The 113200-nt window shown below is 29.3% G+C and overlaps 4 protein-coding genes, 1 long non-coding RNA gene and 1 pseudogene across 9 annotated transcripts; 2 read left to right on the top strand and 4 right to left on the bottom strand.

Annotated features, from left to right (window-relative positions):
• Positions 1–18617: 18617 nt before the first annotated feature.
• Positions 18618–32964, bottom strand: LOC107162973 (uncharacterized). Of its 2 annotated transcripts, none has more exons than XM_089229657.1 (5): positions 32751–32964; positions 32552–32681; positions 24330–24506; positions 22233–22347; positions 18618–19368 (listed from the first exon to the last, which is right to left on the bottom strand). In XM_089229657.1, exons 2-5 carry the CDS (start codon positions 32622–32624, stop codon positions 19215–19217), a joined length of 519 nt encoding a protein of 172 aa, XP_089085783.1. In that variant the 5' UTR covers positions 32625–32681; positions 32751–32964; the 3' UTR covers positions 18618–19214. The 2 variants fall into 2 exon arrangements, with proteins under 2 accessions (XP_089085783.1, XP_089085784.1); XM_089229658.1 differs by having other exon boundaries at positions 32820–32964.
• Positions 32965–44379: 11415 nt separating this feature from the next.
• LOC149054970 (uncharacterized) lies at positions 44380–70474 on the bottom strand. The gene is made up of 4 exons (XR_016192154.1): positions 70084–70474; positions 69033–69180; positions 55472–55572; positions 44380–44581 (listed from the first exon to the last, which is right to left on the bottom strand). It is a non-coding gene; the product is annotated as an uncharacterized LOC149054970 (long non-coding RNA).
• LOC149054971 (uncharacterized) lies at positions 48992–49785 on the top strand (annotated as a pseudogene).
• Positions 66933–68057, top strand: REPTOR-BP (REPTOR-binding partner). Its single transcript, XM_015510186.2, has 4 exons — positions 66933–67190; positions 67310–67427; positions 67501–67622; positions 67749–68057. The coding sequence occupies exons 1-4, from the start codon at positions 67134–67136 to the stop codon at positions 67863–67865; spliced, it is 414 nt and encodes a 137-aa protein (XP_015365672.1). The 5' UTR covers positions 66933–67133; the 3' UTR covers positions 67866–68057.
• Positions 70475–72536: 2062 nt separating the features above from the next.
• Positions 72537–81714, bottom strand: LOC107162978 (V-type proton ATPase subunit H-like). Of its 2 annotated transcripts, none has more exons than XM_089229376.1 (11): positions 81696–81714; positions 81265–81352; positions 78152–78233; positions 77862–78045; positions 77514–77732; positions 74674–74882; positions 74518–74602; positions 74278–74456; positions 73973–74200; positions 73793–73906; positions 72537–72839 (listed from the first exon to the last, which is right to left on the bottom strand). In XM_089229376.1, exons 2-11 carry the CDS (start codon positions 81320–81322, stop codon positions 72761–72763), a joined length of 1437 nt encoding a protein of 478 aa, XP_089085502.1. In that variant the 5' UTR covers positions 81323–81352; positions 81696–81714; the 3' UTR covers positions 72537–72760. The 2 variants fall into 2 exon arrangements, with proteins under 2 accessions (XP_089085502.1, XP_089085503.1); XM_089229377.1 differs by lacking the exon at positions 81696–81714 and adding an exon at positions 81416–81565.
• Positions 81715–83491: 1777 nt separating this feature from the next.
• mRRF2 (mitochondrial ribosome recycling factor 2) lies at positions 83492–108331 on the bottom strand. Of its 3 annotated transcripts, none has more exons than XM_089229373.1 (15): positions 108313–108331; positions 88608–88738; positions 88339–88452; positions 88109–88261; positions 87874–88044; positions 87294–87562; positions 87005–87226; positions 86413–86544; positions 86158–86328; positions 85267–85369; positions 85050–85196; positions 84690–84877; positions 83996–84091; positions 83781–83927; positions 83492–83712 (listed from the first exon to the last, which is right to left on the bottom strand). In XM_089229373.1, exons 2-15 carry the CDS (start codon positions 88735–88737, stop codon positions 83542–83544), a joined length of 2214 nt encoding a protein of 737 aa, XP_089085499.1. In that variant the 5' UTR covers position 88738; positions 108313–108331; the 3' UTR covers positions 83492–83541. The 3 variants fall into 3 exon arrangements, with proteins under 3 accessions (XP_089085499.1, XP_089085498.1, XP_089085501.1); XM_089229372.1 differs by lacking the exon at positions 108313–108331 and adding an exon at positions 88893–89098; XM_089229375.1 differs by lacking the exon at positions 108313–108331 and having other exon boundaries at positions 88601–88740.
• Positions 108332–113200: the final 4869 nt, after the last annotated feature.

The raw sequence follows: 113200 nt of genomic DNA, 5'->3' as shown, positions 1-113200 counted from the left end.
ATGATAAAAAATGTTTTCGAAATATTCAATATAGCCAATTTGTAAATCCAATTTAAAAAAAAATTTATATGGTAAAAACACTTATTTAAGTCAAATGGCTGATTTTTTACAATTTTTTTAAATATCAATATTTTCGTTAAGTAAATTACGATCTAGTTTATGTTAGAAACCTTGTAATTTCAAATAATAATAAAGTTTTTTTTTAATATTTTATAAGAACATTTTTAAATTAGTGCATGTTAAAATCTAATTATTTTTTTTATTGTATTTATTTTAATAATATGTGATGTATAAACTATAAATTACTATAATTTACCTAACGAAAATATTGATATTTAAAAAAGTTGTAAAAAAATCAGCCTTTTGACTTAAATAAGTGTTTTTACCATATACATTTTTCTGAAAATCAAATTTATAAATTGGCTATATTGAATATTTCGAAAAAAAATTTATCAATTTTTAAGTCTTTTATTTTCAGTATTAAAAAAAAAAAAATGTATTCTAAAAATGTAGCGCAAGTTTCTATGGATTATATTTAAAAGAATTTTTTAAAAATATTTATTAGAACAAAAGTTATTTCATTTGTCAGAATGTCAGATCTCTGTGGGACATCCTGTATACACGGTTTGTAAACAGTACCTACTCAACGGCATTATCACAATCATATATTATTATGTGCATGTGGTTATATATTATGTATATTATATTTATATACCTATACTAAATATGTAGCAACGACCTCTCGTAATCTCCGAACCGCCCTCCAACGCGTTTGATTATTCATCGTGTCCTATATTATGTAGTGTTAACAAATATGCATATTATAATTAGGCTGTAGGTACATTGTAAGTAATACGTCATTTTTTTTATCACCTATTATTATTATTATTAATTAAAGTCGCCTCGACAATTAAGGTTATTGACTTGCATTATTATTTGCGATATTAATATCAGGTACAGTATATAATATGATAACATAATAATACGATGTATGGAAATATTACGACATGATTTGTTTGATTGAGTACGAAAACCCAAAAAGGTAGAAGAATAAAAAAGAACACCACAGCATATGAAATAAAGAAAAATCGAATTAAACAAGGTTATGCATTTTGGTTATTGTTACGAAAGTCATCATTTTAGGGGCTTCGTATTACATTCTTATAAATTCCGGTTAAAAATATAACAATAGTAGTATACATGACTCGGTGTGAGGTGATCGTAAGCTCAACTGTGGAATACCTCCGAGTGTACGTACCGGCCGGTGTTTCTAGAAGCCGGATGGGTGACCACCTAGCTTTTTAGCAACAAATCTTTGCCACACGTCATACAAGAAACGTGTTCCGACCAACTGTACCTTCCCTCACAGCCGAAAAAACTACTAAAAATAACCACTCAATGGCGCATGTTTCCACGCGAAAATTAATAAAAACAAAAATTTAAAAAAATAACAGTAATATACCTACACTAAAAGCGTTTGTCGACATCAGCGGAACTCGATTAGGAATATACTTTGTGCTGCGTCTGTGTAGTATATTATGCGTACAAAGATGGAGATAATACTACCTATATATAATAAATTATACAGTCATGACACGGTTTTTCTGACTCGTCAGCGGATTTAATAATAACGAATAGGTACGCCACAGAAATAATAATAATAATATGTGACGTCGAAATCACTAAAGGTATCAAACCGCCGCTGCCGTCGAAACAGTTTCCGGGACTTGACGAGCTCATCTGCGGATCATCATCAGCCGAACCTTATGTCAAGAGGACGCTACGCCCGCAAGTGTTGTCTCCGTCTTACATCGCACATTTTACGCAAATCACGTTTAGTTTGAAATTGAGAATGAAAATTGACCTCTTATATAAAAATTAAAAGTGATATTATTATTTGGGACTTCTCACAGGCTTTTTATTTTTTTTTTTTTTTTTATTAGCTTTTAGTCCCTACATTGATTAAATATATAATTATAATATAATAAAATTGTATATTTAATCAATGGTACCTATAAACTATTACAGATCGACAATTATATTGTAATATACATCGTAGTTAAATGAACAATACAATATTGGATCATTATATTGAGTGTACAGAATAGGAGAAAAAACCCAAAGAATATAATAATAGTAATAACGTTAATATACAGATAAGGATGTGTGGATTACATAATTAGGTCGAATGTAATCGTTGGTAATTGGTTGTAATAACTTGTGGGGAATGCGTTGTGAATTTGTTTATTAAAAGACGGTGAGAAGGGATAATTCAGAATAGCTAGAGGGGTTAATAAGATTTTTATTTCTGTCAGGAATGGAGATAAAGGAATATCTATTATACTTATATAAGGAATATATATTTTAATTAATTATATTTTATATTTCACTTTAAAATTAAAAGATAATAAAAAGCCTACGAGCGCCACAGGTCGTCTACAGGTACCCAAGAAAACCAGCAGCGATAGTGACAAATCCGATTTTTGTCCGAAGTTGACTCAAATTTTAATTGGAGCTTTTCGTGAGCTTTGCGAAGCAACGACTACAAAAGCGTTTTTCAAAGTCGATTCGTATGGTAAAGCATATTTTATGCTCAATTGATAGAAATTGTTCGCCGTGTCCGTCAATCGTTTTTTAAGACGACGACGCGCGTGTGGCATAGTAAGGATGTTTATAGGTAGATAGGATTAAGACAAATTAAATATGTTTCATTACAGTTTTTTTGATTCGCAGCTCCCGCTCAAATATTTCTTCACGTCGCCTATATCGTAGTCTCCACTTCTTATTGGCTGACGTTATCATTGCCGCGTAAATACAAAATGTTATCAATTTATCGTTTCATATTGAAGACCTATGAAACTCTATTTTATCATCGTAATCCGTAAAATATTTTGTTACCTGTTGATTTATTCTGTGTACCTTACCCGTCTACTTTCATGTCACCGAATAAAATTTGATACGTAGTAGAATGCTTTTCAAGAATTTTTATTTGGCTGAATAATTCAAATTCAACACTTCTCTATGGCAAAAACCGTGAAAAAAATTAAAAAATAGAAAATTAAATTCTTAATTTATTGATTATAATTAGATATAGTTGTATAGTAGTTAATTATAAGTATTTAATTTTATTATATGTATAGTGTTGTAAGAAACTATTAACTCCTTCGTGTATCTTTCTCTTAATAATATATATTTTTCTTTTCTTTTTTCTTTTCTTATTTTCTTTCTTTTGAAACCCAATATCTTTTTCTTGTTCATGTACAAAAAGGCTCAGCCCGTTTATTCTAAAATAAAATAAAAAATTATGTTTATAATATAAATATAGCACGGTATATAATAGTATAAATTGATTGTTGTTATTTAATATTATAGGCAGCGCCGTATTTAGGGGGGAGCTACAGGGCACTGTTGCCCCGGGCGTCTGAGTAGGGGAAGGCGGCTAATTTTTTCATAATTGAAATTTGTATTTTGAATACTGATTAATGAGGCGTATTTTTTTTGTTGCCCCTTGGTGTCAAATTCCTAAATACGGCCCTGATTATAGGTATTGAACTACCTGTATTCTTTATAAATTAATTCATAATTATTATCGTGAACACAAAAATTCGAAATCTGATGATAAATTGAAATTGGCTAATAGTGACAACATGATGGGAAACAAAATTAACCAATCAGAAGTGGAGAACTATGACATTAGCCGAAGTTGAAGGACATTAGCATACTGCGCAAAACTAATGGTACAACTGTGTCACTGTGATGATACCTATCTTATTTGTCATGAGTAGGGCTAGGATTTTAAAATATATTAAAACCAACTAAAAAGCACAAAATTGTTTTAAAAAGCAAAAACGAAGCACATCTATTCTAAAATAAAGCATGACTAAAAATTAACATGGATCAATTGTAAAACTGGATAAAACAAAATTTAAAAATCAATTTAAATTTAAAAAAAAAGAATTCACTGCCATATATTTGGCAAGATTTTCAGTAGTGAAAGCGACTATTGTCTGACAGAATGTTATTTTATATATTTACAAAAAAAAAATGCAATATACCTTACCTATTTAGTCCGTACTGCGTATATATTCTTGATTTTCTGATTAATTAAATTACATTTTTTTTATTACTATAATAGCATAATAAACATAATACACAAATTTCACAGTTAGAATAAATGAAAAATTAAAAAAAATCAAAATAAGCAAAAAAAACTAATACGTCACTATTACAACAATTATATAGTATACTGTGCTCGAATGTGAATAATAAATCACAATAAGAACTGACTGTATGTCATCATTATAAAAGTACCTACAATTCTATAAAGATGTTAAGTGTTTGCTTTTTATGTAACTTTATATTGACTCGACACTCTTAATTTGATATTTAAGTTTTTAAATATAAAACTAAAATGTCTTTTAATCAAAACTGTAACTTTTTGACCTACACATGACATCAATAATCGATAAAATCTGATAATTGTTTTTTTTATTAAAAATACCATTACTTATATTTTATTAATGTTTATCAAAAGTGTAGTGTACTTTATTTTATTTTTTATGAAAACATAATTATAAGTCTTTTAAAATAAAGTATATTAAATGTTTACATATCTATTAAGAATACTTTTCTCAATATTTTATTCCTAAAAAAAATGTTTTTTAGATTCTCAATAACATATTGAGGTTAGGTTAGATTACCTTTATTGTCTTACATGTAACTGATAATATAATGCTTGGAATATAATTATAAATTCCACAAGCAGCCAAATTGGCCTTCTGTTCACAATTAAATATGCTGACATTATATGCGAAATTTCGAAATTAACGCAACAAATGGGACATGATAAAAGTTATAACACAACTTTTATTCTCGACTTCTCTCACAGTTTAAAAATTGTTACAAATATAAGTTACTCTTCGTTTTATAGTTTGATTATATGCGTTCATTACCTACTTAAAGTGCCTACAACACATCAAAAATGCGCTTCTTTTCAAAATATTTTTAATTCGTTGTATTTATGAACATAATTATGTTATGTAAGTAGATGTAAATATAGCATAAATTTTACTAAAACTTTTCCTGTGTTTTTTGTAACAAAATTCCATATTACACCCTCTGTTATAATTAGAACAATATACTGGAGTGATAAGAGGTAAAAAAATAAAGAATATTCAATATACAGAAGGAATAGACCTTCCGTCAGAGGTATACTTCAGTGTGAGCTGCATAAATTGAAGATAGCAATTCTAATAATAATAATAATAATAATGACAATAATGATAATGGTATAATAAACCCATAATAATTATAAATAATAAAGATCACAGGTAAAGTGATAACAATTTTTTAATTTTTAATTTTTAGATAAGCAGGTCACGACACCGTTGTCTTGTTAGTATTTTATGGGGATCTCCTAAAATAGTGACTGATGATAAAGTTGGACGATAAGAGGGTTGGGATGATGAGTTAGCAAGTTAGCTAGTTATTGAGTTGCTGAACACGTTGGTACAGGGTAACTCGAATTATTTTGAACTATAAAAAAAAAATTGAAAACATATCCAACTTTCTTGTGAAAGAGCTGTAGGATCAAAGACGTCAAATGTTTCTAGAGAAATCAAGAGAAAACTATAATGGTCAATACCGGGAAGGTTCTAAAAAAGTGTTCAGACACCATATGTATACTGTGTAAGGTCACTTTAAAATATTACATCATGTATCGAACTACGTAGATATACCTAGTATACAACGGCTACAACAGATCAAAAGTTTATAAAACTACTTATAAATAACTTATTTTTGTAATGCATTGAAACGTTTGTACTTTATAACTTTATAAAAGGGAACGCGGGACACGCGTTTGGAACGAAGTTTCTTTCGTATGCAGGTTTCTCTCCATCTTTTTAACCCATCCCTCTCATCTTTATTTTGATTATTGATGCAATTAAAAAATAAATATTATCGATTATTTGCATAGTATCGTTCCCTGTGTGTTATTAATAATTCTTACACCTGTATTTGGGTTTTTTTTTTTTTAATTTGACGTTTGAACTTTTAAGCAATTCATCTAACTAGTTGAGAACGCTGACTTTTCAATGCCATTTTTATCGTCTCGCATGACACTTTTTTCGCTTTCAATTTAATTTATTATTAATTTAATTTTTAAATTCCTCATTCAATATAAAATAATTTAAATTAATATAATAAGAATAAGAATAATAACAACAACAAATATATTTACGAATTTGAATTTGCTTCATTTTCTTTTTTTGCTTTTGGCTTTTAAGCGCTCCTGATGTTTTTGTTGGCACTTGCAGATGTTTTTGGCATTACTTTTTTCGTTGAACATAATATATACAAGGTGTCCCGCGAGGATTTACCCATTGCAATATCTCACGAAATAATGGAGATATCAAAATTATGGTTTTATAATAAGATTCACAGGGGTGAGAACTACAATTATTTCATTTTTTAATTTATTTTAATGTATTTTTAATAAATTCTTTCCAAAAATAATAAAGATAGTAATTTCATAGAGTTTTTTTTCTGAAAATATTGACGTTTCAAAATTTTATTTTCATTAATTTCCAAATTTTTAGTATTTTTTCTAGTTTTGAAGAAATAAAATATGATTATAAATGTATAACTATTAGGAACACGGAAAGTATTCGGCCGGTTGTATGGGAATGCGCGCGGCGCGGCGGGTCACATGTTTGATAACATATTACAGTACATTACAATTCACAATTTTTCTCGAAACTAAAAAAAATATTAAAAATCAGGAAATAAATGAAAATAAAATTTTGAAACTTCAATATTTTCAGAAAAATAAACTCAACAAAATGACTATCTTTAATTTTTTTTTTTAAATAATTAAATAAAAAAATATTTTTTAATTTTTTTACCAAAACATTAAAATAAATTAAAATATGAAATAATTGTAGTTCTTATTCCTGTGAGTCTAATAATTACAAAACCAGAATTTCGATATCAACATTATTTCGGGAGATATCGCAATGGGTAAATCCTCACGGGACACCCTGTATAATATGTTCCGTATATCATGAGTTGAGTGGACAGTATGAAAGTATTTACTCCGTTTAATATGGGGGAGTTTTACTAACAGAGTGTAAATTTGGACTAAGGAAGAATCCAACTAAACCACGCAAGTCTGCCCGGGTGGGTCTTGCTACGGAGTAGTAGAACTGAAGAAGAATCTAAGCCACGAAGTCTGCCCGGGAGCGTCTTGCTACGGACAGGTACAGTAGAATAATGATCGCCTTCGGGCCTTCGTGCTCTTCACTCATATTTATAGGCTGGTCTTGCTCACTGCGTCGCTGTGATTGGCTATTGGGCGTGGCCGCAACGTGAAAATAACGCTGGTTGCTCACGGCATTGGTCACAGCTGCTCTCCAAGCCACGCCCACAGCGTTTTGTGTTGTATTATTATTAAGTAATAAATTATTTACCATTTATAAATTATTATTCCATTTTGTTATTACACATTATGAAATAACATAATTTGAACAAGTATTTTTAGAAAACAAAATTCTAAATTTCTATTTTTTTATTTTTTTAACTATACTAGAATTTTGAACTTTAAATCATATTATTCCATAATATGTAAGAATAAAAATTAAATAATAATCTATGTATTACTCAATAATAATGATTTTGATTACATCACGGTGTTAAAAAGAAAATAATACGAACAATTAAAAAAAAAATCAAATTCAATAAGATCTTTAAGTTATACCTATAGCTCTAATTTAGCCCATTTTAAGTGTACAATACCAATTGATTCATCAAAATGTCTTGAAAAAAAATTGATCAATCCGAAAATGGTATTTAAAATAGTGGTTGCCATTTAAAAAAAATGAAATTTTGTTGTGCGTGCTCAAAATCGTGAAAAAAAACTTTAATACAGGCATTTACAATTGATTAGTCTAGTTTAATATCCCACAAATAGAATTAAAAAATATTTTCAGAGTAATGAATGATAAAGTATACCCTGTTTTTGGGACACACGGTACCTATATTATATTTTCACAAATATTGTTATTAGAATAGGTGATTGAATCCTGCAGGCTCGTTGTTGTACAAAATAAGTTTTTCACATTTCGGGGATAAAGCATCACGATACTTATAATCTACTACCTAGGTCCAGTGAGAAATAGTTATTTAGAAGATGACCTACTTAAGGAGAGTGGTGTGTTATATGTCTTTGGTTAATAGTCAATCGAATTATTCAGATAACTGCCTGCCTCCCCTTTACAGCTTTGTATTGTTTTTCTTGTATTTATTTTCTGGTCATTCCCATTATTAACATAAAGTATAGCAATTCAGAAATTTTTATATATGATTAATATAATTTAATTAAAAAGTTATTCACTTTTATTGTTATATGAGTAGTATATAAATATTAATTTGTCACCTGTATTACTCATTATATTGTCTTTTTAAACCTTAAGGATAACAATTAAATATTATTACGCCCTTACCTGTAATGTATATTTGAAGGAGCTATCAAAATCAATTTCTGAATAATTATAGTACTAGAATAGAATTATCATGCTTAAGTGTTCATTATTGTTATAATATATATATATATATATGTATATTATGGCGACAGATTGTCACAAAGATCGAACATATTTCTGTGTTAAATTGTTTTTGTATAATATGAAACATGTCAATGTCATACAGAATTAGCCATTAAACAGAAACATTTGCATTTTGTTTGACATGCAATTATTGTAAATCAGAGGTAGATATAGTAATGTATCAAAGTTAATAATTATTAATTAACCATATAAATTCAAATTCAAAACTAAAAACATAAAAGTTTTATTGATACAGTAAGTTAATCAAAGTTTATCGGCATTATCAAAGTCTAAACATAACACTAAAATAATCAACATACTTTTTCATTTTGTACTGCACTAACTGCGTCATACTGCACATTACTGCACACTATTTTAGGAGGATTTATTGATTCCGCCGAAATTATCTGCTTAGGAAAAAGGTTTATATTGATTGCGCCGGCTATTAATTCCGCCGGCTACTGTTTATAAAATCTACATATTGATTCCGCCGTCTACTGTTTGTAATATCTACAAATTGATTCCGCCGGACACTGTTCATCCCCCCCCCCCCACCACCACCAAATGTATGTCTATTTTAAAATGTATAAATGTAACTAATTTTGATCAAATTTTATAATATTTTCATAAAATTTGATCACATGTTTAAATTTAATAAAACTATAATAATTATATAATTCAAAATAAAAATGCATAATCTAATTAATATGTGAATATATTATAAAATGTATAATCTAAATTTTATAAAATTATAATAATTATATAGTTCAAAATAAAAATATATAAATGTTACTACTTTTGATCAAATTGGTCACATGTCTAAATTGAATAAACTGATACCTAGTAATAACTGTATGTAGGTATAAAATTAAAATGTATATAAGTAACTACTTTTGATAATATTTGGACACGTATTTTAAATAAGTGAACTTAGAAACTTTCTAATTAGACTATACGTTTTAAAATACATATACATTGTGAAGGGGGGGGGGGTGATGAAAAGTGTCCGGCGGAATCGATGTGTATAGATATTATAAACAGTAGCCGGCGGAATCAATAGCCGGCGGAGTTGATATAAAATCGGCGGAATCGATATACGGCCTATTTTAGGCCGCACAGTGTTCCAGAAAAGGTTTTTAGCAGGACAAAATTGTTTATTTATAAAATTGTTTTACTTTTCGGATACTTAGATCATTTTAAAATTCAGTTTTTACCTTGTGCAATCATTAAGTCCTTAAACCAAATTTTCGAACTCCGACGATATGTAATATTATTTTTTTTATTTAAACATTTTTTTTTTTAGAATTAAAAAAATAAACTGCTTAGTAGTTAGTATATTATTTATTCTAATAATACAATAAATATATTATTATGTTTGAATTAAAGTTATTTTTTTTTTGTCATTAGGTTTTATGGTGAAATATAATTTTTGACGAATTTTAAAAATATAATATTTTTTTTTAAATATAATAGGTACTATGTATTGTGTAGCAACTTGCCGCAACCAAATAGTATAATGTCGTTTAGAGGACAAGTTAAGCTAATAGAAAACACCAAGTTCAAACCTCTACTATCCACTACTATTTTTTTAGTATCCTTAATAATTAAAAAAGAAATGTATCTTACATTTTTAAATATTTCTATACATATTACTTAAAAGTTTCATGCAAAACTTAATAAAAATAAATATATACATAATTTCCACTAGTGTATCCATAATGTTGAAGAAAAATGAACGGACTAACTTCATTCAACGAACGACACTAACGGTATAAAAACTATACGCTCTAACAATTTAGTTGGTAATTGAAAATCTAATTTCAGACTATTAGTACAATCAGTTCACTATTATAACTGTATGCGATAGCGTATCAATTTAAAAACCTACATTATATATTCAGTCACTGACTATCAACAAATTAAATTCATTTTTATGTTCAATTAACGATTATGAAAATTCTAATTTTGTCCACCTAAATCAAATTTCTGGAACACTGTGGGCTGTAGTGATTATATAATATAATATATTATAATCTACAGATTTTCAATACTATTGGGAAATGTAACATTATGTAGTTCTTATCGAAACACATTCCACAAAATATCATATTTATTTATTTACAACAGATTAACGTACAGAACATCGCTTGTTAATATTATTTTATAACAATAACCTATGGTTTACCAATCGTCTAAAATCGGGTACGATTTTCATTATTTATTTATATTTATTTATATAATTGTATACGCCCACAATTGGGCTCAGAACAGTTTTTTTTTCATTTTTTTTTCTGATATATATATAACAAAAATAACAAAACATAATACAATAGTAATATAACTTAATATTAATCTATTTAACTTTACAATATAATAGTATTTAAAATGTTTATTATTATAATTATATAATATATTTTCGTATAGTTAACGGCAGGAGATCGCCATGAACAATAGTTACTCACATTATCACAACTGCAACAAGTTAGGAAGATCGCTTATCATACGGTACCGTATAGAGCAGATGAAGTTTCCAACTTTATTCAACTCGAGACACGCCCAAAGTCATTTTCTAAACATCCGAAGACATCCTATACCTATATATAGGTAGCCTATTTCGGTTTTGCAGTTTAGCAGTGCAAAGTGCCGCATAATTATATATAAACGAAAATAGTACGACAAAGGCTTTATAGTATATATATACATATTTTATTTTATAAAACTAATTATTAAGTAACCGTCTCTCGAGCGAAAATAGGTCTAACTCATGTCCATCTCATCAAAATAGAACTATCACCAATATGCGATTCTTGAAACGAAACATTAACAATTGAGCACATTGTCATCATCTGCCCCCAGTGGCGTGCGCAGGAATTTGGTATGGGGGGGGGGATGTCATAAATAAAAATGTATTATGTTTATGTTGATGAACTAGAGATCCAAAATCCACTCGTTAGAAGACTAAAAAAAAAGCCCATGGGGGGGATATATCCCCCCATCATCCCCTCCTGCGCACGCCACTGTCTGCCCCAAATACACCGAAGCACACAAGATAATTAAAAATCCTGTTTCACTACATCAAGTCTTCAAAGATGAGAAGGATAACGCAGCTGCAATCAGTACAATTTTCCTTAATATAAACTCAAACTATTCATTGTAAAATATAATAATAATAATGTTACTAAATTCATACCATAATGTAATGTATATATACAGGGTGTAACAGAAAGACCTGACAAAAATAAATAAATTAAGCTAATTAAACGTATATGACAAACATTTTTAATATAATATGATAAGTAAATAATTTAAGAAATATACTCATGTCAGAAAATTCTCAAAATTCATATTTTTTAAAAAGTTATTACGTTCCAAATTAATTTAACTCAAAAAAATATTGAATGTTAAAAAAATTCTAAGAAATGAACTACATACTTTACTTAGATAAACCTCATAAATCTTTTTAGCATCAAAATTGTAAATATTATTGTTCTTATAATCAGATCCACAAATAGGCAACTTTGAATTTATCCCAAACATTTTTTATTAAATTTAAATTTTTTTAATTTCAGTACTGAAAAAAAATGTATTATTCATGTGCTATGGTCACGTAATGAACAAAAAAATTAATAAAATAAAAGATATTAATTTAAAAAAAAGTTATTCCAAAGTCAGTTCTATCTGTTTCACCTATTGTAAATTCTTTTTCTTGTTTAACTTTTAATCAAATATCTTATATTAAATCCTCGCTTTGTTGTTGAAACCTTAATAAACTTAAAAAAAAAAAAAAAAAAAAACAAAACAATCAAATTATTACATCGAGCATTAACTATATAATATTCTTATTTTTTTCTTTCGAATAATTTCACGGAATCTTAAAGTTAACGGCACCCTAGAGTACCGCCGTGACACCCTGGTTGGGAAACCTCTGCCGTAAAGTAAATGTTGCAACGCATATTATATTATGCATTAAAAATAAAACTAACGAGTAACAACAGCACAGAAATGACTGTTTCATGTGTATAAAACACAAATTATATGGTTATAGTTTGAAAAGAATAATAAACATTTCAAAAAAGTTCCAATGCAACAAAAACACAAAACGGAAATGACGTTTTTGGAGGCTTATCGGATGTAATTTATTAAATAGCCAAATTTATGTTTCGTTAGTTTGGTCGATAAAATATTATTATGCGTCGTTCTACAACAAACAGATTATCAAAATCGTCGAACTTATTCGTGTGGGCGTATTATTCGCATATTTCAGAGGTCGAAAATATTTTCTAAAGAACTATTTAATTTTGATTATTCGATTGAACGGGCAAAATCCGAAATCATTTACTTTTACAAAAAAAAAAACTTGATTTGTTTCCGACTCTAACGTCTGACCGTTGCAGCCTTTGTTTTAAAATTGTTTACACAAAAACAATGAAAACGTGTTTTTGACCTTTTGTCGAGTAACTGATTTTATGGACAATTACACAAAATGCGGCCCAATAGATCGGAAATCGGTTTGATTGTATTATAATGGCGAGGAAACAAGACAGGAACTGCTACGAAATCTACGGGAATTGTCTTTCGATACGAAATTGGACTTATATCGACGGCGACCAACACCACCGAAATTGTCAATATAATATAATTACCAAGCTAAAATTTGCTCGTCGATGTGGCTGTCCTTATCTCCTCCGTAAAACTTAACCTCAATCCCTTTAATGGAAAATTAATTGTACTCTCTCTGTAAATTAATATAATATATTACATACTCGATAAATTTCGCATTCGGTTCACTATACTGAACGATTGACCCACTTCTCTCACCACTATAATGGTCAAATGACGGATCCAGAGAATAATATTATAGGTATACCTTATATTGTACTGCCGGAAACATGTTTATTTTCTCAAGTGAATATCATAATATCTCAAGTAAAAATGCATTATCTAGTATAAAATAAATATAATAATACGTATTGGAGATGGAATTTGGAGTGAATATTATTCTGCGGTGAGATATGGTGGGGGATTGTCAAGTAATCACTGGATTAAAACGTGCATCCTAATAATGCGCTAGAATATCGTCGTACAATAATTATTAAATTCATCGATCGCTCATGTTTCGTAGGTCGTTTAGTTGGCGAGAGTGTGAAATGGTTTCTATTTATTTTATGATCCTGGTTTTAATGTCCACACACGATAATATCATCGATCATCAGAAAACGAATTCCCTTGATATATATAAGTTTCGACATGATTCGAGTCAAGTAAAATATTATTAAGATCGCGCGATATAATTAATAATTTTTCGCTGTTCAGCGTTGTGTGTAATGTGTATTAACTTACAAACGCAAACAATTTGTGTTCAAAGACGGGCTAAACTTTATTTTTGTTTTTTACCGTTTTTTCGTAAGACCGAGGAAATGTTAAGTCGTCCAAAAAATCTGTTTTTTCGTGCCGTTTAGTGTTGGCCCAAGTTAACAGTGCTGCAGTTCGCACCTTTTAGCTTGTCTCTAGAATTTTTTCTCATTTATATATTTATTTCGTGGCTGCATGATGGATTGAGTTATTTTGAACGTTCGCCATATTATTATTTCGTTGAACACTAAAAGAGCCGTTTTTTAAACGCATCCAGAAATATTTTAATGCACTTCATTAATATAATCCGATTAAACGAGTAACTGCCAAGACAGAATTCATAGTCGATTTATCAATAATTATACACAGTACCTATAGTTTGCGAACATTCTCAATTAGATATAAAATGATTAAACGTATTGATCATAACATAAAAATGTTATCTGACATTCATAACAAATTATTATACATTTTTAATTTATTTCCTTCAAGTTAAAGAATTCGAGTACGACAATCCTATCTATATAGGTAGATGTATTAAGGATGGATATATTTTTATTAATTGCGTTACACAATAAGTCTTCAGTGTTTAAAGCTTCAACAATAATCAGTTAAATTATGATCGTTATTTTTTTTTCAAGATGACTCTCTTGGACTTTTTGAAAATTATATTAAATTATATTTTTTATTTTCAACTCGTTATTTTCATTTCAATATTGACGAATGATGATAAGGTTTTAGTAAATCGAGTTTTTAAATATGTACTTACAATAACCTCACTGCGCATTTTATGATATATTAATTATAATCCTCCATTTATTTTTTACGTAAACACACAGTAATTAATTTTTATTTAACAAATTTTAAAATATTGTAAAAGTAATTAAATTTTCTCAGCACTTGAATTATTTGATATCAATGATAATAATTTGAAAACTGAAAGAATACTTTAACTCTTTAATAATATAATACTTATAATAAAATATTAAATAATTAACTGTTTGTGATTTCAAACGATACCTATTAAGGTCATAGGTATTTCCAAATAATTATATCCTTTATAAAAAAAAAAAAAAACCAATAAAGTATTATGATGAAAAAAGAACAAAATTTTAATTATTAAAATCGATTTAACAGTATAGAAGACCACACACGTAATTGAATAAAGTGTCCACCGACCAATTGAATATAAATCACAAACATTATTATTATTTACTGTGATTCAATCAAAAAACAAATTAATATTGTATGCCTATTTTATGATTCAGTGATGTGTAGGAATCATAATAGATTGTTATTGAAAATCGATTATATTATTTATTAAGTTTATACGCAGTCGACCTTCGCGATAACTTGGAGTTCAAGGGTAAAAGGAAAAACTTGGAATTAAATTAAAAATGTCGAAAAACAATCAAGTGTTAGGGTGTTTAAAGCATACAATAAATTATCGGAAATTTCTAGACACCAAAGTTCGGAGAGCCCGAATGTACCTATAGCTGGACGTCTCACCGTGTTCTGATGATCCTGCAGTGACAATACGAACTTCAGTTTTTCAAATAGAAACCTCCCTTCTTTATTTTTTATTAATAAGCAAATTTTTTTAGAGTTTTGGTGTATCTAAAACAAAATTCTAACTAATTATTTTTGAGTTATATAACTTTGAGTTTCAAGGATAGTATGCCTATGATGGTAATGGGTTAAGTGGACTTGAGCGATTTGAAAAAGTTAGCAATTACTATTGATTTATCGACTTAAACAATTCGTAAAAATAATCAAAATATAACAAATACTACATCTAACATAACATAATATATTAATATATAAAATCATTTTTAAGGATTATTGTCCATAGTATAAACATTTTAAAAACTATTCATTGGAATTTTGATTTAGATACATCAACATTTTCAAAACAAAATTCACTAAATAATTTTCAGTACAAAAGAAGGGTTCTCATTTAAAAAACAGAAGTAGGTATCATCAATAGATACTCTTTAAGTTGAACAAAAAACATCAGAATTTAAATAAATTATAAATATGCTATTAAAAATGGAGGTTAGCGTCATGCTTAAAAAATCACCCTGCATATTATATGTATAGACGTATAGTGATTCAAAAAACCACGCATTAGTTATCAAAAACACATATTCCTTCAGGAAGGCCGGCAAACACGACAGCAATTTTTTCACGATCGATAACATAACTTTTATAGAGATATAATATTGTTTTCCGAAATTGTGTTTCATTTTGTTCGCGGGAAGGTGGTCGGCGAGACCTTATTCTCGATATCGAACACTATAAATTATACTCACCTATACAGACTTCGGAAACCCTCGACATCATCGTACACCGTATGACGGTATTAATGGTATAAGAAAAATGATATTAAGAATCGCCATGATTTGCCTGCTGCTGAGTTGTATTTACGTTATTTATTATTATGGTATATAAAGCTCGCGAACGCGGCTCTCTTCTGGCGTCAATAAAATGATTGTTCTGTTTAAAATATCTGCAGTTGTGCTATTGCGGCTAGTGATGTGTAAGTCACGTAAATTTACCTCGCAAAATTAATGCAAGTCTCGTAAATATACCACGCAAAATCAATTTACTAGTAAGCTAAATTTACAAAAAAAATTTACGATTCACATTTTTTTTACCGTTCAAACAGTTTTGAGTGACCGCATTATTTATATTTTTTATCAATATATTATTATTATTATTATTATTATTATTATTATTATTAGATAGGATTTTATATGTGATTATAGGATTATAGCTGATGAACTTACACAATTAATTTAATCAAGAATAAAATATTAATTTAACAAAATCTGCTATAATATGTTTTCTATTTTATTTTATTTTATTTTATTTTTTTTGAAAAAGTTCAAAATTATTTTTATTTTATATAATACCGTAATCAATGATTATTAATAGTTATTTTTAATTAAATTATTAAATACCTGCTTTATTTGATATTATTAATCTTGCATTCTTTAAGCATGATATTATGAAAAAATTCAATATAGGATACTATATTAAATATAGTAATAATTATAATAATAATAAAACGTACATGAAATCACGTCGATGTCCGTAAAAAAAAAGTTATATGAATAATAATGATAATAAATCAATATAATATATACCAACGGTGGAAGTACATACCTACACAGTTATTTTCCAATCAATGATATACGCGAGCGTTTCGTTTCAACCTCCTGCAATTATTATATTGCAGTCTATATTTATAAATATAAATATATTTCAATCTTTTTTCTTTTACAAAACTTTGTGTGCTAATAAACTGTTACTCACGTACACCATCAAAAACTTTAACCATGATGGTTTTGACCTGAATTTTATTCAACCCGCTTCGGTGGTGGTGGTGGTGTTACCTAACCTAACCTTTGGCTGTTATGTCGAGAAAAATCCATTCAGAAATTCGGCTCCGCCTCATCGTCTTCGACGCACGCAATACCGTCACACGGAACGAGCTACATTATATATATTACACGAAAAGAGGTATATATATTATATATATATATATATATATATGCACACAGTAGTTTCACACACACTTAACTACAATACGTAAATACATTTTGCAGGACAAGTTCGATTCGCGGTTTATGTTTTTTGTACGTCGCAGTTAATTTTCTGAAAATAGTAACAAATATTTATAATTTGAAATTATGCACGGTGATGTCTGTTTATATACAAAGTAGTTTTTTGGCCATTATATGGAAAAATATAAATTTAAAATAAAATTGACATTTATTAATATTAAAATATTATTTTTATTTTATAAATAACTTAATTAAAATATTAAAATAAAATAAAAAATAAACCTTAACCTACATGTTAAACATAATTTGAAGTCGTTACAAAACATAATTTTCGAAAAAATGAATAATGCGTATTATCTTTTATTTCGTCTTATTTGCTTGACGATTTAAATTTTTGAGCAATATGAATATAATATGTTCGATTTCGTATCCCAAATAAAAATGTTTTCCCTGGGAATTCCAATTTAAAAAAAATAAATATCAAATGATTAAATTTATTTTTAAGTTTATAACATGAGCCCACAGCCTACTGCTATAATATAAATCAACACTTTAAAAAACTGTTTTAAAACATAAAAATTCTAAACATTTATCAACAGCTATAAGTTAAAAGTTTATAAAATTATAACTAATTAACTACTCATTGAAAAATCAATTTATATGCATTGAAATTCTTAACAAATATTTTGTTTGAGTCGCTGAGGAATATAAAATTAAATAAATTTTACAGTCAATGTATGCTGGCATCTATAAAAGTAAAATTTAAAAAAGAATAATGATAAAAATGTCAATAATAAGTAAATATTAACAAAAAAAAAAAATTTAAATGGCTTCAAACTATGTACCTACCTAAGAAAAAATAATTCCAAAATTGTTTATACTTTTCAATAATGAAATGAATGTTTACTTTTAAAAGAATTACTTTGTATAGACGTTAATATTCGTTAATACTTACCCTCTTTATATCTACATATTAATATGATGGATGAAAACAAATTAATATGGAAAAATGCTGTTACCTGTCACTATAAATTTGTATTTCATTAAGTTCGACACGTAATTTATCATCTATACATTATACATAAACACAATATACATGTATAATGTATATCATCATATATATTTGAACAGAAAGTTTACAATAGTATATAATATATATTATATAAATATTTTTTTAGTATCGTAATATAATATAATCTACATAATAATAGTGTTTTTTTAATGGAAATAGTTTCATCAGTAAGATATGCTCAACTGGGATATGTCATGTTACATAAATTGTTACAATATAATAATAATATTATGATCTACCTATAGCTATAATTAATGAATAATAGTAATAATTAACAATTCACGCGAAAAGCGCGTTACAAGTTGAATACAAACCACTCGACGTCGTCCGTTTTCTTGTGTTTGGTCAGTGAAGGGAGACAGTATAATGACGGGGATATTGTATCGTACCGGGTTTTCGTGAGCGGTTGGGTGGGCAGGGTGGAAATTTGATGTTTATTGCGGCTTTGTGTCATTAATACATCGTATACATATATACAAGGCACCCCGTTTAATTGATCGTCGCGTGTTTGCCGTCGGTCTGGTCGTTAAAAAACGCGCCAGAACGACCTCGAGCAAGTATTTTTTTTTTCAAAAAAATATACACCTACGGTATTATACATTCGCGCACGAGCAGTTGTCACGCGCCCGGTGCCAATTCGTGTGGCATGAAGCGGACGATGAGCGGCATCACGACCAACATCATCAGCAGCGTCATGTCCAGAGACTTGGGTGGAGATGCGGGGTTGCAACCGTCCGCGTCGTCGCAACTCTGCAAACATCCGTCGACGTACCTAGAAAAAAAAATGTATGCATATTATATACGTCAATAATTATATACGTGACACATACACCTGCTAAAAGTCCTAAACATACATACGATTAAATTGAATAAAAAAAAAAAACAAACATAAAATGACCGTGAAAAGATATACGAATACTGCAGACAGCGTGGCGTAATGCACCATAGCGCAGTGATGGATTTAACGTGCTCGTTTCGTAGGCAAACACAGACTAATATTATGTGCAGCGTTACCTACCCGCCTACCATTGTCTTATTCTAGAGCTCGCCTTAATATTACAACAAAAAAGTTTTGTAATACGTAGTTAGCTGATGTTTCACGGCTCACGAAAATACAAGTTTAACACAAAACACCACTTAATAAGACATGGCCAACCATCATTTTAATCAAAGGCTAGACCAGTTTAAATTAACTTAACTTTTTAACTACTTAGTTTAAGTTCAGTATTCAACTGAATACCGCTAACAGATACCACAAATATAATATTATATATATCTAAAACCTTAAACAATATCATAATAATTATATTTCAATTTTAAAATCTGCTGACCAAATATATTACCCAAACAAGTCCCAAACTGTGTGTCATGGGGCAACAGAGGGTCGAGTTAAATTTTTTAATAATACATTTTTTAGACTTGTGTTTAAACGATACGATACACGCAAGCAGTTTAAATCTTCCTTTTTTTCAAATAACTAATAAATTCGTTTGTTTTTTTTTGTTTTTGCTTTTGTGCAATTACTATGGACTAAATGATTAAACAAAAGGTCAATGACTCAAAGTTAAAAAAAAATAATTCATGAAGATTTTATTAAAACCTACTTTAAAAAAAATAAAGGAATATCATTGATATTATTGTGGACCGACAAAATTTAAATAATTTCCAAAATGGATAGTACCATAACAGGTTTGGAAACCTCTGTTATAAATATTTCCCTAACACCAACTTTAATGTAATGGAGAACATTTTGGGGCAATCCTCCGTACCTAGTTTCAATATTATATATTTTTATCGAAACAACAGGACATTCATATTGATATGATATATTATCCGTACTAATCAAATTGATTAATTGGTTTTATCATATTTTATTGTATTCCACGCGGACTATTCATACAAACATAACGGATATTATCGTGCACTATATCAGACCCTGTCGATTTCACGAATTTCACTGTGTGAAAATGCGCACATTTTAAAATTAATCCTAATTAATCCATAGTGTTAAAAACATAGGTACGCAGACGGAATAACTTATATTATTATGATGTGCTATGTGCAAGTGAGATAAAATAGGCATGCCGAAGTAGTCCGAAATGGGCCGACATTCAAATGTATAATATTATAGTAATTTCAGAGGATTTTAGCGTACATGCACCACGCCAACACCTTTTCGTTACTTCATTTAAAATTATATTATTATAAAATATGATAATCTTTGAATTCAAATAAAAGTGTATTCATTTGGAATGAAACAATAAGTACAATTTTTGTATTTCTATACATTTTTGTACTATAGAACTATAGCCAATCGACATTCGAATATACTGATATCGACTGACTGATTTATGGCGTCACGGTACGACGAACTTTGATTTGCGGATGACGTAACAATATAACAAAAAAACGGAAACGAAATACAAAAACATTACCGTAGTGTATAACTCGATAGACTCCCAAAAAAAAAAAAAAATGCCTCGTTCTTGGTCACAAAAACACCGTCTATGAACGCACTGCGCAAATGAATTCCGCACTATACCTCTATTGTATAGGAAACAAGGAAATCGAGTCGCCGAACGAGTACCACGATGTTGGCGACGCACAAAAGAAAAAAATAAGTATAATAAACTAGAAAAAACGTGCGATTCGTGTACGGGGGAAAAAAATGTATTAAATTGAGAGCGGAAGAAAATCGATTTAAAACTTATGTCTCCAATTGGCCTCAGTGAGATTTGCAGGAAAATGGAAAATGAAATATTAATAATTTTATGCATTTGAACGGAAATCGCAACGGTGCAGGTGTTGCAGTATAGATTGCGCGCAAAACTAGCTGGACCGAAAGAACCACAAAACACTCCAAACAAACGCAAACACAACTGTTTAAATATTTAATTAAAATTAATATTAAAACTCTTATAAGATATTTACATAAATCAACTTCATGGTAAATTGGTAATCTTTAACTCTAATAAAAATTTAAAAAAAAAAATCCAAAACACCAATTTTAATATACAATTTTTAGGACGATAGTTATTTTTGATTTGAGTTCGGGAAAATAAAATAAAAATATTATACATTTTAATAATATTATGATTCTCTAGTGTAAAATAATAATTGACCAAAACCGTCCAAAAAAATATTAACATGATATTATTATAAATAATTTTAATAAATAGTTTTGATCAACGAATAATATTTTCCTCCTTATTCTCTGTATTAAGGCCATAAAAAAAAAGTTTTAAAATCAATTTCTTTTTCGATGTTCCCTAGGTTGATTTCATTTTTCTATTTTATTATTAAACCGTTTTGTTTTGTATTATAGCGATTTACAAATAAATTTACAAAGCGCGTGTATTACATTTCAAATAATATTTTGCTCAATCGATTCAAAAAATAAATAAAAACGAACGACCTACCGACCGACGAGGGCAAAGCCTAATTGCGTTTCTCTTATAAATCGATTTGTGCAGTAAAATGTATTAAATAAGTATTTAATTTATATACAGAATGATTTTCCAAGCATAGTTTTTTTTTTCATCAATCAGAATTTAAATAAAAATTTAAGTTGACATGTTCGGTGAATCTCCCCGAAATATATCTTCATTTTATATTAGAAAATATAGAAATCCTTACTTGTCGTCGAAATAGAATCCTCCGCAATGTGACATTCTAATAATTTCTGTATCTGTGGTCAAGGTGCCGCTGTCCAATGCACATCCTCTAACTGTAACGTGCTGCCCGGTAGTTTCTAAAAATAAAAATAATAACATAATTATAATTCACTATTATAATATTTAGGAATGTGTAATATATAGTGCATATACCCAGAAAAAGGCAGACACAATTCAAAATATTATAATATGGTTTATAGAAACGGATATGCAAAGTTCTTAAGTGAATGCCAAAAACGAGAGTGGAAATGGCTGTAGAAAACGATAAGGCACCGAGAAAGTTTGTGATTTGACGTTGACTGAGTACAATCTATATATTATAGTTAGTGCAAGACAAATCCAAATGTGGTAGTTTTGTATTCATGGAATCGGGTAAAAATAAATGTTTGTCAATATTATAAAGCAAAAATCGTAAAAAATCAACATCGACGCGTGGTACAATGCATTTTTATGCTTTCTGGTTGCGGTCAGTTTTGAGATTTCGAAGTAATGCGTAATTAAAAAAAAACGAATTCCGAGTTTTGAAGGCGATTCAGGAGTGACCATTAATAAGTGACACTATACATGACAAGTTTTATAAAAGTTAGTTCTCTATAGACCATATTATAGTTTATTATAATATTACGATGCAATCCTACCCCATTCCCTACAATAAAGAATCAAAAAAAAAAGGCTGGTCAGTCGTGGATGTCGCTCTGCTCTACAGTAGGTTATTATACAAGTGCAAGGTTACTGTAATGGATGGAATTAAATTTAAATCAAATGATATTATATCATTGTATACGAAAAACAATTCTTAGCGGAGACGGTTTATCTGTTTAGGATATAATATTATTATAGATTATTAAAAATTTTCAAATTTTAGATTTAAAAAGAAAATTTTTTATGAATTTCTAGCTTAAAATAATTTGCAAATTTTCATGATTTTTTACGTATGTTGTCAAAATTTAAACTTTGAATACTTAAAAAAAAAATTGTGAATATATTAATATGAATTTATTTTATTTTTCAACTGCTATTGTAAAAATATGATATAATACTTTTATCGATATTAATTTTAAAAAACTAATAATGATCGAAAATTGCATATATATTTATTGGCTATAAATAGTTCAACTTAAGTTGATATTGTTTTTAAATTATTGCATGGTGGATAGAATATACTTATATAAACATTCGGTGAAATTTTCATGTATCTATGGTCATTTTTTTTAAAGTTACATCAAAAACCAAAATCGATTTTGTCGAAAACTGATTGTGCGTAAAATTTCCCGTTTTTCCCTTAATTTTTAGTTTGTTTATCCCGATTATTCAGAAAAATATTGAGAATGTTTTACTTTTGACCCCCAAAGTACCAACTAGTTTCACTTTCTGATCGAACGAGGTACTGCAGAAGTCGAAAATCGAAGCACTTTTACTACCTCAAAACGTGATGACAGACTCAAAACAAAAAAATTTTAAACTTAAAAAAAAACACACAAACATGGTCATGTTAAAATCAATACATTCCTCGCTTCGCCAGAATCTAATATCACATTTCATTGTATATTATCTTTATAAAAATCTTATACAATAAATTTAAAATAAATATAGGTCATCTAAATATTGTATCAAGCTCGTCATCAAATCATATGATATGTAAACCGTCAAGTGACTGTGGCAACCGGTAAAAACGAGGAACAAAAGGCACTCCGGGATTCATTGGTTGAATACTCTTATCTTTTTGAATATTTACCGAGGCAAAAGAATACAAAATAATGCAATTGTCTGTCTAAAATACTAACCGTTAAAATAGTAATTTTTTTTTTTCAAATACTTCTATTTTTGTACATTTTTGGTATACCTATATTTATTTTTATATATTACACGGTGAAACATATTGAAACGGGTACCTATACTTTAGCCTTTTTTCGGAGGGGGTAGCACACAAGTATATGATATACCTAATAAGTATATAATATCTGCAGCAGATATCATATCGTGACGTTATATTACGGAATAAAATGGAGTAACTAACCTAACCTTTAAAGCCAAAGGTAATGATATATAAAACACTCACTGTAGTAACCTGTGAGCTTGATGCACGCGGTAGCCGGAAACAAACCGTTGCGGCCTTTCCGCCCACCCATGCACGGTGACTCCAAAAGTCCCGAGCTGAAATTGTTGTGGAACGGATCGTCGCACGCGCGGTTCTGCCATTCTAGTGAAACGCACTTGAAACAATCGATACCGGCGTCTGAAAACGATAAAATATCGTGCCGATTAAAAATCATATAAATATATAATTGTATAAGCGTAATTATAGCTAGCTGAACCCTTGCACTTCGTAGCTCGTTAATAATCATATCTCTTATGTCTCAAAATCTGTGTTGAATTCGTTTCCTGTAATGATTATGCCAGCTGCAGTATACAGGGTGATTTTTTTATCATGAACCACTCATTATTTCAAAAAGTATCAATGTTTTTGAAAATATTTTTTTACAAAGTTTCATGTTGTTAAAAAAACAACGTTTTTATGAAAAAATTATATTTTTTAATATTTTTTATCCTTATAATTTTTTAAGTTTTTTACTTTTTTGAATGACAACCTAGAGTTTTAATTTCATATTCCAAAGCAGAATATTTTTCTAAGTATTTTGATACGTAAAAATCGAATTTTGGACGAGTAGTTTATGAGTTATAAGTATTTAAAGTTTTGACAAGCGGAGTAGTGGACAAACATTTTGCGGGGTAACCCCGTACCACTCCACTCCGCCAATCTAAACTTTAAATACTTATAACTCATAAACTACTCGTCCAAAATTCGACTTTTACGTATCAAAATACTTAGAAAAATATTCTGCTTTGGAATATGAAATTAAAACTCTAGGTTGCCATTCAAAAAAGTAAAAAACTTAAAAAATTATAAGGATAAAAAATGAAACTTTGTAAAAAAATATTTTAAAAAACATTGATACTTTTTGAAATAATGAGTGGTTCATGATAAAAAAATCGTCCTGTATTATTACACATATACAGATAGATAACCGATAAAATATAAGCTGTATTACCCATCGATGCCGTGTTAAAAAAATAAAAAGAAAAAAAATTGTTGAATAATTACCTACTCAACGTATAACAGATAGATCTGACTTTTGGAATAACTTTTGTTCAAATTGATATTTTTAATTAATTAATTTTTTTTTTACATTAAGTGACCCTAGCGCTATATGTAGGTATAATACATTTTTTATGTTTATTTTTATGAGAGTTCATTAATAATGTTTTGGTTTATTAATCAACTGTCACAATGTAAATGTATATTGTATACGACAGACAGTAACGCACATCGCCATTTGTCATCGCTTTACCGATGATGACACAGCAGTATTACAGCAGACGGATAATTATAGTGGTGGTTGTAAAGATTTTTTGGACTTTACTCTTCCGATGGCTCATCTGCACACCGAGTACTTGCGTGCACGCGAAAAATAAATTATGAAAATCGCTCCAGTAGAACTTCAGATATAACTGTCATAAGAAATCGCCTCTCGTTTTATTAATATTGTATAAAGATTATTATAAAATGTCGGTTATCAGCTGTGCCTTTACATAATAATATTATAATAATTTATTATACTACTCGTGCGTTATCGTCGAATTGGAATTCGAAACGAATGGTAGCATTACGTTAAGAGACTCTGCTCCTGATATATTAATTATCTGTCCAACGGGCTTACAAAACGGTGACTTCTATATGCGTTATATACCGTTGATACCGAAGCTTAAACATCTATTACCAAGAGAAGAATGGAAATATTTTTGAGAGAATTTCGTATAATATATTATATCCTTTTAGCTATAGGTACGCATTGTCCTGCAAGGAACAAGTTACAACATTAGGTTATAATATCATTATTTATTATGAAAAAACGTACAACGCTTTTTCATCAGACAGTATTATATAAAAATATCAGTAATAATCCGAAATAATCTGAAGAATATTCCTATATTTGGTAATAATAATGATTATTAAAAAAGTTGAATATTGAACTAAATGCCAAATTTCGATTTTATGAAGAATACGTTTTGCTATATAATTGCTCATTATACCAATAAAATAAGTGTTAATATATTACTTCCCCCTTCAAAGAACACTACTCACGTCCATAAATCGTTTGTTAGAATGATTTTGATGTGGACAAGAATCACTCTACAGGCGATATTCGTAACCTAGTCCTAGTGAAAAACCTCTTATTTACCATCATGCAAAGAGATAAATCTCGATATTGAAATTTTGCTTATATTTTATTGATGTATCAATAAAAGTATTATTGTTGTCTAGAGAAATACATTGTTTGTGTAAGTCTTTCAAACTTGAATAACTTTTTTTACGAATTTGATATCAAAAATATATAAAAACGATGTTACACATTGAAAGTTTAATACATAGACAGTGAAAATGTGCAGGTGTCTTACCAATATAGGACATTGTAGAACCATAAATGACGTCTCGGTTTTTTTGTCTCGTAAATTTTTTAACTATATTTCGTAATTCGACAAGTATCAGAGTATCGAAGATATATCGACTGCATAATACCCACTTATAAATAACATAAAATTAATATATAATAATAATACAACTAAAATTTTTTTTTCTAATTGCATTCCAATATCCTGTATTGATCTCTTACTAAGTGGTCCTTTAAGAAAAAACTATTTGAGGTAGGTATTAAATTTACGCGACAATGGAATTTAAAAAATACAATAACTAGATATAGGTAAGTACCTTAACAATTTTCATCAACATTTATATTATTTTTGCAGTTTACTGTTTTATATTTAACAATAATCCATATAGTTTTTGGATTAATTCGTCAAAAGCGGAAACAAACACGCGATTCACGTTTTCAGTAGTATAAAAAATAAAAATATTTCCTCGGTGAGCGAAAAGCACGTTTTGTACGTTTAATGTGTATATATATGATGTACCCGCGAACGTCGAAAATAGGATATAATTCAATATCTCTTTTTTCTCTTTTTTTCCCAACGAAATATCGCAAAAAATCCATTTACACAGGAAACCATTATGTATATACCTTTCCACACCCTTTTTATTATGTAGAATATATCATTTCACTAATACGTATTCAATGATGATGCTATACAGATAAATATGATATTATTTTTTTTTTATACGTATAAAATTGTGTACAATGATATCGTGTCATGTATTTATGGGCTTATGGCGCTTAAATATTTTAAAAAAAGGTTAAAGTTCAACTTATATACCTATAGCTGATGATACATGTTAATGTTCTGTACACAATATATTTTATCATACACGCCTACCCACCAACAGGTACTCTATTACAAATATTATAATGTAGATAAATATTAAGATAAATCCTATCATTGGAATTCTACATAATGCTCGGAAGTAAAACTTTTTTAAAACACTACCTATAATTTAACGTTTCTCGGCTGTCAGTTATTTCTTATTGTTATATCTATCAATTTACGTTGCACGATATAAAATAAACTTGTAGACTTTTTATTAGTTTTATTTTTCACGGTTATTATCAATAAAACTCGTCTGCAGCCGAAATTCGAAAATTTTTTCCAGGCATGTTATTATTAACTTTGCACTTATCACTTATGTACAAAGATAAACATCATCGGTATAGGTTTACCACAGTGTAATAATATATAAATAGTAGAAAGCGTAGCATATTGTTTTGAAAAATAACACACACGAGAAATTTATAATGTATACAAAATAATATTAACTTTTTACCGAATCGTCGAAATAGTTTTTGGCAAATATTTACTCAATAGGATATAATATCATCATCATGTCATTACTTAAATTAATTTTCTTTTTTGGCATGTTAAAATTTGTATCTGCAATAAATAACGCGATCATATAATCTTAGAATTTTTTTTTTTTTTTGTAAATACTTCAATTTCTACTCACCAATCGTGTAGGTGGTACTTACATTTCATATAGCTTCAGATGTTCTACCAATATTGTTAACAATATATGTTTCAATATATTGCGATGTATTTTTATAATTAATTTTAAACTTTCTGTATTGATATAGGTACTATCATAGTGCATGTAATATTATGCTATATTATACGAGCAACGAAAATTGACTTACGTTTAGAAATAAATTTTACCAACTTCATATTATATACATCGACATAGTTTATAAACAAATCAGTTATTATAATATTTTAAGTGGATTAACGTTGATCCTGCAGGTCTTGCGTGTATACCCCATGCATACACCGTAACTAATGCAGAATAAATATAAATTTACGATAGTTTTGAATACCACGCGTATAGGTATATAGATACATAATAATCATAATATATTATACAAACATACTGTTGTTATTTTTTAATAAAAGGTTTCATGAGCAGCAGGGCGTTTAATATACACTATTATATAGTTATCGAAGTACGATTTTCATGTTAGGCATTTTTTTTTCTTATACCAAAACGCAGTGCAAATTTATAGACGAATTAATATGTTTCAAGTTAAAAAAAAAAAATTTAATAATATAACTTTTAGGAAACGTATGCTATGCATTTAATGTAACAGACGTGTAAAAAAAATCTTTCGGAGTGGAAAGCGATTTCCCTCACCAAAAATACACCACTGAAATATAATATAGTGTGATATTATGTTTCCTGCTGCATATTTAAACATTACTTCAATAACGAGTGGTACAGACTTTATTTAGAAATCTTAAGAATACTATATATCATACGACCTCACAGAATACGCGCTTGAATATTAATGCAAAATACATCCGAATAATTAATAATCCGCGATACTATTGTACTCTAATATAATAATTGTTGTGATATTTTTATAATATAAAGTACCTAAATTTGAAAGTCCACTTTTCAGCAAAACGGTAGACCTATTATACAATACTTTTACAACATTTTAATAGTTAAATTGAAATCAGTAGCATAACATATGCATACGTTGAGTTAACCAGACGATTCACATCGCATACGGAAAATGTCGACCGATTTCACGCATTTTATTTATCCCTAGGTGATTTAATGTTATTATCCCAAATTATATACCTACATTTATTTTCGTTCCGTCTCTGCGATATCCGAACAACTACGGATCGTTTGTTTTTTAGGTTGAACATTCGGTATACATAGTTTAAAAAGATTTACAACTCATCATGCGTATACGCATCCGGATGATAGTATAAATAAATTACAACCAACTGCAGCCGTTTAAAATGTAAAAAAAAAAGAAGAATATAAACAAGCGCTCGGGAAATGAAAAACTATGAAAATAAAACGGGGTTAGTCAAAAATAAAAATCGAAAAAGGAGAAAAAAAAATATTTTCATGTAATTATAATAACTCGTGAGTATTAATAAATATTTTCGTTACCGATTGGTGGTAGAATTTAATGATTTTTCACCGTGACACCTGTCTCATACGAAGCGATTTGTACGATATTGTGCAGATTGCACGACAAAAACAAAGATCCTCGTTGATATATTATTTTGTTTCTTACCATTTATTATCTTCGGTGTAATATATTTTATTTTAGTCTGTAAAAAGTTTTGACGAGAATAAATACCAGATTTGTTTTTCGTTATATCAAACATTGAAATATTTTAAACAGAGGTCAATGAGTGGATCACTTCCCTACTCATTATATGTAATATAAATGTTAAACGTATGGTCATTTTTATGTATTATTATTGTACCGATATTGGCTACAATAATAATATATAATTGCCAAATTAGCATTAAATCGAACAAGGATATTGAATAATGTAATTAAAATTAAAATATTCTAGAAATTGATTGATGTTACTGGGGAAGATAACTTAATTTGAAAAATAAATTAAATTTCGCCCTTATTTGATCGACCTTCAAATACACCATTGACGAGTTTTATCTGCAACAGCAGTCCGTTTTAATTATACCTTTTCACTTATCGCTTTCGTAGCAGGTGTTGTGCGTTTAAAATACAGCACAATTTATGTCAACGTAAAAAAAGTGTTGTTGAACCACCGCCTCGCCGTCGTCATAACACGAATTCAACGAATATAGGTACAATGAAATTTGATTTTCTATTTTCGGACCTCGTGTCTAACAATATTAAGTGTTAAAAAAAACAAAAAAAGAACATTTAAATAACAAAACGAAAAATCCCTATGTCGTCGGACAAGGGTTAAAGTCTTGGCAACAAATGCGATTACGCACTGGCATGAACGCAAAACTGATGGATTCGAGTGCACTGCTGCATGTTAGTGTTTCGTCCGAAAAAGTTAATATATTATTACGAGTATGTTATTATAGTTTTACGGATCGTACCGACGGAAATAGTAAATCGATTTATTATTAGTATAGTATATTCGATATGTATCGTATATATATGTACATAATTATTTTAGTTATTCGTTAAATTAATTTGAATTTTCGACGAGAAGTAAAACATTCCAGAACGGCAATTTAAGAATTTACCTGTTACGAGGCGAGCATATTAAATAATAAAAAAAAGGGGAAAACAGCAAAGTATATTAATATAACTTTAAATTATGATGACCGGGTATTTTAATTTTTTATTCACCTGGGAATACAAGTAGCATTAAAATTTACAACCATAAAAAAATAATGACACAACTCTAAAACATTCAACCTCTTAGGAAATAACTATCCATTTGCGGCCTTAAAATATAATATTATTTTAATTTAATTTTAATGTAAATGATAATAATTACTGTCGACGTAACAGCCAAACATTACTCCAGCAAGAACAATGCGCTACATCTCAGAAGTGACACTATTTGCTCGTAATTCAAATATGAATCAAAGACGTTTTAGCAATAAGAGGACGTCGCTACCACATGTGTTTTCTCCTACTTGCACACGTACGACAAAGACAATTTTCGTTCCCCCGTTTCAATAGTGTGCGGTAAGTTTAAATATTAGAGTGAGTTGACCTATTGTAAAATACAAAGGTAAGATATGGTAAGGTAAGATTATTATCTTCGCTTTTATTGATATTATTATTTTTAAGGAAGTTATGACCACTTTAAAATGGTACATTGTAAGCCTGCGAGAGTATAATAATCGTATCTTTATATTTAATAATATTATGCCAATTCACTTGTCAAAACTAACAGCACACTTTTAAAGCTGATGAACGAAAACGTTCAGTGACATACATGCTGTGTAAGAAGATTACGATACATGCGTTTATGCGACGTCATCTTAAAGTCTTAAATAATAATCGTATGTAAATATTATATAACACTGTTCCCAATACAAAATTAGACAGTAAAATTCCCACTAAATTTTAATATAGGTAGAAAAATAATTCAAAAACTGCGTTTTTCGTACTTGAAGATGTAAATTATTATACGTTTCTACACACATATATATATAAATAAATAATGTAAGCAGCATCGTGGGTAGTTATAGATATAGGATACCTATATAACTAGTAAAATGACTAGGGTTTGATATGCGCGCAACTGTCTATTATTAATATCACGTGTAATATGCGTTCAACCCGTAATAATATTATAATATAAACACCAACATGATAAATTTCTTAAAGGAAATCAAATTTTACCATCTAATTTAAGCTTCAATTGAAATGCATACCTACTTTATAAAAAAAAATATAGTAATAATGTAAATTGATAACTAATGGCCTAGTAGCCGATGTTTTTATGTTCAATAAAATATATATACATATATATAATATTAATAATATTTAACGAATGATTGGTGCGCGACTACATTAAAATATAGTGATATGACCAAAATAATACCACAACAACAATACTATCAAAATACCATGGTTAAAGACTTTAACTTAGAGTCTTAAGCGGCCCATACACGATCAATATTATTGTTCAATATTTACTTCAATAAATGTTTTAATTGAATATATTGTTCAATTTTGGTCAAAATGTCTAGTGAAGAGAACGCGATAATTGCTATTGCTCTTGGCCTTGTCACTATACGACAGAATACTGTCAATAGTATCGATAAGTGCCACAAATAGCACAATAATATTGACAATCTTTCAATAAATATCAAAATAATTTTGATTGTTTCAATTTATTGAACACGTCTTCAATATGATCCTATTGTCAATAACAAATATTGAGCAATAATATTGATCGTGTATGGGTCGCTTTAGAGACATAATGTACCTATATAGGACTATAATAGGTACCTATAGGTAGGTATATGTGTATATACAATATATAATAGGTACATATATGGTGGCTTACTGGCGTCGGCTATGCAAGACAGGGTGCAGATGAGAGCGGTGACGAATGACGTGATGCTGATGGCCGAGAGCATTTCATAATAATAATAATAATATTATTGTCGTCGTCGTCGTCGTCGTGAGATCGCTGACTATAATATAATAATAAATATTAATTTTATCCTATAATAATATTATTTTATTATTATCTTGTGTAATACATATATATGTGTGTGTGTGTGTTTATATTATATAGTCCGCGTGTGTTGAGAGGAGACGGCGGCGCTTACATACGACCACTCTGTCCGGCGGCGAAAACGGTACTGAAGTCGACGGCGAGCGGTGGCGGCGACGGCGACGACGACCACGACGAAGGATTTCGCGTGCAAAGGCGCGTGCGACTGTGCCGTATCGCCAGCGCGGCGATTTTGGCATACGCACGCCACCCGAAACCACCGCGTCGCGCCACTTATGCCACTGCCACCGCCGCCGCCGCCACCGACTTTCGTGCGTAACCGCCGAGACCTTTGCGTGCGGTTTGCGTATTATGCATTATAATGTGGTGTGTGCGTGTGTGTGTGTGTGTGTGTGTGTGTGTGTGTGTGTGTGTGCGCGCGCACGTGTGTACGTATGTGGCGTGTACGTGTATGTGTAATACGCTCGCGGGACTATCAACAGTTAATAAGTAAAACGCACATGCCATGTGCGCGTCCACCGACACCGCCGCCGCGTCAGTGATCAATAAAAACCTGACGCGGCGGCGGCGGCGGCGGTGGTTTACGTTATCTGTTTTATCGTTTGTCCGGCCATATAATAATATGACGTATATTATGTACCTCCTATGTAAATATATATATATATATATATATATACGTATAAGTACAATAAATAATATAATACATTATATGACGGCGTGTTTGGGGTTGTGTAGGTAGATAAATATATATATATATATATATTGTAGGCGGGTGGCTTCGACAACCTTTGTGTGTCGACGACCGGAGCGTACCTATAATAATAATATATATCCCACCTGGCACCTATATAATATGAACGTCTCCATCATATTATATTATTATTATTATTATTATTACATTAAACTGGTCGCTGCGGGAGTCAGCTTTTCCAAGCTTTTGTGTCCCGTACGACCGCTTTCGGAGAGAAAGAGAGAGAGAGAGAGAGACGGAAAGATATATTAACTATTTCCGTATATTATAATAATTGACCCGACGGAAGTCATCGTTATGACATAATATTTACACACAGAAAAACGACTACTTTCAAAAACGTATTTTGTCGTGTTCTTATATAGTATATAATATAATATAGGTATGTTGTTAAAATGACTAGCTGCAGATCGTGCACGGCGTTACTCGGGACAAATGAATAGTAATCATTAATTACAGTGAATTTCCCGTATCCTAAGCTCCGTTAAATGTTCACTATTACACGTATTTTTTACCAAGGCGATTTTGACTAAATAGAGGTTTAATATTATGTACAATCATAATAACTATTTTACTTTCTGTAACCAATGGCAACCATATAAAAAATAAAAAACAAATATTTGTTTTTTGTGAGCCAACAAATCCCCGAGTGCGCCTCTCTTTAAAACGCTCAATTTAAAAAAATGCTTTTCCTCAGATATAGGATTATCTATGTACCATTATTAGTGCGATAAACTTGACGACCACTTATACACACACACGCATTGCCTTTTGTTGATGTAGTTAACTTCAACAAATTGTCCTTTCCATATAATTTAGGACAACATCTAAAACAAACGAATATATTATATATATAACTATAAAAGGAGTTTCTACTTTCTTTCTTTTCTTTTCAAAACGAGAGATAAACTAACAAATTTTGTCAAATCTGGATCGTCTGATATAAACCTCAGCTTAGTATGGTATCGGTATGGCTTTCGTAAAAAAAAATTAAATGAGTTCGCTTACTTGAATGTGTCCCACTGTCCCCTCGTGTACGATGTTCGAATCGACTGCAGCACAGGTGAATCAGTAAATGTAAAACACTATATAAAAAATAAAATCATTTATAAGGGCGGCTCGGAGGTGTCGTACTTTGGTCGGCGACCTCCATAAATGTCTACCCCTCGTGATCGCGTCAGCCTAATCCCTCTTGGCATTTCCGGGTCCGCCTGATTACCCAAACAATTGCATTTTTGTATAAAAGTTTGTGAGCAACTTGTTAGTAAGTAGTAACTATCGTAAACACGACTTTTGAACCTTCCGTCGCGAAAAGTATGCCAAAAGCGATGCGAAAAATACAAACGAATGAAGAAATAAAAAAAATGTTGGAACAAGATACCATAAATTATAATGCGTAGAATATTATATTATTATTGTCTCCCTTAGCTCAAGTCAACAGGACGCATGTCATTAGCATGCGGCGTGTTGTGATTTTAAATTATTTGTAAACGACGATACAATAATAATATATTTGTATGACATCGTTGTCACGGGAGCAAAGTTTTCAAAAACATTTTGAGATAAGTTAAAAAAATACTCATTATCTAGCTGATATACTTACTACTTAGTAAACATGTTTTGTTTTTAATCGAAGCTGTTTCACGTTATTTTCTGTAGTTTTTCTTCGTGAAAACTATACACCTACTTCGATAAATCAAAAAACGACCTCTTTTCAATGTCGACTCAAATCTATAATATATGTTGTTACATAATAATATTACCCGGAGGACTGCGTAAAATTTGATGATCACCGAGCTCTTTCTACTCTGCCAGTAACTACCATAATTTATTGCTCACTGAACGAGATAATAATATAATGTTGAAACTTTTAAAACTCGCGATTCTCCTTCACTCAGAGTCTGACATTCTTCTCATCTTCTATTTAAATTGCCTACATAGGAATACCAATAGAACATTCGTTCTATATATTTTCGGTTTATTTTTATTTATTATTCAGAATCCATCGGATAATATAAAATAAAAATAAAGCCGTAACCTACGAGTCCACGATTCTTTCGTACCAGTGAACTACGACGAATCCTATTCATCACAACGACGCTCATATTATTCTGATGGAATCGTAAAACGTGCACATATGTATGGTATAGACGGTATAGTTAATCATCCTTTTCGATGTCTCTGTGGAAAACCGCATTCCCGCTCGAAATAAAATACGTTTCGCCTATATACAAAACACGCAAAACAGCCGCGACGACGAGAACCGTATATACAACATATTATATATCATACATGATACATACATATACATACATACATACATTGTACATAAATGTATACACCCATGCATAATGTAACTGCACTATTGTACTTTTTGGTGTTGTCTACAGGGTATTATAAATTATAACGCAAAATATGATGTATACATAGGTAAACAACAGTATTGTCGCAAATTGATATATTATGCTATTTAGAATATTTCGATTGCAGTTGTACTGGATAATTTGAAAAATTATGATTTGATTCAATTGCAGATTCGACCGCGAGCACAATATGGCGAACAATAATATAAAATCATACAGTATACCTACCTACGGTCCGTCGTGTTTTACCGTGTAATCCTTCCGTCGAACAGACACGGAAAAACGGGAAAACGCGCCGTTCCATCCTGTATACAAAGGACCAAAGGATATAAAAATATTCATGTGCAAGTAATATAATGTATATAATATATAATATATAACATATATGATTTTTGCGCGTGCATGGGATGGAACAATAAATCAAGCGAAAATGTTCACCGGATTGATGGATTTTGTATAAACACGCGTGTATAATATTACGTTCGTGTTTGCGAAGGCTTTGATCGACGCCCTGTGTATGTATAACATATATTGTTATACGTCTGCAGATGTCTATATTAAAGAAAAACCGACGCGCTAAGCTAAACAGCCAAAACGCAAATCCTTGTAGGATCTTCAATTGTATATATTCGTATAATGTGTATACGGCTGGGCAATAAAGGATTATTATATTTACGTTTTCGTACGGTATATCCGATCATATGTAGATAGGGATATAGGTATAGTATAATTAATATATACAGGGTGTAACAGAAAGACCTGACCAAAAAAAAAATATGCTAATTCAACGTATGATAAAAATTGTTAATGTTATATGATAAGTAGATAATTTAAGAAATAGGTATATATATTATTCATATCAGCAAATTCTTAAAAATCATATTTTTTAAAGTCATTACGGTCCAGATTAATTTAACCAAAATAATTAAAATTTTTTATTTTCAATACTAAAAAATAAACATAAAAACAATGTATTATAAATGTAGAGCTAGGGTCACTCTATGAATAAAAAATAAATAAATAAGTAAAAATATTAATTTGAATTTGAACAAAAGTTATTCTAAAAGTTAATTATATCTTATATCTTATATTATACCTATATTGTATAGGTCACAGTCATAGACTTATATAGAGTCATAGCTGTAAAATTATTGTACCTATAATAATATTATATATATAAAAAAAAAATGTAAATTTGAATTATATTTCCGTTGATAAAAATCATATTATAATTAATTATAATAATGTACCTACATGTGTAGTCGTGTAGGCATGTGGCTCTTATTGTTTTCGACTTCGACAACATTTTTGCGCCACTGCCATACGGTTGCGAGCAAACGGCATGAGTGCATAACGTTAAATTATTGAATTTAGACATCTAGTTACTTATACCTAACGCTTACCTAAATAAATTATATTGAAAAAATTTTAAAAAAAATTAAAAGAAATTATATTATAAAGATAGCAAAAATGAACGAGGAAACCCTAAAACTATCCACAAAAGAGCTAATATAAGATTTAAAAAAGATTAAAAAAGAAATTGGTCTTAACATATAAATGAAGATAAAACAAATTAACTTATAGTACATCCAGACAAAATCACACGGAATTCTGAAGCCGCATAACAAAGTGCTTATAGTTGCTTTTGATTTTGTAACAATAATCCGTCAGATAACTTTGTCATCCGTTTCCCATATGAAAACCATTTAAATTATCCATCAAAATGTAAAAGACATGAACCTTTTTGGCTTTGTAAAACTTAAATGAAATTTTTAATTAAGCTGTCACAATTCAAAAAATAATCATGTAACAAGCTGCGTGTGCGCAATGAGGATTTTATGGGCTTTTTTTTATTATTATTCCTCATCACTGGATTTTGCACGTTTTTCTAAACTTAAATATTTTAAGACGTATATAAAAATATAAGCTAAGTTTAAGGTTTAATTGAGTATAAATATATATTATATTGTATATAAATTATTTTATGAAATTTCTCCATCCTCAGTTTGACTTTAATAAAACACATTGATGGATTTAAAACTATAGCTAGTATATGAGGTAGGATATCTTAGTTTGGGATAGTTTGTCTAAAAGATGATAATTTGTCGATCACCCAGGTTGTATTATATTGTATTGTATGTTATCTGACCGTGGAGAGAGTAGGCTTTTTCTCTACTTCTCTGACACATAAATACATAATAATAATCCTCTTTGGAGAAATGCTATATTATTATCATTATTATAAGCCCAATGGCCTATTTTGCCGAGAGTATATGCACAATTAAAAAAAATTATTATTATAATCAATCCAAACGAATCGTAATCCTAATATAACGTAGTATTATACACTGCATATAGACCAGTGTTTCTTAAACTTTTTTGTATCACGGAACTCCAAACAATAATATTTTTTATGCGGAACCCCTATAAAAATGTTCTTCAAAAAAAGAGGTTACCATACTAAACATGACAATAAATGGCAACAATAATAATATAAGTAATATACTAAATACAGCAAAATGTAATAAAATTATTTATTTAGGAGGTATCTTAACATTGAAATGTAAAATAATATTTGAGTCTTATTATAGAAATACAAGATATAGGTAATAATAAAAAATAATAAACTTCGCATCGGGCATACTCGAATAACCCACGGTTACCTCATGTCACAAGATGAAAAACCTATCTGCACAACATGTGGTACCGAACTAACAGTCCAACATATCCTCACAGAATGCCGTCAATACACAGATGCACTCATTCAACTGAACATTCCAACCACTCTATAGACGCTGCCCTCAGTTCAAATTTAGACTCTACACTCCAAATCTTGACTTTTTTCAGAAAATATGAATTGTACAATTTAATTTAAACAATATATTTATGATACTTGAAAAAAAAATGTAATCAACGTTTACGTCTAATGGCCGTTGTCGCCGATGTCTTTAGATCAATAAAAAAAAAAAAATAATAATAAAATAATTTAATAATATTTGATTAAATTATACATTATTAAAATTAGTGAATAAATATTAATGTGATGGATGAGCTTAAATCTGACTGCATATCTTATTAACAATATCTGGAGTAAGATTTGTTAATTATTTTTGCGACTAATCCTGCATGCCTATACCAGTCATATTAGCCGCGACATCAGTACAAATTGATATAATAAACGTGCACGTCTATCACGAATTTTTAAAAAATGTTCAAAGTAACTTTTTTGAATATTTGAAAAAAACATTTAAGTTTTGTGGAACCCCAAGGTTCCGTGGAACAGTTTAAGAAACGCTGACATATAGACGAATGATTTTCAAAAACGTAATTTTCATAACGTTTTAAAAAGTTATTATCACAGACCATATAGTCATATAAATGGTTTTAAATAAATCAAAAACAAATGAATCACGAAGTATGACGTACAAAAGTTATATTGTTATAATTTTGACTCTGCTTTTTTTTTCTGAAACTATATAAACTCATAAGTCCGTCATGTCCGAAGTAATGGGTGTTTACAAACGCTTTGAGAGACGTGTAAGGATGTATATAATATATGTTAATATATATAGCAAAAAAAAAACAAACGCGCTAAGCTATAATAACAGTTGAAACGCGAATCCTTTTAGGATTTTCCAGGATTTACCGATATATGTGTACATGGTGTGGGGGGGATAGGATTTCACGTTTGTATATTTACCCGGATTTCAGACATTTCAGTATACGCGTAGGTAATATTGTTTTTTGTATCTACCAGCGTAAAATATAAGTATCAATTATACCTATATTATATTATTATATTAGCGCCGTTTGAGCATCATTCGTATAAGTAATTATAAATTCATTTTTGGATTTTACGAGTGCCTCGGAGCTAAGTTTTGACCGAAATAATTCGCTCATTGGAGGGGTCTTACTTCACGCTAGTTTTCTCCCCACATTATCCTAATTACCCACGACAAAATGAAAGTTTGAAAGTTTAATTTGAAGGAATTGTAACTCAGTTTTTAGAATAATTTTAAAAGTCTTCAGAACTATATAATATATAAACTATCATTTTATGATAAAATAAACTTAATATATTCACATTTAATTCCCTACATATAATGCTCTACGACTTGCTATTTTGTCCGGTGTAATTTGCACAAGGTGGAGAGAGCCTACACTTAGTTATACTTACTTTACAAACGTACTCGTATGAGCATTTGATGTCAAACTTATTCACGTCAATACACTTTTCCAAATTTCGTTATAGATTTTTCGAATTTTTCGAATTATTGATCCCGTATATTGTTTGAAATAGCGGAACCTGGGAAAAAAATTTAATAATTTAACTAGGAAGTATGGTATCACTTTTATCGGAAATTTTCACGTTTTTTTAACTTAATTATGTATATTGAATTTATTTGACTACATTTTGTGATGTTTTTTTCTGATGGAGTATCCTCCATACGACCATACATAAACACTGTATAACCGTTTACCGAGCGTATCAATTTTCATACTATTGTTCATGCTCAGACTGAGGTTTCTAATAATATATTTAATTAATTTGTGGAGTATAAGTTATCTTAGGTTATTGCGTTTTCTATGACAAAAAAAAAATAATAAGTTAAGAGGACGCTACACCCGCATGTGTTGTCTCCGTCTTACAAGTACGTAACATTGCAAAAACTGTTTCGCGCGGGAAAGAACTGAGAAGGCTACAGTCATAACTAAAAAACGAAATTCTCACCACAGCTAAAAGGGAATTTCGACTGTGCAACGTTGTTTTTATTTTTTTGATATTAGAACTGAAAAAAAAGTTATTCGATTTTGAAAAATGCAAAAATAATGAATTTTGAAACAATAAGAACTTTTTTTCTATTTGTGATATCGAAAAATTGAAAACAACGTTGCACAGTAAATGTTCTCCTTATTATGTGGTGAAAATTTCGTTTCTTAGTTATAGCTGTAGCCTTCTCGGTTCTTTCCCGCGCGAAACTGTTTTTGCAATGTTACGCACTTGTAAGACGGAGACAATACATGCGGGTGTAGCGTCCTCTTAAACAATTAATATATTATACACAACCATGACTTAATAAAATCATACAACACAAGTTTTTTTTATAAAGCTGAAACACAATCGAAAAACAATATATTTTTCTTCGGTTTTGTTCATTTAATACTTTTTTTTTTTAATGAAGTTACAATAATATGTATTACACAATCTTACAACAATTTTCATTATTTTAACTATAGGAACTATTTATATATAGACAATATTGTATATGGTATTTTCCATAGAAATCCTATAACTGATGGCAATTAAAAATAAATACACCATTAAAGTGATAACTTTTTCAAAACATTTATTAGCTTAATAAATTACTATAAAATAATAATTAAAAAAATTTGTCATATATTTAGTATTTAATGCACAGAACTTACAAAATATAATTCATAAATTAAAATACATATAAAAATATATTACAATAAATAATAGTTATAATACTCTATGACTAATTTAATAATGAATATTGTTAGAAATCTATTCATCTTACTTATTTATTATCGATTTTCCACATAGTTTATGCCATCATATGATATATTATTTTTTTGTAAACAACTTTAAAAAAAGCTTTTGACACAAAATTCTAAGTTAACTCATAACTCATCGGTTTCGAAAGTCTATAGATTGAAATTTCACATTTTTAATCACATTAATTGAAACGTTATCAATACAATTTAGTTAGAATACCTATGCATATAGGTACCTACAAAAACTTTCCCTAATATTATTTTATTACTTTATTAATATCATAGTTTATTTTAATTTAGTAATGCTTACTTTTGGTCGATCAATAATAAACCAAACGATTTTAAAATTCGTAAATAATTCATTAGTTAATTAAATTAATTAACGATTCATTATAAGTTGAAAAAGGCCTTAAAAACGAAGGTTAATATATGTTTAAAAAAGGTGGTGTCATGACTTATTGTTAAACTTAATGTTTTATATCTTTTAACTAATAGTAACTAAATAATACATTATACATCTAGTCAAGAGTCACCAATGGGTAGCTGCTTAAGTCACAACTTTCATTTATATACTTTTTCTTTTATCGAATAAACTTATTGTGCAAATTGTATGGATTGATTATATCGAATAAAAAATTTTAAAAAAGAATTATATAATATATACAAACATCTTATATGAATTGTAATTATACAATATGTCAATACACAATAATATAATAATTAAATTATTTAGCGGAGTGTGCACGAATTCCGATCCACCGACGAATGTTGTACGACAGGCTATTTAGAAATACCGATAACATTATAATATACATACTGTGTGTAATGTCATTTCGTTGAATGAGAAATAGAAATAGGTTACATGCTTTAAATTTTGTAGGTAGTAAAAAGTTTTCAAAAACATAAATACTTTTTGATTTAATATTGTGTACCTATTAACTGTTAAAATAATGACCCGTATACCATGTCCGTATAATATGTTAGTTGGCATTTACAGAATTTTCGTAACATATTATTTGTAGAAATTTTCGTTCTGTGGACCCCATGTGCTAGTTAATAAGAAACTACATACGTAAAATAATGAAAAATTAGGAAATATATTTTGTTGGTAATCTACAATTTTACAAATTACTTAATTATTTTTCTTCGTTTTTTAAGGCTCTAAATATAATTAAATAGCATATTTTTAGAATGAAACCACATTTAAAATGTTTAAACACATTTTTTTACGAAAAAATTGACGCAAAAAGTTGATTATTTTCACAAATCATATTTAATTTTTAAACACTACCATGTCACTATAACTCTGTTAGTCTTATTAATGTATATTAAACAAAGTTGTACGTAGTCCAATCTATGGTATTTACGTCAGCATTTGCGATTCATTAGGTTGAAAACTTGAAACGAGTAATAATATATTTTTAGAGCTTATTTATAAGAAACTTATCGTAACTATAAGACCAAAACTTTTCCAGGGACTCTTGCAACAGAACCAGAATAGTTAAAAACATTTCTAATGCGTATAGTTTGATAAAAATAAACTTTTAAATTGAGTTGATGAAAAACTTTGATAGAGAAATAATAATATTTAAATATAAATATTCAAATATAAAGTATATCGAATTTGTGAATAAATTATTACACATTGACTTAAGTTCGGACATTATTTTTCAATAGATACGCTGCGTCTAATTATATAAACGATAATAATAATATAACGAATAAAGGGATTTTCACTATCAAAAATAACATTAAAAACCATCATCAATACCTTAAACAGATAACGTACTTAACGACCACTATACATTAATATTACACATTTGTATAGTTATATTTCATACTATACAATCCAAAACAATAAGCAATCATAAAATACAATTAATAGTCGTTACATCTACGTATAATAGGCGTATTGTGTTCTGTTTCTAAATTGTAAAGATAAACAGTTGATTAATACGGCAACAGATGTTTGTTTACAGATTTCCATGATTAAGTTAGGAAATATTTATGTATTCTGTTATTAGAATAATATATTGCATACTAATTAAAAATATTACATAATATTTTAATTAAAACATTTCATATTTAATTTATAGATTTCATTATATATTTCTGTTATAAGCCAATTATCTACACAAATAAAAGTTGTGGAATAGAAAATAAATTCCAAGTCACTGTCTCAAATTCGTAGACAGTGACTGGTGCAACACTTTGAGAACCCTTGATATTAAGGTCGATTCACTATATACTTGAAGTTTCAATTGACAGTAGTACTCCATGTACATAGTCTATTTATACGTCTGACACTTCTAACTTAATGACTTATCAAATACAAATATCGGTCACATAATGACTTTTCGAATGCTTTAAAATAAAGGGCTTTAATCGAAAATAATATCAATATTGGGTTGAATAAAATTGAAAACATTTTCAATTAAATTTTCAAATATTTTAAATTTAATATGCGTAAAAATATTGTTAGTTCCTTATTATATTTTGAAATTTACATTTATAATTTTGTTTACTCCTTACCGATAGAACAACGGTTGACGAGTATGATGGATTTGAAAATAATTCTAATAAAATATCGTGAATGGTGTAATATCAGCTGCCTTGAGCAAACTCGATAATAATTAATCATTTTTGGGCAGAACTCGCGTGTCGTGGTAAATAAATATTGTAAGACGTTATAATTTATAACACACGTCAGTGGTAAAAAATAATTAATTAAATATAGTTTACCAGCTAACTCAAAATACTCGCATAACAAAATTAATAGATTAAAAACATTAACGTCGCCATCGGCACATTTTTAAAATGTACCTATACAAAATTTAGATCATTTTGTTTGCAACAAAATAAATCGATAATGCTTTGACAGACATGCAAAAATGCATTAATGTCGAATGAAGAGGAAGTACGTTCACAATAAAATAATATTTAATTATAGGAAGTATAGAAACAATTATTTATTCATTTTTTTCGATTATTCATTAATTTTTTCTAACCATATACACCTCATACCTAATACCTTAAACACATATTTGTGTAAAATAAATCATTAAGTTTTTTGAGCATTATAATATAAGTGCATATTTATAATTGAGCGTAAAGTAAAAATTAAAAATGTACCTATGCAATGATTAGACGTGGTATTCACATTAAATGATTCTGAGTTCTGACTAGGTCTTTGTCCTTCCGGACTGGAACTCTCCATTTCCCCTTCTAGAAAATATAAAATATAATATTAATTATAAAATATAAGTTAATTGAGTTATGAGAAAATGGCTAAGGCATTTATAACAATGAAAATTTAAAAAAAAAACAAATTAGCCAACGAGGTAAATAGTCCCCTATAGCTTAAATCTAAATAAAACTCTGTAAATATATATATATATATATATATATATTATATTATTACGATAGTACCTATTCAAAAATTTTATGTAGTTAATAAAAACTGCCGTTAAGAAAATTGCGCTGTTCAAATGGTTTTTTTCCTCGACCGTTAAGTAATCACTCTATTTTATCTTACACCACGAATGAAAATATAGGTAACTTTACCTAACGGTTTAATGTATTCAAGTTCCCACGATTTGCGTTTTATAACTTCGTCGGTTGTGCAGGTACTTTGTTTTATTTTCTATTTGTTTTGCTCACCTATTTGCAGATTAATTTAGCACAAGTTACACCGCGAGTACACAGGATGATTATTTTATTAGTGAACACTTTATTATCACAAACATTTTAAACAGTTTTAGAAATATTTTTTCTAGATGAATTGAAATCATTATAAAACGTTTGGTAATAATTAATAAAAAAATTTAAATATTTTTACTATTTTTTCGTTATTGTTTAAAGTTGTTTGTATATTGATCCAACTATTATGGAGTATTTTTAATATTATAATAATCTGAAGTAGAATATTTTCTAGAGAACATTTCGATTTATTTACAAATTGAATTTCAAACGAGAGCGGTTCATAAATCATTTGTAAAGATATCTTATATGTATTTAAAGTTTAGACAAGCCTGAGTGTGGACCGTGGACTACCATTACCATTATTTTGGCACCGTCGTGGCAATATGTTACACTTGAGAAGTCCACTTCACTCATAAAAACTTTAAATACTTAAAAATGAAACAAATAACTGCTCGTTCAAAATTTTGAGTTAAGTGAAATCAAATTGTCAAAAAAATAATCTGTTTGGAAATACGAATTCATAAAAGGATAGAGGTTATTAAAAAAAAAAACTTAACTTTAATTTGTCTAAAAAAAAATAAAAAAATCCAAATCCTCAGAAACAGTGATAGGGCTAACAATAACCACGCAATGTTTTATCTATACGTATAAACTTGTCGAGTTGCATACCAAGTGGACAATATAATATTTAGTTTAACAAAAAGATAAATACGATTGACTGAATATGTACGCGATGTGGTCTTATTTAAGTACCTATAAAAAATCATTCAAATAATCATGCGTATAGGTACCTAACTAAAATTGTTTATCTGATCTCATTATCGATTCTTTACGAGAAACGTTTTTTTTTCGTACTCTGAATATTGTTGCTATATCTATCATAGGTAGTAATTAATTACCGAGTAGACGTAGTTTAATTTACCGTTTATAATAATTTACACTGAAATAATGATAAAATATCATTGATTTAATTTTTTCTCACAAAGCAACTATAAAGGTTATAAACTAAATTAATTTTTATAACACATAAATATATTATTACACGCATGCAACTGATCTATTTATTAACTTATGCAATAATGATTAGTATTTTAATATTTTAACGTGAACTAATATTAAGTCTATAATTTAAAAAAATGTTGATCAAAGTATATTATCTCAATTATTTTACATAATTTTCATGGCGAACTGCTTATTAATAAACTTAACAAATCTAGAAATTATGTAGATACTTTAACTGTTGGCATATTTTTGCGCAGATATCCCACGAGTCTCGTGGGACAAGATACTTTGTACTAAGAAATTATCTGCGAGATTCCATCACGCATAACTAAATAATAATCAATACATTTCTTACACAAATGTAAGTACACAATTATATCTGTACATAACTATGTATATAGATACCAGTTAGATATACATATAATATCTAAATTATCCACGAAAGCTTATTTTATTGTAAATGTGTAACACTAACAATATAGGTATCGTATAATTTTATATACGGATCGTTGCCATAAGAAAAAACAATTCTCCGACCGGAGCTATAAATGTGACATCCGCGAAAAATTAAAGATCATTTTATTTTAAATTTAAAACAAATATTTGGTTACATAATTTATTCACAATTTTTTTTCTGCTACGGGTTCTAGAGATTTCCCCAAAAACTGCTATGACAATAATACCAACCGTAGAGGAAAAATGGTATCTGTCTAAAACACAATGCATGTTCAGCACACTCAATAATAGTTATGGAGGTGCGGCGTGAATCATTCCACAGTCTAAAAAATATGTCACTCCAGTGAAAAATGCTGTACCAAATATAGTGTCGAGATTGGAAGACTGCAGTCACACTCAGCGCTCATATTATTATGTAGTATAATCGCAGTGCAATGCTATAGACCTATAGTATTATTTTATACCATACAATAACAAATATTGATAACAATACATCATAACGGGGTAGCGGGTAGAAATTGCAACCCTACCATTTTTATTGGAGTAGAAAATTAATAGTTATGCCACCCTACGAACTAGTACGAAATACGAGAAATTTATGAACAAAATACTATATTTTCATGTTTTTTTTTGTTTGGGTAAAATATTTTTATATTTCTATTATTTAAAAAAATCTAGTTCTACAACATGAAAAAATCGTAATGACTAATGTGTTGATTAATAAGTTTAATGCTGTCTTAATTTATTTAACGTAAAAAAGTTTTATTTAGATTTCACATGGTCAATTGGCGTCGTTTGTAGACTATATACACAATAGATCGCGCCCACTGTTTATATCGGCCAGTGGATGTGACTAAAGTTAAATGTTTTGACTTGTCAAACATAATAATTTACTGTGATGATAAATATGCATACGAGAGTGACATTTCAGAAAGTAAGTTTCTCGCGAGATATAATATTATTATTTTATGTTTGTGTATAATCAAAGGCAACAAATAACAGGCTTTTAACTATCTAGCATTTGACATGATATTATGTGGTTTATACATCGACTGCGGACGTATAATATTAATCGTTCGCGACGCAAAATGAATAAATTTAAAATAAAAATGTAGTCTTCTTTAAATTTTAAGCGATAAAATGTTGACGATATTTCTTGTTTCGATAAGATACATTAAATTAATATTATTTACAAAATTGTGATATGCAGTCTGCGACGTAGGCTTATATTATTATGTATTCAGAAATCAGACGTCATGTCGTGATATATTGGAGCTTATAAATGAAGGTACCCGCTCGAATTGTCCTTAGTGCAAAATTGCTATTTTTTTATGTACAATTGAGACTGTTTAATTCAAAATTTTGATGCTATTTTAAATAATATCTTGTTAAATACTAGTGTTATATTTATATATATCATATTAACAACGCTGGGCATAAACAAATTAGGTAAAAAGTAAAAGTTAAGTTAATATTTATATAGTAAAATAACTCTTTTTTGATATCAAACGAGCGAGCATGTTTTATTTTAAAGTCTAAACTATTTTTTTTAAATATTTAAATAACCATAGATATTTATAATATGCTAATAAAATTTGACTTGACCTAGGTTTTTGTTGGTTTCTTTAATTTTTATAGATCTTAAAAACTGAGTAGAAAATATTTAGTAAACAATCTTTAAACTACTTAATTTTTTTTCGATCAAATTTTAAAAAATGTGATTAACTTGCCCAGCATTGCATTTGCATATAATATTATTAATTAAGGATAACATGCAAAATGATATAATATGTATAATATACATTGCATATATATTATGCAGTTCATAAAAAACACATTTTATTCATCTTATATTATTATTTAAAATTATTCAAAAAATTGTGTTATAATATAGTAAATTTTATACCTCACTTAATTCACATAATACGTTTAGTTATGGCGTACTATTGCTTACATAGTATAATCAAAAATTCAAAACTATCCATTTTTATTTGATCTGTAATTTGAATTATCTTAGGGCCTAAAATTGTATCGCGTAAAACAATAAATACATACTTAAAATATGTGGCGACGTAAACAACGCACCACGAGTCGTCCAAGTTGTTTACAATATTGTCAGTGAATAATGGGAAATCCCATGTTCTAGAATATACGATAATTATCTCGTGAGGGTAATTTCGAAAAAGTTCTAGAACAATCGACGCATATATATACCGACGGGTCAGACGCTCAGTCAGTCAGTCCGAGAGTACCCTCCACAGCACACCGTGAGTACACTACGCGACACACCGTGAATTACACACCGCCACATTCTCCGCGAGATATTCCGCGTTTTCTCCGTCATTGTAACATATATTGATATTTGTTTTTCACATTTATATTCACACATATTTATGTAATATAGTGTTTATTTTTTAATTAAATTAAATTGTGAGTTTTATTGCCTAAAACCCACAAATTGGTGACCTCAACGTGATGGCGGAGACAGACGCAACGGTTGCTCGAGTGGCAGTCAAGATACCGGACTTCATTTCGTCAGATCCCGAACTTTGGTTTGCTATGGTAGAAGGAAGTTTCGCCAGCGCGGGAGTCACAGTTGACAGTACGAAATTCGGGTATGTAGTTGGAGCATTACCGCCGCCCTCGGACAGTAAGTACGCTAAAATTAAACAGGAATTAATAAGACGTCTTAGTGCCTCCCAAGAGGAAAAAACACGCCAACTTTTGGAACGCGTTGAGATTGGAGACCGTAAACCGTCACAATTTTTACGCCACCTCCAAAGCCTAGCTGACTCTTCCGTTCCGGAAACATTATTGAAGACACTCTGGATGGGTCGCTTACCGAAAAGTATACAAGTAGCGTTAGCAATAGTTAAAGACAGCAAGCTTGAAGATCTCGCTGTCCATGCAGACAACATCGCTGATGCATCGGGTCCTTTTCTACCTCAAATAGCAGAGACTTCAAGAAGTGATACTTTTGAAGCCATGTTGAATCTTAAGATCTCTCAACTTAGCTTAAGTATTAATCAAGAAATCGCGACCTTGAGAAGTGAAGTAGCGGCGATAAATACTCGTCCCTCGCGTAATCCGAACTCAAAACCAAGTACTTACTGTTCGAGATTTGAAGATTTGAAGATTTGATGATTCGAAGCCGTACTTTTCATGGCGTAGATGGATTATGTTGGTATCATTGGCGTTATGGATCACAATCGCGAAAATGCAAGGAACCTTGTACCTATAAATCGGGAAACGGGACGGGACATCACTGATGACGGCCAGTGAGCCTGGTCCGTTTCCACGCCGTCTCTTCATCACAGATCGAACTTCTCAAACACAATTTCTCATCGACACGGGCGCTTACTTATGTGTTTATCCACGTAGTGCTGTTCCAGGCTATCGAATAAAAACCGATTACATCCTATCAGCGGCCAATGGTACGCCTATTAACACCTACGGCACTATCACGCTCCGTCTAAACTTCGGACTTCGTCGAGATTTCACTTGGAGATTTGTGATTGCGGAAGTATCCAAGTCCATTATTGGTGTTGACTTCTTAAGTCAATACAATCTTTTGGTAGATGTGCGTAATTAATGTCTTTTAGACGGACTTACACAACTCACTGCTCGGGGTCACGCTGCTAAATGATCCATACCATCTATTAAGGTTGTCGTGGGAGAAACTGAATACGACGGCTTACTACGTGAATTTCCTGAGATGACCCGACCGTTTGGAGCGACTAAAGATATTAAGCACAGCACTAAGCACTTTATTCAGACGACACCAGGACCACCAGTATCTTGTAAACCACGACGCTTAGCATCTGATAAGCTCAAAGCAGCATAAAAAGAGTTTGAAGCTATGATTCAATTAGGCATTATTCGACCGTCTCATGGACCCTGGTCATCACCATTACATCTGGTATCAAAGAACACAACGGATGCCTGGCGTCCTTGTGAGGATTACCGTGCTCTAAATGCTCGGACTATTCCACATCGGTACCCGGTTCGTCATATTCAGGACTTTGCACATTTTCTCCATGGTAAAACAATTTTTTCAACAAACGACTTAGTCCGAGTTTATAATCAAATTCCTGTAGCTGAAGAAGATATCCCTAAAACCGCAATCGTGACACCATTTGGACTTTACGAATTTCTCTTTATGTCTTTTGGACTTCGAAATGCAGCACAATCGTTTCAACGATTTATTGGCGAAGTACTTCGTGGACTTGATTTCTGTTTCTGCTACATTGACGACATTCTGGTGTCATCAGTTTCTGAGGAAGACCACATTTAACATTTACAAATCATTTTCGAACGGCTACGCGAATACTCTCTGGTTCTTAATCCAAAAAAATGCGTTTTTGGACAATCAGAAGTAAAGTTTTTGGGTTACATGATTTCTAAGAAAGGAACACGTCCTCTACCTGATAGAGTCTCTGATATATTGAGCTTCAAGAGGCCATCGTCAGCTAAGGATCTTCGACAGTTCTTAGGTATGTTAAACTTCTATCGTCGTTTTATACCTAGAGCTTCAGATGCACAATCACCACTAAGTGATCTCTTAGTACCTAATCTAAAAGGTAAAGCACCTATTAACTGGTCACCAGAGGCTATTACGGCGTTTGAAAAATGCAAGGAGGAACTCGCCACAGCTACGCTTCTCGCACATCCATGCGACAATGCTCGACTGGCTATTGTAAGCGATGCTTCAAACACCGCGGTTGGCGCAACTCTTCAACAGTTCATCAATGAAGAATGGCAACCTTTCGCCTTCTTTTCTAAGAAGCTCACAGTGGCTGAGACAAAATACGGAACTTGCGATCGAGAACTTCTTGCAATCTATCTTGCTGTTAAACATTTTCGGCATATGGTGGAGGGACGTGAGTTTGTTATATATACCGATCACAAACCCATCACTTTTGCATTTCAACAGAAACCAGATAAATGCACACCACGACAATTCAGACATTTGAACTTTATTTCACAATTCACCACGGATATTAGGTATCACGTGTATCGATAGATTTACTCGATGGCCTGAGGTAATTCCATTGGAAGATCAAGAAGCGGAAACTGTTGCACGAGTTTTCTACATGCATTGGATTGCAAGATTTGGTATTCCTCTTCGTATCACAACAGACCAAGGAAGACAATTTGAGTCATGCCTTTTCAAACAACTTAATCACTTGACTGGTACGAACCATCTTAGAACTACGGCCTATCATCCCTCAGCAAATGGCATGGTGGAACGAAGCCATCGGCAGCTTAAAGCCGCTATTAAGTGTCATCAGAATAACCGATGGACAGAAACTCTTACGACAATCTTATTGGGAATCCGAGCAGCTTGGCGTGACGATCTTAAATCCACATCGGCAGAATTAGTCTATGGAGAGCCACTCAGACTTCCTGGTGAATTCCTCACGTCAGATAATAATGCCACCAAGTTCGATGATGCAGCTGAGTTTATCAAAGACCTTCGAAATCATATTCAGCAGATCCGACCAGTCAATGGTACGCGACATGGCGAGAAGAAAAACTTTGTTTTCAAGGATCTCGCAACTACAGAGTACGTATTTATTCGACATGATGGACCCAAAACCGGAATACAAATGCCCTATGGTGGTCCCTATAGAGTCATAAGCAGAAATAAAAAGACTTTTGTCATCGATATGAAGAAGAAGGAAATTAGAGTAACTATTGATAGACTTAAACCAGCCTCCATCATAGTAGACGACGATTCTAAGGAGGATATTTTGAGAAAGGTCCAGACACCTATACACCCATTACCATTTCAAAGGAGGATCAAAGGAAACGTTCCGGAAGAAGAGTTCATTTTCCAGACCATCTGCAAGTAGGATCTATTTGACTCCGTCACTGGTAGGGGAGTGATGTGGCGACGTAAACAACGCACCACGAGTCGTCCAAGTTGTTTACAATATTGTCAGTGAATAATGGGAAATCCCATGTTCTAGAATATACGATAATTATCTCGTGAGGGTAATTTCGAAAAAGTTCTAGAACAATCGACGCATATATATACCGACGGGTCAGATGCTCAGTAAGTCAGTCCGAGAGTACCCTCCGCAGCACACGGTGAATACACTACGCGACACACCGTGAATTACACACCGCCACATTCTCCGCGAGATATTCCGCGTTTTCTCCGTCATTGTAACATATATTGATATTTGTTTTTCACATTTATATTCACACATATTTATGTAATATAGTGTTTATTTTTTAATTAAATTAAATAGTGAGTGATTTTTATTGCCTAAAACTTTTAGGCAATAAAAATCACAAATACATTTAATTATATGTAATAAGATAAACTTGGTATATTTTTCTTTACAATAGTAAATATTCCAAACTTTACAGCAAACTAGTATTTTCAATCACATTGGGAAATTGATCGTGTTGCATCTCTGAAGTTTCTCCGTTAACTTTTTTTTTTTTGTAAAATTTTTCATTATTGTTATTTAATATTAAAAAGAAACACTGTTAAAATAACAAACATTAAAATAACTGAAATCAAGATTTATTAGCAATTAGTCTTGAGTTCTTTAAAGGCTTCCAAATATTATTATTTATCAAATATGGACAGTGACGAGCACTGTTAAATTTCAAATATACCACTATATACCTACTTAAAATTATAAAATAACAAAAGTATATAATATATTACTTCTGTCTGACTTATTCATTAAATATATACAAAAATGAATATAAAACATGCTAGCAAATCATTTATGAAAAGATTTCTAAATAAAAATACTTTTTCTTTGAACAATCATAACATGATATATTGAATCTCATAAAAACGGAATAGATAAAAGAAAAAAGATACTGTTCAAGTTCCCAAAAAATTGAACTGTACACGGGAAATGACAGATGACACATTTGATTGTCCTGTGTGCATTAAATAAATTTGCATAGCTTAATACAAAACATGATTTTCACGAAACCGAATAGTGGATGTATAGTACATTAATCCATCACAAAGAATAGATTAAATACTGAAAGAACACTTTAGCAAAAAGGATATTTTTCGATAAATATAAGATATTCATAAGACATTATAGATCTTAAATAATATAGAGTACATCATAAATTTACAAATGAAAATTTAATATAATTTAATACAATTGATATTGTAAAAATATTAATAATTTAAAATTATTCTCATAACATAAGTCCAGCTGGCTATTAACAATTCATTCAAACTATATTTATAATATGATGTCACCGTCCACATGGTCAAAAACAACGCATAATAAATATAATATAGATTTTTGTTTTTAAAATCTAATAAGTTTGAGATATTCAATTAAAATATCGAAAATATTTATTATTATTCGATCACAAAAGAATGTCATGTAATAAAAAAAACCCTATAAATAAATTAACGATTATTTAAATTCTATAAATGATTATAAAAATATACGGCGTATACCAAATATTAAATAATACATAATCAAAATAATAAACTAAACAATTAAAATTAAATTCATTTAATAAAAAGACCCTATTTTTATGTGCACCATGACAAAGAATGTACACCACAAATGTACAAATGTGCACTACGGTTTACAAAACAAAAATTAAATAATATACCAGCTACTAGGAAATATGAGTAGGTATTTCCCGAAATTTGTTGTTTTGTTTAATTGCATTGTTAAATTATTATGTATACAATAATATTAAAATATAAAAAATATAACATAAAATTATATACAGGTGTAACAGGTCTATTTGTCTTATGCAAAAAAATTTTTCAATTCAATATTTTTATATAATGATTTCTAGGGCTCTGCGCTATAATTTTTATGTTATTTTTTATTTTATTTTTTTACTACAAAAATTAAATAAGTAATTTAAATTTTATATCAAATTTTTTTCTTATAATGCAAGATACCATTTTATAAATAAGGATTTAAAAATAATTTTGGGGTTTAAAACTTTTAATTTGATAACGTCATTGATTTTTAGAAAATTTTCAAAGTCTGCTAAAACTCAAATTTATTTCTTGCTAATCAGTGTTTTGCTATCGTTAAAAAGTAGGTAATCAATAATAGATACATATATTTTTGATTCATTACTTAACATGATCACGTGATGCATACTACCACCATTAGTCAATGAGACCTGCTACATTCTGTATAGTGTATAAGTATTATGTAAATACATCGTAGCTATACTCTATTCCATTTAAGTTTGACCACTCAACCGACAAAAACCAGTCGCCGCCGCGCATCCCCTCCTAAAAACGTTACCGACTAGGCGCGCTGGTGTCGACCGTCGCGAAACACCACGGTGTATACGTAGTGAGTTGTATTGTCACAACGTTTTCACCACACTCCGCGTACGCGTACATTTTGTTCTGTGGTAATTTCGTTATTTTTTTTTCCAATTTTTATTAAAATTCAATATGGATAGTAGCAACGACGAGGAAATTGGAGCAGCCGGTCCATCACCAATGAAAAGGAATAAACGAGGAAAAGTCAATCAATCTGTATACACGGCGGCGGCCGCCGTCAACGAGAAGTACCGTCGGTCACCGACGAACGCCGACCAATCACAGACATCTGGCACTGTTTGTAGGGGGTCTGAACGTTCCGGCGGCTCAGTATGCATGCGCGAAAGTGGTCATTCTTATTTGGAATGGAGTATAGAAGACATTAGCGAGAATACAATTTCCGTATATGCAGTATAAATTAAGCATGGATTCCGAAATGTTGCAAATAATTAGGACCTGCCTGATATTTATAATAATTTATTAATATTACGTAAAAACTATAAATAATTCAATGCATGGTAATCAGAATTTTTCATATGATTATAAAGAATTATACACCTCGCATTCCGGGTAGGTATTTTAAATTATTATACTTTCAAGTTTTAATTACACACACCTATGTGATAAAATTCATAAAATAATATTTGAAAACATTTTACCCTATACAGCAAGCCAGCAAACGCCATAATAATTTGTATTGGAATCAATGTTATTTTTAGAAATGACCTTGTCAGTGTTTCCATGTATTGCAAATTCAGGCCTATTAAAAAAATAAAAATAATATTAATTCAGTTAGCCAATAGGTAACAAATATTAATCTTAAGAATCTTATCATATTATACGGAGGCAGAGTGTTCTGTGAGGATAATATACCAATATTTGCCGTAGAGATAAGAACCGCCGTGGCCGCCCGGATAAAAACAATTTTTTACTGTTTTATCTACAAACTAAAAAAAATATTAAAAACCATGTGTAATCATTATTTGTAATGGTGTTCTACTTTCTGTGAACTCTATTTTGATGATAATTATAAAAGAAGCACTGCAGGCTCCAAATATGTCACGTAGCTCCTTTATATTGTTCGGAAATCTGATTTAAGCCAAAACAATGCCGACAACTACCGTCGACGGAATTCTATCTAATGGTATGGTTTTAATGCCATGTTCTAATGAGAATATTATGTTTATCGAATGTTACGAATTCAAAGACTGACGCTCGTGTCAAGTACAAAATATGGGAAGAGACAAGAGTGGTATAGACTATAGGTAATCGGCGAGTGGGCGGAAATGAGATTAACAAAAATAACGTTCGCGTCTGACAATATAATACATTACCATCAAGTTAACCACCATAATAACAATTTGCAAGAACTTGTCACACTGCACAGCAAACTGCATATCGACATCGTTTTGCTTAAATTGAAAATCATTAATATTCACTCAAAATGCATAGGTTATACATACATATAACACAATATAATCGTGCGTAACACCACCATTGATTATAAATTATAATTGACGATAATACGCATTGAATACCAGGGCCCATGAATACTATAGGTATAATATTATATTTGTATTATTTCGTAAAGCTGCGAGGGTAAAATAACCTTACATGTTTGTAGTACACCTAAGTGGAAAAAAATGCACCCCTACAACAGAAAAATAAAATCCTGTGTAATATTCATGATATATTATTGTAAATAAACTACCATATAATATGAATTGTAAAAGTTGTGTGTTTAAGAGTGACTTAAGGCTTTCAGAAATTGCGTTTTGATCGCAATCTGACAATGACACATCAACTAGATATTTACAATAGATTGTGTGTATAAGAAGTACTAGTATATAAAAACAAATTATGATATATTTAACTCAAACTATACTATACATATTGTGTTGTATTCATCTAACAAAATATATAAAACATAACAAAAACTTTTTTACGCAACAAAGAACCGAGAAGGTTATGTCTGTACATAGCCACATAATGATTAAGAAACGAAATTTCCATCACATACAAAGGAGATTTTTGGCTGTGAAATGTCGCTTTTATTTTTTCGATATCTAAACTATAAAACGTTTTTCATGTTTGAAAAACACTGCAAAATAATATGGATTTTTTGAAACAATAAGAACCTTTTTCATATAATAAGTAATATCAAAAACTTAAATACAATAAAAGAGGGATAGTTATATTATGATTGATACCCAAAGATCTGTCTGGTTGATATGCAAGAACAACAAAAATATGTTCTTGTCGGAAGGACTAGACAATCTTAATGTCGTGAAGTAATTGAGGAGTTTCGACTTGTGCTTATAATATAATATTTTTATTTCATAACTAAAAATAACACAATTACGTAAGTCATAACAACAATGATCTACGTTTTAATGGAATGCAATCTATACAAAATAATAAACCTGCCATATATAGTTTTAAATTTAGATACTCATATTATGTTCAAAATATTTAGTAAACTTAGATTTTTTTAAAATATTTTGTGAAAAAAAAATGTAGCACGATAATAGCAATAAGTCTGTGTTTTTAATTAAATTTAAAAAAACACATCTATAGAGTATATACGTATATTTTAATATCATTTTTAACTGCCTCAATAATATAAGGAGTAAACGATATAAAGGGTATAACAATAAAAATCACGTTAAGTTTAAAGCAAATGTTTCTTTAAACAATATTTTGCTTGAATGTTTACATAGAATAATTTTATAAGCATAAATAACATGAAAAAAATCGTGTTGAGCATATGTTTAGGTACTATTAGTATATTAATAATGAATAAATTAATGTGTCACTGTGAAGTGATACTAACGAAAATTTAAAAAACGTACCGATGCACAATGGTGGACTTAAAGAAAAGGGCGCTGTTCGCAAACATAATAAAGGACCCTGTAATAAAATAATTACTCAGGGTTAGGGCAAACATTTCGTTTCTTAATAAATATTTAAAGTTAAATTACCTTAATTATATAAAAATGAATTACAAATGAATTATTTTATTTTATTTTAATTATTAATTTAATAACCTTTCTACGAAATTCGCGATCAAAAGTGTAATTTTATTTACGAATATGAAATTTAATTTTAAGTGAAATATTCTTATTGAAAGAAAACTTGCATAAAACAATAATCTAACATAAATAAAAAACATTATAAATACTACTTGATTGTTAAGTTTGTATTTGTTTATGTTGTACATTAACTGCCATCTGTAATAATATTTAAAACCATAGACGATATAATATTATCAACATAAAAAAAAAGAGTAGGTAAATAACGAGTCATAATATATGCAAGTAGGCATAGTTACTTCCTGGGTCGATGCACCAAAATGGTATGGCATGACACATCATTGTAGAATTATTAGATCGAATCATTTTCCGTTCTGTTTTTGTCTTATTGATGATGAAGAAAAAAATAAATTATGGAAGTCCCACACGCGGTCAAGTTCCATGTCCGAAAATGTTCATATTTTCTCCGTTAAATCCGCCACTATTTGATGGCCTGCAGAGTAAAGTGTTTTAAAACGACTACGGACCCGTCACGTCGTTGGAAAGTAACCGACGGTTAATATTACAGATATCTGTGCATATTTAATCTGTAGGTATAAATTAACAATAGTTGTGTTCCAATAAAATATTCTGTGATCTATAAAATAATATTTATTATCCATGTTATCATGTTGTAATTATAGGTATAACGTAGATTTCTTTTATATAGGCTCTAAATGAAAATAATCTAAGTTCTAACGGTATTAATTTTCCTTAAGAGGCGAATATGATTTAAACATATATAATACTAATAGATTAATACCATTTTTGGTATTAATCAATAATAATTATATTATATATTATATATATTATTAGGTATATATAAATAATAATAATAATTTTTGGTATTTTTTTTACATTTTTGGATGTTATTATATACAAAAGTTTAAGAATAAAACCGGTAGGTAGAGAGGTCGTATAACATGTTATTGTTTTATATATGCATATATAAAACAATAAGTCTTTTTATTTATTCAACTTCATTAATCAAGTACCGAATGTTCGACTGTTATGTTATAAAAATAAACATTTATAATAAAAAGATTAAAGAATATAATATTTATAAATTAAAATATAAAATATCTTGTCTTTGGAATATCATCTCAACTTATGTAGTTTTCTGTAGTAGGTATTCATAATATACTTATATGTATATGTCTAAATATCCAATTTCCGGCACATGACGTGTCTATAACTATTAACTAGAATAACTAGATATATATTTAAAATTCTATACCCGAATTTACCTGAAGCATTGACTTCAGTTAAAGTACTGAAAACGTTTAAGACTTAAATTCAAAAAGCCATTAAGATCAATCGATTACACATAAAACAGTGAGTAGTGACATGCAAATGAAAGTATTATCCGAATGAGATGTCATCGGTTGACCGATCAGAATTGACTTTAACATCCGTGAGTAATTTAATTAGGCACTATAAAAACATTTTATAAAAAAATACTATGAAAAATAAGACATAAGTAATCGTTATACTCAATCATTTATCATACTGTTTGATTATAAATTATAATATGTAAACAAACGTTTCATATAGTACAGGATACATAATATGGATGATTGTGACAGCAAATCTGCCACTGATTATATTTTTCGACTTAATGTTATAAAATTAATCTGAACATATTATTGTAGATACCTACTATAAGTATATTATAAATTTATAAATACTGAATCCTTGATTCTTTTTATTATATTTCACATTATTGGCTACAATAAACTATATAATTTTATAACTGTTGTTATTATATTAGTTGTCATGACGACATACAGTTAAAATATTTTCCAACTTTCAAAAATAGTGAAAAAGCATACAACATTAATATAGTATGTTTATATTTATATAGAATATATTATAGTTTGCTCTGCAAGTATATTGGTGGTACGGCACTACGACCCTATTCTTATACATATAACATCTATATTAAAACGAAAATTTAAATATTTGTTTAAAATTTTAAATATATATAACTGCATAATATTCTTGAAAATTTTCATAAAATTAGCTCATTTTTAATTAACACTATTTTAAAAACGATTAATTTATAATAATATACACCTGATATCAAGTAGGTAGCTACTATATAATTATACATAATATGATGCTCGATTAGTTTAATGATGTTATATCATTCTTCATGAAACAGATTAAAACTAGAAAAACTAAGCTTTCTGATTATCTGTATAATAATATATTATATTAATACATCGTTAAAATGGCCAATGTTCATTGAAAATTATCGTAATAAAAAGTGCTTAATGGAGCGACTGTATGAGAGAAAATTTTCAGAATTTAATAACTTGAAAATAATTATTTATCAATAATAAAACCTAACATAATACATCATGTATACTTCTACATAAAAAAAAAAAAAACGTATAAACAATTCTGGGATTTGAATATTTGATAATGTTTCAAATATAAATGGCCTGTATAGAATATTTAAAAAAATGTACTATTATCTTTATAACAATGTACTAAAATATGTATGTATCAAAATAAAATCATACAGTCGATATTATTCAATGATTAACTTATATTTAATGAAAATAATCTTTGTTTTTTTTTGAGAGAGAGTTGAATTTTTATGTGTTATAATTATAACATGTGTTTTTGTTATTTTATTATACTATAAATTAATTCTAAAACAAAATGTCTGACAATGTTAACATAATAAAACACACGCTAAATTTTATTCTTCAATCAGGCCTCTGAATTTAAAAGTGTGAGCTTTACCAACTATTTTATTCCAGACTAATGTACATAATTGTCGAGATATCATAATGTAATGTTAAAATCTCATTTAATAAAAAAAAACAAAACGAAACAAAATTTAAAAAAGGTGGGTAAGTCGTGGATGTTGCTCTGCTGTACAGTAGTATGGTAAACTATCCCGGATTTAGTCCAATACTACCTGACGAGAACATGTAAACTCTCACGGGTCTACTTCAGCGTACTACTAAGCTAGCTGGGGAGCATGGGGTATTATTCGTATTACACAGTTAGAATTGGTTGAGCCATTATAGTCGATATTGTTTTAAATATTTAAATTAAAAATACTTTAACGGTAATTAAATATTTAAATGGCAAATACAGGTTAACACAAGATAAATACAGATTAAATACGTTAATACAATTCATAATAAAAATTATAATCACAATCTCCAGTGGCGGCTCGAAGGGAGTATATTTGAATCATGTGATTCACAAAAATATTAATGGGTGGGTGGGTGGATCTTATGGTTTGAAAAGGTAGACTGGACCATGTTTGCAGGTTGGTAATTTAAATATTAAATTATAAATAATAAATATAATATATTTATATATAGCCGTAATGTGTACTCAGAAGATAACGTACAGAAATAAGTAATAACTAGTAACTATATTTTAGGGTGGGTGGTGTAAAAATATTAAACGTGATTCGAGTGAAAAAAGTTCAAGCCGCCACTGACAATCTCTGCAGTGTAACTAATTCATAGGGTATAGCAATAACATTTAAAATAACTCCGGAGAGTTTGCACATTTCTTTCAAGTAAACATAATATTGACCCGGGAGAGTTTACACTTTTCTTTCAGGTAAACATAATATTTACCCGGTAGAGTTTACCATCGGGAGAGTTCACTAGTTTTAAAAATCGGGAGAGTTTACCACCACCCAATATAATTTTATGTACAATAGTCGCCACCAGGTAGGAACCAGGTAGATATATTTATGGGACAAACTCGAGTTGGGTCCCAGATTTCAAAAACAGTACGAGTTGGGTCCCGGTATACTTTATGGAGTACTTTAGTTGGGTCCCGGTATACTTTTTGAGGTACATGAGTTGGGTCCCGGTATATTTTTTGGAGCACTTGAGTTGGGTCCCGGTATATTTTATGCAAAGGTGGGCAAGTTAATGAAAATAATTGAATAAAATTGATTAAAATTAAAGTCAAGATATAAAATAAAATTAACTTAACTCAGAAAAAAATTGTATTAATTTTTTTAACGAGTCATAATATTTATAAGTCATAAATTGCAAGAGTATTTTGGTTTGTATAAACATTTACCAAGTTAAACTGTACTGTTGTAAACATAAAACTTAAAATTATTATTATAGTACATACTACATTATTACTATTTACTAGAAAGTTATAGGCCACATCTATACATCGTGTATACGTCTTGTTAAAATAATATACAATATATTCAGTTCCAGTGGAAGGCGTGTGCGACCGGCACCGACAATATTACCGCGGACCCAATTCGAGTATTATCAAATATTACCGCGGACCCAATTCGAGTATTATATTAAATAATACCGCGGACCCAACTCGTGTTTTTTTTTTAAGAGATCAAATATCTCGGGACCCAACTCGCGTTTTCCCATTATATGTACATACTACACTCGAGGTATATGTTATAGATCTTATAAATGTTACAAAATGCCTATATCGGGAGATGGTGTGGCTCGTTTGTATGCCTCAGTCACTAATATGTTCTGAGATCAAGCATCAATCGGTGCCGATACTTCCCGAATGAGTGACCAACCGGGTTTTTGATGGCGAACCTCGCCCCACGTACACATGTTATGATATTGATAGGTATATCTCCCGCATAGTAAAAACAGGCAAATAAAAACCACCATCCAATAATGATGTATGTGGTGCGAATAAATTTAAAAATATATACCCATCATAGAAACAAGTATCTATATTTAATACTTACGATAAATATATTCATGTGGATGTGATTTGTCTTTTATATTACTGTCTTCCAAAGTCAATTCTTTTGTATTAACCTACTTATATACTGTATGATAATAATAATAATAATAATAATAATAAAAATATCTACTGCACTGAATGTGTTGAATCGTTTTACATAAGTCGGAGAGAAAACTTCAAGCAAATTTATATAAAGTATAGATAATCTCATATCCATGTGCAAAATATATATTATATGGTAAATGGTAATATACATACATATTTGTTTTGTTTCTTGTTTTGGCGCAATGCTGAAAATTGGAATTATTCTATCCGTCATATATAACAATGCATATACATGTAGAGAGTATATCATCTCTAATATATACATTCAACATCCGGCATCACAAATTCCACTAGGGATTTGATATCAAAGGTTCAATAACCCTCCTGGGATCGTGTGCGAGATAGCAACAATTCGGTGTCGGCTCTATGCTTCGCCTTATTGGATTACACGCGAGCGCGTGCCACCGAGCACGAATATGCTTCAGCGTTCAGATATTCGACGACGCCATTACCACAATAATAGTCGAAAGAGAAAAAACAATTCACATCTCTGGTGAATTCGACGTGACTCTAATATCATATCGTCGTACGTACTACAATGTATACCTATATATCACTATATCATCGTATATACAATTATTATTCACCATAAATATACGCCTGTATAAAAGCGAGTAGTGCCTACTGCAAAAGATTTGCTTCAAATTATATAATTTAACTGAACGCAAATGAGACGAGACAAAAAGAGACGAATTCCTCGGAAATTGAATTTAAAAATATATATATATATATATAAACAGTTTATAAAAAGAAAACATTTTAAAAACAAGTTGAAAATATTTTACGGGTGGCATTATATTATGCACTCACAATATGTAAATTGGCTGACAGTACCATCATTAAAATAATAAACATCGAAATAGTTTGTATAGGAATAAAAATATTTACTTTTTTTTTTAAATTAATATTTTGTTTTACCTTAGGCGTTTATAGGTAAAATTAAAAGGTTACGCAATTTTTGAGTTTATCGTTATTTAGAAATTTAGAATTTATTAAATAATGTTGGATTTTAATTTTTAGATTCAGAGTGGAGGATGATCTTAGTATTTTTACGATGACGCGTGTGTTTTTTTTGTGTCTGAAGAAACTTTTTATACGAGAAAAATACTTGATTTTCGTCTTTAATCTTTTCTGGTATAAAAAAGTAAATTTAGACGGTACTTTGAGAGAGTAAAAATTAAAAAATTCTGAATACTTTATTATTTATTATACCTTAAAAATTGAAAAACAGATCAAAATTAATAAAAAGCTTTTTTGATAGTCCGTATAAACACGATACTATACACATAAGTAGTTAAAATAATACAGTCGATTTTCAACTATTGTAATTTTATTTTTCAATTACCTAGTTATATGTAGAATAATATGTCGGTGCATTTGTTAGGTCAAAATTAAAAATTCTTAGAAATTTTCAAAAGCGTATAAGGATAAATCAAAATAATTCATAAGAAACGGAGAGAATATATTACACGAAAGAGAAAACCAATTATACCTTAAATAATCGAAAAAAACTCATTTTGTTGTTATGATGCACCTAAGGTAATTCAAATAAAAAATAACCGTAAACGCGGCCACTGATCATCGCCCATGACAACAAAACTAACTGAAAAAACTGAAAAAAGGCTACAAAATGTCAGCACTTCAAAAAAATATGTTTCATTAGAATTGCGCCCCATCCCCACCTACGAGTATACGAACCAAAATTACTCATCTTAGTATTATTTACGAATGTCGAGTATAATACAACAAAGTTATTATTAACCTACCATTTTAACTGACGTAATTTTATTTACTTAATTTATCTTAAAAGGATGTCAGCGGCTCAACGCCACGGTTTGTTGTCTTTCTCTGGCCCACGCGAAACATAGACAAAACGCATTTGCCGCGCAGAATCATTTTTTTTATGCTTTTAAAGAATCTCATAATAAAATCGCAAAATACAAAATCGTAAGAAAATAATAGTTTTGAAGAAACAGCATATAAATTTGTCTAAATATTGTCTCAAAACAATTTCAACATCATTAGAATGAAAAAAAATTGAAAGTCTATTTAAAAATCAAATAATAATAAAATATAAAAATCAATATGCCATATCATCAAAACTTTTATCCACTATAATTATTTTTAGTATATGATTTTAATCTAAGATTACTCAAAAATCATAAAAACGATTTTAGGTGAAAGAATTTAGTAAGTGCCACTAATGGGTGGCTTCTTCTTTAAGCAATCCATGTTTATTTTATAACTCTTATCTTATACGCTTATTGTGCAAAATGTATAGATTGTGTATGTGCATTTGTAAAATATATAAAAAAAAAAGCGGGTAAGTGAGTATCGCTCTGCTGTACATTAGGGGGTGGGGTGAACCTCTGACTAGGGTAGGTTAAATTTGAATGCAATGATAGGTATCATTGTATACAAAAAACGATTCTGAACGGAGACGGTTTATCTGTCTAGGATATATCATAAATAATTAAAAATTTTCAAATCTTAGATTTAAAAAGAAAATTTTTTATAAATTTCTAGCTTAAAATAATTTGCGAATTTTCGTGATTTTTACGTATGTTGTCAAAATTTAAAAAAAAGAAAAACTTTTATGAATTTCTATATCTAAGATAATTTGAAAATTGCCGTAAATTTTACGTATTAAGTCAATATTTGAACTTCAAATGCTAATAAATAAAAATTGTGCCTATGTATTTTTCTAATTTTCTAATCACTATAAGAATAACTTATGAGGAACTTTGTATTAAATTTTCAAGTATTTTGATATGGCAAAAAAAATTTTATCGACACTTTAAAAAAAAATTTTCAGAAAAATTAAGAATTTTTGAAAATTAAACTGTATATAGATAACACTTAGGTACATAAACATTCGGTGAAAATTTCAATTATTTACAGTGATTAATTTTTGAATTACAACCATATAAAAAAATCGATTTGGTCGAAAACTGATTTTGCGTAAAAATTCCCGTTTTTCTGTCATTTTTTTTTTGTTTTTCTCGATTTTTTTTAAACTGTTGGAAAATGTTAACTTTTGACCTATATAATGCACCAAGGGTATTCACTTTTACATCAGAAACCACCCCAAAGTTTGAAATTGAAGCATTATTTCGACTAGTTATGCTGTACACAGACACAAAAACAAAAAAAACACACATCATTGTGAAATCAATACATTCATCACTTCGTTCAGAATCTAAAAGGTGAAAGAATTAATTTGATCCATGTGGCACGTGAGTCTGATAGAGAAAACAATTATTGCGCTGACATTTTCTTAACTTGCTAATTTTAGGTATAGCAGTGACGGATACGAGGGGTGAAGTTGATGGGGCGATCTCCCCCCCCCCTCTTGAGCCGTATTTTTTACGTTATTTTTATATTATAAAATTGGGCTGAAAACTGATATTTTTATTTTTTTGGTACTACTATATAATAATTACACATAAGGAATTAATTATAACTTATGAAGTTTATTAATTTCATATTTATTTAATTTTATAGGTGAAATAATGTAAATAATTTTAGTCTCCAATAAATTACAGATTATATAAAATCAGCTTATTTAATTTTGAAATATTCACCCCCTCCCTTTGGGTGACCTCTGGATCCGCTGCTGCGTATAAGTAATGACTCATTACTAATGAGTAATGGATAAATAATAATATAGACATTACTTATTATAGTTATTCATCTTAGAAATTACAATAAACAATTGTATTGGTTTATTGATTTTATTAAGATTTAAATCGACAACGAAGAAGTCGCGTTATGATATACAATTAAGATTTATGGCCAACTGTCGTAATAGGTACATGGTAAACAAGGTCTATAGATAATAATATTATTATTTATAAACCTTACATCATAACAACTCACTAACACTGCTCACAAATAACATTAATATTAATATAATTATATTCTGTTCTTTGTCGTATGAAAATCGAGATCAATTTATAGTTTTTGTCTTAAATTTCGATTTTTACAGTTAAGAGAGTTAAGATTGTGTTTTTCAACGGAAATCTTTGCTCTTGCAAAACAATAAAAACATTGAAATGTAACATTCTCTTACCCGTGTTTAATTCTTATTTATTTACAATTCTCAAAGGTCGTGTGAAAAACAGAAAAAATACAGTGGTTTTGTATAATAGTTGTTGACTTCAGAAACATCGATTTATTTTGGGGTAACAAACATCGCTAGTGAAACATCGGTAGTTGGCGCAACGATAATATTGTTGTTGTTTTCAAAACAAAATAGAAAAAATATTTCCTTATCATTCGATGATTATCATTGTCATTTGTCACACGATTTTGTTGTTTATAAACATTGGACATTCGCCATTCGCGGGTTTTCGATTTGGAGTTTGGACACGATTTGCGATTCAAAAACTGACGGCTTACGACGAACCTCGACGGCAATATGGATTTCGAGGAATCATTCATAAACGCTCGGGACTTCGACAATCTCGTAAAAGTGGTAAGATACGCGTGTTTTATCTCTCGACTAGGGTCGTTGGAACTGTTGGAAAGCCTTCGATTTCGATATAATGATATTCTTATAATATTAAACGAGACTACGGCTCGATTGTACTACAGGAACAAGCGCAGGAGGTGAAAGAAACAACTACGACGACTCCACCACCAGTGACTAACAAACGAGGACGCAAGCCTGGAAAGAAGTCCAGCGACAAAGTGGATATCAGAGCCAAACTAGGTTAGGTTCAAACCCTGTGGAACCCAAACATTCGTCTTCGTTATTGACTGTTTTTTGTTTCATACAATATTAGAGAGGAGCCGACAAAGTGCCCGAGAATGTCGGGCAAGAAAAAAATTACGCTACCAATACTTGGAGGAGTTGGTGACAGATCGCGAAAAGGCAGTCATAGCTCTCCGACAGGAGCTGGACAAAGTATATTATTGTTATTTTACATGCATCGTATTATGTTATACCGTTAATATTGAATGTACTTGATAACATTGCAGTGAATGTCTTGTTTGGTGTTTTGTAATATTGTTTATTAAAATTTGTTCACAGTACAGAACGTGGTGTGTCGAAGTTGATGAAGGCAGAATCCCAGAAGGTTTGCCAGGGCTCTTGGACGAATTAGGTGCTGTAAAACAAGAATCTGCAGGTGGTGTACTTATCATGTAACATTTCATTATTATTATTTTTATTGTTTGTGCCATTTTTTCCATTACATAAATGTGGGTTTGTTTATGTTTTTCTGAAGATTTTCAATTTATTATGTTAAAATGTTTTATATTACAAGTATATGACATTGTTTTGTTTACAAATAATTAATATTAGGTATTTGATTTCAAATAATAAAATATATTTTACTCATTTGCTTCTTTTTTTTTTTTATTAAAAACGCACCTTTTATGAATAACTTGATTGCTAAGTGCCAACAATTTAGGCATTTATCAATATATGATTAAGTCACAAATGTGACAAACTTACACTTTAGAAATTAGTAATATTAATATTGTACAATATACATTTAATGTTATGATTTAATACAATATGAACTATAAACTCTATCGTTGTACCAACAAATATACATAATCATAATAAACTATAAAATTACTATTTAAAAATAATAATGTAATGTTATCGAGAAATAAACTTATGGACTAAACACATTATTTTCAAAATAAATTGATACCTACTATGCAGTAAAGGACTATCCCAAAAATGTATCATTTTAAGTTGACGAAATTAATATCAACCAAAAGTCTATACGCCATTAACTAAAAATTGATAAAACTATCTTACTTAATATTCACTAGATAGCAGCACTTAAACTGTTACTGCATTTTAGTGTTATTACAATTTTAAGAATAATAATGGATTAAAGTTGGTCAAAATAATTAATTCAGCAATCATAAATACTCCTTTTATCAAAACTAATATGCTAAAAATAAAAACATTTTTGGTATTTGAAAAAATATCCATAAAAAAAAACATTTTAGATTCTGAGCAGTCCGCTCAGTCAGGGCAAAGCAATGAATGAATTGATTTCATGTGTTTTTTTTAAATTCATTTTTTATTTATAAGTATTTTATCATCATTTGAGGCAGTAAAAATGCTTCAATTTTCTTCAACAGTATATTTTTTGATAATAAAGTAAATCTAGTTGTTGGTATGGAAAATATAAAATGAAAAATGTTTAATAGTTTTCAAAAGCAATTGGAAAAATAAATAAAGAATTAATTGAAATTGGGATAACTGGAATAGTATTATACCAGTAATTAAAATACAATTAATTAAAAAATTGCGGGACATGTGTATTCTGATCAATATTAAAAGGAAACTTACTGAAAAATAGAAAAATTTATACCCCGCATCCAGGTTAATAACTGCTATAAAGTTTTGTCTTTGAAACACTGCATCGTTAACACATTTCATGCTGCTGAATATGATACTTTATTTCTAGTTGTCAAATTTTCTCTGACAAAAACCATATCTGAAAATTATTCACAGTCAGTAAAATGTTCAACAATTTATTTTATAACCTATGCGTTTTTAGCAATTACAGATAATCTATAGCTAAAATAACCAGTTTAAATTTTAAATTTAAATATTTGATTCAAGTACCTTCAACTTATTAGTTTTATACTAGTGTTCACCAGCCCTGACCAGTAGTTATCAACCAGAACTCGGATACCGGTTTATTTTGAATTTAATAATAGTTTCTATGAGAATTAATTAATATTGTTTAACTATAAGTTGGTGTATTTATTTTATTTCGATAACTTATAAATATTATACTAATTAATTATATACACAATTTTGAAATATTATTGTTTTAGAAAATAAATAATGAATGCAATTGCAATAAATTAGAGTTAGGTGTATGACGTACCTCCTTTATGAAAATAATAATAATATTAGCAAAATATTGAGGGAAATAAGAACTTATGTGTGTATGTATATATATTACTTACACTATTCATAAGTATATTTTTCATAAGCGCACACGGGGTATGCACCAATTGGTGAAAATTTTTTTTATGTTTTAATAATATAACAATAATATTATGTATTATTAATTTATTAATGGTTTCCTATGACTTCTTATTGTCTTATGATTATGAATTATGACTCATCAGTATAACGGGTATTTCTATTAATTAAACATTAAACCAAAACGTCTATTTCAAGCACCTACCTAGGTCATAATTATTATAATTATTCTACGACCAGCGGCCTAAAAAACGACCACGGCGATCTTGTGTATTTTATGTATTTCGATCTTAAAAATAAAATACAGCGTCTACGACTCTTTGGTAGCATGTTTTTATAATATTTATTTAAAGTCTAACAAATAAATTTTAACTCTCCAAAAGAGATATGAAAACAAATTTACCTTAAAACATCGACTCTTTCGAGGTTTGGCGGAATCCGTGACGTGTGTGCACTGCAGCTAGGCTGGCTTGGGAACGCACAAAAATACTGAATTAAAATTTGAAAATATTACGATTTATGAAGAAAAAAAATCGTACGGAACGCAGTAAGTTTGGGTTTACCAATGGCCCGTATTACAACAGTTGGTTGAACTCCGGTTAAACCACGGAATTCGGACGGTAAATTCAGTGGTTCAACCATAACCGAGGTTTAAACCATGATTGTAAAACGGGTGCTTAGCAAATTGAAATTTTACAATCTCAAATCCATAGGAGTGTTGACGGGAGGCGGGAGCGGCCAGGTGGACTGTGCTTCAAACGAAATGCCAGAATAAAAAAAAGTCGTGCTGTGTCTAGGGCTGACGATGTTTTCGGTATACCGTAAAAAACCGTATAAATGGTATCCCGTTAAAACCGAATAACCGGTATACCTGTGAAAACCGAATAAACGGTTAACCAAGTGTACCAAGTGAACGAATTTTTAGTTGTGCTCGTTATGTCATTACTGATTAGTAGGGCAGAGGACTTGAAGCATATTTTGCATGTTCGTTTTGCACAGTCACAAAAATAGCAGAGTACGATACAAATACATTTCATGCTTTCACAAAGCTAGTTTTGAAATTTTATTGTGCATATAAATGCATATTTTGTATTTTTTTGTTTTTAAGGCATATCTTACACTTTTATACGCTGTTTTATACTTTTTGAGACATTTTTAACTGAAATCGATTTTTCCACTGTGACATTTTTATTTCAAACGACACAGTCAAAGGGTCTGGGTAAAAATTTATTTATTTTTAATTTTTGTCGTAGAATATGGTTTTTGAGTACCTATACGCGGGCACACATTTTTCGTAAGAGCGATAACGATCTAACGTCGTACACTATACCTACGACATCACCAACACAACTTTGTGCGCACAACGCGGGCTTTTATTCGATTAGGATTTATTTATAAAACGTTTCTAGATATGACAATAAATCAGTATTTTAGTATTTAGTCTCAGTCAGTAATTGTACGGAATGCACATTCGTAATGCACATACAAAAATGTTAAGTGCATTTTATGGGGTTTTCAAGTGCACAAGCGCTTGCGTATAATTAGGCCCGTTTCACATGGACGCGTATCATACGCGACGTATCGTACGCGCGCGTTTTTCGTTTACATTGATTAAGTTCATACGCGTCATACTGGCAAGCAAAACGCGTCATCGTCGGAGTGGCGCGTATGCATTTAACTAATGTAGGCAACTGAAAACGCGCGCGTACGATACGTCGCGTATGATACGCGTCCATGTGAAACGGGCCACAGAATATAATAATACGGGGCTTATAGCTACAAGTCCTCTGCCCTACTGATCAGTGATCACCGATCCTCATTGTCTCTAGGACATGCTGAACAGTTAATTGTTCTGTCTATGAATGCCAAACATGTTTCTAAATGACTTGCTCACTACGGCATATAGTGCACCTACCCAAATTACTGTTGTTACGTTTTTTAATTATTATTCCTTCACAAGACAGACATTATTATATTGGTTAATTTCTTTTTCTTTATTCGTTTAATTCCTGAATAAAATAAATACAATTTTAATGATTTTTAATTATAATAAATATTTCTTAAAGTTATATTACTGACATGATTTACAGTGGACTTTTTTTATACTTACACTGTCAACAGCACACATTTTTTTGTGTTCTGTATGTTAGTATTTTTTGAAGTATCGTCAATCTAGGTGACTTAAAACTTCAATTTGACTTGAAACGGTTTCATTTTTATTAATCATAACAATATATTATTTCACAAAGATTTAGTAATTAGAGAACTGTTCTTGCCGTTCTTGGATTAGAATTGTCTTTATCATCAGGTCTCTTATTTGGAAGCTTTTTTTTTACTACGTTGATCTTTCTTTGCAGTCAAAAATTTAAATTAATTTTGAATCAGTATATACTTTATTTTTAGTAATTTAGTGCAATATTAATTATTAAGTAAATTTAAAATAAGTCATTGACAAATGTTTGTTAACACACATTCAACTAGCAGAAAAAAATAATTTGGACAAGTTTAACATCAAAACAACGTGAGTTTAAACCATTTAGATGATTTACTTTGCTTCAAATTGTTTACTTTTTAAATTTAAACCTATACTGTAGGCCTGTAGCCTTATATTAATTCACTTATTTATCATAATACCTAAAAATACCATCATTCATAATATCAGATATGAACTCTATAACGAGTATTTAGATTCATGGCTATCTCCAATATTCACCTTCTAGTTTCATACAACTTTCCCACTTAGAAATCCAATCTTGGACAACATAAGAGATCCATCAAGAGGACCAAAGTGATTTTAATATTAATAAATGTGTATTAAACCATAAAGGGATAAAAAACTTCAATAACTCACAAAACTTATACTGTAAATTGTTATTTTATTTCCACATGAATATTGCAATAGCCAATAGGGCTTACTCCCTTTAATTATGATAAATAAATAAACAGAAAAGAAGTTATTATATTATATTAATCTTTTCAACCTAGTGTTGTATTTATGAGAAATCTACAAAATGAAAACTTTAACAACTGTACATAGTTAATTTGTATATTTTGAAGTGTATTTTTTGTACAAATAACTTTTAAGGTTTTTCTGTAATATTAGCGGTTCTGTCTTTACTGGTACTCTGTTCTTTCTCCAACTGACGACTAAGATACTCCCTAAAATAAATTTAAAAATTACAAATCAATAATATAATATAAATCATCAAATTTAAAATTGTTATATTTTTGTTTTTAACTAATATTCAATAAATTTAAATACTCAAATAAATATTGGTATAAATTGTGTTCAATCAAAAATATTTATGTTTCCATAATAATTTAGTATGTATAAATGTAATTTATGAATTTGTAAACATTTAAATATATAAAATTAAATCTAAAAACTAAACTAGTTCATAATTAAAGTATACACTCAAAGTTGAATTTTTGCAATTAAATTTTACAACACATAATATACAGCAAAACATGATGTTTTGTTTATTGGAAAATGTTTTCATTCAAACTACAATCAATTAATGGTAAGAGTCAGAGCACTATTTATTTTCTCACTTTCACCAATACTCGACATACCAAATTTTCGTTTAGCAAAAACAACTTTCATAGTTTTAGATTAAGAATTAGAGTAAATTTACCCATTAATAAGTTCACATAATATACTGAATGACGCCAATTGGAGTTAAGATTGATATGGCCATACTCTATTTTCTATCTCATGCATTTTTAATGAATTAATTATTTTTTCATTATAAGTCTAACGCACGAAAAACCTACGATTGACAAATAAATGTTTATGTCATACAGCAAGGGTCATTATATAATATTGTGTATAAACAATAAATAACGACATGGTGTGACCATCAGTGACTGTAAAAATACTCTTATACCGTAATATTGTGAGAATGAAGGCAGTCCCATGTCAGTTAACATATGTTAATGTAGAATTATAAAAAAATTTCAAGGACTAAAATATGTATGTGTACAGTTTACAAAAGTTATTAAATACGGTCATAGATACTTAGAATTAATTCTATTACAACTTATAAAGTATCAGCAAGAAATCAATGAGGAGAAAAAAATATTAACAAACAATTTAATATTTAAAATCTTACCAATTGTGCACCATAAGTTTTTGTACAACTAAGAGTGCTTCATACCGTACATTTGGATTGTCGTGTGATAACAGTTGCATAAAAATTTGTTTTCCACCAAGCTGTTCAATTATACTGTAAAATATTAAATAAAATTGTTATAATGTAAGTTAAATAATGAATATACAACGTTTTACTCACAGTTTACCACGTGGATAATGTCTTAAATATTCACCAACATCAAAACTAGCTACACACAAAACAAGTGGGTCTCTACTTGTTTCCAACAAGTGCACTAAGATACGCAAAAGTTCATGATTTTTTTCATTTAAACGAGATGCGTTTTCTTGCCAGAATTGTACTGATTTATGCACAGGGCTCCATTCTAATTGACCAGATTTTACTTCGGTTTCATAACCATCAAAGGAACTGTACAACATTAATTTTTGAAACAAAATCAGTGAATTGCATTATATTATATAAAATAAAGATTCTTCAAAAGATACCTAAAATCTTGCACAGATGCTTGTAGATGTTCATTTAAAAACTGTATATCCTCAACAATATCTTCATCATTAAATTCCCTCTGTTCAAAAATACTAAGTTGTTTTAAAACTTGGCAACGGACCATTGCAATGCAATGTTCTATGGAAATAGTGTTATCTTTTGGTTTTTCAATTAAATTCTAAAATATCTATGAATTAGAAAAAAATGTTTAAAATAAATTTAATGAACAATAAATTTACCCGGAATACAGCAAGAATAATTCGTGTGACTTTTTCTATAACAGAGTCATTAAGAATATCTGCCAAAATTGGAATAACATTAAATCTATATATATATAAAAAAAACAGGTTTGTGAATTACAGTAGTAAAATTAAATTTTTTTTATAAAATCTAACTCGTTTATTCGCTCAGCCAAACTTGGATTAAATGTCATAGCCCATACGCAGAATATCAGTTGATATTGAATTTGGAAGTTAACACGCCCTGATAATAAACTCAAAAGAGTAGATATACCATTAACAGAATATATGAATGCAGTTCTATATTCATCGCGACGAAGTAACATTTGTAAGCAGCGAACAACCGAATGTATGTATTCATTGTTCTAAAATCATTAATCATTAATCAATATTTTAAAATAAAGAAATGATTATATTATATTTAATAAAATCCATAGAATAAAAGTAAATTTATTCTAAATATTTTTAGTGTAAATAAAGGTTAGCCATGGGTGAGATGTAATATGTATTATAGAATATTATATAATATTATATACTCATATATAAATAATTCAAAATTTCTACATTGCAACCTTGCATTCTAAATTAGTTCGTCATATATATATGCAGATGAATATAAGTGTGTTCACCGATTTAGGGAACACTGAATTTCTCGGCCGGATTTGTTTGGAATAATTCGATTTTTTTTTTACAAACTGATCCTTGTGGTATATGTATACACATATTTCGTTACATTTCAAAATTTTTGGAGAATTTGGTCTGCACAGCAAAAACTTTTTTTTTAATTTAATAGCAACGCCTATTTTTAACACCTTATTCGGATAGGCCTATTTAAAAAAAAATAATTTTCATGTATCAGTATCAACTATGGCTCTAGGTTCAATATTGACTGAATAAGAGCCATGTCAATTTTATTAAATAATACATTTTTAAAATTATTTTTAAAGATTTTTAAAGATTTATAATTAATTCTTATTGGTTACTTTTTGAATATTTGTACTAATTTTTTTTTTAGAAATGTTTTAAACAAGACAAACATAATATGGATATAAAATTATTTATTAAAAATCGACTAGGTACAACTTCAGGTACAGTGAACAATAGTTATTTTGTAATTTAACAATAAATTAAATAAATTGTACAAATTTGCTCCGTGATTGTCGAAGCATAATTTAAAACGCTGTAGACATCATCTATTGGTTGCTGACATTATTTGGTTTTTGGTAAGGTTATTATATTACGCAACCACGATTTTATTTTTAAATCTGCTAGATTTACTGGTGGATCTGCGTAGACTATTGTTTTAAAATAAAAAAAAATCGAGAGGAGTAATATCTGGAGATCTTGCTGGCCATTCAATGGGAAGATAAGTGACAAATCATTTTCCCTCATATACGATATACCCAACTTAAATGATCTCTAATAATATGAGCATTATAAACAGGAGCTCCGTCGTGCTGAAAATAGAGAGCAATTTTTGAACAATTTATTTAATTTATTGTATATTATAAAATAACTATTGTTCATTTGTACCAGTTGTACCTAGTCGATTTTTGATAAATAATGTTGTATCCATATTATGTTAGTCTTGTTTATAATATTTCTAAAAAAATACGTACAAATATTCAAAAAGTAACCAATAAGAATTAATTATAAATTATTTTATAAATGTTTAAAAATGTATTAATTAGTAAAATTGATATGGCTCTTATTCCGTCAATATTGAACTTAGAGCCATAGTTGATGCATGAAAATTACTTTAAAAAAATAGGCCTATCCGAATATGGTGTTAAAAATAACCTAATAAAACGTTGCTATTTAAAAAAAGTTTTTACTGTGCAGACCAATTTCTCAAAAAATTTTGAAATGTATCAAAAAATGTGTATTCATATATCACCAGTTTGTAAAAAAAATCGGATTTATTCCAAACAAATCTTGCCGAGAAATTCAGTGTTCCCTAAATCGAAGAACACACTGTGTAATGAATAAATTTTAACCAGCAAATCAGTGGCGTCATTTGGGGGGAGGGGGGGGGCAAGGTGGGAATTTGCCCCCCGCCTTGTCATTAGCGGGCTACTATCGGGCCGGTCGACATGGCCAGCCCGGACCGGGTATATGGTGCTAGTTTTGGGCCACAAGCCCGCAAAAATGATTCATAACATTCATGTCATTGCTAAATAGAATATAACCACGATTCGTGGCTCCTACTAACACGTAAATAATTATAAGGTATCAGTGGTGGACTGGACGAGTGGGATACCGGGTTTCCCGCCTTCCCTGTAGGCCGCTACTCGTATAAAATATTTACTTATTAATATTATTGTGAAATAATAAATTAAAATTTTATCAAAAACAAGAAGATATCCTGTCACTGCCTAGCATTTAAGCAACTTTTAAAAAACTTTTATTAATGATAAATATACAATAAAGTATTGTATGTTTTATTTTATTTTTTGTTAATACCATTAACTCATATTTGGTGCAAATAAGACATAAATTGGGGTAAAATTCCCCTTAGAATATGTCATCATATAGTAGCTAATAGCATTGAGCATATATTAATTACTCAATGCTAAATACTAATAAGTAATATAGGGTATCCCTCTACATATTATATTTTATATACCTATGTATTAATTAGTCATTGTTATCTTTCAAAAAAAATGTGTTATTTATGCCTAAAGTAACCACAGTTATCACAGATAACTAACTAGAATGTATATAATTGTGTAAGATGTAAGAAGACTGTTTGTACTGAGATAAAAATGTAATTGTTAGCGAGTGGTTTTTTTTTAAATTATGGCCTATGGGCCGGTCAAAATTTTTGCCCCCCCCCCCTTTCAAAACCTGAAATGACGCCACTGCAGCAAATATCCCAAACATCGTCCTAACTTTGTTGAAATATTTTGCTTAATGTATGAAAAGGATATTGACACAATAGCACACATGCACAAACTAGATTAATTGTTTCATATTTTATTAAAATATTGACTTACAGCAGATAGCAATTGTTTATTAATCCAACTCAAGTAAAATTGAAGGTCAGTTTGATTTATGAGGTCAGTTGAATAGCAGGCAAACTTTGCTATAATTTGTGCCGACATTTTACTTATAAACCCATCCTCAGCGTTCAATAGGTTCAAAAATTTACCACATACTGGTTCGTTTTTTTTAAAAGCATATTCGTGAAATATTTCCACACGTGATCGGTTTTCCTGAGATAACATTTTTGAAAAAAATAAAAATAAAAATTAGTTTAACCATATTGTTGAGCAACATCAATTCCCTTCGAACAATGAGTTGGGTCCGAAGCCAGAACACGTAAGAAGAAAGAAACAACTCACGGTCAACAAATCATCAATCAAAACGAGTATATATTGTATGTTTGATTCCTTAGAGATGTGTTCCAATAGACTGAAAAAGGCCTTTGCTAACCGTGCACGATTGTCATTTAAAAATTGGCTCTTGGCGTCGGTCACGACATAGGCGTTGATGAAGTCGAATACGTCTTGCGATATGATTTGAGTGCTGCGACAAAGTTAAATCGAAGCTATCAGGCAAAAACACACATTTTTCATTCGGTAATGACGAGTCGATGTCGAATAAAATTAATAAAATCATTAAATAACTTTACTGTAAATAGGAAGCCCAATCAGGGTTCAGGTTCCTTATTTCGGCCGCCCGCTGTTGCAGAACGCACGTGGCGATAAACATATCTGCAAACGTACACAAATAAATTCTAAGTCTGCAATTATTAAGAAGAACATAACGCAATTTTACGATTTCTTTTTTTTTTCAATGCGGTGTTACTGTTTTTTATGGATGGATGTACAAACCAACCAAAGACGTTATATACAATAAGATTGAGTTACTGCCACGGACGTTGTACATATATTCACCGAATAATGAAAATAATGGCGCGAGCTTAGATCTTATACAAATACAATATTAATATGTACGAGTCGCTGTCAGGACGTGCCAGTGTGATGTCAATGTGTAAATTCTGTAATGATTGTTGTGTGTGTGTGTGTGGTGATGGGGGGGAAGGGAAGGGATTAAGGGTCAAGTCAAGGGGCTTGAGCATTTGCCATCGAATGTGTTATGGTATAAATTATTCGTATACAACAATATAGAAAAAGTAGTTTTACTCCGTTTTCAACTCCATTCAGTCCACTTTCTGACAAGTGTTACTGGCCCAAACGGTCTTACTATTGCAAGTCTCCGTCTTCTCATCTCACTGATTGACCTCGCCTAGTATCTGTAGCGAAATATTGCCCTTCGCCTTAAACGAAATTCTTGCCAGTTTTACTCATACGTATTCGTCTCGCTGCGCCAACACCCTTGCAGGTCTACATCATCAGAAATGCACAGTTCACGCCTTTTCGTTTACCTCTTAACCGGACTTAATGACATCTCCTTCACTCTGGACGAGATCACTTAACAGTTAATTATCCACATCACTACCTGTTTATTATATTACTCCATAATATCTTATTAACGCTATACGAATATGGTATTCTCTTGTCGTACACATGTATATAGGAACATTATATAATAGTTGTACACTGAAATCTAATAAAAATTAATTAATGAAAAAAAAGCAATATATACAGACCACGATATTTCTTAAGACAATAAGACGGTTTTGAAGAAACATTTCGTGTAATACTGTAATAAAAATTATTTTTAAATGTTATTAAATACTATTAATCATTCTAATTCCTAACCCTCTCATCTCTAACCTCTCCTCTCTCTCACTCCAAACTCTCACTTGAGACACGAAAATTGAACATTTACGTCATTGACGTTATAAACCAAGATGCTATAGGTTACTTTCGTAAACTATACAGGTCAATGACATCAGTTTCCAAGATAAAAGTTTATTGTTGTAAATTACAAAACAAAATAAAACAATTTTACCTCACTGACTGAAAAAACACATAATTTTATTTTATAATTATTTATAATTTTATTTTTTTTTAAATATTAATCATATAATATATTTGTTATCATTTATATTAATTATTTATTTTCGCAAGGGATGCTGTTGTGACATTTTCAGTATCTACATCCATACTTAACATTTTACGTAAATAAAAAGTAAATATTTAAAAATTAAATGAAACGTGAGACGGTGAACTGCGAAATTTTGAACCTACGAATCAAGCGATGTCAAATCAATACGATGTCCGCAACCGATAATAAAATAGCTAAAATACGATATGGGAAAAAAATCCAATAAAATAAATTATAGGTATCTAAATTTGATAATTTGTTAGATAATCACGACATTATTAGACTTATAGCCATCACTCCATAGGCGCAAATCACCCAAAAACATTATGGGGGCTTAAGCACCAACAATGTTTGAGGAAACAGATCAAATTTCCCGATGATATCATAATTTCACAACAATTGTTATGATATTATATAATATGTTTTATATGTCATTGCAGTTGAATATATCCAGACGTAAACCCGACATATTATATTATACCTAAATAATCAAATAAATATGAAACTGTTTTAGAATTTTTAATAAATGTAATTATTATGGAAATATGATGGTAATAGTGCTATAAGTTATAACCACGGGATTCGGGGTCTAGCATTAACATTCAGGGTGCTAAGCACCCTTAGCACCCGTGCAATTTGCGCCTATGCATCACTCCATCAGTTATGGGTAGATAACTGACAGTGACCTACTGACCTGTATGTTTTAAAAGTATAATTAATGTATAATCTACAACAACGTCCAACAGGAGTTGGGAATTGACGTTAATCAGTGACGCAACTAGGGGGGTGCAAAAGGGTCTTTAGCACCCAAAAGTTAAAATTTAGGACTCCCTGTTTAATATATCTAACTATTATTATTTTAATGAAATACTGTGTATTTTATGTTTTTAAATGATGGAAAATTTCCTGAAAAAATGTATAACTATTTGGTCGTAATAATATAATTCGTTATTTATCTTTGTTGAATATTGAAAAATATTTATTCAACCAGATAAACACCTAAACTGTTTTGAATAAATATTGCATGAAACCCAGAAAAATTATTCTGATTTAAAATGTATTAATTATTATTTAAACAAGATTATGAAATTAAAATGTTTCAATATTTTACTGATATTGTAGTAAAAAAATAGTACCATAAATGTTGTTCATTTTTCTTATTTTTGTAAAATGTCTTAATATGTGTTTTAAAGTATCGATGTATCGATTAATGTTGGTCTATGTGTAGGAGTGTGGGGGGGGGCTAGCCCCTCACGGCTTTGTGATACATTCACAGATTTAGCACCCCACATTTCAGAGATCTAGTTGCGCCTATGACGTTAATAGTAAAATAATAATCGTGTTTACAACATTAACCAATTATGTGTCGTCACTTACTACGTAAATTACCGGCCATTTACATAAATTTGTATTTTACAAGGTCTTTTTCGACATTGGCCGGACCCTAACGTAATATCATCATTTTCGTCATTGACCGTAATATAATATATATTAATTACAGATTGTATACCTATTTTATCTTTTCTAAAAAAAAAAAAAGAAGAAGGTTATTGCAGTTACGGGCACAGACGTATTATACGGGATATGGCATTAACGATTTATTTATATTTTTATAGTAATATCATAACTATAGTCTATTAGGAAATGGACATCAAATTATAATTAACTTTGTTTAGCCCCACCCCCATTGAAAAATCTCGGGACGCCACTTTATTCCGGACATTCGCTTACCGTTCTTCTTTGCCGGAAACGCTGGCAGAATTTCTTCCACATTCGCTAATTTCGTCATTTCACAGTTCCTGATAACCCGGAGGAGAATCTAGATGAGAGAAATTTGTAAAAGATTAACTTATTAGAGTGGACTCAGAATGTAACTAGAAACCTATTCTGATGATGGCAGTTCGACTACCGCAGTTGTAAAAACGTTATTTATTTTATATGGAATGAGGCCGGGATTAAGCGGACTATAGCCTCGAATTTTATAAAATGAATTCAATGTACTGATAACTATAAAAAAACGCATATTTTTCATCGAGTTATACGGTGACTAAATAGGAAAAAAATGTCAAACACATTATTCACAATTTCATTTTAGAATATTCTGAAAAATTATTAAAAAATTATTTTTATCATACTGATAATAATTATTTAAAAATGCATACTTCTAATTGCCACTTAGTCAAGCCATGCCGACATACATTTCATAATCTGCTGATTTAACTGCATAGGTAACATTATTTTCATTTGTAATGTTATTAATCAGTATGGTGTTGTTGCTAATACAGTTGGAGACACGTCAACACTGGTATACGGAAAAAAAATCCAAGGAAGAAAAAACCACGGAAAAAACACAGACTTCTATATAAACTAGATAAGTAACTCCAGACATTAGTTGAAGCCGGGTTCCGCCATTTTCTTGGTTGGCAAATAGTATGAAATATTACATATGTATTTATGGTAAAAATTAATTAATGTTGAATTGTATTTTATTATTTCTAGACTTGTAGTTTGTAACAAAACAAAATTATTTTATATAGGTCATTTTGTTATTATTGTTATATTTCACCTACAAAAAAATTTATAATTTTATTTTATTTCTTATACATTTTGTGTATGCCAACCAATGTTTTGCCAACCAGCAAAATGGCGGTCGTCTCCGTGCGGGCTTCACTGACAACAATGTAAATATTATAAGAGTACCTTATCTAGATAGTATAGAAGTCTGTGGGAAAAAAATAACCAAAATAAAAAAACCAACAGAAAAAAAAACCAAAGGAAAAAAAACCAAAATATAAATTATATAGTATCTATACGAGCATACCACAAATCACATACCATAATAATTGTTATCATAGATCATACCACTTATCATACCACCGCAAAATTTTAAACATATTGTAAATTTGTATTATATTAAAGTATAGACTTTTTTTCAAATTTTTAGATACATGTTTGATTGTTTGAATATTGTGTTATTATTATTGTAGGGCAAGGGATTATTTATTATTATTATATTATTGTATTACTTAATTAAACAGTCACTTATTATTTATTTTGTATGCATTAATTATATTCTTGTTATACAGTTCATAACAAAGCATTTGTGAATTATTTTATATTAATGGTGTTAATATCCTATAACTCCTATAAACTGACAGTGCCCTAAGATATTTATTCGGGACAAATTATAACAAAATCTATAAATCTAATCTATAAAAATATAGGTATATAAGTTTATCAAGATTCCCAGAGTATTATCCCATCTATTTGTAGAAAGTTTATCAAAATTATTTCTTTTATTGAGATAAATATTGACAAGATAATTTGTCAAGATTGTGCTGACTGTGGTCTGTGACTTTACTGCAGTGTGTTATTGACTCTTTTTGACTTAAAATAATGGAAATAATCAAATTAAAAAGCGATTGCTTATACGATTAGGTATCGATGATAATTTATATCACGGACTAAGATATCTTTTATAATTTTATAATTTTATTGTAAATATTTTAAATTAATTATAACAGATGATATATTAATATTATTAAATATATTCATATTTTTTACTTTTTACTATTTTTATTATTATATTATACTTACATTATTTAATAGTCTTAATAGTTGATTCATTGTTATTATAACTTTAATTTTATGTATTTTGGTTTTTTTTTTCATTGGTTCTTTTCCTTTGGTTTTTTTCCCTTGGATTTTTTTTCCGGGATTCGTCAACACTAGCTGTTGCTTGTTGAGCTTGAGCTTATAACCAATGCATTTAAGATATTATGTGGTGTGGTTTATTAGGGGTACCCCTAATGTTTACTGTGTAAAATCTAAGTATTGTTTATTTTTCTAAAAACTATAAATTGTTCTCATGAGTTTAATTTTAATCAATAATAAACAGATAGGTATGTCTATGTTTTTTATGATGTGTTAATGGCGACTGATGTAGACATAAAATACATTCTTAACAATACAAAACAACAATTTTTTATTATTTAACACTATACACACTTAAAATGGATAAAATCCAGTAATATTTTTAATTGCTTCTGCTTCATCTTTTGCGGTCACTTCTTGATAGGAATGGAATTCCATAGAAAATGATGCTGTACCTGACGTGAATGTTCTAAGATCCTTTGAATACCCTAATAAATCTGCTAGAGGAACTAATGCGTTGATAACCTAGAACATAAATTAGGCTAAATAAATAAATAAATAAATAATTGAAGCGGTTATAAATAATGTATTACTCGATAATTTGATCTAGTTGAAATATCTTGAATTGATCCTCTTCTTCTTCCAAAATCCGAAAGTACAGAAGAAGAATGATCATCATCAGTTACAACTTCAACACTCATAATAGGTTCAAGTAAAATTGTATTAGCAGATTTCAGAAGCTATTTTGAATAATAAAAATAAACAAAAATATTAAAAAAAAAATTTAAGTCAACAATGGAATACATACTTTTTGAACACATTGATTTACAGCTGAACTTATGACAGTGTCTGATGTCCCTTTACTAATTTCTAACCAATGAAGTATAAACCGGACATTAATTACCTTAAATTAAAAATTAGGCAAACTATTTTAACATTTAAAATTAGAAAATAATTATTGCTTCCTACTTATGTGGTACATTATATTATACATTAAATTATATAATATTAGTAATCAAGTTACTATGCAATAACAGAAATCCATATTAAATTTTCTTTAGAATGAGACTTTAAGGGTTTGAAAACAAGGACATTTCATTAAAAATTTATAATAGAGAATATTATTTGAAATGATTAATTCAATATTAAAATAAAGTTATTTACATTTTATTTCATACTAAATTTGTCATGATCATATATTTTTTTTTAATGTAAATCGGTGTATAAGGTAATACCAAGAAATTACTTGAATAATTAAAAACTTTAAATAGAACAATAATTAAAAATTATGTAATAATCTTTTAATCCTAATTTGAATTTAATAAAAAAAACCTGTAACCATATTTTCTATAGTTTTGAATACACAGAATCACTTAAATATAAATTCATACTAAAACATAAGTTTTAAGAAATGTTGTAATATATAATTTAATTAACTTTGTTGTAGGTGTAGGTAAAAATTAAATTAAATATAATAGTAAAGATATTATTTAATTACTAACAGGACATCCAAGTTTAGGACCATGTGATAAAGAAGCTTTTGCACTTGATTCTATAATATTTAATCTGTTCATATATATTGCCGCTGTATTGGATGCATTATCTGGACTGTGATCCAATGATAAAAGTTTTTTATTAGTTTTTTGTTTTAATATTGACATCACTATGTAAACACTATGCATACTTGAACCTAAAAATAAATTTGTATTTATTTTATTTTTAAAAATAAAAAAATACAACAAAAGCATTGAGAATGAAAATGAAAGAAATTAACATATCAATATTTCCTATTCATTACAAGATATATACAAGAGAAATAATATTTTGTTGATAAAAATATAAATTAATTAATAGTAAGGTACCGATTTTTAAATCAAGTCTATGATTTTCTTTTGCTTCAGACATTAATCCTTCTTTATACGAAATTTGTGGACGACTAAGATCAATATCAATTTTAAATTCACTTTTTATTCGTTCACCAATTACTTCAAGATGCAATTCGCCCATACCTAATCTAAAAATTTATAAAATTTATTCTAAGGTAGGTATTGAAACAAAATATACACTAGTAAAATTTACCCGCTAATATAGTTTGACCGGTTTCCTCGTCATATTGAATTCTTAAGCTAGGATCTTCTCTATGTAACTGACTTAGTGCATTATCCAAAGCTAATTGATAGGCCTAACAAAAAACAAATACCTATTAAATTTTATAATAGTTTAAAAGTGAATACAATCATAGATTAAATGAGTTTATATAATTTGTGAAACTATTCTAATATTATTAAAATTAACAAATATAGTATATAAGGCAAGGGTCCAGTCAATTTCTAGAGGAATATTGGTCGACCATAGTAATATTTATTAGAGCAATATCGGTTGATCAAGTGTGTAATTTTAAACATAATTATACGTTTTATAAACAATGTTAAATATTTATTAATTATTAGCACTAGCAAAGAAAAAAATACAATTTTTTAATAGAAAAATGATTAAAAAAATATATTAATATTTAATACACAAATTATTATTATGCTGCTTGTAATGATGTAAATAGTATACCTAAATAATAAGAGGTCAGCAGCTCACTTGTCGGAAAATATTGGTGAGTGGTGACCCTTAATATACGATATATCATGAGCATGACTAAAATCAATGTCTAAACACAAAATATTAAATAACAAAATTTTAGATCAATTTTAAAATAAAATTAGTATTGATATTAGCAATGTCAAAACAGAAATTTAATAAAATATTATCTGATTATTATTAACAAATTCTATTTATGTCTTTAAATATAATTTTATTTATATTTTGATAAATATATTAGTTTAAAATTAATATATATATATATATTTATAAGAATTAAACCTATAATGTTATTACTATAACATGAATACTTTAAATTTTAGTACATATAATTATTAAATTGAAAAAAACTTAATTAAAAATATAGACTTATTAATTTACTTGAGATGGTGGTTCAATAGAACAAAAAAACACTGGATCTGGTATATTCATTTCAACTCCAAGCATTTCAATTGATTCATCTTGAGTCATTTTTTTTGATTTAGACAACTTTGTTAAAGCATTTTTCACCGCATTGTTACTGCTGGAAAGTAAATCTCCGCACACAGTATTCTTAAAACATAAATAAATTCATATAAAATATGTAACTTTAATTAATAATATAAGTTCCTAAGATATATAATATATTAAACATACTTTTAGACCTGTAACGGCGACAATGTTTCCAGATTGTACACTATTCACTTCTTTATAATCATCAGCATACGCTATCATAACACGATTAATACTTTCAGTTCTGGACTGAGAAGCATTGTATAATTTTTGACCCTAAAAATATATATTGAAATACATTAATGGTTAATGAAATATGGCAAAAAATAAATATTATTTAACATTAAATATGTAACCATAATTACTTTAAAAAAAAAATGAAACTCCTAGTTTTATTCAGATATATTAATAAATCAACAAATTATTATGAAACTTAAATTCCTATAAAAATATCTTAATTGTTGGAAATTAAATAAAGGAGATCATATTTTAAAGTTTTGAACAAACTTTATTATTCCAATTGATTGCATATTTACATCTTATAAAAATTATTCAAATGAATATAACATACTATACAGGATAAAAAAGAAAAACTAATTTTTAATTTGTTAAAGTAACATAATCTATTAAATTAGAAGAAATATTACTGTTGATATTATATTATAAATATTGACTAAGAATTAATAATAAATCAAGATATTATGAAGATTTTTATCTTTAAATTAATTAATTTTACCTTTTCTAAGGTACCTGTATAAATCCTTAAAAATGTAACAGGCCCTTTTTGTTTTTCATGGACAATTTTAAAAGCCCTAGCTGACATAGATGTGCCAAAACATTTAAATGGATCTAAGGTAATACAGTCATTTGGTGATGGAAGATAATCTATAATACCATCCATAAGTGTTTGCACACCAATATTCTTGTAGGAACTACCACAGAATAATGGAACACCTTTCTAAAAAATAAGTTAAAACAAATTAAAATATTCTTAAGCTAAAAATCAAATTATTATATTGACATACTTGTGCTATACACACTCGTCTAACAGCAGCTAATAATATACTATTATCTATATTACTAATATCATCAGAATTTAAAACAATATTGGCGATTGTTTCATCCATATCAGCTAAATTGCCAATAAGTGCCTCTCTTATATTACACAGAGCTTCCCATTGCTTAGTATTCTTTTCTACAGGAGTACAAATTATTTTTTGACCGTTATCGCCATGCCAAGTTAATATATCCTTTTTTACTACATCAATTAAACCAATAAGTCGACCATTACTTTCTGAAAAATAAAAATGACGGAAGTCATAAGTAGAACATAAGATATAAATTGATTTCAATTTAAAAAAAGAAAAGAAATTATGAATATTGTAATATAATATTCTAACAACCAATAAGAGCAAACACATAGTTATCATTGCTTGAGGCATTTCGAATTGCTTGACAGGGCTCTTCTAGAAGTGCTATTCATATAAGTGTCAATAAAAAATATATATCGAGCACACAATAGAGTATATACAACACATTTTTAAATGTCTTAAAGGCATTTTAATAATTTAAAAATTTTCCCTTAATTTTAAAATCAAACCTCACCTCTAACTGGTATTTGTAATTGCAATGGAGTAATATTAAATTTTGATTTGAGTAAGTTAATACACAATGGCAATGAAGCATCAGATCGATCCATTTTATTAGCATAAACAATACGAGGTATCATGTACCTATCTGTTTGACGCCACACAGTTAATGTCTGTGCTTCAACTCCTATTTAAAAAATACTTTAGACATTTAAATATATTTTAACAATATTTTATATATTTTCACCAACCAGCAGACGAATCCAATACAATAACTGCTCCATCCAGTATATTTAATGTCTGTTCCACTTGCATTGTAAAATCAATGTGCCCAGGAGTGTCTACTAGATTAATACTGTGTTTTTTCCACGGTAAGGTGACAGCAGCTGAAGTAATAGTGATACCTGTGAAAATATTTGTGAAGTAAATAAACAAATGATTTTAAATCATAATTGATAAAATGCAAATCAATTAATTATGCCTCGGTTTCTTTCTTGATCCATGTAATCAGTAACTGTGTTGCCATCATGTACTTCTCCCATGCTATGTATTAAACCAGAATAAAACAACATTCTTTCAGTAGTGGTAGTCTTACCTAAAACGAATAAAAAGAATTTGAAATAAAATAATAAATATATTCATCATTGAAATTGTCACAATTATTGTTGAAAATTAGTAGTCAAATTAAATACAAAGTAAATTATTTTATAAATCAACATTTAGAGGGCTAAGTATAATCTAACATTTTACCAGCGTCGATGTGTGCTAATATACCAATATTTCTTATTTTTGACATGTTATTGGTATTGTGACAATAATAACGTCTCATGATATATTTGATGTATACATTACGATGGAATCGTTGATGAAGAAATAACATTCTGAAATGCAAAATAAATAATTAATGTACACAGTTATATTAACCTAAAAGTATTTATAAAAATTAGGTAAGTATTTGATATGAGCATTATTAATATGATATTTGCTTATAACTGAAAACGTACATATTTTGTATTGAATTATGATGTTACTTACTTAATTTGAGTGATCGTAATTTTTAATAAATTTAATAATTAAAATAACTAACAGTAAATATACTTAGCAAAGTACTATAAAAAAAATATTAACATGTAATTTATAATTAAGAAGTATTCAGTTAAAAATATAAATGTTGCGTTGCGGTGTTCTGTTCCTTATCTGTTAAATGCATTTTATTGAATCTTATCACCGCTTTATTTCATATCAATTTAAAAATGATAAAATATTTTCGTTATTTGATAATATGATAATATTATGCATTAATTATTATATAACATTGTGCATTATAAATATTGGACAAATTTGCTAACAGCGGGAAGGCTCGAAGATTAAAATTGTCACTTTAATTTTTTGTAAATAAATATCGTTAATTTTTTTTATTCATCACATTATATTCATGTTTATTAAATTCGAGTTTGTTTTATTATATATTAGTGTACTAAATTATGTCCAATTGAAAAGAAAATTGATTACTATTTTTAATGTTTTTTTTTTTTTTAAATAAATAATACAGGTAAAATAATTTATTGTATAAACCACCGATGTGTAAAAAATTGATCAGCCCTCCTCCCCGAAAAAAATCATGGCTACGCCGCTGCTACGTAGAGATACTATAATATCTAATATTTAAAATTAACGGATATTAAGTATAAACTATAAGGTTTGTAATTTATGTCTGCGGTTTGATGTGACAAGACAAATATTAGACTTTCCTGTGGAGGCGAAACAATTGCAGTGAGCTGGCCATGTTTGGCGAACTGGCGAATTTCTTAAACGAAATGCCATGATAAAAAACTCGGCAAAAAGAAAAAAAGCGACCTAGTGGAAGATCTCGCCACTGATGGTTAGATTGAGTGAAAAAGGATATTTCAGATACTGATTGTACCGGATGCAATGAGATTTGATAACGCAATGGACCGGAATTAGGAATGGACGGAGACAGTGTTTATTTCAGGTGGTGGTCGTGGGGGGGGTATTTAACCCTTCTGAAAAATGTTATGTCATTATTACGTAGACTGGTAGACCACGTATTGTGATGCGATATATATACGAAACGAGTTATCGGCCGAATATGAGTTATTTTGTGCATCACGGTTGATAATAAAATAAAATAGGAAAATATTTAATATAATAATTTGTTGGATATTACTTTTTTAAGAATTTATGTATTCATAGGTATCTATCTAAAACCAATAAATTGAACTTAAAACAATATTATTACTTCCCTTAACTATTTACTTCTAAGGCCCCTTGAAAATTTACGATACCTCCCCACAACCGCAAAATTTGCGATGAGACCGCCATGTGCTGTACACTTATAGATAAAAAAAAAAATTTTAATATCGTGTAGGTAAGATAAGAAGACGAACCATAAAAATAAATATTGCTAAGTATAAACTATAAACCTAGGTACGCAATAATGGAACTAATTCACAGTGGTTATAATAATATGAAAGTAATTATGAGAAACGATCGAAAAAAATGAATAAAACCAAATTCATGGCTATATGAAAATGCATTGTTGCTGATTAAATTTCACGTCCAAAAAAATAATATTACACCTATTCCTACAATATCCTAACTCTAATCATCGCTTACCAATCGTTATTATAATATGTACGTCATCAATTGGCGTAATTAAAAATTTCAAATTATCAAAATGTGACCACGTGAGTAAATAAAAATAAAAATTATTTTCAATTATAATAAAATATAAATCTGACAAAAACCATCAAAATAATGTTTTTAATCGTATAAAAAGGGATAACGTCTTACCGACAATAGAGTTTTTGCAGCATTTGGTTTAACCGGTCAATTTTGCTTATGCATATACCCTCTTTGAAATACCTACAAGTGGCCAAACCTGATTATCTCATGCTTTACTCTTCACCATTGTCCTTTTTTGTTGTGTCAAAAAAACGTGTTTTGGAATAGTAAATGGATTGTGATTTATTATGGTCCGGTTATTTTATTCAGTTGTGTGTGTTTTTTTTTTATTATTCATAACAGCCAGTTGTAAAAGGATGCTGTGTGTCGACTGACCAGGACCACCTGGCTTTTAAAAAAAACTCGTCGGGGTACCTATAACTGTATAGTTATTCAACGGTTAAAAATCGTTAGGTATAACGCACTATTCAGAATATTATTTATTAAATTATATGACATTGAATGATCTAATATGGGTAAAAATTTAATACGATATTTGGTAGGTACCTATAAACAATTAGATGTTATGTGTTATATTAATTTACCTGTCTAAAGAGTTATTAGTTTTAAGTACTAATTATACTATAGTTGCTAATTAGCGATAGGGCAACAAGTTGTTAACCACAAGAACATTATAGCCGAATAAAGATTAAGTAGAGCTTGATAGCTTTTTGAAAAGGGCTTCTTTATGGTCAAGGAGAAAACCTTTTGAAACGATAAAGTTAGTATAGAAAGGTATTCCTTCGCCAAAAGCTCAGGGATTTGCCTTGGAATAATTACTATAGTAATTATTAGAGGACTAATATTTTTGAGTATTATTAGAGACACGGTTTTACATTTTTACATAGGTACCTATTAAAAAATGAAAATAATTTAGAAATTCAAGTGATTTAGTGATTTAGAAACAAGAAATCCCATTTTTATATATTTGTTAAGACTTCGAAATCGATGGTTGTTAGGCTATTTTTGCATATAATCAAATACAAGTTAAAATCTCTGCAAATATTATTTTAAATTATAACGTGTCTTATATAAACGCTTTTTGTTTACTCATCACTTTTTCTTATAGATGACATACTGATTTCAAAAGTTGTAAGTAGAAAACAAGAATATAATTACAGAAAATTATGAATCTCAAATTGCATAGTTGTATGAATCATATAATATTTTGTAAACATATAATTTGTATTAATTTTTTATATAAGCTGATAAACCGTTTATATATTTTATAGAAATACATTTGTAAAAATATGACTTTATCAAATAATACTAAGTATTGATAAAAATATTTTAGAAAATGTATCTATTTATTTCATTATAACTTTATAAAATGTTCCGGTATTATAAAATTTTTAAAAATGGAATACTTATAGTTAAAAACAGTGTTGGGAATAGATAACTAAAATATTGCTAGATAAGGATAATAGATTATTGAGAGGAATTTATCTAGATAAAATAATTGATAAGAATATTTTTGTACTTTTTTATACTTGACTTAAATTATACAATGACATAGCCAGAAGTCTCCCAAGCGGGCACTAGATTAAATACTATATAAATAAATAGCCTTGCATGTATGACTAAACAATCCGAGGGGGGGGCTCCGACCCCCTAAGTCTCTGAATACGTCATTGGAACAATGGGAATAACGATCTATCAATTATATCTTTCTACTCAATTAAAAACTGTGATACACACATCACTTGCATCATTAATAAATTCTATAATGTTTTTAACTAATGATTTTACTCAAATTCAATAAATATATTATATAAAAATTAGGTTTGTACTTTTCTAGGTACTTGGATAATATTTCTTAGCAAAATAAAACAACATAATGTAAGCATAATTTTATGTCAAGATTAGTTTTAACACTGTGACAGTAAGTTACTGGCCACATGGTATATTTGTATACATAGTGCAGTTTTGATGATAAAATTCTAAAATATAAACTCCGAAGTATAATATGGAAATTTATATAATAAAATTGACACGGATAATAATAATATGGCTGATGGCTCGGGTGGCATGCTAGGCAGTATACGAAACAGACCAGAATGTTTGCATTCTACGGGATAAACAAAATAATATATTTTTTTTTTTATGGTTAGGGCTTCGACAACTGAGGTCATTAGCCTGGGGAACTGTAGGGGAAGGAACTGTAAGGTTTTAACTCGTGGGTTTTTGGCAGAATTTTGAATGGGCACCCGTGGGTTTCTGCCATGCCCGGTTGGGGGCCGGCGGCCTCTCTCTCCAGACATCGCGAAATGCCCAAAGAGCGATGCCGCCCGTGACCGAGATTCGAACCGGCGACTGTGTGCGTCGCAACCGACGCCTTAGTCCGCTCGGCCACTCCACCCCCAAAAAATAATATTATACGTACTTAGCATCTATTAATATAAACTAAATTGACTGTTAATGTTATGTATATATAGATTAATTCTTCTAAAACGGTATACGCAGAAATACGCTATCACTTTTCTAACAATAAATGATTATATAAATCGTTGTTTTTCTGCCACCGGGTTCAGAAATTGCCACGTACCTACACTAATTTATGGGGAATTAAAATAATAAAATAACCAACAACGAACTATGGAGTACTGAAAATCAAGATACCTGTTAACCCATTATATTTTATAATTATTTTGTAATTGCTTTGTTGATACTATTTAATTATTTAAAAGTACTAAATAATATCTTCTATTAAATTTCATTATTATGGTTTTCGATTACAAAATGTAAAAATGTATATTACACTATAAATATCTATCATAAAAATTATCTAGATAAAGTGGTATAGATAACTGAAGTTTTCGTCCAAGATATAAAAAATTAGATGACGATAAACATAAGATATAAAATGATTTGTCATACACTCTTACCCTACTAACGTACTTTAAAAAAGCATAATATTCAACCGCTAAATTAGTCTACACACTTGAAATTTAAATTTTGCTTGCAAGTTACGATACAATAAATTATAACTTGTAAATATTCATTAAACAAAACAACGAAATAAATATAATTTGTTGTTAAGGTTCCATCGAGAAATAAAATTCATATTTCTGATATAAACAAGTATAGCCGTCAGGTACTTTTTTATGCGCTTCATAAATTTTAATATAGATGTAAGATCTGAATATTTTAACTATTAACTTTTTTCCCGTGCACTACTTATGGACTGTCGTGGTACTCAAGTAGGCACGTCGGTACGTGCTTTAATCAATTATTATGAAATAAGCTTCAATTCAGTCTTAAATTAAATCTTCAAGTTTCTCGGAACCGTTCACCGAATAATTTTATAATTACTCATTATTCATTAATTTCGATAAAACTGTTATATTGCAGTATAAAATTACATTGAGGGCCGATGATTTTAAAATGGAGAAAATTATCCAACATTCAATTTATACAATATCAAAATATCAAACCATTGTAAAAACAAAAATTTGTTGGAAAATTAATTTAATAAGTCAAGTAAATTTAAATAGATATATTATTTTCTGAAACTATTAATTCTTCAATCTTAATAATCCATAACCTTTGGAAAATAGTGCTCGTGCTAGAACAATGGTCTACCCCTACAGCCCTATCTGCCAAAAAATCATGCTCTTCAGTCTTCAACGCGCACAATAGAATATCAGTTTCTATTTTACTATTTCTACTTAAAAATTTAAAATACGTATATTTAATAATATTAAATGGAATATTACGGGAAAAGGATACTATTTAAGTTGATACCTTACACAAAACAAACAGCAATAAAATAATTTGTATCGTTAGATATATTGCGTAACGCGCACACATATATGGTTGAATCGTAAAAATACTTATATAGTATACTTACCTATATACATTATTACACTAAGCTTCTGGAATACAGGGTGATTTTTTTATCAAACAACACACATTATTTCAAAAACTATTGACTTTTATAGCCTCCCAAAGTTGGGTGGTTTTGGGTGGTGTTTGTGTGTTATAGATGTATGTTAGGTGGTATTTACACACGAACACCCTATAAGTGTTGTTTAATAAAAGAATCACTCTGTATAATAATAAATAAGTGATTCTGAAATAATGGAAAATACTCTTTATGAACTACATACAATAAATTGTATTCTAGTTGTTTTTTTTTCTTCAAATGTTGACCTGTCTAAATCCAAAACCAATAAGCTAAATAATAGTTTCCGAGTAATTATACGCTTTTGTAAATATTAGTCCAATAATGGTTTTATATAAAAAATATAAAGCAGATACCTATATTATGTAATGTTTAGACTAGTACCTACTTATTAGTAATTAGTTTAGTTATTGTTACACGGAGCACGTATAGTTTTTAGAAATTATAAAATTGTAATACATTGATAATATAATAACTAACCGGAACTGCAATGTATAAACGTATATAATATTATTATCTACTTACCTGCTTTCCAACCATCATAATTATTATTTATTTATGAACAATTTATCATTATACTTGAGTTTCTGAGAAGTTGTGTAAAATATTCAGGATTTCTGGAAGTATATATATATAATATTCCGCATAAATTCATATTTTGTTGAAAAAAAAGCCTGTAACTTAATGTAAAATAAAACCAACTTCTGTTTGCATTATACACAAAGCTATAGAAATGGTGGGCCGGTGGTGGGTTGATGGATGCAGTTATACGGTATAGCAGTACACATACAGTAAGAACGCGTAATACGTATTTATATATATATATATATATATATATATATATATATATATACAAGACGGGAAGAGTACATTAAAGTTTGCCAATTAATTAAGGGTCGGAGCACGGCGCGTAGGAGGCGGAGGAAACAAATGACGGGGACGGGAGGCGGGACGCCAAGGAAACCCACGATGAGCACAAGTGTGTATACCCGTATAGTTACAAGTTGGATCGTAAATTGAAATTTACGGAAACGGGCGGCAGCGAGGGAAAGCCGAAACATCTTAGACACCCAGTATCCTTTTTCTCTCTGCAGCTCGGTCTGAATGCCTTCTGCGGAGCGTCCCGTCCCCTTCCTCGCTATTATGCGCTACTCGACCACCCTCCCCCTTCCGCTTCGCTGCTGCAGCCCGTACAACAGACTTCCATATTTTGAACCTCTACCACTCGAGAACGTCTACTGATTTTATTTTTATTTTTACTCTCTTATTATACCACACGAGGGGCTTAATGCCATAAAAACCTCTTTCCGCTCGCATTCGTCGCGGGGTCGTAATCATTTTTTTTTATTAAAAAACGGCCCCCTTTTCAGACGCAATAAAAAGCTGACTCTTGGCCGGGAGTAAGGGTATAATATATAAGTACTGAAATCAAATATTACGAAGAAAATGTTTTTTTTTTTTTAATGTAAAAACTATCTCGGTTTGGTCTTATAGTTCAATAGGCGTCCACATGAATAAAATAATATAATTATACTTGTTAAACTCGAAATCATATATTAAAAAATCCTATAAATCCTATTAATATCTTCACGACGTTGCAAATATTTCTAAGGATTATTTTCAATAGCATAAGTCGAGTCTGTAGGGATAATAATAACGACCATTTTACATTACCCAATATTTTACATTACTCTGCAGCTGGCTTAATAAAATACAATAAGACAATACTATTCTGATAAAGTATCTATTTTAATTCTTAACATGACTTGAAAATGCAATTAAATAAGAAATTTAATATAATATAAAATATTATGATATATAATAATAGAAAAATATGATATTTATTATAACAAACATCAAATAAATTCATGTTTCCGCATTAATTTAATTTAATTAATTTGTTTATGCAATTATAGGTTATGCAAATATATCAACTAGGTATGAAGATCAGAAGATTTATGATCTACATTTTAAATTAAACAAAAATTACTAACCATGTTAAATACATAGTTAATTTATAGGCGAATATTGTAAAAATTATAATAAAAACCTTAATTTTATCCACGTGAAATATTCGTGAATTCATTTTAGTTTATTCATTTATTTATGAATTAGTTTTGATTTTGATGATTAATTTTAAAAAAAATACTGGGTTTAATATTGAAATCGCATACATTTTTGTAATATTTGTTGATATATTTCTTCGTTTATAACATGTTATCATTCTTATTTTATCTTTGATTACCTAATATATTTCCATGTTTGGACTTCACAAATTTTCAAATGTTAATTTCTTATATAAAAGTTAAAGCACTACCTAGCTATAGTAGCTTGTTAAACTATTTTAAATTGTAATGAATTGTACCTAATATTTTGTATTAATATATTATGTTAGAATGACAATGTAATGGCCTAATAATGATAATTACTATTTTATTTTAATCTAATACCAATTAGAATAGGTACTATAGTTAATTTTTAAATTATGTTAATAACACAATCAAGATCTTTTTTTTAAAGAAAAAGCTGAGTATTTACTAACTATGTATTTACTTACCTTCTACATAAATTATAAATATATTTGTTGCATATGGTTTTTCGTAATAAATATTCATTACTTAATTATATACCAATACCAATAAATTAAATAAATATTTTTATATTATTATTGTCTCAATAAAGTTAGCAATATGTATAAAAATGCAATATTTTGCTTGTTTATGAAAAGGAATCAATAATTTTTAGTTGTTTTTTTTTAAGAATTTAAATTTATTTAGGTATTAAGAATTGTTAAGGCACTAAGAAAACTCATTCGAATTATACTATTCTAAAAATTATAATGTTAACATGAATGTAGACAGTCGTAGATTACCAAAATATAATAAAGTTAAGTTTTCTAATTGTTGTAGTGTGGTTTGAAAATTAATTTTCATCTACCTACCTAGTAAAATGGTCGCTTAAGGTTGCGGCTTTTGTAAACTTTGACAGGAGTTCGAATAGAGTTCAGGACTTATGAGGCCCAGTATATTTTACCAAGTTACAAGTATTTTCATTATATGTTTAACATGAATACATCATTATAAAATTAATTTATGAAATCAATTTTATACATTTTTTTACTTGTGATTTAAAAAAGTTAAGTTCGAAAAAAGTCTTTGCGATTATTTGAGAAAAATATTGTAGTAAACATAATTCACCAGCACCAAAGCAAATGAAAATGTAATATAGTAGCCAATAGATATAAAATGTTTTACAAATTAAGTGTTGCATTTTTATATTGTTGACTTATTGTTTTGAATGAAGTTTATACTTTTTATATATACATCAAAAAATATACTAAAGTTATAAACAATATGGTATTTTGAATTTTAAATTTAAATGATCAGGTGAGAACGCAAGGTATACCTATTAAATAATATTATTTCAGCAGCTTTTATTCTTTTCAAATTTTTTTTTTTTTTTTTAATAACCGGTTTAAACGCTCTTTATTAAAAATATCAGGCCATTCAGAATCTATATATATAAATTTGTATTAGGTATATTCTAATGTTTTATTATTGGTGTATCTATTACATAGGTAGAGATAAATAATACAAATATTTAAGTATCAATTAAACATTTAAATATATCTATGTTAGTCAGCACTGCGTTAATGTAATTTTTTGAAAATTATTTTAACTGAAAAAATAAATTATTATTCAACGAATGAATGCTTAGTATTATGTTTAATTTAATATAAAATTTGGAATTTGTATTAAATTATACAAAATATTATCGTAATGATTTAGGTGCCTATATATGTTCATTGTTCAATTATTAAATGGTGATATATTGTTGTTCAATGCACTATCCATCTATATAGTTCGTAAATATTGAATTAATTTTTTTAATTTTAATAGATTTAATTTAATTAAAACTATCAGTAACAATGAATTAAAATAATAAATACCAAAATTGTATACAAAAATATCGATGTGTAAAACTTATACAAAACTAACTTAATCATTTTGTATATACTTATAGAGTATTATGGTATGAATAATAAGTTGTCCTCGTCCCGCAACGCTCTATAGTGATTGGGAGAATATAGAAACACTTTAAATTATTATTAATATTTAAAATTACAGGTTGATTACTAAATCGTTTATTTTAATAGCCTAAATATGTCTAGCAAATAAACGCCTGTCGAGTGGTTTGTTTTGAAAATGAATATTTTAAAATGCAGATGAGTAAAACCTTTTTTGAAACCTGATGCGCTGGATAATAAAGGGTGTTTTTAGTTATTAGTTGTATTATTGTTTTAGTATCGCTATATTAAGGTAGATTAAATATTCTCCGGTGCTCCAGCAAGTACTTATGAAATTCAACCCTAATATAAACACGTTTATGTACTTAACGTATGAGACAAAAATATTGTTTAGTGATATACATTTTTTTAAAACATTATAATCTAAACGGTTCATTTACAATGTGTTCCATGCAGATATGTAATACTATAATATTAATATATTATACTTGTATATTATAGTATGATATTATGTTGCCATTATAAATTAATTAATAATTGAATGATAATAATTAAATGATTGAAATTATATTCGACCGATTAGTCGTCAAAATTAATAATTGTATCAATATTTATCTACTTAATATATGGAGTAAGTCTGCAGAGTTCTATCAAATCTTCATTTTTATCGAAGCTTACTCGTATATATATATTAATGAAGGTTTGAGATTTTTAAATTCTATGTAAATATTTAATAACAAAAATAAAAAATATCTATAGCAATATAGTATAGCATGGTTTATACATTATTTATTATCGATTAATTAAATTGACTGATGTAATTTTAACGATAACTCAATATGGAAAATATTAGTCGTATTAGATTTTATTAAAATTAAAAACATAATATACATAATACTACCTAGTGATTATAATTTATAACGATTAACGAATAACAAAATACTATTAACCTATGATAGGTATGTATCGCTTTATCAATACATCAATATTCAATGTACGAGTATATTAATGTACTATTAAACATCAATTTAACGATATATTTACATATTAATAATATTGTCACAAACAAAATGGCGTAAAAAGAAGAAAATACAACTTACTTCAAAATTAAAAGTATTAAAAATAGTAAAATATTATAATACAGTTAAGTAGGTAATAATAAAATGTGATTCTGGCTAATCAATGAGCAAAAAACAAAAAAAAAGAATTTAAAATATCTATATGGTCTGAATTTCGTCGGTATATGTAAATTTGGCATTGAAATCTTGAAAAACGTATCGTACCTATCGTTATATAGGAATGAAAAATCATTTATTCCCCACATTAGTTTTTAGTGTAATGAGAATAATTCTCATCGTGATATGAATATCGACATTATTACTAAACTTTCATTAGTTGGCTGCCAATTGCTAAGTCTTAAGTGTCCATTGATAATTATCTTTATTGGCAGGTAGCAGTAAATTTTCGTTTTCGAACCATACTGATAGGTACATTAAAAATTAAAATGTAATATCTACGGAATCTTTGTCGTTATTTTATGTCTTATATTCTTCCACATTTTATCACTCAAATATTATATGTATATAGGTACACTGTAACTATATACACGTACGACAGTACTGTATACTACTCCTAAATATATTACTTATCATCTTCACGTTTAAAATAAGGATTTAAGATGTGTTTATTGTTTATTTAACGTACATCGATCATTGTCGTATTATTTCAGTTTATTATAACTGCGTCTTAATTATTATTATTAATAAAAAAAAACACTTGTCTTGTAAATATTATGGGTGCAATACAATAGGTATTATATATAGTTACGAAGATATACGTATAATCTAACGAATCGTGCACAAGTCACATATATATGGTGCGCAAGAATCTTATGATTATAATATAATAGTCTTGGCCCGAATATCATCTGTGGTGACAACATTTATAATGACGTTTGCAGTGTAATAGGACGCATGCGTAAAATAATAATAAATAGGTATACCTACCTAGGTATAACAGTTAGCTCAGGCGGTATATACAAATAGTTTAATATCGCTTTCGCGGTTATACGCGTATCAGACGTGTGACGACTGTTCGAGGCAAAATGCCTGTCGAGTGTAAGTACACAGTCAAGGTACGAGGTTGACCAAATATATATATATATATATGTCATACAGCATGTGCCCTGTGAAGTTTTCCAAAGTCACCACCGCCATCGTCTACGACGCCTTCGTTCGGCAGTTCTGCAGTACTTATTGCACAGTGTACACAGCAGCATAAGCATAATACCTATATATACACTATTTAATATATATATATATATATGTATACATATAACTGCCCCGCTGTATAGAAAGACCGCCGAAGCGCAGGGAGAAGGGGGGGATCTTGTAATTTGCCACATAAATTAAATCTGATTTAAATTTACCGAATGTGCACGGACAGAGCCACTATATACCTATAAAGTCACTGCAAGCAGCATGTCTGTGTGTGTGTGTGTGCGTATATTTTACCGTAAAGTCATAATGTGTGCGTGTGCGTGTGCGTGTGTGTGTGTGTGTGTGTGTGTGTGTGTGGTTGCGTGTGTGTGTGTGTGTGTGTGTGTGTCGTGTGTGTGTATACGAGCGCGCGCGCGTCGGGCTATATACGCCGCCGCTGCAGCAGTCGCGATGTATATATACATCGGACCCAGTAGTGGTGCTGCTGCTGCTGCAGGAAAGCGACGGGTGGGTGGTCGACGAGGGGTGGGTTTACGTAAAGTTTAAGGCGCGCCGGCAACTTTGGAGGAATCTTGTCTATTATGAAATTGTCGAAGTTGTCCGGCGACCGGCCGCGGGGCTCTTTTGACCAGCGCGCGCGCCGCCGCCCCACCCGCACCTCGCCCTGCCGCCGCGCCGACGTCCCGTCTGGTTGATTGCTCGGCATTCCCGTGTACACCGCCGCAACTTTAATTATTCGCGTTCACTTTAACGTTAACAAACTCCTTAACCCGCCGTGATACACGCGGTCCGCGTCACCCCCTCTCCTGATGTCACCTACAGTTTAATCTTGGACATTGCCGAACTTAAGAACATCCCCTCGCCGCCGCGCCCCGCGACCGACCACCGCCGACGGCAGGGGGGTGCGGCACCGGGAAATATAGCCTTTCCCATTTCAATAGCAATACCGCCGTCCGTGTTTATATTGTTGTATGTATATTGTATATAATGTATATAGACGAGTGAATTGTATATATGTGTATATACATATACCGATAAAACGACTCTGACATCTTTAGGTGTTCAATGAGTATTTAGGTTCGCTGAAAATTAATTTACGGCTTACGACGATGATTTAATCAATAATTATTATTATGGTTAGAATTATATGATGATGATCATCATCATAATATTATAATATATTATGTGACGCATAATAGTAAAACGGATTAGTGACGGTTTTTTTTTAAATATCTACGACATAGTATAATCATATACCTATAATACAAGGTGTAACAGATAGAACTGACTTTCGGAATAACTTTTGTTCGAATTAATATTTAATTATTTATTTATTTTTGTTCATTAATTGCAGACCCTAGGCTACAAGCATAATACATTTTTTTTATGTTTATTTTTTAGTACTGAAAATTAAAAAAACTTAAAAATTCATAAACATTTTTTGGATAAATTCACTATAGCCTATTTGTGAATCTGATTATAAGAACAATTTTGATGGTAAAAAGATTTATCTAAGTCAAGTATCTTATTTTTTAGAATTTTTTTTAAATTCAATATTTTTTTTTTTGGTTAAATTAATTTGGAACGTAATAACTTTTTTAAAAATATGATATTTGAGAATTTGCTAATATGAGTTTATATCTTAAATTATTTACATATCATATAATATTAACAATTTTTGTCATACGTTGAATTAGCATAATTTCTGTTTTTTTGGTCAGGCATTTTTGTTACACCCTATATAAATATGCTAAAATTATAGGTGTAATAAGTTAACATAGATTTTTTCAAAGATGAATAAAAGAAAATAATATAATACACTCTAATTGTATTATTTTATTTTTTAAATGTATGTCATCTGAATTTATTTGGATAAAACAAATATTTAAGCATAAAATAATATTGTTTGGTCAACAAATAATAAGCATTATAATATCAAATATCATATCAATGTTAAATAAAATATGCATACTGGGCAATAGTGCTATACCATATAAATAAATAAATGTTATAATAATTGATATAATAGAGTATATTTCAGAATCTCTAGACCCGAACCCGTACAACGTTTGATGAACTCTCGATTTCGTATTAAATATCCTCAAAAAAATGTAAACCAAAATAATAAATATAGTCTTTAATCTTTGTAAATATTTATAAGTTAAATTGTGACGTCCGACGTTCTATGACGCAGCGGACATTATTGCTTTAAAGAACAATTTTTAAAAATACCTAAAAGGTAGATATAATATTATTTATTTTCATTAATTGAATTAAGTTGATCAGAATATTAGATATAACTTGTAATGGTATTTATTCTTTGAACATGTCGCTGATTTTCCTCTTCACCGCTGTTCTACATAAACATCTGTATACAGTAGTGTGTGTTTCCAAATATATGAAGCATTTCTGATTACCCACAACCCACGTCCCCATATTATTATTTCAGTTATCGGTTACGTGTCAGTACAATATTATCATATACTAATAGGTGAAATGTACACATTTTCAACATTATTTAGTTGGGTTTAATGTTTTACACTTATTTTAATATTTTTTTCTTATTTCATTTTTCTTATTATATCAGCTATTCTAAAAATACTTCGTTATATTATACTTGAAACTTGACTATATCTATGTATTATGCATCGTAATGGTTAAATACCATATATATTACTATTTTATCACGTGTTACTAATACAATATTACCTATAGGTACTATACATCATTATATTATGTTACTTTTTAGTTCCTACAATATTTTCATTCTGCATGCTAATATTATTCTAGCTGTTATATACTTCAACTTTTGAATTGTAATAATTCTTGTTTGTATATTAAAAAAAAAAATTATTATAAACTCGCGAGTATATACGCATATTATAAGACCTATTATATAACATAATAATAAATACCATTTATCTTTAATATTTTAATCGTAACTCCATGGTCAACGTAGTACCTACAATGTAAAATAAATAAAAAAAGGTATCTTTATATTTTATATGTAAATGTGTATAACATTATAGCGTTGTATAAAGTCTTAGTGTGTTCAGCTTCAAAACATTTTAGTGGTTATTAAATACGATTACCTACCTACTATTTTGAATATATACATATTATAAATTTAATATAAACCTAAAGCGTTGTTGGGTAACTTAAAAGAAATCAAAGAGTACGTATTATACTAAATAATACGTTTATTATAATATATATGTAATATAGGTACTTATGTGTATTAAAACATATAAACCATATTAATAATAATAAATATAGGTAAGTAATAAAAATAAACAAATGGTGTTCCAATGTTTTATATTTATTAGGGACAGTATAATTCAATTTTACATAAATAGTATAAATAACACGTTAAACTCATCTTAAAATTTTTAGTAAATTTTATACATTTTTAGCCCGTCTTCACTCAACTGTTTTTTGATTAGGTAACTAATTATTGCCGGGCAAACCGCGCGTGTACTTGTCGTATTGAATAAATTATTTCGAGATTGGCAGTTTATATCGTTTTAATAAGTATAAGATTTTAGTTGTTTTAAAGTTCTTATAATTATTAAGCTATATTAAAAATGGGAAATAAAATAAATTAGAAAACTCACCATCATTATATCCAGGTGTTTTAACGGTCTTGCACAACTCAAACAAAATTGTGCGACACTAATAACATTGACAGACCCTTTAGGAACAAATAATAAAAGGGTGAAAAAATATTAATAGGGTTGGCGCACCAGTCCGTATGGGGTGGGGGTAGGCTTCCATGTTTTTACCACCGTTAGAAGAACACTGGGGGAATAAGTCAGTGACCAATCGATAGCCGCCGTTAGAGGTATAATCGCGACTGCAGGAGGGGTTAGGAAAAACATATCAATCGGCAGATCCCTTCCCTTGACTAAAAGACCCATTGATGATGCAAGGAGACCCCGGCGTTCCTTAGAAGACCGCTGTTCCATGTAATCGAACAACGATTCAAAGTACACACCACAAAGAGATATCTGCTGCTGCATTATACCGGAACATATTATGATATTATTATGAGAGACTACAAAGCCAAGACAATCGGACCGTAAACACTGGCCGCCATCTTTCCACTGGTTTACGGGCTAATAATTAAATATCGTTCTAATTTATTGTTTGAAATTAAAATTTCAACCGCCTTGTATGTTACTTACTTGAAATATTAAGAAAACTAAACGGTGAAGTCTTCTCTACAATATGCATATACGAAATGGCGCAATTAAAGTGTTTAGATTTCATTCTGTTACTATAAGTCTAGACACGTTTGGTGAGAGGTACACGTACCTATATCAACTTAAGATTGAGATTGAATGTTGATAATGATGCAACAAATTTATGTTTTGATATAAATTTGATAGTTAATTTTAATTTTTTTGTACATTCGATGCATAAAACATTAAAATAAATAAGTTAAGTATCAGTTATGCATTACTAGCAGTATATACCTACCGTAAATAGTAAATACTATAATTGACAATTTATTGTGTCATGATTTTTTTATATTGGTACGCTATTGTGTATCAGTGATTGTTTACAATTTATAAATACAATTAACCTCAATACTTACTTAAGAACAAATAATTTAAATAATAACTTTTTAATATGAAATTATTTATATAACAACCATTAATATGTGATTTTTAAAATAATTTATTGTTAATTTTCTATTATTTTTTTTTCTTATAGTATTGTTTACTTGACCTAATACCTACATAACCTTATAAATTATAATCAAATAAATTACAGTAAATGTAATGTAATAAATGGCTCCTATTATTGAAATTGTGAAAGATTATTAAAAACGAAAAGACACCATTTAATACCAATTATAAATATAATTTACCATTTATCAATACGATTAATCGCATAATAATTTTATATTTATGACAATTTATTTAATATACAAAATTTCCTTATTAAGGAGCAGTATAAATGGAAAAAATGAGTGAATTGTTTATAAAGCCATTTATTAAGTATTTCTTGTTTACAGGCGTCCCATTTGGCTGTCGTCAAAATTATATTGTTTACAATTTGTAATGGCTATCACTTTTTAAGTTTTTACTTTTGTGCATGAAAATATAAACTTACATTTTAGATTCTGAGCAGAGCGATGAATGTATAGATTTTAAAATGATGTGTGTTTTTTTATATAGTTATGTGTACACGATAAGTTGTCGAAGTAGTGCTTCGATTTTCAACTTCAGTAGCTTTTGAGTTCATTATATTCCAAAGTATAGAATATTTTTCAGAGTTGTTTCTATATTTAGTGCTTAAATATATCAAAATCAAAATAATTTAAAAAAAAAATATTGGGTAGGAATATAAAATAAATAACGAACGATATGATTCGGAAAAAAAATAATAAAAATGTGTAAACAATTTAATGTTTTCAAATGAATGTTCCACAATGTTTTAAAATTAAAATAAGTTAAGACTACTTAATAATGAATGAAGGCACAATATGAATGGAAAATAATTTATACGTTATTTACCAAAATGTTGCCAATTTCTATTAACTTATTGTTGCATACAATATTACTATAGGTAGGTACACTAATAATTTATTTACATATAATAATTTTATTTGGTATATTGGGATTATATTTTCATCAACGGGTATGGCAAGGAGTACAGAAATTATTAAACATGCTATTTATTTATCTTACTACGAATTGGTATCCAGTCTGAATATTGAACCATTTAATAATACGATCACAGCTTTTTGGTAGTATTTAGCAAATCACATTATCTACTGTTATCTCTAGAAATCAAAGTGGTGTATTAAATTTTATCGGGAAGATTAATCCAAACACCATCCTTTGATTCAAACTCTATGAATTTGTTAAGTATTTATTATTGTTACTCAACACAACATTTTCCAATATAATAATATACAATAAAATATGGATGTTTATTTTTATTTTTTTAAACATTCATTATCTATGAACTAATTGATAAAACGTAATACATTTTGAAATGGTGTATGTATTTTGTTCTTCATGATTTACTTACTTTTATATTATTATAAGTCAAATATAATAAAAAAATATAACTGTAGATGTATCATTTTTACTTTAATTCCTATTATATTACAAAATCTTAAGATACCTTTATAATCTAACATGTTATACGGCTAATATATACATAGGTACCTCAAAGTTCGATTTTATTTAAAAACATGTACCTATAGTATATTCATAAAATACACATTTCATTTTCTGTTTCAAAAACAATAAGAACAACTAAGGTAATAGATGGTAATCAAAATCAAAATCAAAAAAATCAAAATAATTCAATTTAGTAAAATTTTTTTACCGTATCAATGAATATTTTACGAAAATAATTGCTGTTCATTAATTCATTTAAGCCCGAACTCCGAATGGTTTTTGCTGTTTATGTTTGTCTATATTATGTTATAAATTATAAAATAGTGCAGAATATGTAGATTGATGAACATGCCGAACGAATTACTATAGGCTAGTAATACATTACTCGTATATTAAGCAACTTTAACATCTGACGACCTACCCTATTCGGAAGTTTTGTACTTCGTTTTGAAAACCAGAGGCAGGGGAGGTTTTTCTTTTCAAAAGATCCTTTCAGTTTCGACTGCCAATGATTTCGTACATGAATATTCATATATATTATATATATTCTTTAGCGTCTATTTAAGGGGAGATTTTTCCCCACCCCAAAAAACCGACCCGTTTTTAATTAACTGCTGTGCACACACAAACATACTGCTCGCAGCAGTCGGTATTATGTTCATCAAAACTAAATTCCTGTCTGAGGCGCCATTATTCCCATTGAACATGTAATCCGTTTCGTCGGTACAATATGTAAATACTAATTCATTTTTTTGTATACAGTTATTCTTGCATATATGCCTTACGTGAAACAAATTAATAAACGTATTTACATATTACATTACCGTAGTATAAGCTTCTTTATTCACAAAGAAAAAATCAAAACCCATTAATTTTATTATAATATACAAAATGTATAAGTATAATGTTTCAATTTATATTTAGGTATTTCAACCTAATATTGTAAAAAACTATAACTAATAATAAACAAGTTAATGTTTACAAAATGTGTTTACTCTTGTACCGAAACAAAACGTTACATGTCAAGTATGTAACCACTAACCACTACCAGTAAACCAGTGGATATATTTTTGTTTTAGTTATAAACATACCGCCTAGTCTGTTTAGAAAACAATGCAGCCAATGCACGGAAGCAGTGCCAGTTCTGATGTATTGTTAAACACGATTTTTAAATAAAATAATACAAATTTGAAATTTGTGTAATACCGTGTGTTTGTATAAAACACAAAATGTCACTTAATAACCGTGATTTCAACAATACGTAAGTATCTGTTTAATCTCTTTAAAATTATGTTAAAAAAGATATATAGGTAGTTAATTTATAGTTTAAATAATTGAGTAACAACAGTTTACAATGTTTAAATTATTACATACCTATTCAATACGAAACGTACGGAGTATAAAAATATAAAATAGTACTTACTAAAATTAACTCCATTTTGTGATATTGAGCATATTATATAGTACATTATAATTGTTAATTATTTTACTATGTAGGTACATTCCATGATGATTTATTAATAAAGTAAAATATATTTGTTTATTTTGGATTTGTCGGTGAATAGAATTAATTACTGTAAATTAAATGTATTTGTAAACAGTATCTTACATAAAAAATAACGAACGAATATAAAATTATTTGATAGGATTAAATGATCGTGTCGAGTAAAAATATTCGTGTGATGTACCTATACCTTTACATGAAGTTTTATCGATAACATTATTATTCTCGATGACTATAATATTCTATCCGCAGTGGTGATTGTGTGTAACTGACCCGATACGATGATTCGAATAACTGTGGGGGAACTATTCGAAGGGATGCTGGTCAAACTGGACCCTCAAAAACTGGTCCACGAAAGCAGATGCTTTAAAAACGTTATTATTATTATTATTATTATTATTACTATAGTTATTTAAAAAAACTGACATGAATAGAAACCAGTTAAACCGGGCGGTTTTAGTTTTTGTGCGGATTTTTTTTTTAATCCGCATAAGATAAATGAGAGAATCCCATATCGAAAGCCTTGCAGCTATAGAATTTATTACCTCAACCCTAAGTGTGCAGTGTTTACCATATATTTTCACTTCATCTGCCTATCTTATATTACATTTTGTATATTATGTGAAATAGTATTATAAAAATTCATAAATCACCGAATCACTGATAACATTTATCTGTACACTTTTTAATAAAAAATTAATATTACGCGAATGCTATATGTATTTATCCATGTGCAAAACAAACATAGGGCCGACTGTGTAGCCGACTTGGCCATTTTCTAACGAATAGTGTGCCGACAAGTCCCCTCACCACTCACCGACACACTAATATATGTCACTAATTGTTAATTGCGTATGAATGGTATGATATTATTACATAATATAAAGTGCGTGACGTAATATATTTAAAATTTCATCTTTGTATAATATTACAGATGATACAACACGGTATTGCTATGACATTTTATGCAATTTAAATTGCAGTTACACTGTTCCTATAGGGCACTAAAAATTATGAAATCTTTATTAATTTCAGATCTAAATGAGTTTCCAAATAAAATAAAAAATATCGATTTATGCACCAGTCAAGCTCGAAATCCGTTTAAGTTATTAATAAATAATTTTAAAAAAAAACTGATATCCCACCAAAAACACTTCGTTATAAGTTATAACTCCGTGTAAATAAATAAATAAATTTAGTAATGATTAAATCTTTATAAAAGACGTGATATAATATGGAAACTAAGTAAATGCCATTTTATAATATTACAAATACCTAAGATCAATGTTATAATATTAAATACTTGGTCAACATATTGTTTATACAGTATTAATTATGAAAAAATACTATAGTGGTTATTTATTTGTATTTATTTAAGTATACTTATAAGTTGTAGGTCTGCCAAATATTTAAACAATATGTTGACTAAGTATTTATAATATTACAATATCGATTTTAGGTATTTGTAATCAGCGGCGTAGATACGATTTTTTTCTGGGGGGGGGGGGTTAAAATATATTTATGACACAAATTACAAGTTATTAGTTAGACTAAACGTCATTTTTATTTTGTTTCAAATTGGTATTAATTCCATCATCGAAAAATGCAAAAAAAAGATTACTTTAAAAATAATCAGTATCACAGAAGATAAAATACCAATGTAAAAAGTTTTTTTTGGGTGGTTGGGGGGGAAACCCCTTACACCCCCCCACAACCCGTAACTACGCCACTGTTTGTAATATTATAAAATGGCATTTTACTTAGTTCCCATATTATATCACGTATTTTAAAGATTTAATCATTACTTTTTTACTCATTATTTTTTTTATATTAGTTTTTTTTTACACGGAGTTATAACGAAGTGTTTTTGGTGCGATAGTATATTACAGACGATTCGGTTTATCAACGCGTACGGATACCTAGAAGATTTTAGTTGAGTATTTAATTCGATGGATTACTCAACATTGACCCCACGGAATTGTTCGACGTCAACGTCACGACAGCGGGGTATCACCCAAAACATGTCATCAAACCGTAACATCATCGTGGTAGTGGTATCATGTTATAATACAGTGGATTCTCGAATCGGTCGTGGACAACAACGACTAAAAAATATAAAAAATCTAGTAATAGAAAAATTTGTTTGTAAACAGTTAGTTACTGTATAGAAATTCGCCGTCTAGGTATATATAGACATTCGTATGAGTTATCGAAAATTCGACAAATAATAAAAATATTAGACGTTCGAGTGTTTTTCCCCTTCGACTATTACGGTTAATGCGTTTTTCATGGACGTGTGCTCCTTCGCAGTAATCGTAAGTATCGTTAACGTCGCGAAAATACCATCGGCCCGTTTCACTTGGGCGCGTTTTTACTGTTTTTGGTTTACACTGATCAAGTTCGTATGCGTCAAACTGGCGAGGGAAACGCGTCGTCGTCGGAGCGGCGCCTGTATGAATATTTTACAACAATATTACTACTACAGTGCGACTGTCGCGTTTTTCTGGTGATCGGTGGCGACGACCGAGTTCGCGGAATTATCGCCAACCGACGACGCTCGGGTATAAATAGAACGGTTCGCGGATTTTCCACGAAACTTTGGTTTTGTCCGCAATTATCGGCATGGAACAGAACTCCAAAGTCGCGTCATCGGCCAGTCACACAAGCGACACAACACGGGACCAGCCGCGGATGCATCCAAATAATGCGATTTTTATAATGATATTTTTATAATCTGCACAATTGACGCGCTTAAAAAGAAGACACCATGTTGTCTCCGTCTCACATGTGCGGGGACGTGAAAAATTTCCTACGCTCAACAGCTGATCACGCTTACACAGTTTTAAGTTGAGAACATTATCTGTGTCCTATGAGGATATAGTGCCCGTTATACCACTTGACCCAGCCATAGAGTGTGACAAAAAAACCAGTTTTTTGCCGTTTTATCTATAAACTAAAATAATCACGTGATTAGAGAAAAGTCAAAATTTTCTGCAAAATAAACCCTATGAAATAGCTATTTTTAGTTTTTTCAAAAATTATAAAATATTTTTTGTAACTTTTTTACTAAAAAAATTAAATACATGTCTATGTGAGTCTAATAAAAAAAAAAAAACAGATTTATGATATAATTATTGTTTCAGGAGATATCGTAATGGGTAAATCCTCGCGGTATACTCTGTATACTAAAATAGCGTAAATTAAAAATGCTCATAACACTACGCTTAAGAGGACGCTACACCCGCATACGTTGTCTCCGTCTTACAAGTGCGTAACATTGCAAATTTTATGCTCAGCAAATCACGTTTAGCTCCGTTAGTTTAAAATTTAGAGTAAATTGACCTCTTACAAAAATTAAAGGTAACATTATTATCGAGGGCATGACGTAGGCTTTTTAATATATTTTAATTTTAAAGTGAGTTATGTGTATTTTAAGATATACAAAAATAATAAATTTTAAAACTCGATAATAATGTTACCTTTAATTTTTGTAAGAGGTCAATTTACTCTAAATTTTAAACTAACGGAGCTAAACGTGATCTGCTGAGCATAAAATTTGCCATGTTACGCACTTGTAAGACGGAGACAATATATGCGGGTGTAGCGTCCTCTTAAAGGACGTGTATGATGTGTTGTCTCCGTCTTACAAATGCGTAACATTGGAAATTTTACGCTCAGCAGAACACGTGTAGGCCGTGTAGCTATGTTAGTTTAAAATTTAAAATGAATTGACCTCTTATAAAAATGAAAGGTAACATTATTATCGAGGGCTTCTCGAGGGCATTTTATTATATTTTAATGAGTATTTCAAAATTATAAATTTGTTTGTAAATCTTAAAATACTCATAACTCGCTTTAAAATTAAAATATAATAAAAATCCCACGAGAAGCTGTCGATAGTAATGTTTCCTTAATTTGTATAAAAGGTCAATTCACATTTAATTTTAAACTAACAGGAGATCAATCGACGAGAAGTCGCATACGAGTAAAATTTATCGATTTTGTCACAGTCGACTACAAAAGGCCATCCTCAAAAAGTGACCAATCAGTGTCAATCACTATACTGCAGTTGAATGTTGATAAATATAATATTAAATCTATATGGCGCTAGTAAATAAAAAATCATTGGAATCAATCATGTCGAAGTCGACACAGGCAATAATAGACGAAACGTCGAACGTTTTTCATGCGAGTAACGTCACACCATATTTCGAGTATACCGTTAAACACGAATCGACCGAGTTCTATTTTTGTCGTATGCGACAGATTTCGTCGTTACGCACTTGTAAGACGGAGACAACGTCCTCTCAAAAAGCGTTTTTTTGGTAATCGGCACAAAAGAAAAAGACAGAGTTGGCGGAATGATTGCCCTCCGAAAGCCCCGACGACCGTTCGTCTAAAAATAGAACGGCTGACAGATTTTCCGCGAAACTATAGTTGGTTGTCTGCATTTAACGGTGAATGGAACAGAAGTACAGAACACCGAAGTCGCGTCAGTGGTCACTGGTCAGTCACAGAACACGAGACTGGCGGGTACCTAATGCCGACGGTTTATTGGTTTATACCAAGCCGACAAAACAACAATTTTCCGTCTCGCGACGAAACGCAAACACTTCGGAGACAAAAGCGATTCTGGTGACTCATCAACGTTCGTGTTTCCGGAGACGTTTTTGTGTCCGCTCAAAAGCGGTGCACATCAAAAAATGGTTTTTGTTTTTCATCCCGTTTCCGGCAACATAAATGGTCTATTCGGTAATGACAAATTGTTTATTATCGTTATTGTTTACCTCTACACTTTCGCGGACTC

Source organism: Diuraphis noxia, unplaced genomic scaffold (assembly GCF_037042655.1).
Source record: "Diuraphis noxia isolate RWA-SAM2 unplaced genomic scaffold, SU_Dnox_SAM2 contig0005, whole genome shotgun sequence".
In the NCBI taxonomy this organism is placed as follows: Eukaryota; Metazoa; Arthropoda; class Insecta; order Hemiptera; family Aphididae; genus Diuraphis; species Diuraphis noxia.
This window is presented reverse-complemented; position numbering and strand designations above follow the sequence as displayed.

What these genes read in the sequence shown, in the direction of transcription:
- LOC107162973 (XM_089229657.1), bottom strand. Translation starts at nt 32,624, where the DNA reads ATGCTCTCGGCCATCAGCATCACGTCATTCGTCACCGCTCTCATCTGC. An exon ending in GTCTTGCATAGCCGACGCCA is followed by an intron (nt 24,507 to 32,551) that starts GTAAGCCACCAT and finishes TATCGTTTTCAG; the next exon opens with ACGCCGGTATCGATTGTTTC. An exon ending in CAAGCTCACAGGTTACTACA is followed by an intron (nt 22,348 to 24,329) that starts GTGAGTGTTTTA and finishes TTTTATTTTTAG; the next exon opens with AAACTACCGGGCAGCACGTT.
- REPTOR-BP (XM_015510186.2), top strand. Translation starts at nt 67,134, where the DNA reads ATGGATTTCGAGGAATCATTCATAAACGCTCGGGACTTCGACAATCTC. An exon ending in TCGACAATCTCGTAAAAGTG is followed by an intron (nt 67,191 to 67,309) that starts GTAAGATACGCG and finishes ATTGTACTACAG; the next exon opens with GAACAAGCGCAGGAGGTGAA. An exon ending in TCCGACAGGAGCTGGACAAA is followed by an intron (nt 67,623 to 67,748) that starts GTATATTATTGT and finishes ATTTGTTCACAG; the next exon opens with TACAGAACGTGGTGTGTCGA.
- LOC107162978 (XM_089229376.1), bottom strand. Translation starts at nt 81,322, where the DNA reads ATGACGAAATTAGCGAATGTGGAAGAAATTCTGCCAGCGTTTCCGGCA. An exon ending in TGATTGATGATTTGTTGACC is followed by an intron (nt 77,733 to 77,861) that starts GTGAGTTGTTTC and finishes ATGTTATCTCAG; the next exon opens with GAAAACCGATCACGTGTGGA. An exon ending in AAACTTATGGTGCACAATTG is followed by an intron (nt 72,840 to 73,792) that starts GTAAGATTTTAA and finishes AATTTATTTTAG; the next exon opens with GGAGTATCTTAGTCGTCAGT.
- mRRF2 (XM_089229373.1), bottom strand. Translation starts at nt 88,737, where the DNA reads ATGTTATTTCTTCATCAACGATTCCATCGTAATGTATACATCAAATAT. An exon ending in ATACAGGTACCTTAGAAAAG is followed by an intron (nt 86,545 to 87,004) that starts GTAAAATTAATT and finishes ATATATTTTTAG; the next exon opens with GGTCAAAAATTATACAATGC. An exon ending in TAGACTTGATTTAAAAATCG is followed by an intron (nt 84,878 to 85,049) that starts GTACCTTACTAT and finishes ATTTATTTTTAG; the next exon opens with GTTCAAGTATGCATAGTGTT.